The sequence below is a fragment of the Microchirus variegatus genome, assembly GCF_963457635.1.
Source record: "Microchirus variegatus genome assembly, chromosome: 20".
Lineage (NCBI taxonomy): Eukaryota > Metazoa > Chordata > Actinopteri > Pleuronectiformes > Soleidae > Microchirus > Microchirus variegatus.
Genome location: NC_139821.1, coordinates 14206623 through 14350801, shown reverse-complemented (window position 1 = coordinate 14350801; position 144179 = coordinate 14206623). Strand labels below are relative to the sequence as shown.

Genomic DNA, 144179 nt, shown 5'->3' with positions numbered 1-144179 from the left:
CATTGCCTGTTGAGAATTTGACTGCTGATTTATCTTATTGTATTAGTAATATTATTGTATTTCTATTTGTATTTTATACTTTACCTCTACTGTTTCCTCCTCTGTGTGTGTGTGTGTGTGTGTGTGTGTGTGTGTGTGTGTGTGTGTGTGTGTGTGTGTGTGTGTGTGTGTGTGTGTGTGTGTGTGTGTGTGTGTGTGTGTGTGTGTGTGTGTGTGTGTGTGTGTGTGTGTGTGTGTGGATGGGGTTTTTGCACTGCATGTGCTATATAAATAAATAAAATTCAAAGATAACTTCAATTTACCAAAGATTGCATAAGCCTGACAAACTGCACAACCTCCTCCCCAGAGCCCCCCCCCCCCCCCCTCCCTCCCTATTCTACCTCATGAAGATCCCGTCCACCGCTGTGCTGTCGGCTTGAAAGTGTGCCGTCGAGCCCCGGCCTCATCTTCTTCCTCTTTTGTTGCCATAGAAACCAGTGGCCGTGGAAACGTACAAGCAAGTGGATTGTCTGGGAAAAGGAAGGACAGTGGGAGGTTGTGATGGTCTGTGCAACACTACGCTACGAGACAGCTGCCAAAAAACAAACCAATGAAAGGTCTCGAGTACGGTTTGTTTTATCCGACGAACCAGGGAAAAATGCTGTTTTACATTGCTGAGGTCAGGTGGTGTCAGATCAGGCTATTTCTGGTGGTTTTGGCACATAAACAAGTAATGGAATAAAAGAGAAAGGTTTGTTCATTGGTCGGGGAACTCACAATCTCAGTTCTGTCCTCCACACCTCAACTGTTTGAGTTGTCCAATTGAATCATAATTTAATGGTTTGCCCCAAACACTCACTCATGAAATCACCACCATTAACACCACACACCCTGGGTGTTGCTGGGAACGATGTAGGCATGTCATGGCAATTTTCACAGCACTTACACACAGCAGGTTTCACAATCAATGAAAGACTTTCTCACAGAGTAGTCATCACAGTAATTACACCTGCATGTACTTATACTCACACTGCAGGCAGCATGGGTTTTTGAGAGGAATGGCGTGAAAGTCAAGTATTATATTATAGCACATGGCAACCCAACCAGTAAGTTTTATCTGAAAGGACAACAAATAAACATTTGTCCACGGAAAAGAGACGGAAGTTCAGCCTCAGTGCAGCCATTGTGAAGGCTTCAAGGTCCCATATTATACCCTATTTCTCAAAGTTAACCTAGTTCCCTGGTGTCCTAATGAACATGTCTGTGTCATACTTTGGACAAAATACCATAAGAATGAAGCACCACAGCAGTTCAATCACCTTGAACAAAACAGCCCTGTTCAGAACGCTCGGTTTAGTAGTATGTCTTTAAAAAAAAAAAAAAAAAAATACTAGTGCTGTCAGTTAAACGCGTTAACGCAAACCCATTTTAACGGCGTCAATTTTTTTATCGCGCGATTACCGCTCTTTTTGGCCGAGCAAACGTTGTACTTTTTTTCACATGCTGTTGCAGCAACTGGTAACGTTAGAACAACTACAACACCACACCGGATCTAGACAGACCGGAAACACAACAACAGACACGCCGGTCAAAGAGTAGTCGGCTCGCGTAAGTAAAGAGTAAACGTTCCGTTTTGAGCGGATGGCGAGCGATGTGCGCTTCTCCGCTAGCTCCTTCAGCTCGGATTAGATCGTTACGGCAACAACACATTAAACCACGGGACTTCGTCTGCGTTAAAGAACGACTCTTTATTCACAGAACTGTGGGCTGATTCACAGTCTCTGTTATTATTGTGCGTCTCTATCACAGTGAGAAGAAGAACTGAAAATATGCAGAGTGACGGTGATATTCACCTGCGGCTCTCTAATATAAACATACGGAACACATTACTTCCTGCTTCACCTACGTACCTCTCTGACGTCACACGTGAACGTCTCGTACTTCCAACAGCACACACACACACACACACACACACACACACACACACACATATAGCTCCTCACACACACACACGTTACACACACCAGGTTTAGGCTGTAACATAGATTAGTTTGTCTCTCAGCGTGGTTCAGTCTGTAGAAAAAGATGTGTAATAATAATTCATCTAAAATTAGATTTAGGCTTGAACATATATTATAAATATTGTGTCGTGAAATTTCAGTAAGTTGTATTGCAATTTAGATACATTTTGATAAATTGTTCAGCCCTACAGTACAGTATATGCCAAATATATTTACACAAAGCAAGCCAATCCACTTTTCCATGTTGATAAGAGTATTAAAATGATGAAAAATAATGGTACAAAAAGAAACCAAGGGACATTTAGAATAGATAAAAATGTGTGATTAATTATGATTAATCGCGAGTTAACAATGACATTAATGCGATTAAATAATTTAATCGTTTGACAGGACTAAAAAATACATCATCCCAAATGACATCAGCCACAGAGGCTACTGGGAGCTAACAGCAGTTAGCATTTGGAAAAGTTATCACATTGCTGTCATATATAACATGTATCCACTGGACAGATAAATCCTCTGAGGCTGGAAGTTTGTGTAGAACTCTGTGCTGCACTGTGGAGCCAAGGATAGAACTTATCGCGGACTTCCGGTTTTTCCTCCAGAGTCCCAAATATAAGGATATAAATGATTAAAAAGTTGATTTTGCATAATATACATATTATAATATACATCATGTTTGAGCATTAATAGCAAATAAAAACTAATTCAAATCACATCAAATCCTTCATCCCAATATCAAAGTAATTAACTGAAAATATTGACACCCATTAAACAAATCAGCTTATTTCCTAAACACAATAGTGACACCTGTATACTGCAGTGGGAGATGAAGCTTTAATTCTTACCAGGAAAACTGCTAATAACAGGAAAGTCATCAGCCACTGAAGCTACACATTTGTTATGCAGTCACACAATCTATTTAGAGCATCTTCAGAGAGATTTGGTCATCAATAATGGATGGTCTGCCCCTGTTTCACAGTGGCCTGGTTTCATCTTAATCATATGTTCACAGTGGAGAACTAATTTACCAAACACTGATGGTCCATGTCCCATAAGTCCAGACAACACGCAAACAGCTTTCCTCCATGGAGTTGTATTTACAAATGTGTCATGTTTCTTTGCAACTGTCAGCTTGTGCAAATTAAGATTCTTGAACATAATGAGCGGGAGAGGATCACTGCTATAAAATCTACCCCAAGCGGGTATAGAAAACTGAGTAATGGGAGCCCACAGGTAACAGATTCCACTTCTTCAGATGTTGGAATACTGCAGGTCGGGAAACAGAATACTTTATGAATGAATGTGTCATACAGTACAGGCACCATACAACGAGTGGTAATGTCCACCCTGGCTGTTTCCATACTAATGAAAAGCACAGTGGCAGCATAATAAGAGCTCGTTATATTCACTCTGTCAAGTTCTGCAATATTGCTCCATCATCATTGATTTAAAGTGCGCAGTGAACTCCTGAAGCTTTTCCTGTCAACATGGCAGAGTAAACAAACAGAGTCATTTGACATGTGGAGCTCTATAGGACAGTGAATTTAATGAAATTCAGTGACCTTCACAGCTGCCAGATATGAAACCAGTGCAAATACCTTTGGGATGTAGCAGAACAAGAGACGAATATGCGACTGATAAATCAGCATAAATATATAATGCACACGGATATGAAATTAAACAAGACACAGATACTCAATAGCGATAATAAGGCTATATGTGGACAAAGACAATATGTATACACAAACAATAACACTAAAATAGAAAACAGGAAAGCTGCAGGTGATGTTCATGATGTTCAGGAGTCTAAAGAGCGTGCGTGTAGTCTGATATATTTGCATCCATACACTTCAGAGGTGATAATAAATGATACATGCAGTAAGTGTGTGCCGACTGCACTGCAGACTACATCTCAGCACATCGCCGGCCCCCAAATGACTCATTTTTTGAGAAGACGCTGTTACTATTTGGAGTCATTACAGAATCTAAAGGTTACAGCAAGTATATCTTGAAAAAAATGCTACAGGATGCTTGAGAGTTTTTGATTTATTCGAGGGTATAAATGTAAACCGGTGTTCGTCTGAATTGTGCTGAGGAACTGAGTTTATAGCAGTAAGCTTTTTATTGGGGGACTTTAGAGGGATGCAAATAAAAATGACTGCCTGTCTGAGGGCTGATATAGTGGTATTTTACTGTCGCTTTATTTGGGCATGCGCTCGAAAGGTTGTCGACTGGTGAGTTTTCTAATAGTGCTGTTGTCAGACGTGACATTTCACAATTGATATTTGAATGATCTAAACGCTGGTGAAATGAGTCCTATTGCTTTATTTCCTTCCATGTTTTACACAGCGCATTACTTCCAAATGTACAAAAAGGAAATTATGCATCAATGACACTGGGAAATACATGACACAGCTCAACATGACAGATGTGATGGACTTAGAACAAGGAGCACACGTGTGGTCAAGCTCCTCGGAGGAGCCTCACAAGTAAAAAGAGGGTGGCTGAGTTTGTTACAACTGGGAGTTTCACCATGCACATGAGATGGTGAGGAATGAGGTTTCATTAATTCATCACATAACCATGACATTCAGGTTGGGGGGAAAAGTCCTTATGAAGCAAACATTTTTTTCATGCATCCACATATTTATCCTGTTGCCTTGTGACAAGAACATACAGTATATAAAGAGAGTTTGTAAACATTTATTGCACCTGGTATCTCTCTAACAGTCACTGAAGAAGTCGTGTTCAACGTGCTGCCTGTCAATATCACTATGACCCTGCAGTAAAGCTTTTTAAAGGTCACATAGAGTGGTACGGTTGCACATATATGTTAGTTATGGAGGTCTACTTACAAACATTAACTCCTAGTTGCTGTAAACGAGCCCATAGAAATCCTCTTTTCTGACGCTGTGTTGAGCCACGATATTTCAGACTCAACTCTCTCACCCAGAAGACAGAGTCCTGTGATTGGCCAGTACCCGGAAGTGACATAATCAGCACACCAGCTCTCAGAAGCGCAGCTCCCCCCTCTGGAACAGTGGATGCACTGCTCCTCATTATCAAAACATTGTTTTAACAGTGTTTAAAAATAGCTTCTTCACGACTCCCCGCCGCAGTCCCTTTGACGACCTTTGACCCGGAGTCAGAACACACTGTCGCTTGTGAAACACCTCCACAACGGACGTTATTCTTCTTCTGCGGTTCAATGTACGCAACCGGATGTGCCCGGACTAGTGCCCGGAGCAGGAGGATCTGCTGTTCAGGAGAACCGCTGCTTACGTAACTATTACGGGATTTTCAGAGATCTCACTGAGTCAGAGATTACAATAACACACAGCATTCTCAGCAGTGGCTGAACTGTTTGTTTAGAACCTTCAGGGCTTCTTAAACAAGGTAATGATGCAGATACACACTAAAAAAAACAGCGTTAATTGGAACTTCCGGTCTAGTTCCGCTTCATTTAGAAAAAAAGAAATACGGTTATCATTGTTAGTATTGTGGTGGCGGATGGAAATACATTAACATAGAGAGTGCTGCGAGGTGAGTCCTGAGGACAGATTACATTCATGTGTCAGGAATGTGGCCACATGCATCTGTCAATCCTACACATGTGGTTTCTGACATGATCTGCCAGGATGTGTGTTTATTGTGACGCCTCCTCACAATGACCTCATAAAACAACTTTCTTGCATTTTCTAATTCTTTCGAGGTGGATTCAAAGAGCTTCAGTTTGACATGCAGCCGTTACAGCACTCGGCTCAGGGTGTCTTTCATTTTTACAGTCATCCTGCTTCTTCATCCCACTGGACAGACACCTTAAGTTCACCAACTGCTCAGCGCAGTGAAAACCACAGTAACACACTCCAGCTGCAGCCCGTCAGTGCCTTCTGCACAATTTACTGCTGTGACTAGACCATTAGTTTGGTGGAGTGTGTGAGGAAAGCGAGTATTAAAGCGTTTACCGAGGTCCCTCGATCCTCTCCAAGTGCAGCCCCAAGAGCAGCAGAATCTCACAGTGACAATGACAACATACACACAGTCCGTCTCTTCACATCCACTCCAGAATGTTCATCAATGTGATATCATCTCTCCTGAAAGACAAATGCATGTACCTGTCTCAGAGAGTGAATATTAAGAGGTAGGGGGTAAGGGAGCGACAAGGAGAGATGAGAGGAAATCCCAGAGGGGGGGGGGGGGACATGGATGACAGAGAGAGGAAGTGACAGAGTGTGTTGGATTACAGGGTGACATTGGAAGAAGCTCTTTATATCTCCTTTCACACCATCTCTCCCTCTTCCAAACTGCAATCTTCACTTCACAAGCAATCATCCACCAACTCTCACACGCTCTCCTGTCAACACCCCAGTGAGGGAGAGCTGGCAAACTGGTGGCATCGCACGACTGCTCGTCAGCAGAGTCTGGAGCGTCACAGACATTTAGCCAAGGCAGGAATGAATGAGATCGTTGTCCTTCAGCGCAACGCTACTGCATGAGGGGGAGGGGAGGGGAGAGACATGGGCAAGATGAAGGATAGGAAAGCTGAGGAGGAAAGGAGGAAAAAAGAGGAAATAAGGAAGGAAGGAGGGTAGAGGATGAAAATGACATGGTTGATGGGAGGGATAAGATACCAGGGAAGAACACAAATGAAGGAATGGCAGGGAAAGTGAAGCGATAGCAGAAGAAAGTTAAGGTAGGTCGAAATGAGAACTAGATAAATGTAAATATTCACTGTGCTGATGAGATCATTTGATCTGTATGGCTGTGGGTGTTTTTCCTTTTTTTACTTTAATATCTTATCTGTTGTATGTTATGACTATACTGCATATTTGGAATAAGCTTCATATATTTGACCCTTTTATAGTTTGTTCTTATGTTTATCAACCTTTTAGATCTATAAATTGTTAAGTGCCTGATACCATGCTGCTGTAACAAAAGAAATTCCACGTTTGGAATCAGTAAAATAACACCAATCTATTTATAGAAACAAATGAAAAGGACCAAGTAAAGGAGGAAATTAATGGAATGTCGGGGGAGGGAAAACAAGGAAAAAACAGAAAAAAAAAATAAAATGGAAAAAGAGCAGAAAATTAAGGAAGTGTGAAATGAAAAGGTAAAATAAATGATGACATTAAGAAGAGGGGATTGACAGAAGTCATAGGTGTTAGGTTAGAGGACAGAAGGGGAACAATATAAGGATGGAAGGAAAGATGGGAAGGTGAAAGAGGAAGTAAGGATAAAGGGATGACAGCAGTTGAGCAAGTCCCCAGTTTCCAGAAAAAATTTGAAGTATCGTATGAAACCCCCATATGCAAGTGTTAATGTCAGATAAGGTCTTTAAGTTCTGTAAGATAAACTTTGGTCAGTCACTACGACCAGGTGAGATTTTGACGCGCTGCAATTTCCCGCCCGATCAGTAGGGGTCGCTGCACAAGGTTATTGTGAGAGAGAGAGAGAGAGAGAGAGAGAGAGAGCGAGAGCGAGAGCGAGAGCGAGAGCGAGAGAGAGAGAGAGAGAGAGAGAGAGAGAGAGAGAGAGAGAGAGAGAGAGAGAGAGAGAGACTGTTGTTGAAACAGTGGCCTAGGACCCACCCACACACAGAGAGATGAACCCTGGGGTCATAACACGATGCTGTAGCAACTGACATTCATTTGTATGAAAATGTGAGTGCTTAATTCATCATAAGGAGAACCAAAGAAGAAGGTGGATATAGGGGACACAAACAAACGTATCATGGTGTTAGGTTCTTACTTGACATTGTGACGTCAAAAGGAAGAATCTCATTTTGAATGCAGACACACACACACACACACACTGTGTGCAGTGAGAAGCCACAACCTTACTACTGTTACACCGGCTCAGGTGCTGACTCACCCTTTCGTGGCTCATTCACATTCCAGGAAAATGAACAATGTCTGCATCTTTCCTGAGGACATGCCAAACGCAGAGCAGCTTGGAAAGGCAATAAAGATTAGCTGTTACTGGAGAGGAATACGTGGAAAATGTCAGCTCTGTTGTTGCCTTTCATGGACAACAGGTTGTGCATTCTTTCAGATCTGGCAAATGTCAGGTCAGCTAATGTTGTCACTAAACCACAGCAGCCTAAAGGACACGTTCATGATGGAACACAAGTTCAGATTCAGCAACCGAGGCAGCAGCCAAGCAGACGTAAACAGCAATAAATAAAGCAAGAGTGAATCACCCTGGTTAAGTAGTAATCATTTTTCTCTGCATCACACATTCATGGAAATCGTGGCCACAAGTACAGCTGCTCTACATTCTCCTCCTACTCAAGACCAGATCTTCAAATCTACTATTCCCTTCTGACTCATCTCATGTAAGAATTATTTGGCTCAGTATAAACCTGCTGCTAAAGCAGTTGTGAATTCCAAGTTAAGTGACACAACCTCCATCTGCTCTGAAAAGCGTAGGCCTTCTACAATAGTCCTGCGAAAAGGCTAACACAAATTCAGACTATTCCTACATCACTGCAACACCTTTCTTTTTTTACAAATCTCACAACTTTTAGCAAAAAAAAAGTGTTTGCTGAATTTAGCAAACGGCTCAGTGTTCTTCATGGAAATCATCCAGTTCACTGGATTTGATTTAAAGCTGTAAACTTCACAAACAACCTTCTCAATCTTCTCAAATATTTATTTGGATTTGTTTCAATTTAACCGAGTTAATGGAGCATGTTAGCACAGCTACACAGCCTTATATTGTTTACTCGGTCTGGGCCGACTTTTTTCTCAAACTATTTTGATCTTAAAAATGTATGATATAAATTCACAGCATATACCGTTTTATTTTCCCTCCCCATACAGTGAGTACAAACAGAAAACAAAAGCATTTGTACATTTGCATGGAGGTGCTGTGCTGACTTGTTGCTGCTTTATGCTTTTTTGTGTGTCACGTGGAAATGCAACCTAAACTCTGCCATGACAAGCTGGCACCATAGTGGAAAAGGGCCATAATTGAGATGAAGAGAATACAATGACTGAGAAACAGCACTAGTGAAATGTAAAAGCAGAGATTTTCTTTTCTTCTGCAAATCAGTATGTTTCTATGAGCAGTTAAGTCTGTCCTTGTCTCAATATACAAGCACTAGCAGCTTATTCATTTATCAAATGAAGTGTCAGCCTCCCCTACACTAGGTGGTGATGTGCCCCACTCAGCTCATCAGTTTTAGGTATTTTCCAACTGACCTAGCTTTAGCTGGAGGCTAGTTGTTTTCTACCATCCATTTTAAATGTATACGTCTTTAAGATTTAAGAACAAATTTCATCTTCTGGGTCAGTCCAAAAATGCACTGGTCGGGTTACTTCCACATTTTTCTCCATGTTGTACTGGCTTCTTCCATTTTTCCAAGGCAAAGCCCATAGACGGGGACTGTGGAGCAAGTGCAAAGCACTTTGGCCAATTTGGTTCCAGTTGATTGAAGTAATTTGACTTCAGATTATGCAAGTGTGTTAGTCCAAGATTTAATGTTTAGCAGAATTTCTGTCATACTCATGTGTTTACATGTATCTTAAAGCGGACAATGCTGTTTTTTAGTGTGTATCTGCGTCATTACCTTGTTTAAGAAGCCCTGAAGGTTCTAAACAAACAGTTCAGTCACTGCTGAGAACACTGTGTTTTATTGTAATCTCAGGCTCAGCGAGATCTCTGAAAATCCCGTAATAGTTACGTAAACAGCGGTTCTCCTGAACAGCAGATCGTCCTGCTCCGGGCACATCCGGTTGCGTACATTGAACCGCAGAAGAAGAATAACGTCCGTTGTGGAGGTGTTTCATGAGCGACAGTGTCTTCTGACTCTGGGTCTGACTCTGGGTCAAAGGTCGTCAAAGGGACTGCGGCGGGGAGTCGTGAAGAAGCTATTTTTAAACACTGTTAAAACAATGTTTTGATAATGAGGAGCAGTGCATCCACTGTTCCAGAGGGGGGAGCTGTGCTTCTGAGAGCTGGTGTGCTGATATGTCACTTCCGGGTTGAGAGATTTGAGTCTCAAATCTTGCGGCTGGGAAACAGCGTCAGAAAAGAGGATTTCTATCGGCTCGTTTACAGCAACTAGGAGGTTTTTGATCATAAAAACATGTGCCACAGGACCACTCTATGTGACCTTTAAATGTCTGTCAAACACTAACCTGTAGATGAGCCAATTGAAGTAGAATTTTTACAAACAGTAACTGGTGATTCACTTAGTTGTAAACATTTGGATGACTGCAAATGAACTCTACAGCTGTTCAGATAAGTGTGCATCTACTGTATATTCACCATCTCCAGCCCATTTACATAATTTGAACTGTTGTTTGGCTCCAGGTTGAATCACCCCAGTGGAACAATGACATGATCTCATGCAAAAGAGGAACTGACTGAGCTTTTCATACAAACATGAATGTCAGCAGTTGGCTCAGACACAGCTGCTGCTGCTGCCACTGTCTGTCTGTCTGTCAGTGACCTAACCAGGCTGGAAGAGAATGAGGGGGAGGCTGAGTCCACTCAGCTGCTTCCCTGCTGTTATCACTCGCAGACACCATATCACCCGAGTGTGTGCAGGTGTTTCTCTGTCTACATGTCTGTGTGCATTCACACACACTGTGTATATATTCACAAGTGAGCAGCTTATGCCACCTGCCCTTTCACACTGATAAAGAAGGAGGATATTTACTGTGTTGCAGCTAAAGTGGTCGGCTGCTTGAATAGGATCTTTGTTTCCTGGTGTGTTAAGCGTCGAAAGCTTCTCACAAAAACCGGCCAAACACTGCATGAAAACCCACACCTACTTTTACAAATGATGATAAAAATAGACACTTTAAATACAGTTACCCTCCAACCGAACACACTTGCATATAGTGCTTTAGCGACTGATAGTTTGGCTAGATTCAAGCTTGTACAAAGAGCTGAGCCATAGTTGCTTTGCAGTATTTTTTTCCAGATGTTTGATGTTCTTGAATGCATGACGCAAACTGACATCCCACAGTAACCTCTATACCTTTGTATAAGTTGAAAACACAGCTCTCTTCTTTTTTGGAACAAAAACACAGACACTTAAAAACACCATATCCTGCAATATAAACCTCAACTGGATCCACTCCACAGCTCAGTGTTCTTCTTTGGGTCATGACCTACCCCCGTCCACAATTTCATGGAGTTTGGCTCAGTTTGCTTTGCGTAATCCTGCAAACAGACAGATGGCAGTGAGAACACAATTGTCTTGTGGAGTAATTGGTAATTAGAAAAAAAAATGTTCCTCACTGCCATATCCTCTATTTATCAAAGTGTGAGTTTGTCTGAAACATGCAACATCGGCCTGTGTCTTTTAGTGCATCATTTTACAGCCATCACATGCTTCTTTGGGACCCTATGATCCAGACTAAACAACATTGTCATTAATCTGCTCACTGACAAGCAAATCTGTCCACAATAATTGTCATTTTAGTCAGCAGAATGGTTAGTTGGCTGCCAGAGAGTAATGAGAGCAACTACTGCTGTATGAACACAGTCTGGAGTAAAAAAAAACAATGTCAGCAGCACTGCAAACAGCATAGAGTATGTGCCCTGCTCTGCTCCTATCTGAAGCTTAGCAGGTGTAGCACTGGTACGATATTTGCTACAGGGGTGACTTTAATTAACGTGGTACTGTTTTTACAGTTATAAAACAAAAATTCTGTCCAAAAGTTTTTCTACTCACACCAGCTCACCAGTAATACATCCTCATTGAACATTGTGTGTGTGTGTGTGTGTGTGTGTGTGTGTGTGTGTGTGTGTGTGTGTGTGTGTGTGTGTGTGTGTGTGTGTGTGTGTGTGTGTGTGTGTGTGTGTGTGTGTGTATAACAAGGTTTTTTAAAGTTTTATAAAGCTACAGAGACCAAGGTGACATTTCTGCTCTTATCACCAACTTCCCACTGTAATCACTGAGAGAGGGTGAGCCAGCTGACCAACACTGCCTCTGCTGGGTAGTTTGGCAACAGGTGCTGCAGTGTGTGTGCGTGCGTGTGCGTGTGCGTGTGCGTGTGCGTGTGCGTGTGTGTGTGTGTGCGCGCGTGAGTGTGCGTGTGTGTGGGAAGGGAGGAGGTCAAACAGGAGATGTAAGAGAGCCAGATTTACTAACAACAGACTCTGTGCATGTATACACACAAAAACAGTGAACTGTAGTTTGAAATAAACTACTAATGTAAAATGTAAACACAGCACATAGTGAGAGAGTGGCTGTTAGTAGGTCTCTAATTTAGTTCATCTAACTGGACACTACGGTCCAGTTAAATGAGATGAAAACACTGACATTCATTTAGACTCCAAGTCAAATATTTGGTCTTGTTTACTCTTCACCTACTCCTGACAAATACTGTATTATCTTTATCTGCTACATGCCTCACTAATGTTTCACCTTCAAGTGGATACTTTTATCTGTGTTATGGTGTGGGTTGGGAAACCACATCAGAGTCTTTTTTTTCTCTACCTGCTGCAGCTAAAGGCAAGGCTGGTTGATTAAATAAAACACACACACACACGCACACACACACACACACACACACACACACAGACACTAAAACCAAGGAAAAATAAATCTTCTTGTTGCTACATGAAGTAATATTGTTAATAATATTAAAGTACATTTTTTGTCGACATGAATATTTAATTTCAAAAGACACTATGATGTTTGTGCTGGTAATCTAAGCAGAGGTGGAAAAAGTACTAAAATATTGTACTCAAGTAAAAGTACCAATACTTTGATGAAATATTACTCAAGTAGAAGTAAAAGTGGTTAATCTGAAAATGTACTCAAGTAGTAAAAAGTAGTTCTTTTGAAATGTACTTTCAGTAAAAGTTACTTAGTTACTTTGCGTGTGGTGTGAGTGTAGTAGAAATATGACAAGGGTCAGAAATCCAAAACTATTTTGGAGCTCACGCCCGGCACGACACAGGATATGACGCCACTTTTGGCCACACCCTCTATGTTCACACGCCAGTGATAATCACATCATCGTCTGGTTCTGCTGTATATTTTCCCCCTGTAGGTCTTCATTGTGCTGAATTTTTATTTTTACTCAGTAACGGATAGAATTTATAAATTATTACTTGAGTCAATACGTACTCAAGTAAAATATAAAAACCTGATTTTAAATTGTACTTAAAAAAATGCAAAATATAAAAAAAAGTAATCAATACAGTAACTTGAGTAAATGTATTTCGTTACTTTCCACCTCTGAATCTAAGCAGGTCAAAATAAATTCTGAACCTGCACAGATTGCACTTGATAGCTTAAAGGGACACTGTGTAGTATTTATGGGTTTATATAGACATATTTGCATAACTGAAAGGCAAAATGAGAGGCTGCCATTTTTTCCCTCAACCATTCAGATGTACCCAGACTAGTGCCCGTTCACCAGCAGAGAAAATATATAAAAACAGTGCATGCATTACTGAGCAGATGGCTTCATATTCCTGGACTTTTATGTCCCAAACCCTCACTGCACAGCCTGCTAATGGCCAAGTACATCAAGTATAATTGTTTAATAATGCAGAATATTTAGAACCAGTTTGATTATTCATTTTATGTTCCTCGTAATCCAGTGTTTTAAGTGATTGCCTAGCATCCAAACTCTATCACTTTCAACAAAAGGGACAATCAAGCTGTCTTTAATTCTGAACCGCAGCCTGAATAAAGCTCCATAGAGCAATCTCATAGCCATCCATCTCCTGCCCACACATTTGGATGAAAACTAAACAGCGAGTCAGTCTGGTTTCCATTCTCAGTGTTGATGAGCTCTTTCACCGTCTGATGGAGTCAGGCTGATGCCAGATGTCCCAGAATAATGGGCCTTTCTTTGTGTACCTGTTATCTCATCTCCAGGCACTTTGAATAACAAAGTGAGGCGAGGAACTGATCTGTGATTAGGGTTATGATGGAGACGTGGTGTGACAACAGTGCACAGCCGAGTCCCTGTAATCTGAGTAATGACCGTCATAATGATGGTTATGGCTTTTACATGGCAGTTAACATGTGTGTGCCTCATGAAAAGTTTTCTAAAATGGAGAGCACAAAAAGCAACAACACCAGACCATCAACTAATGCTCAAACGCAACAGTTTCTATGGATCATGTTAACACTGGGACAATGTACTGCAGCCTGAACGCTCACACAATTGCTTCAATGCATATACAGTTGAACATGCTCCTATGTACAGTGTGCTTACTGGACAAGGTCAACGCCCACTCATGTAAGCACATCACCAGAAGCAGTGAGCAGGATTTACAGAAATAATAGTTGAAAGTCCAAAGTCATCTTTGGAAAGTGGGTCCACATATAAAAGGTTTGGGATACAAAGCTCAGCTCTGTGTGTCTGACGTTAGCGTCTTAGTTCTGATGTGAAAAATGTCTTCAGAGATATTGAGAAGGATGTTTTGGATATGAATACGAATATGGTCAAAATGGAACAGAACACTTTACATACAGTTAACATTGAGCAACTGTAGCAGTTAGTTAAATATTACAACATATACATGATGTGTGGTGAAAAGCTGTTTTTTTCTGACATGTGTATAAAGACAAGTAGTGAAAATACTCTCATGAGAAAGACTCACCTGTATGAACTCTTGTGTCTCCCACACAGTATGACGTCTTCTTTGAAGAGGGCGGCTCCTGTCAGGGTGGTTGGCCTCTTCCGTCTTATTGGGTTATGGTTCTCTTATTTGTTGTAGACCAGGGGTTCTCAAAGTTTTGATACCTGAGGCCAATTTAGGAACCAAACATTTGACTGAGGGCTGCCAAAGGAAAAAAACAAAGAAATCCCATTTGTAATCATTTTAATGACCAGATTTCAGTTCTACAATTTAGTGTTAAGTAATATAAGTTTACACTTATTGGTCTGTATCCAGTAATGTCCACCATTGGCCCTGGGCCGCACTTTGAGAACCAATGTTGTAGACAGTTTGTAGATTAATTTACAGGCTTAATGAGATGCAAAGCTCTAAATCCCCCCCTCAGAACCATGTTGCTGCAGCACCAGCAGATATTTGTCCCAGGTGTACTGCATTAGCTGGGTAACGAGTTGGGCCAGACCAACCCCATCTTCTCTTACAATTCACACACACACACACACACACAAACAGTAGCATATCAGGAGTTAATAGGCCCTTTGCACCGCAGCCATTTTAACATGTGTTAGCTAGAAATGCACAGGTGTGACTGATCACATTAATGATGTCTGTGTTCATTTCATGTCAGTCAGGACAAGTGTGACAGTGAACCAGCATGTACTCTGTCACACAGGAACCTAAGTGGAACTGGTATGATTACATACACCTGTGCATTTGCTACGGAGACCAGTCAAAATGGCTGCAACAAAATGGAGCAAACGTTAGCGAGCAGATTGTTATTTTTTGTTGTTGTTTTTGTCATTAATTTTCAACTGGAAAACGGCTGACTAACAAGCGGGATCATTTTGGCAATATGTGTCCAGCCATGGCAAAAGCGTTCACAAGTCTACTTCGGGACATTTGGAGTTATGTACAGATTCCAAAAGTGTGATTTCTAAGCTTTCCAACAATGTCAAACACATGTACATCTGATCATTTTTTTAAGAAGATGTGGCCATTTGAATGTAGACACTCCTCAAACTGCTTTAGGGAGAAATTCAGCCTCAAAGATTTACACCTTCTGAGAGCAAAGAGACAGAATCATCACATTTACATAGAACAACTGTCAGTGAAACCACACCCTGCTCTGTATGAGCACAGACACTATTGTTGTGAGCTACATACACTGGTACATAGACTATCATACAGTGGTATGCAAAACCCTGTAAATCTTCATGATATTCCTTTATAAATCATTGGTTGTTTGAAAAAGACATGTCAGTTAAATATATCATATAGGAGACAAACACAGTGATAATTGAGACGTGAAATAAAGTTTATATGATTTACAGAAAATGTGCAAGAATTATTCAAAGAAAATGTATGATTTATAAAGGAAAATCATAACATTTACAGGGGTGACACTACCATACCACGCATACAACTGTATTTCCATCACCTGTTTTTGTTGTTACATGAAAACAAAATATACTATATATACTTAAGAGAGAAGGATCAAAGACAGACACATATTTCTATGATCAAATCAGACACTAATGAAATACATTGAAGTGTCTCTGTGGTGTAGTGTGGTCTGTTACTGAATGAGCTGATAATGACTAACTCACAACTCAAATCATTAGCATCACAGTCAAACACAGTCTGAACACTAACGTTACGTATATGAAAACTCACCCATAAAACTTTAGCGCGGTGCTGGCGTCACGTCATCATCTCAGACAACTACTGTGTGTGTCCTGCTCTCTTTCAGCCGCGGAATAATCATCTGTTTGTTGTTTTTGTGACGATGAAGTCTGCTAACACGTTAGCATAAAGATCGCTAGCTTAAAATGCTAACAGTCCACCCACCAGCAGTCTCTGTGAAGAAGCTGCTCAGCCACAGACTTATTGTCCTGTTCTCTTTGTCTTCCTTTGTCAAACAAAGCTTTGATGATGACTGCTTTGATGATAATCACGCTTTAATTTCGCACTACACACTCACACACACACTCACACTCACACTCACTCACACACACACACACACACACACACACACACACACACACACACACACACACACACACACACACACACACACACACACACACACACACACACACACACACACTGCACACATGCGCAGCCCAGACTCTCTCTCTCTCTCTCTCTCTCTCTCTCTCTCTCTCTCCCCTGCATATTAATTAGCCATGTGTATTCTCTGTGATCGTCAGCTGATTGGCTGAAAAAGCAACAAAACCTATCATCAACGTTGCCTGCTGCAATACATATATATATATGTACATATACATATGTACATATACATATGTGTGTGTGTGTGTGTGTGTGTGTGTGTGTGTGTGTGTGTGTGTGTGTGTGTGTGTGCGTGCGTGCGTGCGTGCGTGCGTGCGTGCGTGCGTGCGTGCGTGTGTGTGTGTGTGTGTGTTCTTGTACTTGTGGCATGTTTTTGGTCAAATTTTTTTTTACATATTGGTCGACAGTATAGTATGATGTTTTTGTAAAATTTTGGACGGAAAATTTTAAAAAATCGAAAAAGTTTTCCTTCCCTTTTTGCTCTGGGGCTCCACCTGCAGACATTTTATGGTACTGCAACCAGTAGTTCTTTATAGATATCATTCATGAAGTAGATATTTGTAAATGTGTTGATTTAGAAAGTGGAAATGATGGTCCTCACTTTGTGTGTGTATGTGTGTGTGTGTGTGTGTGTGTGTGTGTGTGTGTGTGTGTGTGTGTGTGTGTGTGTGTGTGTGTGTGTGTGTGTGTGGCAAAGCGTGCTGGCACCATCATTTCAGCTTTATAATATCTTTATTGGATTTTATAAAATCTAATAAAAAAAAAAAGACCAAAACCAATCAGTGCATGGTAACCCCCCGTGCCACAGAGCCACACTATACTATTACAAACTCCAAACTGTGCCACAAAACTGGGCCTTCTTACACATAGGTTACATCCTTCTGCTGGAAAATACAATATTATAGCATCAAACATGGTTTAATGCAACTGAAAACAGACCAAAAATAAATGACTCGACATGATGAAACTATTTTCTTTTTCCTTTCTGGGGAACAACCAGTACAAGTGTTTTAGAAGCTGCACTGGTCACATGTTTTTATGTCTTCCTGCAGATCAAAGAGACGCAGCAATGGTGAGGAATAAGTTAGCGGTCAAGCTACACATGCCGATAAGGAGCTACAGAGGCTTCTTATGCAACGTTGGAAAAGCAGCTGCTGCGGCTGCTTCAAAGTGACATGTGGTTAATGGAGGTCAACAACAGGAAAGACTGTAACTTTATCACATCGTCACTGAGCTTTTAAACCTCTGTCCAGCAAATCAAATACAAACCGACCGCGCAGGTATTTCGTCTGGTCTGTTAAGGTGTGAGGCTTATATTTTAAATAGATCAAGTTCAAATTTTGTCAGTGATAACACCCAAGTTTTTGATAGTGTATGAATGTTTATATTGCCATTGGACAGCCTTCTCCAATTGGAAAACAAGGTTTGTAAACTGTTTATGCTTTTGCACAAAAGTCCATATATGGAACATCAACATTTTTAGCTTGCAGGTCTATTGCTGCCTTGTTTGCTAAGTTTTAATTATATCCGCGAGAAACACGCGCAGATATTATGGAATCGATCTCGCGCGTCCGCAGATTTTAGCCGTTAACGCAATAACTGGAAAGGCGTTTGAGATAAAATTTTCTTATTTTTTTTATGGGTCACATACCCCCTTTAGATGATCCCTATTGATTTTGAGCTGTCTACCATTATTATTAATTAGTTAATTAATTAATTAATGATATAAAAAACATCTTTTCGCCTGTATCTTCCAAAGTATTGCAGGTATTGGCTTCAAATTTTGCATGGGCATCACATACCACCTGAGAATTATCCCTATCTTTGTAGCTTTATTATTAATTAGCAAATTAATTAATTTATTATGCTAAAAACACATTTTGGGCTTTATCTTCCAGACTGATGGAGATATTGCCTTCAAATGTTGTACAATGATTCATGTAACAACTATCTACAAGTACAATCATTATTACTTTGGCTATGATTGGTAATAGTTACATAATAAGTTAACTGGTTAACTTATTAGTGAACACAGAAAAAATAGTTCTTTATTATTGAGCTCATTTGGACACATTGAGGATATCATGGGTTTATTTAGCACTTATTCATAATATTTATTACATTATAATATACATTTATTAATTATCATATAAAAATGACATTTGGACACTTTGAAGATATGGCAGGTGTGGTTAGCATTTTAATATTCATAATATTTAACAAGGTATAATAGGTTAACTAGTTTTATTAAAAACTAGAGAGAAATTGATGAGTTCAGGTATTCTGTGTTCAATATGGAGTTTATATGGATACTTTGAACATGTATAAAGTGTAGTCAGCATTATATCATAATATTTAACAGTTATTTTGTTGAATTTATTCATAATTAATTAAAACAGTTAGTGGCAGGTGCGAGTGCGTATACTTTGGGTATATTGGAAAGTTGAGGATTGGACAAGTTCACGGATATACCCCTTTAGGATAGTTATATTTACTTTTGTGTTTGTCCCCATGTCTGTGTACAGCAGTGTTCAGTGAGGGTAAGTATGTCTTAGGGCATGATGAAGTTAGGACTGACTACATGAACTGTCCTTTTAAACCTACAGTCAGTCGTAGATTTCCGGTCAAATCTCCTTGAAAGAACTGTTGTTCTGTAACAACATGCTGCTGCTGTAGCCTCATTTGGCCTGATAGTAGCAGCAGCTCATGGACTCTATGTTTGCTAACCCTAAATAGACCTTTGCTGCAGTCAGTTTGCTGAAGATATGACTGCTTTCAAATGTGTGTGCTATTACATTAGACTTGTTATCACGAAGTTGCCACATATGGCAGCTATTTGGCAAAGATCTCTGATTAGCACTATCATTCAAGGACATTTTTCAGTGAAGAACATTTGTCATATATCTAAAAAATAAATCTATTTTCAATATGGATACTTTTTTTTGAGGTTTAGGACGTGACTGTGGCTCAGACTTTAATATTCCTCTCCAGCAACAGTGAGCCCTTCATGAGTCAAAAAGGATGCCCTCATGCACCTAATTGAATTAGCTTGGCTTCAGACAGCCTGGTGTCCAGGGCCACGTGTGCTTTTGACATTACATACTGACAGTTTATCTGAGCGGCAACAACTGGCAGTGAAACCCAATTCTCCACACGGACTCTACTTTTAGACCAGGAAACTAGAGGGTGAAAGGTTCAGTGGTTTGAAAGCAGAGCAGCAGCCAGTTAATCAGGTCATTTCAGTGACCCCCCGCCCCACTAAACCACAGGGTTCTGACATATACATAATGCATGTACAAAGATGGAGGACAAAAACACACAAAGAGACCATGCTAAGTTTTTTTTTTTTTTAATGGAATGTACTGTATCTTTTCAAGGTATGAAAATAGATCTCATGTTGAAATAAGAAATTTGGCAGTGACTACAAAGGGTGAAAGCGCTAACTGCGGCGTAATGATGGCAACACAAAGGTATGTCAGAGAAGCATCACATCAGTTGCTGTGGATACAGGGTGTGTGTGTGTGAGATGACCGCAGCACAGAGGCATGTGTTGGCTGGGCCGTGATACACTGACAGCAGAGGAAAGCAAACAGGAAACAACATACACACACACACACACACACACCACCATGACATGTACAACACTGTTGTCCGTCACATCCCACTAACCCTGTGCTGTGGATGAACACCACCTTCAGACAACAATCACATGATTTACTCAGGTGTTTTACCATGAAACATAATCTGTCTCTTCAAAATGTTTAACTGTCAGATCACAGCGACATGTTAACGAACATTTTACAGCAGCAGTCAAAGGTTTCACTTGGCAAGACAAGATTCAATGCAAATGTATGGCAATTACTGTCTGTCATGTTACAATTTATTTTGTATACAAAACATTTCAACTCTTGACATTTTGTAGCCAACACATTTGATAGGAAATATAATACACAGTGATTTGAGTGATCAGCAGTATATTGAAGTTGATTTTCCCCAGAATTGGGCTGGGATTTGAGAAAATGTTACGGGTTAGTGGCAATTATTACAGCTACAAGTTTCATGAAACACACTTGCCCAAAATAGATATTTTTTTTATTCCCCTGTGCACAATGGTTTCAAAAGACAGGGAGATAAAATAATGTGTACATTTTCACAACAGCAACTTGAAATGGCTCTCTAATAGCACTAGTTATGCCTTTGGGTCCAATTAAATATCATAGAAGATTTGTTTTTGTGTTTGTGTGGCAACAAAAATCTGCAGGAAGTATATTAGAGTCAGAGAAAAACAGCCTTTAATGTGTTTTAATGTGCTTTGGGATTTTGTGGAATATGTGACGCATCTGTATCTCGCTCCACCAGGGATTACCACAACAAAATATGTTTTCACAACTTTATACAGGAACTTGAGATTTATAAAATAAATGCTATTATGCCATGATAACTTCTCCTGTTTTGACCAAAAACCCCCAAAAAAGTCAAGCTACTTTTCTTATTAGTTTTGTGGTTTGGTTTCATTTAGACTCCTTTTATTTTGGAGTTTCACTCTGGTGTTTCTTTTCCAAAAAAGCATCTTAGGAGCAACGCTGTTCATGTAAACAGTCAATACAATAATAATCATAATAATAATTTAAAAAACAAAACACTGATGCTAACTTTTCTCTCTCACTCAGATTTAAGACTCGCGAAAAAGCAAGAGATAGTTTTTCTATCCATGAACGCGACGATAATGGAAATGATGATGTTGTACAACAATGACAAAGATGCACTTGTTGTTATTAATTAACCAAGCATTTCACAGAAATCATGTGTAGCCAGCATGTCCAGCAGGTATCTCATCATACACAGTACTTGTGTTGAGTATATTCTGAGGTGGAACTCTGCACAAGAGCCACACGTGTAATGAAATGATTCTTTGGTTCAGTTGAAAAATGAAAGAAAAAACACGGACAATGAGACATGATACCGATGATGAACTGACCCGACTACCCTACTGCAACCACCCTAAGATAACGGCGTGTGGAGCGTCTCATTCCTCTTTAGCAACAAGCACACTGAACAATCAATAATATAACATTATTTCATAGAAAAGATATATACACAACTAATAAATAAGGGATAAACCCATCGCACCATGGTGCACAGTAGTCTTCTCACATGCTTTTTGTCCATCAGTCTTTTGTGAATCAAGTCCGTGAGTTGAAAAGGGGGGACGGGGCTCTGCTCTTTGGAAAACACCACATGGAAGAGGGTTTTCTCCTGGACGGGTGGAGCTTGAAGGTGAAGCGGCAGAGGGAGATGAGGCTCAGGTCAATATTCGTCTTCCAGCCGAGTGTCCAATTAACCTGTGGAGGCAATCGATTAGAGAGGCTGCAGACTGATGGACCTGACACAGGAAATCTATAGTCGTTTGAAACATGGACTTTACATAAGGAGACTTTCAGTTACTTATTCCAATAAGGTCTGGCTCATATACGTTTAAACGACTATGTACCCGGACGACACCTCACTTTATCTTCAAATCCTAAAGAGGATATATATATATACGTAGGAGATCAAATTTAGGTTGCACTTCCTCCTATTGATCGCTAAAGCTGCAGTGTGCTAAGGTGTTTAAAAGATTATGAGCAGCAGAATTTACGACTAAAACATTTTGTGGACAACGTTCCAAATTGTTTCTCTTTACTGGCGGCGATGTCACCGCGTGACACGAGATCTAAACACCAGCTTTGACAGTGGTTTTAAACGCAATAGACAATTGTTTATATTTCCAAGTTACACACTGTGCTTTAATTAGCCAAACGTTGCTATGACTCCCACATCCCAGTGTCACAATCTACTGGTGTTGAGAGCAAATATGATTTGAGCTTAAACATATTTTAGTCCTTTTCAACTGTAAAAGCCTTTTGGGAGCAGTGAAAGGTGGTGGGACAGGATGTTGCACTCCCCCTGTGTTATTACAGTATAGTAGAATGGCTGAATAATCAGTTTAAATGTGTGCTGGGTTAAAACCACACTTCATCATCAATCACCATGTGCCTCAGAAAGCCACGTGCGTGGACATCTGTTGCTGCACATTTCACTCCACACCACATTGGTCCAGGAGCCGAGGACGTGCTTTTGTTTGAGGCTGAGGACACTTTGGAAAAAAGTGTCTGGCCGAAATACATTGATTCTCCACACTCCCTTTGATTTTTACGCGCAGTCTGTGCGTCTTTACGCATAATATGGATTGGAGCCTCTATGACGTTAGGACCTTAAACAGATCAGAGCATCTCTATATGCATGTGGTGCAGATTTGAAGCGATTCTAAAAGGACGTAAATACACACGGAGGTAAATTAGGCTCATTAGGCGCCGTGCGTAATTAAATCCAAGCGTCTCGACGCGTAAAGGATATGTTTTGGATTCAGAGTATAGCATTGAGTGTATGTAATGTAATATCAGACCTGCCTGGTAATCCATCCAACACATTTTCACCTCCATGAAGGGGACACATAACCATGTGCAGGGGCTCACAAAACTTTTCTCTCCGCCAAAATAAATCCACATTTTGTGAAATCCTGTTTCCTTCGAGGAGAAACGTTCGCTCATTGTTTGATCTGCGAGGAAGAACTAGAACCTCACTCATGATATCAATATCCAGCAATAAACCACAACCAATTTCTTTTTTAAAAACGCCGGGGTCCCTGGGGAGCCCCGCCTCTTTCTCTTGATGCCATCTTACCGCTAAAGGCGCACCATTGTCCGCGGGATTGACCGCAGGTCACGCGACGTTGGGCGTGCAGCGGATGGTCTTCTGGTTGGGCATCTGCACCACGAGCAGCTGCTGCTTCTGCCGGGTGGACTTGACCGCCAGGATCGCCTGCCGGTTCTTGTACTGGACCATCTGCAAGGTGATCTCCGCGTTCCAGCCCTCGTCCTGCGGACACCTGAAGTCGATCTCCTTGCCCTCCGTCATGACCACCGTGAAATAGACGTACTTGCCTTTACGCTCCACGCAGTCCACGGTCTTCATGTTGGCGAAGTGGAGCTCTTTGACTTTGCCCGTGTCTCCTCCTCCTCCACCGTGGTGGTGGTGATGGTGTTGGTGGTGGTGGTGGTGATGGTGCTGCTGCGGGTGGTCGTGCTGCTTGGGCGGCAGCAGCAGCACGGCGTCCTCGGTCAGGACGCAGTGCTTCTTCTTCCAGAGCTGCAGCAGACCGTCACTGCGCTTCTCCAGCAGACCTTCTTTGAACACCTTCCTCCCGTTCTCCAGCATCTTCACCTCCACCACTGATGCACTACACGGCGGGTGAAGGCATGAGATGCTGCTGCTGTGACTGCGGTGGTGAGTGGAGACGGAGGTGGAGATGAGGCTGAGATGAGGCTGACTGGCTGCTGTTACAGTGTGTGTGGGGTGTTTGAAAGGGGGCGGGGTCTGGAGTGGTGCACCCCCCCCACGATGACAGCAGTAACAGTCTGCTAATAACCAATGGTTGGTTATAATTCATTAGAGTGCTTAATACTGACTTTCCTTTAAGTTATTAAAAGACACACAGAGCTGCAACTAATTATTATTTTCGTAATCGATTAATCTGTCGATTATTTTCGATTTCGATGAATCGGTTGGTCCATAAAATGTCAGAAAATGTAAAAAAAAAAAAAACATTGATCAGTGTTTGAAATGTTCTTGAATGTCATTTTGTCCACAAACAAAAATGATTCAGTTTTAATGATCTTTGTTTATGTGGAGCAAAGACTAAGAAAATATTCACATTTAAGAAGCTGAAACAATCAGAAATCTGGTTTTAATCATGAAAAAAAGCATCAAACCGATTATCAAAATAGTTGCCGATTAATTTAATCATTGATTAATAATCGATTGATCGGCTCTAGACAAACACCTGATTACAGAACTCCTTATCTTGAATTTATCGACATCTTTATTTTAATGACGTTATGATTAGCTGCTATAGTGTTTTAGTTCGGCTCATCTTAGCATAACTAACAGCTCTCATGTGTTTAACTACTATTTAATGTGGTCGTGAGTAAAACTTTTGAAAACCTCATTCCCTATGGACCTATTTTTTCTTAACGCCACTGTTGGCGCCCTCTGCTGGCTCAAAGCTTTTATGTCAGCATCCAATATGGTCAGAAAAAATGAACACACCACGTCTTATTTGATGTTTACCCAATTTATTCAGGAACATACACTTACAGTTATTGAGTACATTATTATTTTTGTAGCATAGCGTTTTGCCTTGACAACAGCTGCTCAGAGGAACCCTACAGAACCCTGTCACATCCTTCCCTGGGGAACAGGATTTGAATACTCCCTGCAGAATGAGAAGTACCCTGGCTCTCCACAGTGGACATAACACTGCCCAACAACCAACACTTGGCTGTTTTAACAACTAAAACGCATAAGAATGGACTGGGAAGGAGGCAGGCTACAGTTTCTTCTTGGCCGACCCCTCCTTACCTTAAATATTGCTCTGAAATGCTTCTCTGTGGCCTTCTGGGTAACAAAGGATGGCGGGCGTCGGTGAGGAAGGTGGGTAGTTTGCCATAAAATGGCCTTGTGACATTTTCCTGCTCTCTTTCACAGTGATAAAACGGAGCAAAGACCTCGGGGGGGGGGGCGACACCGAGGTCCACAAGCTACCCGACGACTCACCAATGTCGTGAAATGAGTAGAAAGAGGATGGGGGGGGGGGGGGGGAGTTGGTGAAACCTGACTATAGACACGAGGAAACGACGAGGCGAAACGTTACTTTGCCGTGCTACATCCGACCCATCTTCTCTGAACAGTGTGCCTCGCTCACCGAGAAAGGCAACGCACTGGAAAAACAAGACAGCACGAGTTGAAGCATCCACAGAGTGGGGGCGCCGTTCACAATATTTGGACACACAACCTATGATAGGACGCCAGCAGCACACACCACACACACTAGTACAAAGTGCTATAGAAACGACAGCCACGCCGCTGCAACCTACACGGAGCCTGAAGCACTGGAATACTGGAGCTACACCTTCTGAATTCGTCATCCTGCCAAAATGTCTCACGCCCTTTTCCTCATCTGAAGAACTCTCTGGAATGTTTAAGGGACTCCACCAGGCTGCACTTAACTCTGGGAATGACTCGACACATAATGAAGGAGTCAAAGTGATCTCGACTTTTGATCGGTTTAGACGAATCAGTCCAGTTAAAAAGAAGCAGACTTCTTTTGAGAGCAGTACACGGATGGTGCCAGCCAGACTGCTTACTGGAATGTATCAAGAGTGGAGCGCTGTTGAGCACAAACGGTGCAGGAAGTGGCCAGAAAAACCAGAATCCAGATCCTATGCTGAGCGAGATTTAGATAAACTGGAATGGACACCCGGCTCCAGTCACGCATCTGTCCTCCATCTCCATAGCTGGAAACGCTACAGTGCTTTTACAAGTGCTTAATACTCGTCAAAATAAAAAAAAAAGAGGAAAGATCGACCTCAGGAAGTCAGAAATTAACCTGGAACTTTGCTAGGAGCAAAAGGAGGAAGGGGGTGGGGATTATTTATAAATTGACGTTACAGTGAGGCAGTCCAAACCACAGCTGTTGTCTAAGAGCAAATACAACAAAAGACTTCACAAGAACCCAAACTAGTTTAGCAGTGAAGAAACAAGTTCATGCTTTGAGGGAGATTTGTTTCCTGCATCTATTTTACAGAGGAGGAGGAAGAGAAGGAAAAGACAGGTCTAGTAAAATATGTATATTGAGCCACAGCTCCCAGAATATTACCATGAATTTTTTGTAACAAAAATCTTGAAACCTTTTTTCTTCAAATTCTCTACCAAGAAAAATACAAAACATTATAAGGCGGTAAGTAACTATTTTAAACTTTTTCTCATTTTTTTTTTTAATTGATTTTTTTTTTTCATTGTTATTTGAGAAGCCATTACAGTGCAGTTGATCCTCAAGACAGCAAGGACAGGCTTCACTGCTGCTTGCACTCAGCTGGGGGGGCTGCATCCTTCTACAAAAAACACAGGGATGGGAGAAGGTTGATTATACGCCGTCACTCCATTCAACACACACACAAACACCGTCACATCAAAAACTACTCTACACACACACAAGCCACTTCAAGAGCCTCAAACATTCAATTAGCAATGTACAAATATCCAAGTAGAGTCTGAAAGGTTTCATGTCCTGAATGTGATCTAATTAAGAGAAGAGACAAACCACAGACATGACCATAACCAGATTCACAGGACAGACTGTGACAAACTATGATTGGTCTCGTCCATCAGTGTCATGGACCATCATCCTCTCAAGTGGACTAACAGAAAGAACACCTGCACAACAATGTGCCTCTGAAATGTCATCTGATCCCTAAATGGACCTTTGTTCACATCTCTTTACCGACAGTGTGCACTGAATTAACGTAGGTCTTTCAGAAATACAGCATGAAGCAGAACATGTCTTGGGCCAATGTTTTTTTTTCTCAGAAACTGAATACCAGGCCCAAACATATCTAACCCCTCTACCATTCTTTGTTCTAAATTAAGGTCTATTGGTTTAAAAATTAAAAATTGCATTTTCAGAATGCATGAAAAAAGAACAGGAATCTAATTTTTTAATTAATCTATGGGCCGGATATCAACGCTGGTGGGCCAGTTTTGGTCCACGGGCCACCATTTGCTGACCACTGACGTAGGACAGGGAGGCATTACACAGGACACTTGGTAAAAACAGAGGTCAAATGGAGGTCAATGAGCCTCCAAGGTGCTCCTCATTTAACCCTGCTAACATCTGGGTAAGGACATCGTCTACAGCCTGAGGGGTAGTTTGGCATTAAGGTGATGCAATTCACATTGGTTTAGTGAGGCACAGATTTTGAACTACCTGCAAATCGTGTTTTTTTACAACCCAAACCCACCTATGGCCTGCAAATTTAGCAATCTTTCCTTTATGCGTTAAGGCTTTATTTATCTCATTATGGTGCTACATCTCAGGAATTCTCACTGCATGCTTATATTGCTATTATATATGGAACGTTCCACATCGAGGCTTAATAAATTGCTTATTCTGATACACGCAAATACACCTGTGGGTTGTTAAACTGTGCATCCTTAGTTGTACGACAACTGTGTGTCAAACACCGTTTGCTGAACTTCCTGCTGGTCCTGTTGCTTCCTGTGCAATCAACACTGGGTAAACAACCTCACAAACAAGTTTGAAACATGGAAAGCAGACGTTTTCCTAATATATATAAAAAAAAAAAGGACTCGCTCTGGTAGATAAGCTAATCACCAACAGATCTGTGACAACCAACTCGGTTTAAATCCACTCATAAGCCTGGGAAATGTACTGGCTGCTCTCTAATCAACAATATGTATATACATATGGCTAAGAACTTGCTGAAACCCATTATCTTAATTGTTCTTAATATTTGTTTAAAGTTTGCGCAAAGAAAATATAATATTGGGACAGAGATAAGCTGTAAGAGCGAATTATTATACATTACATTTTTGCGGAGGAGATAACTGCATATTTGGAAGAGCCCTGCAACTGCCGTCTGCTAACGGACCTTATTTTTGGACAGAAACTACAGGATAATAAACATAACCCCAGGACAATGAGATTGAATTAATTTGCTGCCAAAGACTAAGGAAAAGACTTCACTACAAAAGGACCATGTGAGGCATGGTGTCCTTCCAGCAGACATGCACTTGTAGAGGTGATGGAAACACTGCAGCTGTTCATGCTGCTCTCCATGGCCTGATGCCACACACACACACACACACACACAACCTTTCCTCGACTCTTTCTTCAAAGTTTTCATGACAAAAATACTCCCTTTTGTGTGACATACAGTACATTCTACCCTACATTTCCACAACAGTACTTCAGTATCTGTGCATACTGAAATATAAATCCCTTTAAAGATTCAATTTGTGTTTCCAATCTGGTGATGTTTAATTACCATTAGCAACATTAAAGGCAAATTCATACAGAAAGCAAAACTGAGTAACTAATGTGGAAAACAAAGGGGGAAAAAACATGGACAAACAAAGCAATGTTTCAATGGGTATTAAAAGCAAACAAAGTACAAAATACATGGCAGACAAATCAATCTGACAGAATTAAATAAATCTAACCTGTTTGTAGACAGGATAAGTTTATCATGGGGGTGGGGGGGGGTGGGGGGAGAGAAAAGACCTGGCTATTTAACATACAGAAATAATACAGGTGCAAATGCAGAACTAAATATGGGTTAAAGTTTAGAAAAAACACAGCAACAAACCAGTGGGTTAGTATCAGGAGTGCAACATGGCAGCAAAACAGAAGGTGACAGGCATTAGGGAGGGATGGTGCACAATGGAAACAGAAGGAAACAGAAACGTGGTGGGGGGTGTGATGGTAGTAAGCTGACAATTCACAAGCTTTACCTACCAGGATAGGGTTATTTTTCTATTGTCACCATTAAACCTAGTGAGGAAAAATTTAAAGAGTAGCTGACAAAAGATGCCAAAGTGACTGGAGCTGAAGAAACATTGATGTATAGGAGAAAATAAAAAGACAAACCTGGCTGAATACAGAACGTCAAAGACTTTGTTAAGCAAAGAGGAAGCAGAAATCATGCTGGTTGTCGTCGCTTGTAGCCCTTATACTTAATTCAAGTGTTGTGTGATCGATTTGTCCTACGTGTGTTTGTGGACTGAACTTCATACACAAACAGTACTACAATTATTGCCAGTCTTGAAACAGGATTCATCGAGAGCTTTTAAATTTGTCTCTGTGGAGCTTGCAACACTATTTTCTAAGCGTGTGCGGCTTTACTTCACTCATTCATAGTTTTTTTCAGTTTAATTGGCTTCAACGGGAACCAGTGACTGAACAAAAAGATGACAGAATTTGTTGCGCCAGCTGCCCTCACCAAGGAGATAAGAATATGGATAATATGCAGACAACGTGTGTTGCTTATGGACATGTTCAGGTTTTTAGTTATAACATGCAGCTGTCAGAATTACAGACGAGTAAAAAGTCATGCTCGTAATACAAGCCAAACAGATTAAGACAACAGTGAATGAATAAAAGTTTTTGTTTTTTTTCCTGGTTTGTTCCTGAAGCCAAATTAAGATCATGAAGACAAAATGAGATGCATTTGACAGTATGTCATTCTGTATGTTGAAATCTCACAAGTCAATTTAGGACATCTGTTCTCTGCCTGCAGCTCAGGGCACCCGAAGAGCAACAAAAGGTGCGGTCCAAAAAGTTTCACTATGATGATGAAACATTTACTTATAAAGTGTCAAAGGTTCTGAGAGACTGCAGGTGATCTGCTGCCCCCAGGACGAGCGTCCTGAGCCAACAAATTTGAGAACAGCTGAATAAGGACTTTGTGAGGACACCAGAGATCTTTACAGGGAGTGCAAATGTGTGAAAGAGTTAGAAGTGATCTCACCTTGGGATCATAGTCGGGGTCGTTCTCCTCGTCAGCCTCCTCCTCACCTTCCTGAACACACAGCAACTTCAGTCAACACTGGCTCCATCAAAAAACAAAACTGCATTTATACAATGTGGTCAGGTTAGTCTCACCTCATCGTCTGCCTCCTCTCCCTCTTCATCGTACTGTAAAAAAATAAAAATAAACATGAAGATTAGCTACAGCAGGCTTCTGGGTAAATGGCTCGCTGAGTGGACGCGTGGTGGAGAGCTCCCAAGCATAGCTCGTTTGAATTCGATATTAATGCCCATAAAGTGACCATAACCTAACACCAACCACCTTCTCAGGTTACATTTATTTGGGATGTCTGAAAAAAAGCAGAAGGGAGAAGTCGGCGACCAAAAGTCCAGAGGAAGGAGGTCAAACGGCACGAGCAGCCAACGTTTAGCTATGTTGGCAACTGAGCTCATGAAAGTCTGAAGTAACATCACAGAGGAGTTAAAGACCTTTTGTCTATTCAGATGGCACTGGAAGCCGTTAAACACCAGGTTGACTCTGATCACCACACTGGAAACATCTGTAGGAGGCTGAACTTCAACAATGTTATTCTCAATTTGGACCATTGTATCATATGTAATACAAACTATGGTGAATGTAGTGAGACAAACACTATTACTATACTAGACAGGTGGTGAATTTTTAATTTCACAGTTATGGGCTCAACATTGCATTTGGACTTGGGGGATATCTCAGGCCAACGTCCCATTTCAGTGTTTCAAGACGCTCACATTTCCTCTATTTCAGAGTACAAGGTTCCTTGGTGGACTGAATTGGTCCCGCCAAAAACAGTCTCCTATATTTACAAACAATCTCATGTCATACACTCCTGCGGAATCATCCGAATGTAGATCATGGGAGGCAGATGTATATCTATTAACAGAGACCATTGATTGGGATACTGTGTGGGAAAATGTCTTTCGGTCATCTAAAAACCCAAATCACCTCTTAATCCACTAAAAAAAAAGAGAAAATTGTCACAGGACTGACTTAACACTACGTAAAAGATATTTGATGGATTTAGCTCCCAATCCCGACTGCACATTCTGTAGTCAGGGCGTTATAGTACACTGATGCATGTCCTGTGGGAGTGTCCGGACGTACAAAGGTTCAGGGTTAGGGTGTCTGATCTGATAGGGAGGAAACTCCCGCTGGATCCGGCACTTATTCATTTATAGGACGACTCCAGGTTCAAGATCGCGCAGAGGTGGAAAGTAAACTCTGGTTGGCTGGTATGACTGCAGCAAAATGATTGTTTTAAGGTGGCTTCCACTGGACCAGTTATCAATGAAACATTGGCTACAAGCTCTCCTCGAGGTGATCCACCCAGAGTGCTCATCAGCTCGCATTAATAACTCTAAGCCTCGAACGTTGTGTGGAAAAAAGCTGTAGAGGATGTTAAAACATTGCTATCATTACTTTTGAGGCCCATCTGTAGTAACACTTTGTTTATTTCGTAATCCTGTTTTAATTTCGATTTTGTGAATGGCTTTATGGTGACTGTGTGCTCAGTAGGGGTGGGGTCAGTATGTTCAGTTTGTGTTTTGCATTTGTTATTGTTTAAAAAAACAATTTAAAAGAGTTGATTTAGGTAAAAAAAAAAAAGAGATAAGCTACAACAAACACTTGATGACCAAGTCACATTATTTCTCTTTTTCACACCCAGCAGCCAAGGAAACAATCAATCACCGACCACTAACTTGATTACTAGTATAGTTAAAAGAATCATTTGCAAAACTCACATCGTCGTCATCATCCTCGATGGCCTCTCCTGTAAAGTAGAGCACAGCTCGAGGTACGATGCGTTCACGGATGAAGTGGCCGATTTCAAAGTCGGCAGCGAGAACTGCCTCAGAGTCTTCGTCCTGATGAGACACAGACAAATTCATTAGTGCATGTACTACTACGTTAAGCTGTTTGCACACAGTCATTGGCCGAGTTCAGCTCAGCATTGGTCATTCTTATCAAAGTGTCTTGATAAGAATGACTACGGCACACTGGTTGAAAAACACTGCTTTAAGGGAAACGAACGGGGAGTTCCTTTCATTTGTTTAACTTGTATTTTTGAAAATGTATGGATTTATAGGGAGCAAAACAATGGCATAACTTCTGAGAGATTTTGCAAAATAGCAATAATGGACAATGAGACAGCTACTGTACTCGATCACAACCTCCTCCTTTCCACTTTGAGACCAGAAACACTGAACTCTGTACTGCCCTCTACTGGATGTATTGCTCAACAACCATGCCAACATAAAGGACACTCAGAAGTGTGCATGTGGTTTCCATGGAGGCATCTCTGCATACAAATAAATAGGATAAATGAGCCTCAAAACAACTAGAGCTGAGAGTTACTACAAGTTACGGTAAGTTAATTTTCTCATCGCACTGAATTTAACAAAACGATTAGCATTAGTCAGCACTTTGGAGTGGATACGTATTCATCTCAAGTATGAATGACTTTGTCCCTGAAAGACTTCTCTTCATTGTTTATCCTGGCAGTTTATTTAGCCATGAAATGCAACAGAAAAAATAAACTACATTGACTCACCAACTCTCCACTTTCTGGGACTGTAAAAAAACAAGAGCAGAAAAAGGTGCAAGTATTAAGTACATTGATTTATTCAAGCGTAATATCAAACATCCAATGTTTAGTAAATCCTAAAAAAAATGTCTGTACCTTCTGGAGGAGTGAAGAAGTTAAAGAAGGAGTCGTTGGGGACTGTTTTGGTGACTGTCCTGACTGTGCCGCGACCCTTGTGCTTCTGTTTCTTCTTAATTGTTTTCAACGTGACGTTCTTGCCCTTTGTCCAATCAATTGTGCAGCTGTGGTGAATGAAACAGGAGGAGGCAGTGGCAGAAAGGAAGGTCACACTCTCCAATTATTTAAAATGTCTAATTGAATTGACAATCATCTAAATCCGCTTGGATTTATTTGAAGTGAAATGGTGAAGTCATTGTTATTTGGATGATTCAGAGAGAAAAAAAAAACAACTTTCATGGCATGAAATTAACTATCATACTGGAAACAAACATATGTAATGACTTCGATCCACAGCTTCGGGACATGTCAATGTTTTGTAAAATAAAGTGGTGGCGACACACACGTTCCAGCGGAAAGTCCGCTTTTTTTTTGCCCCTCATTTTTATTGTGGCTGTTCTGATGGTCAATAATGGACATTACAGACATGTTTTTGAGCCTAAAATGAAGTAGTACACTGTAGAATAGTTTACACCCCTGCATTACTGCTGTTGCTGATGTAAAAAAAAAAAAATTAGACAAAAAATTAGACACGTGGACCTTGACAATCGACTCTAATAATGTGTGAAATTCCCATCCCTACATGACAGCACCATAGCTCCATGTCAGATGAGCTGGTGAAGCAGGCAGTTGTTTCTCAGCAGTGGAGTGTCAGTGATTTTTAACTCTACCGTTTAAAAAAGGGACATGATGTGTTCTGAAGAACAGCTGATTTTGAAATATAACCTTATCAGTTTTGGGTTTGGTTTCGTCAAAGTAGAGGTGTAAGAAATAGATACACTAATAGAATAGCCTAGAATAGAATAGCCTTTTATTGTCATTGTATTTTGTACAACGAAATTTGAGTGCCACTCCTTTTGGTGCAATTTGCATTCAAATATAAATAACATAAAAAAAAAAAAGAAGGAAAAGACATTTTTGTAAAATTATATACATATGTATATATGTATGTATAGGTTTCAGTCTTAATATAATAAATAAATAATAGCCTTGCTTATAGTACACAATAAACAATGATACACTTGTGTCAGGGTAGTCATCATATTGCTAATACACGGCCCTTAAGATAAAATGACACTGCATTGTGTGATTAGGGAAAACCCAGCAATGACTCTACACTACAGAGTCTGCAACACATCAATTTTACATCATTTAAGAAAAGCCAGTGTGAAGAACAGAAAGGTGCTGGACTCACCCTGCGCAGCTCATGATCTCTGGGCCGTCAAAAGAGAAGGGGTCGCTCTCATCGGGCTCTGACCTCATCTTGTAGGTTTTCGTCAACACTGTGTTTGTAAAGAAGTCATTGGCCTCAAAGTGGAACTCTAACGTGAAGCTCTGGGAGAAGAAAGCAGTAGTTGTGATGTTTAAAACTTGATTGGTAGACTTATTTAAGCCATGAACTCTGTGGTCACCCAACTCACCATGGGCTGTCCTGGATCTGAGAATTTTACTTTAATATCTTGTAAATGTTTAAGGATGGGTTCATCATGGTCCTGGGTGAGAGAGGAAGCACCACAGCATTAGCTCATACAAAATGCAAACAAAACCCTGCTCTGTCCAACTTGGCCAGCAGGTGGGAGCAAAATCTGACGTTTCATTGCTGGAAGCAGATGTTGCCAGTGGCCCATTTTGTCCATCTCCCCAGGAGTTGTCTGAATGAACGTACCTGCAGCATGTCACTGAGCAGGTCCACATTTCTGAAAACCGTTAACCAGAAATCAGGGATGCCTTTTGGGTCTTCCTTCTCCTCGTCCTTCTTCTCTTCCTCTAGTTTGGCCTTCTCTTTCATTTCATCCTAAATGACATTCAAGCACACGCTCAACCACTTTTCACATATTTTCCCTCCTACAACAAAAAATGTTTCTCACTACCTACACATGGAAAGACTAATTTTCTTAGGTCTATTTCTGTTATGCAACAAACAAGGTGATTTTAGAGTTTTTAATTTCAGCTGCATGCAGGGTTTAAGTGACCTGAAGGAAATAAAGAAATGGGAAAGTGGTACAATCAAATAGTTTAATTTAATTATCAAATTTATAGCAATAGCATACAGGTATGTGCATGACCTGAATAGGCTTACTTACTGTCAACTCTTCCTCGTCATTTTCCTTCCATTCACAGTCCTCATCTGTGGGCTCATAGGCTGCTTTCACTATGTCGCCTCTCTGTGAACAGAACGCAAAGTCAGTGTTTGTATCTATAGATATGATGTGCAATGCCCATCATCTATGTGCAATGTCACATTAAGGGCAGGAAATGATGACACTAGACACCCCGAGGAAGGAATGAAGTGGAGGCTTCACTGAGAGTGTTTATATGAAAACAAATCCAGCTGATAAGATACATGAGGGCCCTGGAAAACGTGCAGGTCAACGGTCTAAAAGAAACGTCTCCCGACAAAAAAATGGATCATGACCAAGGTTGAGAGCAGTTCCATCAGTCTTCCATACTGAATATCACCACTGTCAGTTCTGACCTCCACAGAAATGGTGTCAGATGAACTTTTAACTCTTTATTTACAGATCAAAGACACCTTAAGCATGTCATGCATGTAAAACAAAACAAACTTGTTTTCCAGGTAGTAAATAAAATAAATTCTAAATGCTTTTGTATGAGGTAATGCTTTCAACTAACCTACAAAAGAATAAGAAATTGATTTTCAATGTGCCTTTAAAAAGGGCTACATCATACGCACAGGTATTTTGTCCAAATCGAGTCCAATAAACGGCCTGAAAATCTATGAATATCCCAAATGCTTACAGTCTGGACTATTCAGAGTAAGGTGTAAATTGTACATCATACAGGCATGTTGCATGACACAGGTCGTGTATAAAAAAGGAAAAAGAGATGCAGGAGCAGCGTCAATAATTGAAAACCGGAATAAAGCACATCTATAAATTACTTACTTTGTCAAACAGGGGCTGGTAAAGAGCTGCGTACTTCCTTTCCAGTTCATGTACTTCTTCATAGAACTTTGCTTCGATGTGGGCACATTTGACCTGCAGGTTCTTCAGGGCATTTATACGTCTCTTTACAACCTTGGGTAAACTGTTGAAAGATAAAACACAAAGATGTGAGGACAGTTCTGGAGGAATCATGGGACACCTAGCATCATCACTCTTCGCTACAAATAACTACAATGCCGGCAAAGAGTACCAACCAACGGATGGCATATCCAACACAGCAAGTACAAGCTTTTACCACCCAGCCAATGATACAGCTTATGCAAGTGGTGATTTTAAAAATCAATTTGTACATTCTTCTGTAAATTTGTTTAATAGTAAGGAGAGAAAGTCTTTTATGTCAGACTTGTGCAGACCTTAAAAGAAACATGATGGAAAAAAAATCTGCTTTAATGGGTAAAAATATTACCACAGAAGGACTTTTCTTTTCAAGATCAAAGAACTTTAGAGGAGAGCACGACAACATACTGCAGGAGAGCACACTCCCAAGAGGATTACCAATAAGTCAGTGTGGCCTTTCAAGTACGCCCTTTAAACAAAGCAAGACCGTGCTAAGAACAGGCATTATCGACACTTGCTTGATTTTCTTATTTGTACCCGATTGTATTAGTTTGTGCTTTGGATGATCCATTGCACACCTATTGAGGATAATGATGCAGCTTCTTTAAAACCTAAATATTTAAAATCTTTGTCAAAAATGATTTAAGAGACGGAAGATTTCACACAAAGCCAACTGGCATGATTAAATCCTGCATAGCATAAAGTCCTGTGAAGCCCTGTGGTAGCTGAAAAACCCACCTCAGTTATTGAATACTTAAAAGTATGTTTTTTGCTGTAATGTCCTTACGGAAGATGAATATCTTCACTACACTGCAGCCAATTCTGCTCAAGCCAGGCACAATTTACGGTCTTGGATCGAGATTAAACATTTGTTCATCCTTCACCTCTCGATGTAACCCGACGGTGAGCCGTTCAGACCATCCAGCCTCTCCTGCAGCGCAGCCAGGATTTGTGGATCCTGCATCATCTGTACAGTCAGCTGACGAGCTAATGCACACAGAGTCAGAAGAGCAAGACAGAATTAGACAAAACCAAAAACTGTGTGTTAAACGATTCTTATTTGTGACAAGAATCCCCACCAAAACGACATCATTTACACGTTCTACTTTTGCCAACAACATCTGAGCAATGAGTCAATGAGACTGAATGAAGAGCATTTTGCAAACACTGCATGGATACAAGTGATGGTGTCACAAACACGTAAAGTTTCCAACCACGACGGTTGAGGAAGCAGTGCACGAAAAGGTGATCCTGCTGTCCAGGCTCTCTGCGCTCTCACTTGATGGTGCGCGCGTCACCGGCTCGTTCTCTCGAGTGGCTATGCGCGTCCAAGCGTGTGTGTGTGTGTGTGCGTGCCTGCAGTGCGAACGGACACCTAACGTGCAGTGGACACCTAACGTGCAGTGGACACCTAACGAACGCAGGTTCAAAAACCTGACGTGGCGACACGCGCATTCCAGCGGAGAGGCCGCTTTTTTTTGCCCCTCATATCTATTACCGCTGTTCTGGTGGTCAATAATGGACATTACAGCCATCTTTTTGAGCCTAAAATGTAGTACAGTATAGAATAATTTCCACCCCCGCAATGCTGCTGTTACTGCTGCTTTAAAAAAAAAAAAGTCGACAAAATATTCGACACGTGGACCTCAAACATCAACTCTAAAAATGTGTTAAATTCCCAACCCTAACTGTATAATTTGCTCTGTAAGCCAGAAGACTTAATTTCATCTTTTGTTCGGAAACATCAGCTGCCTTTCACATATTTTCAAAGCCGTGGCGAGTTTGTTACTCGCAAGTGGTCTGTGTACTACTCATGCATTTCTAATCTCCCCTCAGCGTTCACATATCATGAACAGCTTCCCTCAGTGTAGACACTGACAGATCAGTCGTGGGCAGTTGGAATGGGTTTCTTTTTTTCTTAAATAAAGTCTGGTTTCTAAAAGAGTTCTCTAATCTTGCTATAAATAGAAAAGGCCAAATAGCCTTTTAAATCCATCGACAATGAGCCAGGAGTAGGTTACACATGAGCCTGAATCTTTTACTGAGCATCTCATGGATGCATAAACAGCATCCAGGTCCTAAAGTAAAACAGATTAGCGCTCTAGACTGAAATTCAAATCACATTTGTAAAAATGGAAATAAGCACACAAACTGTTTTTAAGCAACCCAATCAATGCTAATGACTTTTGCACATTTATTCATTCAAGCGTTGAAAGTCAGTCCGTTTAAAAAAGGGAAGTTTGCAAAGACTTCAGTCAGTGTTTGTAGAGGTTCACCTTTGCTGTTTTCATCTTCTCCCGTCTCCTCTTCTTCCACGTCGTCCACCTCCTCCATATCTGCAGGGTCCATCTCAGCCTGGTCTTTACTGCTCAGGAAGATGCAGAGAGCAAGAGGGAAGGTCAGACAAAAAAAAAACTGATCCATTTAATCAGTTATTCCAGGATGAGCAAACATTAAGCCCAAAATGTTGTATCCAGAACTCACAGATTTGACCAATCATCAGTTTCCCGCCAGTTTATGCTAGCAAAACCGTAACATGTCCATGAGGCATAACTTATCACTGAACTCACTTCCTTGTTCCTGGTTGCAAGTAGGGATGTACCGATTAATCGGCCAGTGACCGGAACCGGCCGATTTTCACGTGATCGGAACAGCGCTCAGACAAGTTCTGACCATTCTTTAAATTTGAAAGTGCTTTAATGCCTGGTCCTATATAATACTATACAGTGTATATGTGTCTGTTGTCAGAGAGTGTGTGTAGGTGTGAGAGCGGAGCCAGACATTTAGTGAATCAATGCATTGTCTGCAGCTCTATTACAACCTATTTTATCCATTTAAAAAATCAATGTGTGGTGGTCAGTGTCGATGCTGTGGCGACGACCACAAATAAATCAATGAATGAGAAACCCTGAGAAGAATAAACATACTTTTGATAATTCATATATATAATCCCTGACCCATGAGGTGGAACAACACATTCCTGGTTTAAGTCCATAGTTTGTGGTGACAGTTCCTGCAGTGGAAACACACCTACTAAGAAGATGAAACCCAGGCCTGGAAATGACATCATTGACCTCATAGCAGTAAACAAGCGTTTACCTACTACACTGTCATGTCATGTTGAATAATTGACCACACCTGTGTGTGATGTCACAGCAGGTGTATTTGCATCTTTAATCTGTCCAAGACCCCTGGAGGCTAGTTCAGGTGGATGGAAAGCCAAGTATTAACTGTAACCATGGACAGAAGATGTACTTACTTGTCGAGGTCTGCCATTTTAGCCGAGTCTCAAGTTATGCTATAAAAAGAGAGAGAAAGTAATTAGCTTTGAAAGAATGGAGAACACAAGCCAAATCATTTTGAGTAACATCGAGATGGTTAATTTAGCAACATGCTGCGAGTGACTAAAAGGACAAACATGTCTGTTAAGGTTGTAGTGCTTTTTCAAAGTTCAATCAAAGTGAATTTGACTTCATTAATGAACAATGATAAAGTATCGTCACAAAACACTAATGCATTAAGTGACATGGATCCTGAACTGCTGGCAAGACAAGATGCTAATGTTCACATCTACCACATGGTAGCCAAAACCAGCAGAGAAAGAAAGAACATGAAAATCAGCAATTAATTATCCTGCAAATTATAGCCACGTCTGCACTACCCATATACATATATAGGATATGCATATGAAAAGGAGCTGTATGGAGAAGGCAAGCCAACACTGCACAGCCTTCATCTGATCAAAGCAGAACATTTTCAATTTCAAACCCATAATAGATACTTTGAGACAATTAAAGCAAATGTGACAGCTGTTGAATCCATTTTTAAAATGCACTGCCAAACAAAGACAAGTTGACCTGTGAATTTAAAGAGGAAAACATACTCATAACTATGCCCAGGAAAGATGGAGCTTGAGATTTTCCAAAATTTTCTTTCCGACTTTGGATCTTCCACACAGAAATGGTGTGGTTGAACTGGGATCCAAACCAGTGACCTTCTTGCTGTGAGGCAACAATGCTGGCCCCATTGCTCCATTGTGAGTCCCTAAGGTGACCCCACTGGTTGCATAAAAATCAATTTGTGGGAAAATGAGCTTACCTCCCACCATTTGTAACAGCAGTAAACAATTTCCCTAAGAGTTAATGGTCTTAAAAGCTAATTTGGGGGCTTCTGTTTCTTCAATTTTAAAAGGTATAGATTAAATTACACTTAAAGGGAAATTTACAAGAATGGTCTCAAAGCTTTGTATTGTGATGTCACAACTGGTTGCCATCTGTCAAGAGTTTAGGCATTAACACTCAATGTCTATGGTGTATGTAAAATCAAGATAAGTTGACTTTTTGGACAAGGGGTTAATCAATACACAAACCTTGTATTTGCAATACATTAACATGGGTTCCTGTCTTAATCCAGTCCTTAACACTACCCACCCCTCCCCCTTTGGATGACATTTAGCATTCCTCCACATTACAATGATGAGGGCATAACAAACTAACCTGGAGAGTATACATGGGACAAATCAGGTGCTTGTATTTTATGCTGTTCATACATTTTCAGACTAGATTTAATTTGTTTGCTACTACAGAATTTTCTAATTACACACATTCATACTTTGTTACATCAGGCAGTACAGCAGCCAAAGTCCCTAGAACACAGTGAGACTAATGATCATGGTCTGGAAGTGACAGTGTCAAAACTCACTGAGGTAGCAGTAACTCAAACCTAAATCCTGGTGATGAATAATAGACAGGGGGAAATCTGCTTTTCTGTTCAACTGTGGTGGAGATCTTCCAATACTAGTGCCTCATCAATGTATTGATTAGTCAATGTGAATATTAATAAGCTGTGATTAATCGCTTTTAAAAGAAAATTCTAAATATCTCAAAAATCTACTGCGAAGATTGTCCAATTTGCTTGTCTTGAAATATTACATGCTGTTGGGGGGGGGGGGAATTAATGAGCTGCAGGGCTTAAGAGGCCAATGAAATGAGACAAAACCATTTCATCTCATTTCACAGTTGTGGGGAGATAACGTCAAGTGGAGACACCGCTCTACGGTTAGTTGAGGCTCTTTTTACACTGCAAGTAGCTGATAATTGAAGCATTGAGGGCATGTACCAGTGTGCTGCTGAACTTCCTGAAATACACGTTTGAGTATCTCTGTCTAATTGGTTATTAATGTTGAGAAAAGAATCAGAACAACCATGACAGCTGTCAATCGTAGTATGATACTTCTGATAATACGAGTACAGCTCAGCTCACGTTAATGTTCTTGTGGGACGACTGAAATCTCTTCATTGCTATTAAAAAGGCCAAACAATTTGGGCTGCAAAGTACTTGCATTATTATTTAATGTCAGTTATTTTCTCTAGTAATCAATTATTTGCTTGGTCCATAAAATGCTTTCTGTGAAAAAGATCCAGTGGGTACAAATTAGTGACATCTAAAAATGAGCCTACATATAACAAACAGGACTCCACAGAGAACTTTGTTCTTCATTTGCATAGTAAGCCTCTTCGAAATGTGATGCCATGTCCGTTCAGGCTGCTTTAGAAACATGGCGGGACAAGATAATGGCCTTCATGTTAAGCCCAATTTATACTTCTGCGTAAAGTGCTCTGCGTAGGCTACGTAGAGACTCTGCGTCGACGCAGAACCTGTCGAAGAGCCTCTGCGTCGTCTCCGGGTGCACGGAATATTTTTTAAGTGTCCGTCACTCCGTCAAGGGACTACGGAGACGGCAAGAGCTGCGATTGGTCCTCAGGACAGGCTGAGCGAAGCTGCTCTGTGCCGGCTCTCAGTGCGCTCCGGGCGTCCTGACAGAGGCGGAGCTGATCCCCGCCGATAACGCCGCTGCCGAACTATAAATACGTCATACCTTAACACACACAGCACATGTTTAGACTCTAAATGGCCAATTTCTCGCCTCAAATCATCTTAAAACTGCGTTCCGTCACACAGAAAAGTGAGAAACGGCCACCGTTTCAACAACAACAGTCTTTCTCTCTCTTTCTTTCTCGGACACCATTGCTCACTGTAGCCAGAAGCACAACAACCTTGCGCAGCGACCCCTACTGATCGGGCGGGAAATTGCAGCGAGTGTCCGTCACCACGACGCAGAAGTATAAATGCTCGAGGCGTCTCCGTGGTGACGCAGACGGATAACGCATACGCAGTCGGAGAAGTATAATGTGGCCTTTATATTAAAGCAATTATACACTTATAAAAATACTTGTTAGTAGAATAAACCCTGCTAAATACACATTGGTCCTTTAAGTGTTTGGCATTGTGAGGGTCTCGCTAACATTACATCTTCTCATTACTTTAATTTATATCTTTAATATTTTATCACCATGTTTTTATTAATTATTTTTCCCTATTCTTACTATATACTTCCATTATTGAGGTAGTTTTTAATCTTTATGACAAGATCTATGAATGTTGGAACGCTGCCCCACATTACAGGATTGGCCAGATTTCGGTCCCGATCTGGCTATTCCGACGACCGTGGGTGCCTTCCAATTTTATCTGGCCGAACGATCCTGTAATGTGATTTTAACATCAGTCTATTCGATTTAAAACCATAGTATTAAAAATGTCTGATATTTGCGATTGAACAGCGGCTGGGGCGTGAGCAGAACCCCGCAATAACCAATGAGAATGAGTTGACCAGGAGACAGTTATACAACTGTACATACAAAGGTTTTTGTTGCGTTTCTCTGCACAAAACAGCTAATAACTGACCACACCGACATTCACCTCAATGTCCACTTATAATCTGAAGTCAAATTTAGAGCTGAAACAATTAATCGATTACTAAATTAATCGGCAACTATTTTGATAATCAATTTAATCGACTTTTTTCATGATTAAAACAAGATTCCTGATTGTATTAACTTCTAAAAGGTGAATTTTTCTTGATTTCTTTGCTCCACATAAAGAAATCATTAAAACTGAATCATTTTGGTTTGTGTACAAAACAAGACTTTCGAGGACATCATCATTTCCATCTTTGACAAACACTGATACACGTTTTTTTTTTCTGACATTTTTATGGACCAAACGATTCATCGATTAATCAAGAAAATAAATAGATTAATCGATTACAAAAATAATCGTTAGTTGCAGCTCCAGTCAAATTAAACCACAAAAGTTTGTGCGAGATCCCACATCCCTGGAATCTCCTCCTTACAATAGTTTGGGTACAAAGTGTGTGGTCTTGTATAGTCTGTGCTTTCTCAGGATTTAAAAGGTTTTCAAAGGTTGTTGTCTGTTTGTCTGTAGTCTACCACGTTTGTAAACTTAAGTTAGATGAAAATCCTTAGAGTGTGGGTCAGGCTTAACCAATGCACACCAAAAAAAAATATAATCATACACAGAATCCAAAACTACTTTCACCAATTAATTATAAAAGTTACCCGCTCATGTAACATGTTGACAATTGATGCATCCCAACAACAAATGCCAAATTCCACTCGGCACCAAGTGATTTTCTCTGCAGTGTGTATGAGTTCATGTGAAAGCATGTGCTCCAACATAATCACCATTTACACTCTTTCATATTCCTGCCCGGCGACCACGTGTTGCATGCTCCGGTCTAGCGAGCAATCAGTGTCTGTGACAAAAAGCCCAGGGTGAAAGTCTGTGTTCACTTTCAGACACGTTTACAACTTGGCTCGGGCCGAGAGCAAAGACTGTGAACCCGGTGAAACGAACACGGTGCGCCGTCAAAGCACAAACGCGCCCCTGCGTCCCCCACAAACAAGCGGACCACTAACTAGTAAACAGGCTAACTTTAGCCGGCCTAACCGCACACTGCCTCAGTGCTACTTCAGCTAGCTTGCTAGCTTGATGCGCACCACTTCTGACTGAGCAAGTGGGAGGAACAAGCTTCGAGACACACACACACACACGGGCCGGTAAAGTGCTGTCTGCCTTGTAACATGTCCTAGCCAGCTTCCGTTATGTCACAGTACCGGCTAACCCGGTGAAGCTAGCTGCAATGTGTTGTCGTTTTTCTAAACTGCCACTTCCCCACCCTGAATACCATCATCATCATCATCCTCATCCTCCCCAAAAAAATAAGGTCAAGTCCGAAAATGTAAGGTACAAGACACGTGTCAACAAATGTCGACAGACAATGACAATGACGGGAATTATATGACGTTATGTTGTTTCTATTATTCCGCTTTTTGTCTTCACAATACCCGATTAATGGATAAAATCCCAGGTGGTTGTTTTATTCCCCCACCCCCGTCAATCGCGTGTAACGTTAAAACACATCATGGTGGAGTCTCGATGGCTGCTGCTGCCGCCGCTGTCTGCCTCGCTTGGTAGCATTAGCAGAAATGTCTCCCTCCGCCGTCTTGTTTGTCCAAGCAGCAGACATTTAACTACAACTTCGGAAAACGACGAGCAAGTTCGGGGCGTCGGCTCCGGGGACATTTCCACGAGTCCTGTCCGCTTACCTTCACTCTCTGTGGCCCGAGGATGGACAGGTTTAGGCGGCGCTGTGTGGTGAAGCGGTCCCGGGGAAGAAAGAGACTCCGCTCGGATGGCGGTAAAAGAGAGCGAGATCCCGCCGCCTGCGCTCATATACATCCGACGTCATCACGTAAACTGCCTGTCACCGAGGCAACGCTGTTCCTGGGAGGGGCCGCAGAGAGGAGGATGTCCCCAGGGAGACAAGAGGGGGGGAGAGGGGGGACTTCATCCTCATCATCTCTACCTCAATCACCCTCTTCCTGATCTAATTACTCTCTTCCTCTTCATCACATCCTCATAACGTTACCCTTGATTTTCATTTGTAATCACCAACCTATAGAATAATGATCCCCCCATTAGCACCAGCAGCTCCACCACCAGCTTTATTTTACTGCTCTAGACAGAATGCACTCACCAGCCAGGTACACTTTGCTCATACTGAGTTGGATATGCTTTTTGTCTTCAGCACTGTCTTAAAGGTACACTGTGTAGTATTTATGGGTTTATATATGCAGCTGTTAGACTGTACAACAAGTACTGCTCTAAGTAGACCCCACACACACACACACACACACACACACACACACACACACACACTCCACTCTCCATGTGCAATATACTGTTCATTTTTCATTGCTGTAATATATTGTATATATTTTTTCACAATGTAAATTTTTTTAAGTGCAATATATTGTCATTTTTCATACTGTCAAATTTATACTGTAGTTTTCTCATCAGTGCAATATCCATATCCTTATTTAATATCCTAATTTAATAGCTCAGCCTTGTTTCCTTACACTGTAAATACCATGTGTATACTGTGTATATTCTGCAGACCTATTTTTAAACCTATTTTTATAGTCAGTGTTAATATCTTTATATATTGTACTTTATATATTCGATTTCTTTTTGGTAATGCATGTTTATTATTTATTATCCTTATCTTTATTGTCTTGCTGCTGTAACACTGGAAATTTCTCCACTGCGGGACTAATAAAGGACTATCTTATCTTATCTTATCTTATGACCCAAAATCCACTTTTTTATACATATTATGTGCTCCTGCATTGTCTAGTCGCTGTATAATAGTTTTTGTTTCATTTTCGTAGTGTTTCAAAAAGTCATGTAAAATAACATGGCCGCGGGCCGTTGTTGCGTTGCCACGACGCCATGTTTCTACGGGAGCCCGTAAGGACAAACCCGAGAGAACAAATCGAGCGTCGCTTTACTTGTAGCGGAAGTCCCGCCTCCACTGACGGAGCAGGAAGTCTGAGGTATAAACAGAGTGGAAACGTGCTGGTCAGCTGGAGAGAGCGAGTGAACATCGGTGTTGCATTCCCAAAGTGGAGAGCGCTGATGAGGAACAGAGGGTTACGCACTGATGCCGACCTCAGGTCATTTCACATACTTATCTAAATGTTACTTTTTGCGTGATGGCAGTCACTTGACCGGCTGAGGATACCGTAGCGCTCAGGGAAGGAAGGGGGTGAGCAGAGGAGCAGTTCGTCTTCTAGATGTCACTTTAAACTACTTACTTCACCTTTAAAGCGACGCAATGTAGGATTTCAACCTTCACATAATGTCTCCAAGACGATGTGGCATCGACTTACAACAGGGCGAATGTCACTCCTGTCGACGTCTGTGCTGGCACCATGTAACGCCTGGTTCCGGGTTCATGCCACACAAAAAAACCTATGACATTCTACTTTGCGACATAAGTCAGGGTACACTATAGCATCGCTAGAATCTCTCATTCCTCCACATCCCCACGATGCGCTACTGGACTGAGATCTGGCGACTGTGGGGGTCATTTGAGCGTCTGCAGTTCAGTGTGAGATTATTTGAGCTTCATGGCTTGAGGTAGCCTCTGCACATTTTGTTCATTTAAAAACACAAGTCCATCATTAAGTTCGCACCGGTTTAAATAGCACTTTCATAACTTGTCAAAGGCGACAGAAGGAGACGTTTTTTGCTCAGTGTTTCCCGATGTGATATAAAAGTAGGTTTTCAAGGGTGACACTTTCATGCTGATTTGATCTCAACTCCCAAACCCACAGGACAGATGAAATTCCCAGTGACGAGACTGAGTGGACTTTAATGTGATTCACCCGCCTGTGAGTGTTACTAACATCAGACGGTCTACTTAGCATCAGCTCTCTGAGCAATAGCTGGCAACAGCCCAAAGGTCATATCTATCATCCAACGCGCTCCATCAAGAGGAAGCCTTCCCACGTGCACCATCCATGTCAGAAACTCATAAGTGAATATTTCCCTGAGTCATGCAGGCTGGCAGCATGCAGGATCAGACATTGATGGGCCAGATGACTGGGGAAGATTTTCTTGTCCTGCTGTGTTTTCTTACAGTTTAGTCCATTAAACCTTAAAGCTGCCAGGTCTGTTAAGCAGCTTCCCCTGGACCAGCTGGAGTCAGTTGCTGATGATGATGATATTAAAGCTTTATATTTATTTGGTCTGGAGGTGAAAATAAGTGTCATTACCAAACTTACTTTTCCCAATTTGATCTGTGCTAGAGGCAAATTAGCTGACACATGCATAAGACACCCAGTATCCAACAGAGATGCCTAGAGGGGAGTTATTCTTGTCAAGAGGGATTTGACAAAGAAGAAGTATGACTGGAATAAATAAGGCAATACCCCTGCTTGAATGTAACACATGTTGCTGTGATTCTATATTAACATATATCATTTACTAAATGTAGTAAGCCTAAAGGTTTTTTTTTTTACATTTTAAGATGTACAATTAAAGGATAAACTGCAGTTATTCTTTCAGTTCTACACAATTAAAAAATAAATAAATGAAAAATGAGGTTTTTAATATCTGGTTGGACCACTCAGGTACAGGGTCAATAATTGACCTTGGGAGGGAAACAAAACAATAAAAGAAAAATGGCACCCAAAACTGACCTCTACATCGTTAATTCACACTTGATCAATTCAATTCCTTTGTCATTAATATGTGATATTTCTTCATATAACATGATATTTATTCTTATTTGCATACCAGTTCAGAGGGGAAACATTTCCCATTTCGTAACAGAACCTCGAAACTCCCTCTGCTGCTGTGGAAATATTATCATATAAATATGGTGAAACCTTCCACATATAGATGGGAGGCAGATGTTCCTTTATCATCTGTTTTTTTTCCCTCCATCACAAATAACAAGACCCTATTTGCTGAAGTGGAATAACATCACTATTTTTAACACACTTGTCAAACATGTTGCTCTTCATTTGATGCATAATTAGCTGCAGAGGGTTGCTGGCGTCTCTGCCCCCAGTTGTGAACTGTCCTTTCTCTGTAAATAATGCAGCAGGATGGTGAAACTTTAATTTCAACATGAATGCATCTACAGTAACTATCTGGTGTGCATTTCCCATCCCTAACAGGACACTTAGTGTGTGTGTGTAAACAAAGAACACAACTATTTATACACTTACAACTTGACATCTTGTGTGCAATGCCTTGAAGGGAGCAGCAGAGACACATACCTAAGTGAAGTTTGCAGCATTTCAGACAACATTTAGAACCACGGCTAATTAATATGAGCATGACTGTGTTTCCACAAGTCCACTTAATTTTTCCACCCAATTACCTCAAAACAACTGTTTTCTCAATATGCTCGACTTTCTGTCAGTTAATTCAGTGGTTTCCAATGTCCTTGCATGAACAAGGACCCCAACCCCAATCCCTGTCTATGCACACACACCATAATTACAAATGTTTACACACAAAAATAAACAGTTTTTGTTCATATTCTCTCAATGTATATGGATAAAAATCCGTCCTGTGCGTCAATACAATCAAAACCAAGGTAACTCTTGAGATATATGGCCTGGTGAGCCTTTGGTGCTTTTACGTTATGACAACAGGAACACTTAGACTAACACTTAGACTAAGACTTAGACTTCCTTTTATTGTCATTGCACAGAGAACACAACAGTGAAAAACTGGCAACGAAATGTCGTTGCTTGGCAACCGGTAGAGGAAATAAGAGGCAGCATTGAGTTTAAAACAACAGTATATAAATAAGTTTATTGTGTATTAATATATTTTAAATACATATAAAAGTAGTGCAGATGAAAAATGTTTGACTTCAGGTGCATATGAAAATGAAAACAAATGTAAACATTATGAAAACACGATCACGTGTAGCCGCTAACTGACCTGATGAGTCTTGACACAGAAGTTCTCACAGAGGGATCAGTGATTAATCGTAGGGATGTGATTCGGTAACGGTCAGTAATGGTATTGGTCCGATAATGGTAAAAATCACTGGATCGCTGAACATAGAAAAGTAGATAAAAAATGGTTTTAAATGTCATTTTAGATTGAATATGCAGAAATATAATTTTGTGTGGTCTCTGGCGCCCCCCTAAGGGCACCCCAGTAATGTAAGAGTGAGAGCTGCAGGTCCTCTCATTCAGACTACATTAAAGCGGAACTAGACCGGAAGTTCCAATTAACGCTGTTTTTTTAGTGTGTATCTGCGTCATTACCTTGTTTATGAAGCCCTGAAGGTTCTAAACAAACAGTTCAGTCACTGCTGAGAACGTTGTGTTTTATTGTAATCTCAGGCTCAGTGAGATCTCTGAAAATCCCTTTATAGTTACGTAAACATCGGTTCTCCTGAACAGCAGATCGTCCTGCTCCGGGCACTAGTCCGGGCACATCCGGTTGCATACATTGAACCGCAGAAGAAGAATAACGTCCGTTGTGAAGGTGTTTCAAGAGCGACAGTGTCTTCTGACTCTGGGTCTGACTCTGGGTCAAAGGTCGTCAAAGGGACTGAGGCGGGGAGTCGTGAAGAAGCTATTTTTAAACACTGTTAAAACAATGTTTTGATAATGAGGAGCAGATCACCCCCGTTCCAGAGGGGGGAGCTGTGCTTCTGAGAGCGGGTGTGCTGATATGTCATTTCCGAGTTGAGAGATTTGAGTCTCAAGTCTCGCGGCTGGGAAACAGCGTCAGAAAAGAGGATTTCTATCGGCTCGTTTACAGCAACTCGGAGGTTTTTACCATAAAAACAAGTTAATGTATGTAAGTAGACCTCCATAACTAACATATATGTGCAACAGGACCACTCTATGTGACCTTTAAATACATACTATTTATGCAGTCTTGGCAGATTTGCGTTTGTACACTGCTAACAAATTCTGAACATTGTCATTTGGTTGATCCCGATTTTAACAAAGTTTTGAAAAAACAAAGACTTTTCAGAACACTTACTGAGTTTCAGAAAAAGTCAGACCCGTGGTTTGCCCTTGTGTGAACTTTGCCCTCTGTGGATGAATCAGCAGTGGAAAGCGATGACCCAGGAATAAAAGAGGTGACACTTGGTGATCAAAGATCTGCTCAGTGAATGCTAATCATCTGAAATAGCTCTTTATTTTGGAAAATGTTTCCTCTCCACTCACACCTCCTCCCTGTTCCGTTCCACATTACATTCATTATTTCCACACAAAATAATCCATTATGTTCCAGATCCATTATGTAGCATTTAAGAAGTTGCACGTGTAAGCTTGATTCTGCCTCTGCACCGATTGAGCACACACATACCAAACTAAAAAGTTGTTTTACGAGCCCTATAAAACATTTTGCTTACGCATGTGTTCAACTCTGTGCAGACCTAAAAGAATTAAAAACCAATACATATATTATAGTGAACACTATTTGCATCATCAAAATCAATAATGATTCAGAAAGTACCATTTTTGTGATATTGTATGCAGCAGATCTTCTAACAACAGCAGATTATAATAAAACAAACTAAAACTTACGCTGAGTTTCTGATTCCAACTCACAGAGTTGTTTCAAGTTGTTTTTAGCATCAAAATGAAAGAATATTATTAGCTCAAAGTCTGGAGGAAGACAGTACCAACTGCTACAGAAACAGGTTGAATCACACATACAGAATGGTACAATACAGATGCTATTGTGTGTCAAGACTAATGCCTAATAATAACATCTCAGGCTGTACAGTGTCACCAGTAAGTGCACCGAGCCTCCGTTAGGTGGACAAATGTCACATACCTTTTTTGAGGGCAGGTCAGTACAGAAGAGTATCCTGGAGCTGACAAACTGCAAATTGCCACACAGAGCCATGCGCCCACACTGTGAGTCCACTCCATAATGGGCTTTTTAATGAGACCGTCGAATGCAAATGGGACCTTGGTTGTGACTCTTGAACAGCGAGACGAGGTATTGGGTTTCACAGAGTGTGGGGGTGAATATTCCACCTTGGAAATGTTCCCTTCAAGAGCAGACATAGCACTTGTCTGCACAGAGATGACTGGGGGAAAGCACAGAGTACATATTAGTAAGAAATGTCATCACACACCTAGGTGTGTGTGTGCACGTGTGTTGTTTCTCATTTGTAATACTAGTGCAGTGAAGTATGTATTCCTATAGTGGGAGCTGAAGGAGATTTTTCAGTGATGGTAATGCATGATAAGGAACGTAAAGGGTAACATAATATATGCATTATTATTATTATTATTAGGCACAACGCAATTTTTAACATTTCTTAGCGTAGCTAGCTGTTTTGTGACTGTCAGCCACGCCAGTGTTTGTTTTATGTTTAGCCCTACGCTAATGCTAATCGTAGCCTCGCTAGCTTACCTTTGGAAACAGGTTCGCCAAGTTAGCCGCAAAGTAATAGCATGCTAATTAAAATAAATATGTGCTCTTGTATCGCTGAATGGACACTTTGTAGTTTCAGTATAAAGGCCACATTATACTTCTCCGACTGCGTATGCGTTATCCGTCTGCGTCACCACGGAGACGCCTCGAGCATTTATACTTCTGCGTCGTGGTGACGGACACTCGCTGCAATTTCCCGCCCGATCAGTAGGGGTCGCTGCGCAAGGTTGTTGTGCTTCTGGCTACAGTGAGCAATGGCGTCCGAGAAAGAAAGAGAGAGAAAGTCTGTTGTTGTTGAAACAGTGGCCGTTTCTCACTTTTCTGTGTGACGGAACGCAGTTTTAAGATAATTTGAGGCGAGAAATTTGCCATTTAGAGTCTAAACATGTGTTGTGTGTGTTAAGATATGACGTATTTATAGTTCGGCAGCGGCGTTATCGGCGGGGATCAGCTCCGCCTCTGTCAGGACGCCCGGAGCGCACTGAGAGCCGGCACAGAGCAGCTTCGCTCAGCCTGTCCTGAGGACCAATCGCAGCTCTTGCCGTCTCCGTTGTCCCTTGACGGAGTGACGGACACTTAAAAAATATTTCGTGCACCCGGAGACGACGCAGAGGCTCTTCAACAGGTTCTGCGTCGACGCAGAGTCTCTACGTAGCCTACGCAGAGCACTTTACGCAGAAGTATAAATTGGGCTTAACACTGCGGTGAACCGTGTGAAAATGTCTCACCCTGACGTGAGGACAGCCTCTTCACTCCCACCTCCCTGCTCCAGACAGCTTAGCTGCTGCTGATGAGCCGCTGCCTGGTGCAGCGTGATAAATCAGTGAAAATTAAAATTCCTCCAAAAAAATGTTAAATCAAGGATGTACACCATTGGGCCACGCTCAACCCATATCCAAGGTCTTAGGGCAATCTGACTAACGGTCAGCAAGATATGCCTGTCACAGACAGACAGACACACAGACGCAACTTGCTCTATGATAGATTAAACTGTGGTGTTTCCTTGTCACACTTATCTCCCATCTGCTCACCCATTCAGATTTCTCTACCGCCTTCATTCTCTCTGTCTACCTCCCTGTTTACCCTCCACATGAAGGTCGTGGGGCTGCAGGTGGCACCAGCTGAGGGCACATGCTGGACAGGTCCATCACAGTCCATCACAGGGCAAACACACAGAGACAAACAACTACGGTCACTTAAGAGTGTCCAATTAACCTCTGCATGTTCTTGGACATGTGGGAATTTTTTGAAAATCAGGGGATGTCTAACATCGCAACTTGGTTAAATTCTAATGCCAAGATACAAACAAGCTAAGTTGAGCAGGTATGATGTTTATCACTAAATCAGGGATGGACCCTCAGGACAGTCAATGTCCCACCAATTGTGTAGGAATTAGTGACATTTCCCAAACACAGAGGGAAACTATGGTGGCATTTACATACAAGATGACAAAATAAATAAGTCGGCAAGCCCCATTAAAGTAAGGACCTTGTTAAAAGTACATGCAGGGATTATTTAAAGGCTACTCAAACCAAACTGCTTTGATTGTAAAGTGATCATACAAACATAGTGATGGGTACTATGTTCAGTTTCTGCCAGTGAACTGCCCTCAAGGTGAAATCTGGACCTTTAACTGGATTACATTTGTTTCAGAAGAATATATTTTACAAATTCTGCAAATGGCATTTTCTCAGCTGTGCTTCACCCACCTCAAACAGAAATGAAATAAACAAGGAGGTGACAGAACACAAATACAGAAATGATGTTAACTGCGTGTCCATGCAGGCACACACAGCTCACAGTACAAAAAACATACTGAAAAACAAAGGTCATGATTAAGGATTATAAACAGGTCACACTGCAGGATGGAACAGATGACAGCACTGTCACCAGGGGCTAAGATGTGACTTGACATCCACTTATAAGCTGTAAGGAGAGAAGGCTGAAGACTGATGTGCCAAATTTAAATATTAATGCCAGCTCCCAGTTTCCTTTAACTCTTCACTGGCTGCTGGATTCTCTCTTCTGTCCTTACCACAGACTTTCACAACACTCAGGTTGTCTCAGTGCCTTGGCTTCACCTTTAGCGTTAGCTCAGAACACACATGCAAGAAGAGTCCGGCAATCAATCAATCTGTGTGTTTGAGAAACAGCGTTACTGCAGAGACTGATGCTGACAGTCACAGCAGCATTGGGATTAAGACAGTGGCAACCTGTTAGTGACACATGACCAGAATAAAATCACAAATAAGTCTGGAAAAACCCAGAAAATAACAAAAAAAATACAGCCATTGACATGAACACTTGGTAATGTCCATAGAATGTATTTAAAATGCATGAGAAGCCTAAAAAATGATTAGGCTGATTGAAATCATCATTTCTCTGACGTCACCTATACAAGCTGCCAGTCACATTAGTGTTCACTCATACTGTCATGCAATATCATCTGTTTTCCTTTTGACAAAATTGACGTCATGCACTAAAGAATAAGACATAAAACTAGTAACTGAGAACATTATCTGCTCCAAATTTTTTTTACTGATGTTATAAATCGAGTGGGAAAGAAAAGTTAATTTTCACATAGACTTCCAGTGAAACAGTCGCCCACTGGTGGCTAACTGTGACTTTCATCCTACATCCTTGAGTTGACTTTTCAAACCGAAAGACTATATAGTTATTATTATTATTTTTTTCTTTTTTACAAAGTTTGATTTTATTACTTTGGTTGAAGCAGCAAAACAAATGGCACAGGTTCCTCCCTACTTCTTGAGATTGTTACAATAAACCACACTAACAACTAAGACAGGTTAAAGTGGAAAACTACTGCACCTTCTCAAGGAAACTTGTATTTAAACTGAGACACAACCACAGCAGTGGCATCTTATCGTCCACTACTTTGCTGGATTTGTCTAAACTGTACATTGAGAATCTCTGGGGTGTTATAGCATCTTTAGAATCCAAGATAGTAGAATTACCCTAACCCAAAAAATGTAATTGCCATGAAGTTAAGTGCTGCCAGCATTACTATATAAAAGCTATAACTAATCAAATAAAATGAAGATTTTTATTGACTGCACTCCCACACTGATCCTCTTCACTCTAGCAGATTAAACCTCAGCTCAGGCTGAAGTAGTACAATAACAACAGTTATACAATATATACTGTATATATCAGGGATCATCAACTAACATTCTAATAGGTCCACTTTGAGAACATTTCCTCAAGCAAAGGTCCGGAACATCATAATGTCTAACTTAAGTGTTTTTATTAAGTAGTGTGATATATAATGAAGTAGCCTAGTAGTAGTGACTGTCAGATCAAATACAGAAAGAACAATTCAAAAACATTTCGACAATATTTATTGTCACTTTTATACAATTATATAGATGTAACACTGAAGTGAGACCTGCTCCAACTTATGACCCTGAAGCAGCCAAGAGAGATTTTTCATATTTATTTGTGGTTTCTTTTGTAAATAAAGCTTCACTTTCTGTATGTACTTTCATATGTCTCTTATTCTCTATTGTGACGTGGAGTTTTCACTAAATAATAATAGCAATAAGGATAATTAGTAGTAGTATCATTAATAATAATGTTATTATTAATATTTGTATTAATATAATCATTATTAAAGGGTCAAATGGCCATGTGTTCCAAAGGTGACCAATGAGTGAAGAGCTGTCCAGTCAAACTGTCTGTGGTTTCATCCAATGGTTGTTTGTGTCAGTCAGCGCAGGTCTGACCATCGCGACATTGATATGCTAATTTGAGCCATTCGCACCTAGTGGGGGTTCGCGAGCAGGCGGCCCGATCCCGCTCTCCCTCCCCCGTTTGTTTTCGACACCGGCGAACTGTACAGTGAACGGCTGATAACTGCCGAGAATCATGGACGTTCACGGCGCCGATAATCTGCGGCATGTTAATTATTTATATATGTTAGTTAGTCTACTTACATACATTAACTTGTTTTTATGCTCAAAAACCTCCTAGTTGCTGTTAACAAGCACCCGTTCTCAGAAGCACAGCTCCCCCCTCTGGAACGGTGGATGCACTGCTCCTCATTATCAAAACAGTGTTTTAACAATGTTTAAAAATAGCTTCTTCACGTCTCCTTGCCGCAGTCCCTTTGACGACCTTTGACCCAGAGTCAGACCCAGAGTCAGAAGACACTGTTGCTCGTGAAACACCTCCACAACGGACGTTATTCTTCTTCTGTGGTTCAATGTACGCAACCGGATGTGCCCGGACTAGTGCCTGGAGCAGGAGGATCTGCTGTTCAGGAGAACCACTGTTTACGTAACCGGACCGGGTTTTTTGGGAGATCTCACTGAGCCTGAGATTACAATAAAACACAGTGTTCTCAGCAGTGGCTGAACTGTTTGTTTAGAACCTTCAGGGCTTCATAAACAAGGTAATGACGCAGATACACACTAAAAAAAACAGCGTTAATTGGAACTTCCGGACTAGTTCCGCTTTAATAAATGAAATCCTCATTTAAAAACTGCATTTTGCATTTATGTGCTATCTTTGTCTAATATTAAATCTTTCTACAGGAGGTCCTAAGCAGACCAGGAGATGACATCCCTGCACAACCTGCATATTTCAAAAACACTCAGCCTGTGCCGCTGTGCCCAAGCGACACGTTTTACTCCTTTCACGACTTTGCCCTTTTGCAAAGAGCTCTGCTGACAAGACTGTGATAGGTGTTATCTCCTGGCAGAATAGATACTGGCCTGCACTCTCTGTCTGCCACCTCGCAGCACAAGGGAACTTCCAATTTTTGTCACAAACTGCCATTTTGAAAATACAGTAGTAATGGGGACCTGTGGCCATTAAGAAGCTTTCCCGCTGCACGTCCGATTTCCTGCCTCAGCCTCCCTGTCCTGGTTTGATGTATGACTCGTTGCTTCTCCAACTAAGAAGGAGTGTGTCACAGCTGGAGTTTAAGTGACGCCGCTGCATCAGAACTCAGCGTCAGCGCAGAGTTTGATGTCGAAAAGCTGCACACATGATGGCTGCGAGTGCCGAAATTGGAAGGATGGGTTGTGACATCTGGGTATCCTGAGAGAGCGTCCTGAGTAAATGGGAGGAAAATAGATCAAGCTTGGCAGGAGAGAGCAAAAAGAGAGAAGGGGGAGGAAGGTGAGGGAGGGAGAGAGGGAGGAAGAGAGGGAGAGGCAGCAGCTGGCAGCAAACGCAAGGGGCTTGATAAATACTTCACCAGCAGCACAGAAACCCCTGTTGCATAACAAGCAATAAGGCTTGGGAGGATGACTGCAGGGTGCAGGTCAAATGGGAGAGGAGTGTGTGTGTGTGTGTGTGTGTGTGTGTGTGTGTGTGTGTGTGTGTGTGTGTGTGTGTGTGTGTGTGTTTCTCCTCCCTCTGTTGTGTCTGTGTGAAGCTTCACAGCCTCATGTTTGCTCCTCCATTCACTTGCCTCGAGCTGCACACACATCATCATCATTCTGATATAGGCATAGATCACACTGCACAGGCTTAAAGCTGTGCTGTGTCAAAAGTGGGTGAAATTATTTTGTCTGGTAGAACCTCAGAATAAAATGAACTACAATTAAATAATGTTGTTTTTCATTATCCCTGGAATAAGCCATTTATATTTAAATAAAGAGATGAGGACCAGTATGTTTTTACATGGTATCTGAAGGCTACATACTTTCTACAACACACTTGAAAGGGAAAAGTTAAGTGAGGGATATTCTGATGCATCATGCAACGTCATCAAATAAAGATAGGGTTGGAGAACCTGGAAAAACCGTTTGAGCAGGCTACACAGACTTCCCTCCGAAGCTACGACCTCCAGAGTGCAGGAACGCACATGGATTCATGACCACTGTGATGGCAAATTCAACTTCTTTGTCGCTACCAAGCACCCTTTTCCTAACACACAATACCAGGTCCTTTTGTGTATTCAAATTAGGATGTCTAGACTGAACTTGCACCTTCCTACAACATCCACAGGGAGTCGGCTCCTTCATTTGAAAACAGGCTCTGTCAAGCAAGACCAGAGAACGATATTGTTGACCCCTCTTTGTGGTTGCAGTTGTACATTCATTCCAGTCAGCTGTTTGCAGCCATCTTGTTCTAGACAGCAGGAATATCGAAGGGCGAAAAGTCACATACTGCAGTTTTAATGTGTAAGTGAGCAGACTGTCATCACCATGAAACTGGGATGAAAAGACTCTGAAACTGACGGAACTTAAAAATAGCTCTTTGGTGAAATGAAAAGACTTTGTGCCAGCTCTGTAATCCCAATCACCACTGTCGTGATAATGTGCTCCTGCACTGTTATTAAGACAACTAAGGGTTATTTATTTAAAATCTATAACTAGTGAGGAAACAAAATGTACAGCATATGATATGTAGAGTATGATAAGGTATGAACCAGGGATACATTTTTAAGACGCTCCTTGGTTCTGCCTCTGACTTTGGGGAAAAGCACAGTGTCAGTGAAGCCTCCACGATGCCGGAAGTCATTTTTGAATTTACCTCCATGCATTATTCATGAGCTGGCTGCTGCCGTTGTCCTGCCCGTGTGCCATGGCCTATTTACAGAGTCACTCCTGAATCCATTAGCTGTGAACAGTGGAGTGATGTGAGCAGCTTCACAGGAACATGAAGTCATTCATAAACATAATAACACTTAGACAATAACAGCAGCGCAGCCTTTAAAAAAAAACTTGGCTGGGGTTATTATTATTATTATCATTATTATTATTATTATTATTATTATTATTATTATAATAACGTCATCGCCCTGTTGATGATGTTACTTTGTGTATGAATGTAAACCAAAAGCAAACCAAGCATAGAACACTTTCAGATTTCAGACAATGTTTTAGTAGCCATATTAGTGCTGCTTCCACCAGTCACTCACCATGATATTTGTGGTTCCAGGTATTTTGGTGTTTACATTACGTGTTTTACATAATCATCAGTGTTGGATAAGTAACTCAGGAAGTGTAATCAAGTGTAATTTACTTATTTTTCCCAGCTGACGTAGAGCAAAAACAAGGGCACACCCTGACCAGAGCCAACACAATCATCTTTATCTGTTATTTGTTATCAAAAGACACGAGTTGCATTACTAATTCTATTATTGTTGTACATACAATCAAAACAGTGATGTGCAGCAACTTTCTTTTGGGAGCTGAACTTTGCCACTTTTGTTTGCGTGAATGTCGGTGTGTGAAAGTGTACCCACAGGACGAGCAGACCGGGCCTCAGAGGAGACAACGAGCAACTAACTGGCTTCTAATCCTCAGGTTGAATGGAAAGCGCCACATCGGCTGGATCTGCTCAGACCTGGGTCATTGTCAGGTTTGTGCTCGTCTCTGGCCTCGACGCTATACGTCCAGCCTCTGAACACTGAACACTGCAAACTCACTGCTGCATGAACATACAAACACACACACAATACATCTGAACAAATATATAAAAGAATGTGCTTTGTTTCCACAGCTTTAAAACTTCAAAAAAGTGCAAAATAAACAATTGAGGTACGTTTTGCTGTGATACGGAACTCAAGCAGCATCAAAGCAGGAAAAATGAGTCAGGATTTTTCACAGAGACGCCACAGAGGCCTACAGTCTTCTTCTCATAAATAACATTATTTAGCATTTTAGCACCAAAGTCCATAGAGAACAGCAGCAATTTTATACCCAGCTAGTTGTCATTTCCACTGCTAACCTCATCACTAATCAAACATGTTATTTTGTCACTTTGGTGACTCAAACTTACCAAACGAGGCAGAAGTAGACCAGCAGTTCTCATGTCCCTGTGGCTTAAAAACACAGATTTTCCTCGATGGACTTTGGTGCAGGAGAGTGAGACGGTCATAAACTTAGTTACCGGCCAGAAAATGCTGTTTAACAGTGAGATAAAGCAGAGAACATGTCCTTAACCCCTTAACACATAAGCCTCAAAATGTCCAAACTTTATTTTTTGCTTATTTTAACCAAACAAGGACTAGAAAATCTCTTGTAACTAAGTGCTTTTGCCCATTTTTCCAGAATAACTTCCAATATTGGGCAGTTATTTACAATGTACTGCATGTTAAAATAGTGTATTAACAATTTAAAATAAAGTAAAACAAAAGGTTAATTTAGAAAAACACTGCACTGTACATGAGTGTTAAACACGTGTTTAAACACTATTTGTTTGAGTCTTTGTCTAAATTCCTTCTGACCTGCAACTTCTCAGCATTCAGAAAACATTTGATTTTTTTCTGAGTAATGTGCATTTAATGTGTCGTCTGCAATATGTTCAGTGTTAAAGGGTTAAGATATCAAAGGCTTAAGCTGGGTTAGATTTTATTAGTCAAGTGGCTAAAACTTGTTTTTCCTTCAGTCCCTGCTGGCAGCGTCCATGTCTCTGGTTCATTCCCAGTGACGGTACAAGTCAGTGTTGACTGTTTCAGATCCTAATACAGTCACCCTTTTACAAGAAATCCCTGAATTATCACTTTAAAGACATCCTTTAAAGTAGAATCTTGCTTCCTAATAGAAAGAACATGCAATCACACAACATCTTTTGATTGAAATACATTTCTAGAACTGAAATTTCAGCATTAGTTTATATTCATGGTTTTACTTATTGGGTTGTGTTCGTGCACACTTTGGTGTAAGAACTGCATCAGCCAAGCACCCACATATTCATCTGCTACACGGGGATTTTTTAGCTGTGCACACATCACCCACCTCCCTAAATATAGTACCTGCTATGCTAAAACATGCAAATACGGAATGTTTTTGCTCTGCCTCTTAGTGGTGGCGTTTTCCCCCAGAAATAATTTCATGCAGGATATTTCTGCTCTGCTTCTGCTTTAGTGACACAGGCAGTGTTAAAGTGACAGGCGGTACACCCCAAAAATAAATGATAAACCATGGGCCAGAAATGTTACATTACATGCATCCCTATAATGCAGCTTTTGTGATTTGCTATCTGCCTTATTTTAACAATGAAGTGCTCAGCACCAGCTGAATGCAGTCAGCAGTGCAGAAGCCTCTGAATCAGTTGCAACAACTCTCCCCTGGCGTCCTTCGCTATCATCACCACCTACGTGGACGTCTTTCCTGCCACTGACTGTGAACTCACAATGACAGAGATTTCTTTATCTTACATCACATCTGTTTGTCCATCGACGACATAAAACACATTTATGTTCCTGGTCCAATCTCCTTTTATCTCTTCCTGGCAGACCACGTCTCTGCCGTACTATTTTACTGCTGCATTTGCTGCCTTACCTTATTTCAGCACATAAGCTGTTTATCCCAATGTGTGAACACAACTTAAACTTGCTGTTATGACCGCTACGAATTATGATCATCTGGTTTGTGGGCAGCAGAGGGTGCACAGAGAGGTGGCACAGGCTACTGTCTTTTGTGTTGTGAGTTCATGTTTTCGTGTTTTCTGCTTTTGTGTTGTGTGATTTGTGTTTCCGGGTTGCGCTCCTGGTGTTGTTGTATGGCAGTGCTTCACAGTGCCACCTAGCTACCTAGCCACCTGGCATGCATACTACATCGAATTTGACACACTTTTGCGTCACCGCGCGTGTGCAGATTTCCACCCAAAGGCGCTCGTCTAGACGCGAAATAAAAAGTGGGAACGCAACGCCACTTTTGCTGTTTTTGTTCAGATCGTTGTGGTGAAAAGCTAGCCTAAGATTTAAGATATATTTCTGCATTTACAATGACAGAGTGAACACTTGAACCCTGTCTAAATGCTGCTGATCTTCGAGACAGGCTTTTGTGTCATGTGTGTAACCAGACTGAGCAGAGACTAACTGAGATGTCTGATAATATGATGACGAGTCAGCAGATCATCGGCCACACAGACGGGCAGGCTGGCAGGCTGGCAACCAGAGGAGGCAGCGCTTTCAAATCTCTGAGTCATCGCCTGTGTTTTTTGTTTTTTTTGGATCGCCGTTCCCCCACCTCCTCCTCCTCCTCCACCACCACCACATCTTCCCCTTCGCCTCTGTTATTTCAGCCATCAATCTCAGTGACAGCACATGCAAATAGAGCTGTTAGGAGTCAGGCAGCAGTCGCACACAGAGGCTAAGTGGGAGATATCAAACCCAGCCATGAGTTCAGGAGGGGAACAGTGATGACTTTGACATTGTAGGGAGTTCATTATTGGGCAGAAAGCAAGAACAGAGAGATTAAGGAGGACACAGTTGTTCCTGAGAACAGGAATGTAATGATCTTTCTGTCTGTGGCCAAATAACTGAACAGTTCTTACTGCAGCACGATCCAAGAGGTGAGATCTGTGCAAGAAAAGCCTTTCTGAGGAATTACATAAGAGACGAATCACAGCCGACTAAATATGGACGACGCAAACATAAAAGGGATCATTTTTTTCGACAGTGATTTGTCTATTTATAGCAGCATGTTCCACTCGTGCAGTCTGACGATGACAATGACAATAAAGAGAGGTTGTTGTTTACTGTTTACTCTAATATCTCCCATTACAATTGGGCTTATGGTCAGTTTATCTCTCTGTTACGAGCTTTGGTCACATTTTGTTTCTGCGGGCCGCACTTTGAGAACCAATGCTCTTGACTATCATCATGAATCCTTAATTTTTAAAGTTTCTTTGGAGAGCAGGAAGCTATATCATCGTGCTGGAGTAGCAGTCACCATAGTGACCACTAGTTGTTGTGTTGTTTGTTTCTCAGTATGGCAGAGAGTATCGTCGAAGGCATCAGTAACATTGTGCTAGTAAAGCCTGACGACTGCCAACGAAAACATTCAGAAGTTAATTCTCCTGCTCAGAAAAACCTGGTGCAGCAGGTTGATGGGACGGAATAAAACCTTTTTGTCCCCGTCCAACTCAGCTCTGCTGCTGTATACACACAAACGCTCCCACAGTCGATTCCCGATAGAATTCCTTTACAGAGCCCAATTTCAAGTTTTGTCATTTCTGTTCACAAAGTCCAAACCCGAGGCCAGACAACAACATCAACATCAGCTAAATCACCAAAAGTTTCATACTGGAGCTTTAAGTCGTGTGATCACTGTGACTATTCACATGCCACCATGTGGAAAATCTGCCTCCTGGTTCAAGGAAATTAAATGAGGAGAAACAGGTGAAAACAGAGCAGGATTCATCAAAAATGGAGAATGACAGTGCAAAAAAAACCCTGCAGCTCTCCTGACATAATCTTTACACAACTTGTTACCCGAACAGTCTTCCCAGGTCAGAGGCTGTCGAGCCAAACAAACAGCAGCCTTTATGAACTTGCAGACCCCACTGTAATCACTGCCTCGGCTGAAAAAGCTGCAGAGGTGAAACTCAATCTGCACAAAGTGTGCTGCGTTGATGATCTTGCCCTCTACGGCACGGCGAGGTCGGCTTTTGTTTTTATGGCGACGCAAAGCTAAACGAGGGAAACCTGAGACAGGACCCGGGAGTCCATTAACAAAGCAGAGAGGGACAACGTACGCACAGAATTTGTCTTTGGTAATGTTTATAACAGATGAAGTTAACAAACAACAGACCATCAGAAAGACACACAGTGGGAACTAATCATTACAGACGTTCCAGCCAAGTCAGCTGTGAAAATCTCACTAATTGGAGTGATCAAGCAAACAACGTGGAGTTTGATAAACAACAACAGGTTGATAACATCGCCATCCTAACTGCTGTAAAGCAAACACATGCACTACACGTGACCCAGTGATCCACAAATCATATCATATTTGTTATAAATTACAGTCGTTTCTGGGGTTTATGTTTATCCATGCAGAAAGACCCTTGTTCCAAGCAGTTCGCAAACCTTGGTCTTTTTGCTGCAAAGGCAAGAGTGCTAACCACTACACCAACAAGAATCCACCCCTCTATCTGCTACCACTTTATCCTCCACATGAGGGTTGCATGGGGCAGTGGTGCCAATCCCGGCTAACATAGGGCGATATGCGGTGTACACCCTGGACAGTTCACCAGTCCATCACAGGGCCACATACAGAGACAAACAACCATTCACTCTCACACTCACAATTTAGAGTGTCCAATATACTTAAAGGTCCCATATTATACCCTATTAACCCAAGTTAAACTAGGTCCTGGTGTCCTAATGAACATGTCTGTTTCAAAATGCTCGGTTTTGTGCCTGGTCATTTACATGTGAATGAGAACCAGGTAAACACACTGCTTCCAGGGGAGTGTCGATCTAACTGTCACCACTTATCACCTATTGTCATGCAGCGTTGTCACAACCCCCGCTCCATATACCCCATAGTAATGTCCGTTTACCCGTTGTTACTGAGTTTCACCGTAATGCATAGAGTGACCACGATTTTGGCTTCTCGCGATGATAAAAACATTAAACATTAAAAAAGCTCTCTGGATTTTCAACATCCTCACGTTTCAGATTCTAGTCTAACAAATTATGAGGATGAAATAAATTCACAAAATCCCAGGATGTAATAGCCCCGAGCAGCAGCATATCTGTGTTAAAGAGAGTGTGTGTTAAGAGACGAGGCAGCTTCCCCCAAATCAATGCTTCACTTGGAATTCAGCTGCAAATTGGTCAACATGGACATAGACTTCCGGGTTTTTCCTGAAGCCAAATAGGAGGTGAACATATCTTAAAAAGCCACTAGGGGGCGACTCCGGAAGAGAGTTGACTATGAAGTTGGGATGTCCTGATACTTTTTTTTTTATGTCCGATACCGACACCGATATCAATCCGATAGCAGTCATTTTCAATTTAACATTTTCATCTGTCCGATATATCCAATCCATTGATTTTTACCAATATCTGACTGATACCGATAATGACCGATACCATCCCTACTATAAAGTACGGCTCTGTACTGTGATTGGACACCAGTGTGATTGACAGATGGTATCGTCCAATAAGTGCCTGGTGGCGGGGGACGTCTGTGAACTTATATGTCAACATAGCTCCGGCTAAATCCCAGACTCTTATTGGAGACGTCACAGCCGTGGTCACATGATCACAATCCAGAGGCAGAAAGAGAGAGAGACCGGCTCAACTTGTTGTGAAATGACCTAATTAAGCTAAAGCTCTCTCAGTGGTTGAAGGTCCAAAGAGACGAATTGACGACTTAACACAAAATAGCAATGACATGCTCAACAGGAAATAATCACACACAGGCTTTTGATCTTCTGTAACGCACTTCAGAGGCTCTGCTTTAATTACATGTCACATTTGGGCAAGGGACGAAGTGCAAAGAGCCGGTTACTATAGACTACAGATATATATATATATATATATATATATATATATATATATGTATATAAGAGACAACTAAATTCTCCAGTAATCCGTGTGTGAATGAGAGCGGCTCGCTGCAGCATTTCTTTTATGCTCAGTCGATTCCACGGGGGGATAAACACAACGCTGAGCCAGCAGCACCAGCACAACCTCACCAACCCCGCTGCACTGTGAGGATTACCTCCTTTTTATGTCTGTTCACTCATTTAAGCCTGTCAGCAACTACAGCTACAGCAAGGTTTCACAGACACCTGAGAGAGAGACAGAGAACACACCCTCTGGTGGCCAAAGTGGATGTGACGTCCACCACATCTGGAAAGGTGGAGCGGAGGAACCACAGGAGTTGCTAGTCTCCAATCTTGTATAAAGTACCTGAAATGGACACTTGAATAAAAATATAGTATCTCACCCAAAATTGACCAATGTTACTTGAGTAAAAGTACCTTAAAGTATATTTAATGCACTTAAAGCGGAACTAGACCGGAAGTTCCTATTAACACTGTTTTTTAGTGTGTATCTGCGTCATTACCTTGTTTATGAAGCTCTGAAGGTTCTAAACAAACAGTTCAGTCACTGCTGAGAACACTGTGTTTTATTGTAATCTCGGGCTCAGCGAGATCTCTGAAAATCCCGTAATAGTTACGTAAACAGCGGTTCTCCTGAACAGCAGATCGTCCTGCTCCGGGCACTAGTCCGGGCACATCCGGTTACGTACATTGAACCGCAGAAGAAGAATAACATCCGTTGTGGAGGTGTTTCACGAGCGACAGTGTCTTCTGACTCTGGGTCTGACTCTGACTAATGAGAGAGAACTGCGATTGGTGGGAGATGGAGGGAGGAAGCTGCAGGAGCAGCAACAAGCTTATACCTGACAGTAAAAAACAATGCTTAACACAGTGATCCGTATCTAAATCATCTGCCACTTTTATGCCCTGATGCAACTATAAACTTAAAGACATTTTTCCCACAGTGCCTCAGACGTCTTACTGTGTATGTTTCTCTGATAAAGAACTGATAGACAAAGAGATGATGAAGTAAAGAAATTGTGGAGCATAATAAACAGTTCCTGTATCTATGATACCTTCGCGTTGCTGCAGCACAATCCGCTCCTCGTCTTGCTCAAGGGCCAAGGTCGCTCTGGATCTGGTCTCAGCTCTCTCTCCGCAGCCTTCAGGCTTCCTAAATAATGTCAGATTATTGGGAGACAGAGAAGAGGTGGTGATGCTGAACCTGCAGGTCAAAGAATCCTCACAGACTCCACAACGCCCTCTAGTGGCGGCTGCGTGGTCTTTCACTGAAGCAATAATCAGGGGTATCAGGCAAAATGTGTGTGTTGTGGAAACTAATGAAGTTATAAACTTAGGTCACTTACTTTTCATAATTAAAGCAGAAAATGAATCAGTAAATCGAACATTTGACTAGTTTGTGATTCTCAAAAAACAAAACCTAACAAACAGGAAGTGTGTGTCAGTGCAGCTCATCAGTGGGTGGAGCTTAAGAGCAGCACAGGTGATTCTCATCTGCTGCTGATTACCCTGTGATTATGGATTACACTCACTGACTAACTACCAACACACCGAGTCATTACTTTTCTGCTTCATTGAAATCACATGTTTGTTTTCCTATTAATAATTTCAAACCAGTGTCTTCATTCTCTTCTGAGCCCTGACATCAATAGACATTTTTACCTTGAAAACCGCTGCTCGCTGGAAATGTTCTCATTCTCTCACTCTTCTCCATTAACCACAGAGATGGTTTGCGCCTGAAAATCCCAGTAGTTAAGCAATTTGTGAAATACTCAGACAAGCTTTTTTTAGTGTGTATCTGCGTCATTACCTTGTTTAAGAAGCCCTGAAGGTTCTAAACAAACAGTTCAGCCACTGCTGAGAACGCTGTGTTTTATTTAGGGTTGTCAAAATATTAACATTTTTAATCAGATTAATCACAGGGTAGCTGTGGATTAATCACGATTAATTACCATTCGTAAATATGCCAAACAAATTCAAATTTTCTCTTTATATTGTTGTAGGAACGGAGAGATAAATAAAGTATGTGAAAATATAAATGTAAAGAACAATAAAATACTGTAAATAACTTGTAAAAACCTATACAAACTTAGTAAAAAATAAATATTACATTGTAAAAAAAAAACACATTATAAGACAATATAAATAAATCGAAAAAATAAAATGCTGTAAATAACTTTTTTTTTAAACTATACATTGCACTGTGGATAACTCACATTATGAACAAAATATAAAGTATAGAAGTTAAATAGTTTTCTTGGGGGAACCAAACCCACAGCAGGAGAAGCACTGCTTCTACTAGTTAGCGTTAGCATTAGCGTCAGCTAGCATACTGACGCTAATGTTAGCTGCTGTCTGTGTCCCCGTTAGTTAGACAGTAACTGTTAATGTTATGATTATATCATTATCTGCGCCAGTAGCACCACTTACAACTGTGTGTCTTTCTTTCTTTTTTCTTCCTCCTCTCTTTTTTCTTCCTCTTCTAACTTCCTGATTGATAACTCCTCTTCATTTTCCTTCAGCTTCACACAGGTTAACGTGAGGAGACGTGGGGCCTCTTTAGGGAGGTTTACTACTGAGATGTTATTGTTGTTTAATGGAGACGGTGATGCAGCTGCTCACTGATGCATTTAGGCTCAGAGTGTCGGGAGCCCCCCCAATCGGCTCAGGGCCCCAAACAGTTGCCCGCAGCCTTGCCTGTCCATAAACTGCACGTCTACTCGTAGCGCGATGAAAGTGATAAAGTGCGTTAATTACTCATCCCGCGTTAACGCGTTAATTTTGACAGCCCTAATATATATATAAACATGTTTTACATATGTGTACGGTGACCCGATAGTATGAATTGTTGTTGTTTTTTAAACAACCCAAATTGAGCCTTTTATTTTTTTTAACCAACTCTACAGATGCTGCCATTTTGGCCCACCATGTTTTTACAGTAGCCCAGAATGGACAAACTAAACATCTTTTGAGATTTAAAGCTAACTGAAGGCGACATAGTTTCTCTCCAAGTCAACTTATTTTAGGAGAACCTTATAAATGACCAGCTCTGTGGATATTTTGGTGTAAGAAACATTTGTTTCATACATTTGCAATAAGCAAAGACAAGACACTTTATTTTTCCACTTATCTACAGTGAACAACTTTATAAGATTGAGATTAAATTGCATCAATTCATGGTCCAAAAAACCCCAAAGCAAATGAAATTAAAATGAAAGAAACAGAAAAAAATAAACTTAAATGATATATAAAATGAGAACATATGAAATAGTTTATTTGACAATGAAATGACAAGCGCAGTACCAAGCAGACTAAAATGAATCAGACACTTCTCTTTCATCACACACACCGATTTTAATCCTTATAGGTTTTTACTTTCTAAATAATATTGTTTTATGTTCCACCATTAGCTGTTTTTTTATTTATTTGCATTTGACCTGCAATTTTATACAGTCACTGGCCCCTCAAATGAAAAATAAAGTCAATAAGAAAATGAGGTGTGTAACATCAAACACAAAGAGAAAGACCCCAGGATGTAACGTGTTTTTATTCCGTTATGTTACATACGACTGTGAACGTCTAAGAAGTTATCGTTGCCATGGAGACACAGTAAATATATTCAGGTAGTCAGATTAAAAAGAGGTTGTGTGTATGAATGCGTATAATGGAGGCAGTTTGTGGGGCAGTTGTCAGGTGACGGTGTGCGGCGTCACGTGACCAGGAATAAAACCACTTAAAACTGTACGTGACTTTAAAATCGTGATTTAAAAAACTTTTTGTCGAAAAACACGAAACGAGGACAGAGAATTTACGAGCGGAAAAAACAAAGAAGGATCATAAATCCACATATAAAAGACAAATAAATAAAAGGTGTTATTTTACAGATGCAACGACAGACAGTGGAGATGTTTGTCTTCCTCTGAATGTGGTGAGTTTGAGTTAGAGACAACAGTGAAGAGGAAAGACGTCTCTCTCTCCCTCTCTGTTCTCTCCTGTGGCAGGAATCATTATGTGGAAGCTGACAGGTTCATCAGGAGAGTCACACTTGTTTCTAAGGCTTCATATGGCACATCACACTACAAACACCACAGTGACTCCACCAGAGTCCTGGTCCAAGCCTGGTTGATTCACTTTAAAACTCTGGTTACAGCTGTATGTTCTCTACACCAGTGGTTCCCAACCTTTTGGGTTCTTTAAAACCATACCCACATATACTTATGTTATTATTATTATTGTTATTAGGAATGGGTATTTTACGTTGATACTTTTATGGTAACGGGTAAACTTCCTCTGTATCACTACAGAGCAGAAACTGAATAACATCTATATATATATATATATATATAAAAAGTATTGTTCGGGAATCAGTATCTAAGTATATTGATATCCAGCTGTATTAATTATTATCTTGTATCTCAGTATTTCATGTGTTGCAAGATATTTAATATTATGTATGTAATATATAACGTAGTGAATGAACCATTTTGAATACTATTCTCTGTGTTTTTCTCTGTATTATTACTTATTTTTAATGTCACTACACACACTGAAGCCATAAACCCTTGGGTTAAGTTGTTTTCCCTCACAAAAAAAAAGAATGAATTATTGAGTCACATATGTTGAACAAATACATCCTTTAAAATCAAAATGGGCTGCACAACCACCCCCCCCCCCCGTGGACCCCCCCATGGGACTCCCCCCAGTAGAGGTCGGGGGGCCCCCCCTTGGTTGGGAACCACTGCTGGACACCACACAGCCCCCTCCCTCACACCCAGTCTGACTGTAGAAGGCACTGGTATGAACTCGTTTCTCCACAAACTAACATCTGGACTCTCCATTTTTAAGTTGAGCGACTGAGGCAATAAAGAGAGACAAAAAGAAAACACATGTACAGAAACACGCGGGCCAGCCGAGTAACTTATGGGGGACAGCTGGCTCCTGCTGATAATTCTACCATATATATATGTATATATATATACGTATACATATACATATATATATATTAAATACCTGTGTTAGCATTACAAAGATTTTCACTTAACAGTCAGCTGACGGTGGAGGCAATCATACATGTAAACGTTGACAAACATCATAACAGGCAAAAGAAACACACACAAAATCAATATTCCAATATGGTCCATAAGTAGGTGTGATTTTGCTGAATACCTTTGAATACTTTACTACTTTACAAACACACTTGTGGAGGAGAAGCATTGTTGTCTAAGTGGTCAAGACTTCAGCTAAATACAATTTGTGTAAATATAACTTAAGTTCAGTTTCAAACTGAGTTCTTTTTTTAAAAACACAAACTTCTTTCTGGGTAGTGATGCTCAACAAAGACCTCAGAGGGACTTTTTTTTTTTTTTTTTTTTTTAAGTGATGCTTGTTCTCACTGAAAACATCAGGGAAAAAACTGATTATAGTCACTTAACTGAAGGGTCACCTGATAAAATAAACGCTTGCTTAAGTCTTAAATATGTTAAAACTAGTAAAGCACTCAGAGAGTGCAGACCTCCGCCAAGGCAACTCAGTGCCTACAAAATAGTGATATCGTCGTCCTGGTCCCATTGTGGACATATCCTTTTTGAGTTATATTGCTAACAGGCAACTTAATGTTGCCATTAGTCAGCCTCATCTTACAGGAAACTAAAGTTTGTAAAAATGCTGACTCTCCTTCACCAAAGTCCATAGAGAAAATCTGTGTTTTTAGCTGGCAGAGACACAGGAGCTACTGGTTTAATGCTGCCTTCTTTGGTCATGTTGTATCAGTTAGGTAATAATACATTTGACCTCAATGATGGAGGCAGCAGTGGATCAACAACTCATGGGTGTTGTGATGTAAAATAGGTTTGGTGTGTGAGGGTTAGAGAGTGTTTTAAGATGGAAAATGTTGTCCAGCTGTGACAAAAAGTGCTAAACTATTTTATTTTTTACCTACTTTTAAGATGTCATCGACTTAAGCAAGAGTAGATTTCACTTAAGTGGCCAAAGTCTGATTTTCCTTGGGTTCCTGCGAGCAGCCGTGTTTTCAATGACAGTGAGAGTGTGTGTGTGTGTGTGTCTCGGGCTGGCGACAACAGTCAGCTTGAGGAAGTCAAGTGTTCATACAACCACACTTAAAAAAAACCTGAGCCATCACTTTAACTTAGTTGGTTCTCGTAGCTCACAGTGTTCATCAACCTGTGAATGACTTCATTTCCAGCAGTAACTACTGTTTCTCATCACATCAACATCTCAAGGACATTCAGATTCATCGTCCATCTTACTGTGTTACCCCCACCAACCCTAACCCACACTCATCTTGTTGTCTTTTGCTTTGCCAATGTCCATGTGTATCTACAGAGCAGAGGACAGAAAAGACACACGAGGTTGAAAAGACTGGCTTTGTGCACAGAGCGTAGCATCTGTGTCTGTATCGCTAAACCGTGGGGGATTCAACATCACGCGCTACGTACGTGTGAGGAAGGAGTTTATCCCGTTGGGTATTTACATTGTACACAGTGAACAGTTCTGGCTTCTACTCTACACGATAAGTTTGGCTGGTACGCGAGTACATTTTGGAATGATATACTGTGGTGATGATGGTCAAGTACAAAACGTCTAGCATCTCCTCTGTGGCTTTACTAAAATGTCTATCTCTATAGTCTTTCTGATTAAAATGTGAGGCACAAATGCACTGGAAACATGTCGCCGTGATGGTGGGACCGTATCTATGTTCCCCGCTTTGTATGTGACCGGGGAACATAGGACCCTACCCCTTACCCTTACCCCTGGAGCTCCACACAGAGTGAGGAACATAGGACCTTTTTTGGGAAATATGGGGAGCATAGGACCCGTGATGGGGGTGCAGTTAGCAGCTAATGTCTTTACATTCAGAGAAAACACTATTAATAAATGTGTTAATATATGACCGTCTGTTCACTAAACAACAAAACAGCAACTCGTGTGTATTTTCCTTAGCATTGTTCATCGAATATAATCTTATTTACAAGTTGTTATTATCTTAGCTCCACCCAAAGTCAACAAAATCCACCCATCGCCGCTTTACAACATTTAAAAGTTATATATTGTGCTTGTTTAAATATCTTTAGGTTTTTTCGATGAGCACAGTAACAACTAGGTTACAAAACAAGTTCACAGTTACAACAAGAAATAAGTGTCACACGTGAAAAGTGTGTGTGTGTAAAGTACTTTAACTGTAATAAGTGTAGGTCACTGAGGTGCTGGATGGATTTAGTTGCTTTTGGACGCATGGAGTCAGTCACACTGCTTTGCTCATTGACTATTTGTGTTGACTATTTCATCTAACTCTCATGAAAACAAATAAGTTAAACTCTACTCCTTCATCGTGACATTAGATCAGAGGCTGCCTCAACTAAAAAATGTAAAATTCTGAGTGTTTTAACCAAATATTCCCAGTGCATTTGAGCCTTACAACAAAATACTGTACACAGGGCTAATTTCCTAACCACACTCACAATGTGTATATGCTACCTTAGAGTATACAATGATGTGTCAAACATCTGACTTTCTTTTTTTTTTTTTTTTTACATTAACTTTGTATGCAAAAGGTGTTTTATCATATAGCAGGAAGTATAGCTTCTGATCCTTCTGACAGTATCACATGTGTCATTTTGTCTTTCTTCTCAAAAACACAGCCAGCGTGAAAGTACGTGATCATTAAAAAAATAAAAGTCACATCATTTTGGACCATTTTGTCTCCTTCTCCCTTATCAACGCTCAGTGTTCCAAGCAGAAGCCTATTCACACTCAACAGATAAAGAAAAACAACAAACATTAAAACATTTTTTTTTTACCTTTGTTTCCATCACCACATCATCTGTGTAAAAAAGTTCCCTGTCTTCTGAGGTGAAATGTGTTTCAACAGAGTCATTTCACTCCATCAGGGTGTGGGGGAAACAAAAGGAAAACAAACAAAGAACAGCTAAATAAAATGGCTGCCGTATCTTTGCCTCTGATATCAAGGCAAACTGATGAGCTTCAGGGTGGCAGTCCAGACTTGTTCCGCCAAATCCTCCTGATTAATTCTCTCCCTGCTGCTGCTGCTCTCCGCTTTGAAATCTGTGGAACTTTTGGAAAGGACTGGGTAAAAATAAATATGTTTTTTTAAAAGGTCTTCTTCTGCACTGAAGTCTTTTCTGTACGTGTGCAGTTGAATTGACTAAAGACAGAGAGGAAGAGAGGGTTGAAGTCACTTATTGTGAAAGGACAAAGTTTCCATCTCTTTGAACCCCATTGTGACGCCTAAGGCTCAGAGAGAGAGTGTGAGTGTGAGTATCCCTCTCTCTGTGGGGCACGGCTGCTACTTGAAGATGTAGTTGATCAGGACCTGAAGGAGGACGAGGAAAACGATGATGACATAGTCACGCTGCTGGAGGAAGGTGGCGCTCTCCGTCCGGCCCGCCGCACGGCTCCGCAGAACACTGATGCTCCTGCAAACAGACACATGGTCATTAGTATGAGCAGGAACAGTACAGTCATCACACCCTGACATATGACACAGTGTGAGGAATAGCATTTCTCACCTGTTAATATCCTCCTGTGTCTGCTTTATAGAGTCAATGGCACTTTGAAGTTCACTGAGGTCGGCTCCTTTCTTCCTCAGACGACTGTTATGTTTGCTTTTGTGTCCTGTAATAAAGAGAAGTTCTGTTGGGATCACAAAATTAAATCTAAGATGACTTTGATATATGATAAACAGTACATACTGAATGTCTCCTGAGGTGCCAAGCACCTCAATATCAATTGTTATATACAGTTATCGCAGTGGAGTTCCTACACATTTTCCATTTCAAAATGCCACACTTTTCCAGATTTTTCAGTCAATATAAAACATCTGAATACCAACCGTTAGATGCTTATTATGTAAATAAATGGGTTTAAAATCTTAAATTCGGACTATGTATGCCATTATGTTGCCAAGTAATTACAAGACATTTTTACCTACGTATTGTAGCTCATATACGTGAATGAACTCAAAACCGAGAAATGTTCAATACACAGCATTTTAAATTCTAAAAGAGTGCAATTAATAACTGTGTACCTGCAACAGTAGGAATGTACAATTAACCAGGGAACTACAAAAGAAAACATAAGTCTTCGCTTCATTGGCTATTAGATGGAGTAAATATACTATAAATATATTATCCAGACCTAGAAATGACTCAAATTAAATCCATACAGTGAAGGAACTCTGCATATCACACTTTTGTAGACGACTCAAAGCTGCTTTACGCTACATTCACTCACACTTTGATACAGCACATCTGTGTGTAGCGTATTTACTCATCTTCCGTAGTAACATGGGGATATTACTGTAGGTGTCTTGCCCAAGGACCCATCAGCATGTAAACTCGTCGAGCCAGGAATCGAACCCACAACCGACGACTTGCTCTATCACTGAGCAACCGTCACCTACCACCAATTACTTAATATAATTTAAAGCTGCAGTGTGTAACTTCTAGTGATTCTGTGTTTTTGTTCAGCCTCTGTTTGGTCTTCATCAAGAGAAACAATGTAATATTATTTTAATGCCACATTTTTTATCTGTAAACCGGCTCTGCCAAGCAAAACTATCAGACCTGACTGTATGAGTGTAAACACTAGCAGCGCAGGGTAGAAAGTAGAAAGAAAAAAAAATGTATCATGTCAAATTGCCTTTTTTTTAGCAGTAGAATTCCCTTCTGAACCTTTTATTCAACGTCCTCTTTGCATAACTAGCACAATATTGCTGTTGCCTCAGTCTGCCTTGCCATAAAGCACTTCCTGTGTGCAGGACTGTCACAGAGAGAGGGATGTGGCGTTGATAGTTTAATCCGCATTGTGCAAACTCACTAGAAAAGTCTTTGAATGCAACGTAGATTTGTTGATGTTTTACACGTTTATGAATAATCAAAAGTGTAAATTTAAGTACGGGTGACTCACGTTCACTGCCAGATGAGTCATGGCGGTCGGGTTCTGGTGAAGAGCAGCCACTTTCTGGGCTTTTGGGCTTGTCATTTTTGTGTTTCCTCTTTGGCACCGTTACCTACACACACACACACAAACAAACACACAAATGAAATAGTCAACAAGCAGGCTACACACATCAGCTAAAACCACTTAAATGCTGTATTTTAACATCCAAAAAATACAGTATGATGCAAGAGTTGTCATGCTGCAGTAAGAAAAGCTATGTGTGCAAGGCATGCTGGGAAATCACTATTCACTAATCATCAGCCTAACCTGCCAAGAGCTGCAACATTAACATTTTTCACTTCAAAGGAAGTGAAGTCGGAATGGACTGCAGCACTTTCATTTGTGTGTTTTTTTTAAATGAGCTGCAGTTTGTAAACCCCGAGGTGAGGGTAGATCGAGGAATGATGAGTGGGTTAGTTTAAGCAGATTACAATGATCAGGATGCTGTTGCTCTGTGTCGAACAGAAGGAGAACCAATCAGATATTTTGTTTTGTTCCTCTTCTCCTCTTAGCTTAGTATTAGAGTAATACCATACTACTTCTAATCCAATTCCCAACTTGGTAATAATATAATGGTTATAGTGCTGTAAAATATTGCAGTAATAACATGCTATTTACAAAGTAATATCCAGGTAATAGCTTGGCAATGAGAAATACTATGATCTACCATACCTTCACATGAACATATCTGTCAATCAGAATTGATCATTTCATTACCACACACATTTTTTGTTATTATGAAGCTAAAATGTAGAAATTACTCTAGGAGTACGTTTCTATTATAACTGATTACCATACTTTTCCATATTGTCAATGTACAGTGTGTTAGCAGACTTTTCCCGTCTCCTTTTTGATCGTTTAAATTGTTAAAATTTAACTTGAACATGGTTCTAGCGATAACAAAAGTCTACAGATGTTAAAATCTACATTACAGATGAGTCACATGCAAAAACACAAGAAAGGGAAACAAATCCTCTTCAGACAGTATGCAGTGTGACATGCACTTTCCTCCCATTTAAAAAAAGCAGCAGCAGCAGGTGCCAGGACAAGAAAATCAATAAAAAATAAAAGATGAAGTGAACGGACACAAAAGGAGCAGCAGCAAAGGCGATGACGGCGGTGGCAGGACAGCGATGATGGCACACAGAGAAGATGCAACAATGAAGATGGTGCGGTGTGGAAGGTGGCTGATGCGACGAGATGATTTTTATTAATGTTGATTTTAGATCAGGAAATCCTACCTGGCACTTGCAATTGTCCCTCCGTTGCCCCTGGTTACTCAGACTAATAAGACTGCCAGAACGTACCATAGGGGTTCGGTGCCGGACCTTGGTCTGGATGCAGCCGTCTTTCTCAAACTGGATCAGGTCATTGAGCGGATCCCACGGCCTCGTGCTGGAAAGGATAGAAAAAAAAACCATTGACCCTGTGGTTATATTGGATCACCACTAGATGGCACCCTATCAAATTGGACAGCTAAACAGTGAAGATGAGGTAGCAAACAGCCATACTAGTCCCAATAATAAATCAGCCTTAACCTTCTATTATCCATCACATTATGTCAAGATTGGCGCTCTGATCCTTATCAATAAACACACCTAAATGTCTGCCTGTCACTTACTCAGCATATCTGTAATGCCACTCCCCAGTGATGGGGTCTTGCTCAAACAAAGCTGGTATCCAATCCTCGCATTTGGCTTTGCGTTCACGGGCCGCCTTCCTCTGAGCTTCCTCCAGAATGAACTTCTCATTAGTGGCCTCTGTCTGGTCCTTGTTGTTGATGGCCCGGGTCACGTGCTGCCACAGTCTAAAGGACAGAGTGGAGGCTGGGTCATCAAATGGGAGTACAACTAAAGCATGCTGTCACCAGTGTGTGTGTGTGTGTGTGTGTGTTGGTTTTTTTCGATTTTTAATCTTTCAGATGTTAACCTTTCTGACTCGTATTCTCCCTGCTCCTCAGGTGGGACGGTGCAGCGGGTCAGTCGACTCTGTCTCAGCTCTGGCGTGGGGTTCCAGAAAGTGTCCATTGTGCCCGTCTTCTTGTCATTAATGAAGATCTCGCTGTCCTGTGAGCGGAGTCACAATCTCTTTCAAAGACAGATTCTACCATCTATTACTATTGCTATAGTAATACTGTTTCTTTCTTTGGTTATAATGTGGTGAAACACTTCAAACTATACGAGGAAGAAAAACAACCACAGTAACCATTTCCTTGAAGTTTTTAAAGCGGACCTAGACCGGAAGTTCCAATTAACGCTGTTTTTGTATCTGCGTCATTACCTTGTTTATGAAGCCCTGAAGGTTCTAAACAAACAGTTCAGCCACTGCTGAGAACACTTTGTTTTATTGTAATCTCGGGCTCAGCGAGATCTCTGAAAAAACCCGGTCCGGTTACGTAAACAGTGGTTCTACTGAACAGCAGATCCTCCTGCTCCGGGCACTTGTCCGGGCACATCCGGTTGCGTACATTGAACCACAGAAGAAGAATAACGTCCGTTGTGGAGGTGTTTCACGAGCGACAGTGTCTTCTGACTCTGGGTCTGACTCCGGGTCAAAGGTCGTCAAAGGGACTGCGGCGGGGAGACGTGAAGAAGCTATTTTTAAACACTGTTAAAACAATGTTTTGATAATGAGGAGCAGTGCATCCACCGTTCCAGAGGGGGGCGCTGTGCTTCTGAGAGCGGGTGCTGAATATACTGGCCAATCACAAGACTCTGTCTTCTGGGTGTGAGAGTTGAGTCTCAAATCTCGCGGCTGGGAAACACCGTCAGAAAAGAGGATTTCTATCGGCTCGTTTACAGCAACTAGGAGGTTTTTGACCATAAAAACAAGTTAATGTATGTAAGTAGACCTCCATAACTAACATGTGCAACAACACCACTCTAGGTCCGCTTTAAACCACAGGGCTGCAATTATATGACTTAATGTTTGTTATTATTTTCTTCATCCTTTCATATTTGCAGTTAGATGCAGTTCATTCCTTTTACTGATTAACTTATACTTTCAAATGAATTTTAAAAAGCACTTGGTAGAAAACTGAGCCTTACCCAGTGTCCTTCCAGCGTGGCTAATACCTCCTTCCCCAACTTGATCTTTCCACAGACCTGATTGACGCTGTCACTGCTGCCCAGGAATGGCTAGAGGAGAGACGAAACAGAGAGACCGGAATGACAGGGAAGAAGAGGGAAGGAAAAGGAGGAAGCGGAAAAGCGATAGAAAAACAGTAGAAATAATAGAAGGCCGGTGAAGAAAGAACAGGAATAATGAGAAAAGTCAAGGATGGGAGGGAAAGAAGAAGGGAAGAGAGGGAGGGTTTTTATAGATACATAGACACATACCTTTTTACCTAGTTACTGTTACTTGTTCAATTTGTTTTTAAATAGTTTTGTCTGTCTGCTTCCAACATTTTAATCAATTTTAATGACAAAAAAAGTGATCCTAGTGCTCGACCTTCATGTTTCAACATGACAAATGCAACCCTAGTGCGGAACATGCATCTCACAGATACAATTATTTGAACCCTACAACGTTGCATCTCCTTTTTTATTTACCTGTCGCTGATTTATGAAGGAATTAGGCAGGAGGTGGGTGTAAAAAGAGGTGTGGAGGTTTGCCGGGGTGGAGGAATGGAACAGAATAGGGTGGTAATGGAGTGGACAAGTGAGACATTCACAAATAATATGAGTGTAATGGGGAGGGCGGGGGGTTACTTTTATTTTATAGATTTTTTACAAAAATACTATTTCATCTGTCTAAGATTTAAGGATGAAGGTTTAAGGAGGTGATTCTTCTAGAAAACACAGTTGTACCTTCAGTTTGAACTCGAGCTGAGCACTGTAGCCCGTTTTCTCACATGCGATGGTGATCTGGCCTCCCAGCTCCAGGGTCATGGTGCCGTACAGGATGCCTACCAGAGGAGGGAGCACCATGAAAACATTCAGTCAGGTCAGATAAGTGGAACTCAGACACAAGCTGACATTGTAATGACTGCATTGTTATTGTCCAAAACACCAAGATCAGATTAATGGTATCTGTCTATAAAGCAAGTTGTGTCTGTGACGGGGCATATCTCGCTCAGCGTCAGTCAGATCGCCCTAAGACTTTGGACATGGGTTGTGCATGGCTTGATGGTGTGAATCCTTGATTTTCAATTTTTTGGAGGAATTTTAAGTTTTGCTGATTTATCATGCTGCACTTTGTACATATTTATTTTGCATTAGCATGCTACTACTTTGCGGCTAACTTGGCAAACCTGTTTCCAAAGGTAAGCTAGCGAGACTGTGAATAGCATTAGCATAGGGCTAACTGGCTTGGCTGACAGTCACAACAGCTAGATATGCTAATGCTAATCAAAAATTAAAACATTTGCGTTTGTATTATGTTAGCCTTTACGTTCCTTATCATTCATTACTATAACAAAATCTATAGGAATACATACTTCACTGCACTAGTATCAAATAATGCAGAATAAGAAACCTCTTTTCAACTCAAGACTCTTTCTATGAGCACATTTCTCCCATGACAGCCCTTCATTCACTGATTCACTGATCATTGATGTTGTTCACACCATAGACAGTTCAAAAAAAAAATGACAAAGTCTTCCAGTTTGAAAAGTGAAGCCCAGGAAGTAGGACAGCGGTAACTGTTAGCCACCAGGGGGCAACTCCACTGGTTGCAAAATGAACTCCATTTGATTAGAAAAATGAGGGAAGATTCTCATTTGATTTATAACACAAGCATTAGTTTTCTATGTTCTTTAACAGGGTCTCTGCAGTTTCAACAAGTCAAATTTAAGACTTTTAAAGACTTTTTTAAGACCATAATGAATACAATTTAAGACCCATTTCAAATCCGTACTGGCAAAAAAGTACAAAAGACATGAAGGAAAATTGGAGCCACAAATCGTTGAACCTGCAATTCAGCTTCACTGTGGGCTTTTATTAAGTTTTCTCCGCTGCTATGCTAAGCTGTAACACAACGCGGCGCTGCTCGATAAATTCTCCCCGGGCAGCACAGGTGACCTACTTTAGTTCCGTGTTGTAGTTATTGTTGTTATCGCATTCTCAAAAATAGAAACATTTCAAAGCAAGACTGAAGTTTATGCACGTTTAAATAAAAGTCACGTTAGTAGATTTTTAAGACCTTTCAAAATTGTATTTAAGACCTTTTATGAGATTGTAGGAGAATTTAAGACATTTTAAGGCCTTAAATTCAAATTATTGGATTTAATACTTTTTAAGACCCCATGGATACACTGTTTAATAGCACATGTTGTCAATATAGCAGAGTGGGCACCAGCGTGATCGACAGCTAGTATCTGTTTGCAGGAGATGTCAGTGAATTTCTAGTTTCAAAATCAATGTCATGTTGGAGGACATCAATACATACAGTCAGGTCCATAAATATTGGGACATCGACGTAATTCCTACACCTACACCATTTGGATGTAAATACCCTCAAACTAAAGCTGAAAGTGCAGTTAAAGCACATCTTGTTTGTTACATTTCAAAAACATTGCAGTGGTGTATAGAGCCAAAAAGAAGAGAGTTGTGTCGATGTCCCAATATTTATGGACCGGTCTGTATATGCAATCTATGGTTCACACGTGAGTTGGCACTCGTGTGAAGAGTCATCATGGTGAACAGGAAGCACTCTGACCTTTACAGTGGGCGTAGGGCATGTTCATCACATAGTCCTCGCCTCGATTGAGAAACGTGAGCCGAGCCTCACCGTCTAAAATGGCTGACAGGGAGTTTCCTAAAACACAAGCAGTAAAGTCAAGTATCAGACAAAATATATCCAAATTTGGACAGTTATTCATATTCTTTCGTTTTGATTCGTCTTTACAGTTGGTGACACTAATTGGTTTTGAGATGCATTTGTTTGTACCATAAAACTTGGACTTGGCGAGGATGCTGCCACTGAGGCAGAATCCATCCTTCCTGTTACTAACATAGAAGGCTGACACTGGAGGATGATGGGATACCTGCAGACACAGACGGAAAGAGTCAGCTAGACATTGAGCAAACTCATTTTGGTGATTCACATCCCAAGACTAATAGTTGTTTGCCCAAAGCAGCCAGTCAAACATAAGATGATATAATACCTTTAACTCATAATAGTAATGATGCTTTTATTTACTCTTTAAAACACAGCTACTTGAGATAGTGCTTTAAGTGTTTAAGACATTTAGGAGCTAAAGCAAATAACCTTGGGAGTAAACTATCAAAAACAACTGTTCTCTCCTATAGCTGCTGTTACCTGTTCTGAGATGTAGAAGGTCTTGCTGTTGGTCTGTTGGTGAAGCCACAGGCAACGATACGTCTCCCCGATGATGGGGTTGTAAGGCTTCTTCAACCCCTGCGGTTTAACAGTTAGTGTAGCATAATGTTTACAAAAGAGTACAGTGTGTGACATTTGCTGTATTTAAATTTCAGATGTACACGTGTATTTTGCTGACCCGTGGCTTTTTGTAAAATCCTGAAATGTACCACTTCACCACCTTCTTCATGCGGTTGTAGGCGTTCTCTTCAATGGCAGCCCTGGGAATGAAATAAACAGAACATAATATTGTTTAGTTCAGAGGTGGAAGGATTTTTGCTTCGTCTGCTTTTTCACATTTCCTTTCAGCTTTTGTTTTTATCCACAAACAGACCGACACATCTGTCCATCTGTTTTCTTAACTAGTAGCACAAATGCCTGATTTAGTGGCTGTTTTTAAAAAGGTTGCAATGCATGTTGCAGTGTTTCTATGTTGATTGTGAATAGGATTACCATAGTTCTGTCTTGAGAGTTGTAGCCTGTGTGTGTTTGTGTGTGTGTGTGTGTGTGATTGGACAAAAATGCAAGGTTGCTCAAAAGGTACTCGGTTGAATTTGTGTTTAATGTTGTGGTTGTTGCATCACAAACTCTAAGATTCAACTCAAGTTACACGATGAAATGTGTGGTCTTCATGTTTAGAGGAAAAGAGAAATGGAGCAGAGCAGAAGAGAACAAAAAAGAGAAACTTGAAACTATGGATGCAAAATAAGCAACATAAAAGCCCAGACCAGTGAAAAACACCAGCTAACTCGGCTCAATTATTTGCTCAGACCAGAATGTTTTGTTTGGTCATCTGAATAACTTTACACCAAGAAGAACAAGTATGCCACATTATGACTTGTCTGTTAACAGTTACATCAACCGATAGGTTTGGCCCGATGACAAGTCAACAGTTTGGTCGTGGATGATAATTATTGTTTTTGTGCACTCCTGATTAAGCTTCAAATAAAAATGCAAATTTACACTTGATAGAATAGCATACTTAACAAAAATAAGAGTAAAAACATGAGGACACATCATACAGTTTGCTGAAAAAATGCAGCCACATCATAAACATTAACACATTAAATGTATTTACATTTTTACTTTCAGCATACTAAAATATTCTTAACTCCTTTAAAGAAGAAGACAAAAGCAAGCTATTCTTTTTGAGGATTCTGGACAAGCATAAAAGGTCTAAATAGCCATGTCTAAATTTGCTAAGCCACACACAAAAAAGTCTGCACGTACTCTGACAGAAAGTCTGCGTGGTAGTAGTAGTCTGACAGTTTGTCCAGGAAAGACCTCGGCTCCAGGATGAAGGTAGGCAACACCACCTTGGACAGGTCCATGCCAGGTCGGACCTGCTTCAGCAAAGTCCAGATCAGGGATTTGTTCTCCTCTGACACGGTCTCTGTCTGGGCAGCTTCACCAGCCTAACAATCACAATGGGGCAAAAGTGTCAGGACTGCGTTGTGTATGACTAAACCCCAGACATCTTACAATAACACAAATGCAGACTCACTTAGTAACTTTTTATTTGAATACTTTAGCTTCATGGTGGAAAGAAGGTTGTGTTGTGTTTTAGTTTAGAAATAATTACCATTGCCTCTCGTTTCAGTGTCTGCTTCCTGTAAAGTTTCCCTCCTCTGTGATGTTTCACCTGTTTATCATTATCCCTCCGCCTGTGTTCATAGCCTGCATGTTTCCTGTGTCTGTTGACAGTTTGTCTTGTCTTCAAGACCAGTAATAGGAGTTTTTCTGTTCAAACTGAGACTGTTGTCGAGTTGTGCTTTTGAGTCTACATCCAGTGCATGTTCAGCCTGATGTGTGTGACCTTTTTCTTCATATAAAATTTCCCTGATTTTAAATATATTATATTGCTCTGTTCTGTATCTCCGCATAGGAAGACTTTAATTAGCTCCTCCCTAACTACATAACTTTTGCTGCAGCATCGGTAGGTGTTTAATTAGTGAGCTGTCTAAATCAGATTTCACTGGTATGGAAATCATATTATCACTTTCACACTTGTCACACATACCATTGCCATCCCTCACACAAACGCACACCCACCCACACACAGCAACAGTGGTTCAAGTCTCTCCAAGTTGCACTTTTTTCATCACCTCAGCAGAGAAACATGCTGATTTCTCCTCCTTATAAGAAAAAAGAAACTTCTTGAGACAAAATAAGTTAAAGTTATATTTTGAGCCAAACAAGAAAAAGGATTCAAGAAATCTTTAAAAAAAAACACATCCGACTGCTGCAAACATTCCTGAGCAACTAATTCAAATTGAAATGCCCCTTGTGAGAACAATAGAAGTGTACACATGTAGTAGGCAACCTTTAAATAGAAACATACATCTATTAACTTCAAACCATTGTCAGGTGAGTTCACACAATGCTGATGAAGCATTCAGTTAAACACAACTTTGATTGAAAACGCAAAGAAGCGAACAAAATAAGGGCTCAGAAGTGAATTAATACTTTTTAAAAAACCCTGTCATTCAGCTGTTTACACACAAATACTCCCTCATTTAGATCTGATAGTAATAGATAGAGCTATTTTCAGATGAAAATGCAGCAGTTTCTGTTAACAAAGACCAAGAAGAGGGAGAATAATAATAACTAGAATGCATTTCCAGGGGAACTGCAGAGTGTGTTTGCTCGGGTGCATTTCACTAATGCGAGCAGCTCGTCACAGCTGTTTCTCGATTTACAACACACAGAACATATTTGTATACCATAATATCTACAGTAATTGCAATGATTTAACCATATTTAGATGTGAAATGTAACAAAACAGTGCCACCTAGTGTATAAATGCATTAACATTAAAAGTGTGAGATCAACAGGTTAAACATGTAATCTCAAATGTTGCCCAACAGGAAATAATGTCTATAAATATATAAATATGCCTGTTTTACCCAGTGGATGCAAAGCAACTTAATAATGTTTGTACGGGTAATAGTAAGTTACAGCTTCAGTGAAATGGCCGCTGCCTACCACGGTCAAGGCATAAGCGAACTAAGCCGCTGCTTAGGGCCCGTGACCACTAGAGGGCCCCCAAGAGCAATTAACTAAAAAAGAAAAAAAAAGTTTGGATTGCTGTTTATTATTTTATTTGTTGTTTATTTAGATATTTTCTCCCCATTTTTACCAAAGCTTTTTCACAGTTTTAACATAGTTTTCAGATGTGATTATTTAACTTTATATTTTATTTATAAACCATTTTTATAACCTAGTTCCGGGTGCCTCTGTTGATTTACATTATTATTTAAATATTTGTTTGATATTTATTTGTTTATTTTATTTAATGCTGTGTTTTTTACATATAAAAGTCAAATCTTTGTATTACAGGAGTGTATTTTGAATCCCCCCAAAGATTGTGCACATTTTTAGATATTAAGGTCTGAATCTGATTTAGATTCAGACCTTAATATCTTTTTATTTATAAACCGTTTGGTTTTATGTATTGATTCTCTGTGTCGCCAGTAGGGGGAGTTGCTGATTTTGCCAAATATTATTTGAATAATTTTTCTGTAAGTTTGCAAATCTGGTGTCTGCTTCCATGCAACAAAAAGTTCTCACATTTAATTGTACAAGTGTATTCGTATTCATGACAGAGTAGAATAAGTTGAATAGCTTTTGTATAGTAGGTGTGTGAATGATCACTAATCATTATTATTGGCAGTAACAACAGGGCCCCAAAATCAAATTTTGCTTAGGGCCCCATGGAGGCTTGGGCCGGCCCTGCTGCCTACCCAGAATTGCTAGTCTTTAAACAGTGCAAAGCAACACAATATTACATAATGTTCCATAAATGTATTAATTTGTATAGTTTTATAGATGTAAACATTGGAATATTATTCTCCTATCAACTTATGTTCTATCATCACAATGAAACAAGTTCGATTTGAACACCATGACTGTGAAATGTATTGAATTTGCTTGGTATATATAACACATGGTTCTACATCACTGCTATCTGTAAGCCCATATAACCCCATGCATCACCCTGATGATGCATGGCAGAGCTGCACTTGTGTCAGTAAACGGTTAGATAGTGACGAAAGTGTACAGTTGTCTTGGTGTGGTCATGTAAATAAGTCTGTGAAATATGCATAAAATTTGAATTTTGACGATAACATTTTTTTTTTTTTTCTTCAGATCTTGTGCTTCCTCATAGTGGAGTCCATGTACAAAACTTGGTTTTGATACGTGAAAGCGCTCCTGATATACGATTTTGTCTGGCTGTGATGGGCAAATGCTTCCGAAAATCAAAATGACAATCAAAATACTTCTGGTAACTTTTGTGAGGCTTGGTCCAAGGATCATGTACGTCAAGTTTCGTGAAGATCATCTGACAAAATTTGTGACCTGTGAAAGTTTAGTTTCGCGCTCTAATTAATCCAATATGGCGGAAGAACGACAAGGGTCAGTAAAACTAGCTTCAACTTCCACACTACACCGGTTCCGGCCGGACGTTCCAGAGTTGGACCGGTGGAGATATCTCAAAAGGTCTAGGAGCAGGAGCTGACCAAAAATCTGGCTGACAGGAATAAGAAAACTTAAGAAGGACAATAGTGTGCTGCCTTTCAGCAAGCACACTACTTAAAAATTCACTGCACTGCGGCTTTAAATCACACTCCTACCTCTCCTAGTTCCTCATGGGACTGTTCCAGGTATGGCGTTTCCCACAGTTGTTCATTTGGGTCAAGGTCAATGTAGGAGTCATCTTGGCGCTCTGATGTGTCACTGTCGCTCTCCTCACTCTTCTCCAGACCTTCTGGGTCGGACTCCTCGTGGTCCTGCTCTCCCTCTCGATCGGACTTGTCCGAGTACAGGTCTGGGTCTTTCAAATGGTCGCTGTCATTGAACCTGGAGTAGGAAAGGAAGGTGAATTGTACGCTGCGTAGTTTTATACTGTACGAAGCAGGTGAATCTCCTTGAAGATTTGATTTGTCCCCCACTTACTGGAAACCATGCATGTTATGGGCTCGGAGGAGGCTGTAGAAATTAATGGAGTGTTCTCCACCAGTGGCTACTGTGCTCACGTCCTCCTTCCCCTCACGGATCATGGTTCTCTTCAACAGGCCAGAGCATTTCAGGGCCAGCTCCAAGGCATCCATCCAGCATCGGCCTGAGAAAGACATTTACAGTTATCACCTCACTGTGTAAACTAGGGGACACTTTACCAGAAGGCGGTAAAACATTTTCTTCTGAATCTCATTTTAACATCTAGAGTTTATCGATATGAGATTAAAAAAATAAATGGTATTGTGATTGTGATGTGACTTGTTTAATACTGTGATATATCATATTACCTCAAAAATCCTGAAAGGTACAAAAGAAACATTTCAGTCATAAAGGAAAGCCTGTGCAGAAGAGATAAAATAAAATAGGTGGTAGCCATTTTTGATTTGGCATCTGCACAACTATTCCAGCACCATGGACAGAGACTCCAGTGCAGAGGGAAAGACTGTGTTTCAGGATCATTGACATACAGAGACACAGTGTGAAACAGGCAGTAGATAAAACCCTCCACTAACTTTAATGTACTTTTAACTGAAAATGACGTTTCATGCAAGCTTGACATATTTGGATATAACTATTATTGGTGTAGACATTAATGATAAGCTGAGAGAAACGAGCAAGTACATAATAGTTTGAGCCAATGAGAGTGCAAGTGCAAAACAGTGTCATACTTTCTTAAATGCACGAGGTAAAGAACCATTTAAAAAAATAATGACTTTTCCATTTTCTGCATTCTCACATATCGCCAGTAGGGTTGAGCTGATGATGCCTTCAGTGTTTATGAAGCTGATACCAATGTGGTGTCAGTTAATGTGTTTATCACTCAGTGTGAACAGAGACAATGATGACGCAGACTAATAGCTTAAGTGTGAATGACAGCCTGTCTTTTACCATCGGACTCGGAGGCAGCACGGAAGATGAGGTGGCTGCTGGGTAATGGCTGCGTGATGGAGCCCACTGCTTCTCCTTTAGGACCCTGTTGAGAGCAAGAGTTGAGATGTGTTGGTTTAAGTCAGGGTCTTAATCGGTGAAGGGATGACATGTTTTTGTTATGTAGATCTCATTATGCTTTGTCGCCTTTGTTCATCTGTTTACATCATTTATATGTGCAAATAGAGATGAAATGTGGACTCTCAATGTAAATGGTCTTCAGGAGGGGACAGATGTGACAGTGGCTGAATGTGTGAAGGGTTTATTTTAATAGTTTTAATAGTGAAGAGGAGAATGAAACGCTGCGATCTACACATACAGGACGATCATTGGGATTCAAGCCTTTTCATGGCTCCAACAAAAGGGAAAATACTTGAAATGAGAGACCAATGAGGAAAACCAAATCACAGTTGGAGTGGATGAAGGAGCGCAGCTGCAAAACACAGGAGCAAATAGAAAACCCATGATCTCCTGATTGTCTCTTTGTTCCATTCATAATTGGAAAGCAAAACAGGCTGAACTCATCACCATAACGAACCAATGGCATCATTTCTCTTGTCTTGTTTTCCCTTATCAATCCATCATAATTCATAAGGAGATTTACATCAACACAATCACATGATAAACAAAACCAATGTATGGCATGTTTAGAAGTACTAAAATGGCTATTAGGGACGTATTTGTCTTGGGTTAGGTGAGAAGAATGATGCTGTTTGCATAGTTACAATAACTATAAGGTTAGCTACTACAGCTTAGCCTAGCATAATGACTGTAAACATGTAGAAAGCCTGACTATTATCAGGGAAAGGGTTAGGGTTAATCCTAACCCATGTGCTTTTAGAAGGAGTCTCTGTGAGAGGAATATCTACTCTGAATAAATGATTTTGTTTAAAAAAACACTAGACTTTTAGTTCTGTGGGAGTGAATGGAAGAGTCCTAAAATCACAGCATCTGCTCCAAAGAGAGTTTGACGGCACTGTGTGTCTTTAAGATGTGTCAGACTGCTCTCCTGTTGAGATTTCTCTACTTAACATGTCAAATATAAAAGTGTAGTTTGTGCTGAAAATCATCATCTAACAAGGCAATCACAAATGGCAGACTTCACCCATTCACACAAAACAAGCCTCTGGCGGTCTCTGTTGGTCATATTGGCAAGTATAAGTGTGGAAGCACAAACAAACAGACACACACAGCCACTAAAAACAATACTTAACTCCCACTCCGTGAGGTGAACTGACTACATAAATACCATTAAAAACACTAGCAATTCATTTATTTCAGTTCCAAACACAGGACACATGCTTTTATTCTGACCTTGACAGCCCAGATAGACTGTTCCAGTGGGTGGAAGAGCTTGAAGCAGAATCCGTCCTTCTTAGAAGGCCTCTCGATCAGCTCACAGGCGTTGAGCAGCACCGTTCCCACCCACTGGCCGTTTTTGTGGGTTTTATAGATGAGAAGGACGCCAGGCTTCAGCACACACCACAGTTTGGTCCAGCTCTTCAGAGTGCCACGGATCTAGAGTGGAAACACAAACACAAGATATTATGAAGTTTTATGTGAGCAAACATTCTCTCTAAATTACACTACGCAGGGCACGGAAACGTTAACTGTTGTCAACATTATGATAAACATGCTTCCAGTGATTTATTTATTTCATATTTATTAGTTTGCTTCCTTTGGCCAGGTGACAAATGCTCATTTTGACTTTGTGCACCAAGTAAATGCATTATAAAAGTTGCAGATTTATTATTTTGTCATGTAATTATTACTTTAGCAGAATGTGTGATATTTACTGCCTATAAAGACGTGAAAAGGACCAAGATAATCAAGCCAAATGTGCCTTTTGACCAACAGCCATTAGGACATTTTTAATAACACTGAAACACACTGAAACTGATGAAGCTAAAAAGAACTTCACCGTCATTCATTGAATTATTTACACTCCTGACAGTCCTACCACGAGCTCGCAAAATGGCTTCTGTACAAAGGGCCCATTGTGTCAGTGTCAATTTAAGTCTGATAGTAAATTCGCCGATATATAGATATAAGTCAAACTAAATGTGGGCAGGGACCAGCTCTGGTTTTCACCTTTAGCCAGTCGGCCATGACGATGACAGAAGGATCAGTGATGGTACTGAGCAGCTCCTTGGTTGCCCTCTTCTTTTCTTCCCTGTAGTTCTTCTTCTGCACCTACAGGGAGAACACAGAAGGAGAAAAAAGGCTTGGATCAGTCAACACAACTACAGCGAGTAAAAATATCTCACAGTTATATTTGTCAGTGGAATCACACTCATGTCTCTGGTCCCTCCTGACTGCAGTGTGGGGTGTCTGCTGCATCATTTATGTATCCTGTCTGTGATGTACCTTTGGTGACTCTGCTGAGGTGCAGAGTTTATACTTTATGCATAATGACTTACAAACTGTGAAATAACAGCCCACTACAAGCTTTACGAGACTCCATATACAGTAGGTGCACTTATATTTAGAATTAGAGTCTGGATACTCTGGACTTAAGTGGATTTAAGCTGATTTACCTTGAGAGACTCTTTCTTGGTGAGCTTTCCTCCAGACGCTGACACATCCTTGTCTGAGCCATTGTACAACTTTGTTTCAGACTGTGGAGGAGAGAAGACGGATTATTCGCTAACAAAAAAACTGTCAGTGATGGGAAGATATTTCACTTTTCACGTTAATGTGTCATGCTGAGCTCAAAAATAAAACACTACTCAAACAAGTCTGACAATTATTACCACAGAGTAAGACATTTTAAACCCATTGTATGTTCATACAAGGAAATTAAAATATCAACTTTGGTGAAAATATAAAAAAAAAAGGACAGGGAATAAAATGAGAGTAATATACACTACCATTCAAAAGTTTGGGGTCACTTACAAATGTCCTTATTTTTGAAGGAATTTTTTTTTTTCAATGAATATAACATTAAATGAATCAGAAATACACTCTATACATTGTTAATGTGGTAAACGACTATTCTAGCTGCAAACGTCTGTTTTCTTGTGTACATAGGTGTATAGAGGCACATTTCCAGTGTTCTAATGGTACATTGTGTTTGCTAATCGCGTTAGAAGAAATTTTGAAGGGCAAAATTATTATTTTGAATAAAAATCATTATTTCAAATCTTGTCAATGTTGTGACTATATTTTATATTCATTTTGCAACTCTTTTGATGAATAAAAGTGTGAGTTTTAATAGAAAACACAAAAAAATTGTATAGGTGACCCCAAACCTTTGAACGGTAGTATGTATAGAATAAATGTATCTGTACGAGTGCAGCATGGGTAAAGTGAGCGGGTGAATCCTCATTTAAAGGAGCGATATGTAAGAAATGCGTTGTATCGAGTCGACTATGACATCAGAGATTAGGGAAACATATTAAATCGTAATATTCGTTTCGCTGATAACAATGGAAATGCATTTGCAGGTAACGTGCAGCCTGAAAATGCAGTATGTTGAGGAAAATGTATACGAGTGTAGCTCTGCATAGATCCGTCTTCCTGTTTGAAAGAAAGTGATTAATTCCTCAAACTAAACTACCTGGCAACTTAGAGTCGCTGGGGAGCAGGAGAAAGAGGAGGGGCAAAGCTCCCAATATCTTTGAACATCTTATATATAACCTCAATAATGTGCAACTCCCTCTGACTGTGTGCAATCCAAGTATCAGTGAGTCTCATGTTTAGCTGAATAGCAAAATAAAGCAAATAAGTGCCAGTGCAGGTACGTCTCTGCTAGTTCCTTTCACAAGAGTGTGCGTGGGGATTCTACAGCAGGGGCTACTTATGGGCGTATATATGTCCACAGGCAGCCTTGGAGAAACATAGAGGGTAAATGATAATGGGCAGAAGCTGAACTCTTTGACATATAATCCTTCTTCTACCTTCCTTTAGAGTTTCTTTTGGCTGAGACTGTGCTGTTCCCTGTGGAGATCGATGGAAAGACAGCTATGACTCAGCTCTGCTACTTTAAAGCAGAATCTTCAGATTAACCCAAGTCTCACACACAGATTCATCAAAATCTTGTGATTTTCAGGGAGGCTAAAGTCCAAAATGATTAGTCTGTATAATCACGACAGATTTTTAATTAGATTCCAGTCTGACGCAAGTGTCTCTGCTGTAACACCCACATTTGCAATGATAAACATATTTGATAAGGACCCTGACAGAAAGGAGGAGGGCTGAGTTTGAGTTTCAACTGGTGAGTGTTTGATGCATAGAAGAGTGAATGTAATGTGCGAGTCATTTCAATGTAGGCTATCTTACGCCTGAGGCTAGACTGTGAAAAAAAGGAAAGAAGTCATGAAACTATTCCCATATTCTCTGGTCTCTGGATTACACATTACAGAACATATCTGTGTCTCACCTTGCTTTTAGATATGGATTGTGAGTCCTCTTTCAAAGGCAGTGGCAAGAGATCCTCCTTCCCTCTCTCAAAACCTGTCAGAAAAAAAGAAGAAGCATGAGGACACACTCAGTCCCTCGGTGTGTCCCTGTGCACTGCCTTACTATAACCCCGGCAACAGATTCCCCACTGAGATCTTAGCACTGGTGGTCTCAAGGTGACAGAGAGCCTTTAAATATTTGATTTGTTTCCGTCACCTACCCAAACGCCATCGATATTCACTGAAAGAACTGCTGCGTTGGCTCAGATTTTTTAAAAGAGCCCCATCTCATTTGATGAGTCATTTGCTTTAAGAAACAAAACATGTGCATGTGTTTGCTGCAAAATAATCATTAGTATTTCTACAGCAGCATTGCAGTGCAGACAACACAGTGTTCATTCTTAAAGGGATAGTGTAGGTTTAAGTGTGAAGTATTGAAATATAAGCACCGACTAGTCAAGAACGCCTCTGAGTCAAATTGCTGTGAACCAGCCAACAGGGCACCGATAACATGGCTGCCAGCAGGGACAGAAGGCAAAGTTAGACAGTCTTTTCAAGCTGTAAACTGTAAACTTGGTGCTCTCCGGCACCAAAGTCCATGAAGAAAATCAGCATTTCTTTTTATTATGACACATAGGAGTTGTTAACCAGCTGTTTCCTCCACCAATACGTTTAAATGTGTTATCTTGTGTCTTTGATGTTTGAAATCCTTAGTTTGGATATACCTTAGTGATAAAAACTTACCTAACAAGGCAGCAACAGCCCACTAGATCAATTAACTCGACCTATCCCTTTGAAGGACAGTTTTTTGGGAAATAAAAATGTCACCGATGGATCATTTTCACATACATTATTTGTCATATACAGTTTTAATGGATTGACCTGCCTTATTTGCTCTGCTTCTTCAATTACCAGCAGTGTTTTTCAACAATACAATATAAAGGGAAAATAACAATGATTGTGAAAAGATACATAAGTGCTTGCAAAGGTGAATGATTTCTTGAACTGCCATGGTCACAAAATGCTGCATAGAGTTATGACTTAATGCTAGGGCAGTAAAACAATATCAAAGGTCATTGTTGCAATACCATTTATCTCAGATCTGGAGTAAAAAAAAAACTTCTGCTCAGGAGAACGTATCAATGAAACATGCAGGTTTTGTTCAAGATCACTTCAGTGACTTGAATGACGCCATCAAAGTATTAACCCAGACACTATATGGACTATATGCTCTACAAAGATTGACTACAAACAGGAGTATTTGTATTGAGATTACATCCAGCATCACAGTTACACTGTGCTGAACTGCATCAGAGCAACTTCAGTGATCTACATCAAGGAATTAAAGACACGCTCTCGTCTTTGGTGGCCTATAAATGCGTTGTAATGTGAGCTTCAGTTCAGTGGGATATTCACAGTCCCACCTGACCATCTGTGGCCACTTAAAAGACACATCTCCATGCCAACTTCAGCTGGAGAACAACTCGAGAGCAATTCAACCTCATACAGCTAAACACAGGGTGATAATAAAACACAACATTCATTAACATGTACAGTAGACAGGCAAATATATATGAGAGAATTGAATGTTGCTGCTCTCTCCAAAGCTAACATAAGGTACTACTTATACTGTATATTAGTATGATATATGTTAGCCTGATAGTATTTTAGAGTAAATGTATGCTAATGTTCAGTCAGTTCACATTAGGCAGGAATTATGAATAACTTAACTCAAGACCACTTGGTGATCCATTACAATTGGAGACACTTAAGGATGTCACTCCTCCACACCACTGGCCTTTTAAATAAGGATGATTTATGAAATAATAAAGATTGTGACAGCTCAACGCTCTTATAGTTATAGTTGTCACAACATTTAACATAGCACTGCAGTTCATTTTCTTTTATAACCTTTCAATCGGTTTTCCCACAACAAAAGCATCCAAAAACTAGAAAAGCACTCAGAGAGCGCAGGCCTCCACCAAGGCAGCTCAGCACCCTACAACTACGGACCATGCCCAAAATGTAATCACTTGTTCCTGGTTTCATTGAAGACATTTCCTGTTTCATCCAAATCCGTCCATGACTTTTGGAGTTATGTTGCTAACAGACAGACAGACAGACAAACAAACTCCGGCGAACTCCTTGGCGGAGGTCAACTACAATGAAACCAATTAACAGGGAATGTTATTGGTAGACTTGAAGGAGGAAAGCTCAGCTTTTGTTTTTTCTTTCTAATGGTGACACTGGAAAGATGAGCAAAGGTCAGACTCCACCTTCCCAGGAGGCTGTGGCAGCTGCATCACCTGCTCTATTTTTAAGTCTGGAAGGGCAGAGATCTTGCTAAATTCAGCCCAGAACTGCACAGCTCAATTACCACGCCTTTCAATTGGACCACTGACTAGGCTTTTCAGTTTATCCTGCAGCTATAGTTGATAGCATGTTGAGCCTAGAAATCCAAGGCTTCCTACCGCCCATGAACTTTAAATTAATACATTTAAAAAATTGGTCTTCTTATCAGTCCAAAAAAATGTACCGGGCTGAATTACTCCATGCTTCGGACGCTGTTGTCTAATTCTTCTGCGTACAGGCTTTTTCTCGTAATACCAGGTTTAAAACTGTGGGGGGAACTATGGCACGTGAGCAGATCACCCAGGACAATTTAGGTCCCACTCTGGACCAACTGAAGGTGTAGGTCAGGGTTTCCCACTCCTGGTCCTGTGGAGCCACTGTCCTGCATGTTTTAGATGTTTCCCTGCTCCAACACACCTGATTCAAACAAATGGGTCGTTATCAGGCTTCAGCAGAGCTTACTTACGAGCTGACCATTTGAATCAAGTGTGGTTGAGCAGGGAAAACATCTAAAACCAGTGGCTCCCCAGGACCAGGACAGAGAAACCCTGGTGTACTGTAGGTGAATGTGCGGTAATAATTTGACTCCCTCTCAGATTATCTGGGTATTAGTTAGAGAAATTACATTTTAGTCACACCAACATGTTTACACGGTTTCAAAAAGTCCAGTGTCTTCAGACAATAATTCGTTTTCCTTATGTCATGTAAACAATGTCTCAGTACTGGGGCAGTACGGGAATCACGTCCCACTGCAGACTGACTAGAGGGTTTGGAATCTAGAAACTGGAGCTGCAGTGATCTCACTGTGCATCAAAGATCATAGATGGAGGAAGGAGGGGGAGGGGGAGAGAGAGAGAGAGAGTGCTACAGATATTGAGGAAAAACAGCAAGATAGAAATAGCTAAAAAATATGAAATGAATAATAATACATGTTAATATAATAATAAAAAGAGTGCGATTCAACCTTATTCTGCAGTACATTTGGTCCTAAATAGAGCGAGTGTTAAAATGACTCCTTTGTTGCTACCGTAACAATTCCCAATTTACTGTGCTGCTTTCACAATGAATGTCTTTTTATAAGAGTACAATTATATGAGTATATAATGCAAGTATTTTGTTGAAAATGTAAACGCTGCCATAGAAACAAGTGTCCTACGCACAACACATGGAGGGTAAAGCTGTTAGCCCAGAATACATCACTTTTAAGGGGCAAATTGCTTGAGTGATGGTGACTGTGAGAAACTTGCCATGGCAACAGTGTTGGCTTCTATTTTGACTCATTCCTACATTCATACAAATGAGAGACAGCACGTCTGTTTCAGGGAGAAGGGGGGGGGGGGGGGGGGGTGAGTGAAAACAATTTGGTCCTGAGTTTAAAGTGATTGGTAGATGTGTATTCAGTTAGATTGCAGGGGTGGCTCACATGAGGCAGAGGCAAATATATACTGACATGTTCATCTAATACTAATTCAAATCACTTTACATCTGACTTAATCCCACTTATATGTTTGTTTTTTTGTTTTTTAAATCTATACCAGTCTGATGTACACTCTTCCTCCAAGCATTATCAACATCAGTATCGGTATCAATATTCTCATAATATCCATCCCTTGCTGTAAGGCACTAGTGTGAAGTACAAGGGATGAACTGATACAATACAATACTAGTATTGGTATTGGTCCAATACTATATGGCTATAATCACTGGATCATTATCGGCAAAGGGGATACGATACATTACATACATGCTTCACTAAGCACAGGAATCCTTGTAAATTCTTCAAACTGCTAGTTGTAGCTAAGGTAAATGCATCAGGACAAATATCTTTTGACCAACTAAGTGGTTTAAGAGCGGTAAAAGACAGTGTGTATTTATTTTATTTTTTTGTATACAGTATATCTACAGCCTACTTCTGTACTTAGACAAAGACAAATATTCAAAAACACATCTTATCCTAATGGTCAATGTTCCAACTTGCAGCACAGAAGAGGAGTCGAGATTCCATCTAATTATAGACCACAGTCACCACAGTGACGTGGCTTTTTTCCAACCTCTAATTAGCTTTCTGCATACACCATTTAAAACCTCCAAATCAATTTCCCCTTGCACTTAATTGATGACTACACAGGAAACAACAATAAACAAAACAGCTGGAAGCACACAGACCACATCTCGCACAGGTTTCAGTCATTTTCCAGCAGTCGTAATTTTAGTCATTTTAAGTCAAAGTAGCACAGCTCAGTCTGGGTTTCCAAGGCAGCCTGTATCATAGTTCACTAACAAACAATAATAGCTGAAATTTAGCTGCTCAAACCCCGTTATAAGGGCCATGCTGTTATTCTGTCTGCACACAGAGAGCTTGACGAGACAAAAGCCTATTATCTCACGGGTGATATTTCAAACAGGATGTGTCTGGATGAGAGTGAGGTGCATTAGGCTAGAAGTTATTGTCATGGCTGCTGTTTTGAAATGGTTATATAATTATAGTTCACCTGGGTTCATGCTGCGCACTGTTAGATGCTGACCTCTCCTTGATCCTTGGTAAAGACATCAGGCAATTGCTTACTCTTCTAGGGTCTATAATATTTTAGAAGCAGGATCAAATGAAAGAAGGACTGCCATTCTTTATATTGGACATCCAAGCACATAAAGCAAGGGGTTGTGAAAGGGATAAAGCAAGAGTTAGTGGGGTTCAAAATCATTTCATGTACAACTAGTGGTTAGGCGGTGAACTTGTCCTGACTGGCATTAAACTGAAACGTGTTATGTTAGTACTAGGCATCAGCAATGTTAACCTTAAATAATTAGAGGTTTTAGGTGTCATATATTTAAATATAGTACATAAAGGTATACAGTGTATCTACACCCTGTGATAAATTGTAACCACAAAACCAATCATTAGATATCAGACAATTCTGATTTAAGATAATTAGAGCTGCAGCTGACAATCATTTATTAGTATGAGTATATATTACAATTATGAGTATTTTGCTGATCAAAAGATCTCAAAGTGATGTCTTCAAATGTTTTGTCTCTTACTGTCAAAGAGGAACAAAGAAACCAGGACACATTGACTTTGAAGAAGCTCAATTACAGAAATTGCTTTACTTATACAGCAACTAATTATCAAAGAAGTCACTGATGAATACTGGAATCATTGTTGCAGCCCTAAAATAATCCAACATATATTTTGTTGATGGACTAATTTGGTGCTATATAAAAAAAACGCACCTTGTGCTCAGACCCTAATTATGGCCACAATGTGGAACAAAAAAAAGCTGTTTTCTAAATAAGCACAAATCCTGAATGTAAATCATGACAACAGACACTACTGAGGAGGATATGTGGGTGCAAAAAAAACTGAGAATACATACGGGAAAGTAAAAAAGACAGAAAGTGAGCAAATACAACCTGCCGGCACCAGCTGTCACCTTCACCTTCGTTTGTCTCTAAGCCGACGCCTGTTAAAACACTATCTAACAATGATGAATTGGAGACAAGACTGGGAGGTGACTGAGGGGAAAAAACCCCACAATGACTCAGACAACCTCTTGCAGCATGAAATATCTGTATCACTGGAGACAGTGCTGCTTTAGACATGGAACAAGTTGCCTTGTGGCCAAAAGGTCACCAGCTCAAGTCATGGAAAGGTCTGCAGAGAGAAACACGATGATGAACACTTTCTCTTCCCTAGACAGCTGCTGATGCTGCTAGGGTGCCCTTGAGCAAAACAATGACATTGCAGATTGATATCTCTGTGGTAAACAGCAAAGTAAACAGTTTGTACCAGGGGAGATGAGGCTGCATTTCTGAAAAAAAAAAGAAGTGTGGCAGGGTGTTGCTGAAAAAAAGACTTTGGTGCACAGTTGGTGGATTAAAACTGGCATCTGCAAAGGTGGAACAGAGAACATCCACTCTCTCAAAAGCTCTTGTGGCATCTGTCTGCCTCCAGGTCTGTGTCCGTGAGCAGGACAGACAAAGGCAGAGCTCTCACAAATGAACACTAAACTCATTAATCCTAAATGTTCTGGGGTTTTTGAGTACTTCTAAAAAAAGGAGGATTATTATCACTGCATGAAAAGTGGAACATGACACCAAATCAGCGGAGCTGAGCTAAAGCCAAAGTCCTGCCTCATTCATTAGAGAAGTCTGCACTGACTGTTTTAAATTGCATCCTCCATTAACAAGTCCAACTTTGAGGAGAGAAGGCCATTTGAGTCAAGTACTTATTTTGAAGCTTCTTTAGTATTTTGACCAGCATCATGATGTTTTTTTTTTTTTTTAAACCAGAGGTAACCAGATTTGGGAGTAGAGCCGACTGAGAGCTTTTCCACTGCACGTCCACCTAAACCTGCACACCTTGTATAACTTTTATAACGTTTATGGTAACGTTATACATTATAACATATTTTGAAGTGTGTGAAATGTGTCAAAATACTTTCTCTGAAACCAAAGACTGTCCCAAATTAGATATGAATACAGATCACAACAACCATGTTCATTTAAAACTGCGTAACTTAATACAAACAATTGTCCATTACATTGAAAGCATTGTCAAATTCATTAACACAATGCTGACTGAGCCAATCAGTTCCACAAGACTCTCTCTGTGCATCTCTGTATAGCTGTATTTGGATCTCATAGAGACATGCACTTGGATTGAACTATGACATTAAGAAGCAGCCATGTAAAATGGGTGAATTCTGCTAAAAAAACAACAACAAAAAACAGTAATTCGGCAATTTAACTTGATAAATGTTTCTTGTACACGTCCACCCGTGCACTGCCACTGTATACACACAAATGCTCCCTTAGTCTGGTCTGATATATGAAGGATATTGTTGCAGCATTTATATAATGTACCATTGTTTCTGTTCATGAAAACCAAACAAGAGGCAGTATAATATCAGCAACAGAAACAACAACAACAGAAACAACACAACAACAAAAATCACCTAAAGTTACACACTGCAGCTTTAAAGTACAGACCATAGTCATATGTCAACAATCCACAACAACAAACACTAAAAGACAAGTCACTAAAATCACTGCTACAGAGATGGTAATACATCAAAAGGAAAAACTAAAGGTAACGGTCCAGCAACACGTCCCAATGTGAAGCTCCATCTCCACATTTTTATAAACCAACCTGGCAGTGAGATAGGCGACAACTCGTTATAGCCTCCAAAGGAGGCATTGCGGATGAGTTTCCGGCCATCCGGATGTGGGGGTCGAAGCGATGCCGTTCCGCCGCAGGTGGAGAAACGGCGACGACTCAGCAGGCCCTCCTCTTTCATCATGGGGCTGGTGTGCAGCTCCCTTGATGGGAAGTAAGGTGGCAGGGGAAGTGGGGTGGTGCTAAGGTAAGAAAACTCGAGGAGACAAGGTTGAGGAAGGGGAGGGGTAACAGTCCGTTCTGTCCCACGCAGATATTGTATGAGAGAAGAAATCAACAAACAAAAACATGCACACAAACACACAGTATCTGAGAAACCCGGCACTGAAGCATTGCAGTATGCTGCTCTCCACTACGCTTCCTCAGTCACACTCTCTTTCTCTCTGCAAGTGTGTGTGAGAGCAGCAGCCTGCAAGTACTTAATAACGAATAAGCTGAGCCCCTCCTACTCCCTCTCCTCCGGATGGACAGGAGAGCTGCATCGTAGCTAGAAAATAGTCCGTATGTTTCATACCTCATCTTTCAATCTCTCCACTCCGTTTTTAATTAATTATTGTAGATTCAAAAGAGACACGTCACTGCTTTTCCACCTTATTTCAGTGGATTAGTCATCAAGTAGCCTGCCTGCATGACGTCTAGCATGGTATGAAATATATAAATATTGGTAAAGCTGAATTAATTTCAACAACCACTCCTCTGTTATCAGTGCACAATGTTAAAAAAAAAGATATTGGCAAAAGGCTACAGACTCAACACAAAATCCCATTTTGGATTAAAAACATGTTACTATATCTTAATTCCTCAATATAATCACAACACTTGTTGGAGTCTCAACAGATTTCCTCTGTATGAGCCATACTCGTGAATAGTGATATTCTTGCCTTTCACCCACGAAGCAGAGTGTGTGACTGTTGAATGAAGCGATATCAGTGCTGCAGGCTAAAATGATAACAAGCAGAGCCACAAGGAGTGAAATGGTAGCAGCCTATCTGCTGTACTGATGCCAAAACTTTGTCACTAAACAAAGGTTCTGTCTGCCTAGTACCGGCAGACAGCATCTACAAATCATAACTAGTGCTGTGGGAAACACTGTTAACTGTTCAACATGTAGCAATCAAAATTGATTTCTATATATGGAGAGAATGAAGTGTGTAAAACATACAGTAATTGTGCATGGAAACACTGTATTAAAACCTAAATTCAATCAAATGCTGGCTTCATCAGGCTATTCGAAGGTGGCGAGTCAATAGGTTACAAAAAGCAGCCATGAAATTCCCCTTCAAGATAACTGTTATGTATTCTCTTTACTCTTCTTAATAATCATACTCCAAGAATGCAATCATCAGACCAGACAAACACAGACACTCTATCACACAGACAAACAGATATAACAACAAAACATACAACTCTATTGAGGACAGAAGGAATCGCTTTGTTAACACCAGACAACCTTGATGAAAATGTGGCTTTGTTTTGCTAGAATAGCAGTAGTATTTTTTTAGAAAATGTGCTTCCCTCCCTCAGTTTTTCCCTGACTTGTAAATAAATCAGTTTTCCCTTATCCAAATGTGCCCTACTGTGAGTCAAATGACACGTTTTGCATCACAGTAGGGCACATTTTGAAAATGGAAAACAGATTTTTTTACAACTCAGTGAAAAACTGAGGGAGGGAAGCACATTTTCTAAAAGAAATACTACTGCTATTCTAGCAATACAAAGCCACATTCAAATCGGTGAAGTATCCCTTTAACTCTATCTTTGTGTTCCAATATATTTACTGCATACTAGATTTAGCTTGTATTTGAGTCAGTATCCAGATTTACATTAACTGTCATTTGAAAGAAGCAACTTCACTGAGACGTGTGCTTCTCCTAGAGTTAAATAGTGCTAAAACAAGATTCACTCTCTGTGACCAAGTGACAATGACTGTATATCGCCTTGTTAGCAGATAGTTTCCCAGAGTTGTTTCCATGGTGCAAGTCTTGCTGTGTCTTCAGGGATAAATGTGGCGAAAAGCAGACAAAAGCTGATTTGTCAGGATTCATCTTTAGTATCAAGGCTACATTGTTTTCAGTTGATAGCAAGAAAACTTAGTTGTTGTGCTGAAGGCCATAGAAGATAACTGAGGTCATCGCCGTTGCTCATGCCAGGTAACAAGATAGTGAGCACTGAATAAAAATGAAGAATACTGCAAAGAGACACCAGTGTGTGAGTAATAATGTGTTTTGCAAGAATGGAAATACTTGACATTGGGGCTTAAATCAAATGTGGTACACACTGCCACGGAAGACTAATTCTCCAATTAAGCTTTAAGAGGTAAACAGTGCCACTCCTTGCAAAACTGTTGAGCGATTAATGAATGTGATGAATCTGCAGGCTTTCTCTCTTGTGCATTAATTAACACAGGTAATTAGGATGTTCTGAGTGCATCATTCAGATCCCAGACCTAATTAACCTTCTTGCAGAGAGGTCCATTTCTGATAGCCCACTGGCATTTAAAAAGCACTTGAGAGATATTTGCTAAATATAGCTCAGTCACTTCTTGAATACTTTCCAGTGAGGCTGCAAATGAGTACTAATTCTGACAAATGTACACCTCACCACCCTTTACAAAACTGCATCAATCCCATGTCAAGCATGTGCTTTACAATTGTCATTCATTCCCATCTAAGCATTCGCGTGACTAAGGTTTTTCCCTTCTGCTTTTCTGCTCAGCATATACTGTAGTATGTTTGTTCCAAAAAGGCACCATTTTTTGTTAACCCTCAAAATGAGCGGCGACTGCTTTAGATTTGATACAGATGGTTTCAAGCAGATGAATCCAGAAGATTGTGGTGAACCCCTGCCTTTCCTACAACACCATCATAGATTTGACATTTATGGCTTTTGGTGATGTACAGTGTACCTTGACATTTATTGGATGGACTGCTAATAAATGTTTTATCATCCAACTGGTTGAAATATATCAACGTTTGCAACCCCTTCAATGGTCTTTCTAGTTCAACATCAGGAAGTTGTAATGCAATTTATCAAAGCTAATTTGAATTGGCATTGGTCTAAATTTGAATTTGTCCAATACTGACCAAAATACAAGGGTATTAACAGCCTGTGCTTTGTGCTATGAGCTATTAGCAAAGTTTAGCAGGCTAACAAACTAAATTAGGATGGAACACTTAATATGTGTATAACATTAGCATGTTAGCATTTTACTTTCGACAGGTCTCTCTTGAAAATGAGACCCCATGTCTCAATGGAATAACCTGTATAAATAAAGGTTACATAAATAATAAGCTTTTTAAAATGCTGATGCAAGCACTCAGAACAAATTGTAGCCTCACATAGCTTCTAAAAAGGCCAAAAGGCCAGACTTTATCTAGCAGAATATTAGTTTATTGTAACAAATTCAACAAAACAAGAACTTTCTGCTAATAAGTTACTTTTTAGTGACTGAAACTCTTTTAATGATATATAAATATATTAATGGAAGGACAACAGTCACCAGAGGATAATTCATTGCACTTAACGAATAGCAGACAAACTGACACAGTATCCCCTGAGCAGCAATTTACCAGACACGATACATTTGCACTGACAGTAGGTCACATGCAGACAAACATCTCCAGTCTTACATAAAGGCTTCAAGGAAACCCTGTAAGCTCTGGATTAGCTTTGAAACAAAGAGGCTTTTTTTAACACTGGCCGACAGGCATTGTCTGCTGTACTTCAATGCACGTACACTCACTGTTTATTATATATCCATGTGACCTTTCTTCTGTCCTTGTTAGAACTACATCACTCGAAAAAAGAGCAGGGACAACAGCAAGGACAACCAGGACAAAGGAGGTTTTAGGTGTTGTGCTACATGAAACACGAACAAGCACTCGTTTTTCAACGTCATACCTTTCAGGCTAAAGCCTGTGTTCTAAGGTTGTGTCTGTCCAGGCGAGCCTTTGGGCGTATAAGCAAAGCTCTGGCCTCGAAGCTGAAACATCCTCCGTCATGTTGCCGTGTCTTTGTTTACCTCCACAGATTCTTCCCTAACTCTGCTGTGAATCTCCACAGTCAAGCCTTGTCCCTATTAGCACTTAGGCCTTCCAGAGCTCAGCCACTCATTGGATGAAAGCATAGGTGGAAGACCAGACACAGGACTGACAGTGGCTTAGGGAACAGGTAAGACCAGCCCCCCTACGTGTTGCTAACCCTATCTGACAGGGCATAATCCAAGAGGCTGAGCTTAAATCCACTCTAGCCCCTGCTCTCACACTTCTTTGCATTCCATCTCGCCCCCTCAGTTCACCAGACGTCACTGCTGTATGCATTTGTTATCGGTCACCTCCTCTTTACTCTCTTTATAATTTGTCTTCCAATCTTCTTCCTCCATTAAAACATTCTCCACATGTAGACAAGCAGACTTTACGTTTATCTAGGAAGAGATAGCGGGAGAGGCTAAAAGGAAGACTGAAGAAACCTCAAACAACCTCCTGAGTCCTGGGTTTATTTTTGTACTCACTAACTCATAGAGAAATTAGAATCACTTGGCAGCCAGCCCACAGACCCCCGAATCTAAGATAAAAATAAATAAAACAAACAACACTCACGTATCATACACCATCTGAGCAGTACTACTTCATAGACCTCTCGTGCTAAACTGAGGACAGATGCTACAGTGACAGCAAGGGCTACCAGTACTAACTGACTGATCAGCTGATGCTAGCTTCAGTCAAAGCAAAGAAGAGATAGAAAAACACCGTCATTCATGTCTGGGATTTAGAAGCAGAAATATACACCTCTTTTCAGATGCTTTGGTGTCATGATTGTTTGTAACCTCTATAGAACAACATTACATCACTGTTGTCTTCAGATTAGTAAATGCAAATCAGTCTGTGCACACAGTGACCTCTGTTGGACAACTAGGTAATTACTTCAAACAGACTATTATGCCTCGAGGCTGTACAATTTGAACTCCAATGGGTTTTTAATATTTGATCTTGAAATCCCCACAACCTTAAGTCTGAATGGATATCCCAATTTCAGATAGAGACAGCCCTAATGTCACTGTCAAATACTTTTACTATAAACCTCAGTTATTGGTCCGTTCGAGCTGATTTACCAAAAGCATGTTTTAGATCCTCAAGACTGGCACATTATTACCTATTACTATTCACACATTTATGTTGTATTATAACATGATCAAAACCAAGAAATCCTGAATCATAAACAAAGGGATAGATCTCAGAATGTTGCAGAGAACCAATGTTAATGAAAAAAACAAAACAAATTAGAGCAGACAATGACATCAGGACATAAGAACAAGTGCAAGCTGAAGTATTGTCAGTTGCCATGGCTACCCAATTTGGGTTGAGGTCAGAGAGAGCTCTAATGCTACCTCTTTTCACACAGATGCAGCTGCATGGACGAGAGCCTCTCACTCATGTGTAAATGAGGTCTTCTGATTAAATGAGTTCACAAAGACAGGTTGATTACTGATGCAATAATGACCATATTACAGACAATTCTAGAAGCAGAAGAGCAGTGACGTAGAGCACGTTTTTAACCTTTAAATCATAGTTCATGGAAAGAGCATATGTGAGTAAGCATTTGAGGATACAAAACACAAAGTACACGAATCACACTAAATAATAGTGTGCAATAAGTTGACACGAATAAGATCCTTTAGGGGAAACATGTAGTCCATTATGTACAAGTACTGAACATCAACTTTTGCGGTGGCAAAGATAATCACTGAGTTTTCTGCAGTGATTGCTCCATCTTGTGGGGGAAAAGACTCACAGCTATTGTAGTGCAAAAAAGTGCACTGAAATTTTTGGATGTAAATTCCTATGCTCGAAAAACACGTCACATAAACATTTCCAGTCCTGTATGATAAATGTTGTGCTGAAGTTGCAGAGTATTTTGTTTCGATTTTGCCTGTGTGTTAGTGTTGTCAGTGCATGTTGTACATTTTTGCAAGTTGTGCAGCAGTGCAAGTAGATTGGTTATTTATTGTTTTTATTGCTATCATCATTTTAATTTACTAGTATTATTATTATTTTACCTGTTTACGTGTTACAAATTTATTTCTGACTGTTCTTTTAAGTTATATTTAAAGTTGAGTTTTGGTGGTTCAATAAATACTCAAGTTTTAAAATCAATTAATAATCATTAATGGTTTATTAATTGTGATTTCAATATCAATCAAATTAATCGTGATTATTATTTTTGCCATAATCGTCCAGCCCTAGTATGGATGATGTCATTTTAACCCTGTTGCACATGAGGGATCAAAATCACATGCAAGTGCCAGTATGGTATGGTGAATGGTTGAAGTACCTAACATATTTTGCCCTGCACATATATCCTCTACCTGTGATCCTGACCATCAAATGAAAATTTAGCCAATTAATAGTATTATTTTTTGACAGATAGAATTCAAATCTGCCGGTCACCCAACAACTGCAATTTGTGACATCAAAAACATATTTAAAATATTGTGTTATGCCTGAAACAAGTGCTAATAATAGTCTATTACCCGGTCCATTATACCACGTCTATATTTAGTTATTATTTGAAAACTCCCCAACGTTACTGCACCATGACAAAAAAAAGAAGAGATCTAGCTCAATTAACACAAAAGTCATGTAAATTGAAAGTTGGCTGGCAGTTGACTAACCACAGCGAAGAAACCACAAGAGGGCACTGCAACATAACTGTAAGGTAAAAATAACATGAAGGGTGACTTACGCCTGTGGTCAAATATACAGTGAGGCGTATTTTATTGTCAGATTTAGTTCCTAATTTTGATTTGTTCCCTTGCGATATGTGATAACCTCCATTAGTGAGGCTTCAGTCAACTTCCACAGATTTCAGGCAGATTCTGATCAGGGCTGAGCATCACAAGGTTTTGATGAAGGAATATCATGAGCACTTGAGTAATGTGATCAGGTACTGATAATGATTCCCAAGCCGTTTGGACTTCACACATGTCCACACATGATTTATTTTAAAAATTCATCTGGAGATGGACCCGGTAAGTCTCATCCCAAGACTCATCCCAAGAAAACATGCATCAACAAAAAACAGCGAGGGACTGTTCAGCATGTTCACTGATGCTGTCGGAAAAGAACGATTGCATTGCATCACTGACAAAGCACCAACTCCAAAAGGCTGACAGAAGGTACTGTTTAATCTAGTACTACATCTTACATGTGTTCATTCATTTCAAGTACTGGAATCCTAACTTAAATATTTAGAACCCGGCATTTTTGCCATGATCCTGTTGTTAGTGTTTTGCATATGAACAGAGCTGATGGTTTAGGTTTATGTTGTTAGTATTACAAAAATGTACTGCGTGGTTATACAATATCACAATTCTTGACATTGGCAAAACATTAAGATCAAAAAATCAATATAGCAGAACCACAAACGCAACACCGGAAACAGCTTTTTAAGTTTCTTAAAGTGTTGATCTTAAATCTAAGAAAATCAAAGCAAAGACAAAGGAAGTAGGATTATATGAGTTAAGAGGCTCAGGGTCTGTTTAGAGGTCACAGGAACTGCAAACACAAAGTTCACGCATCTTTAGTTCTTTGACACAGCATGTTAAGGTGTAAGAGCATCGCACAGTCAGTGACAAAGTGTGAATTAAGCTTGCTCATGTTCAGTGAGATGCGCTGCTGCTGTTCTGATTCACTCTTTCTGTTGTAAGTCAGACCCACACTGAAACAGAGCCAGTCTTTATCGGCAAAAACTATTTTTTGTCTGTAAAAATATGAACATCTTATTGCTAAGTCTAAGGAAACAAAGGGAAAACAAATGATAGTGCATCAGAGTTAGTGTGCGTAGTGCAGGGTTCACAGGATGTTTACAGGATGTTTACATCATGTTTATTTTCCTTTGGGAATGGGTGGTAGGGCGCTATCAGCCTAGATAACGGATGAATGAACGGCAAAGTCCTGTTTGAGTAAGGTTTTCACCATAAATACATGATGTCAACAAGTAATGTCACTAAACACCACAAAGGGTGACACAAGTTTACACTCTTACCGTGGCTGTAGCTCACTCCTGGGCTGAGGGTGGAAGGTGTGGCCACGTGTTCCCTGTTGGGCGTTTGAAGGCCCGCCTCCTTCTCCCTCTCTTTGTCGCGCTCCTTCACCTGGCGCTGGCTCATCCTGCCTGGTGTCAGAAGGACGGTGTCATCATTGCACGCTACCAAAGCTACAGAGGCAGAGAAAGAGAGACGGGGAAATGACAGAGAGAGACAGGAGGTGGAGAAAGTTGGATGACGGATGAAAAACCAAGCCACATGTTGCCATCTTAAGATTTCCTGATTTATACAACATATATTCCTGTCCGATGATTAAAAAAGAGCTGTTAATCCTTTATCAGGCCCCCTTGATGTTATTATTCAGAAATGTGAGGTATTAATAGCTATCTTGAGCGATCGGATCACAGTTTTCAGTGGATATTGTCTGGGCTCTAACAAGTCACTCTATCATTCACTGGCTGTATGACAGCTTCTTTCCTTTTTGATCCATTTTTGTTTCATGTAAGATCATGGAGGTCACAAGAATAAAGGTACAGTGAGCAGAATATTACTGATGTTACTGATCAATAATTCCATAATAAAACCTCATCATCATGGAACTCTTTTTTAATATATGCTAACTCACAGCAGTGATCCCACAGTGGAGGTTAAAAGTTTGAATTTCTACGACAGCAGTGACAGTAAAGTTGGTGCTACAGATAAGACAGCCTTCATATCTGAGAAAGGTCATTGTCATTGTATTATAAAATGTATGGAAATGTTCATCCTATGAGGGTGGCCCAATCGCAGCAGCCTACTTACAGACGATGACATTAATAAGAGCATTTGCGAGAGGACACTGGGTAGAAATGGGTTTTAGCTTTAGCTAGTGACATAACGCATCGGCTCAGCTCGATTGGAAGCTCGTAAGAGCAGGTACTGAAAAATACCAGATACCATGTAATCTATCTATCCATATACAAAGCAAGTTGTGTCTGTCTGTCTGTGATGGGCATATCTCACACTAAGACTTTGGATATGGGTCGAGCATGGTCTGATGGTGTGCATCCTTGATTTTAGATTTTTTTGGAGGAATTTTCATTTTCCCTGATTTATCATGCTGTACTTAGGCAGGCAGTGGCTCATCAGCAGCAGCTGCGCTGTCTGGTGTCTATTCACCAATACGCGAGCACATATTTATTGAGCATTAGCATGCTACTACCTTGGCGAACCTGTTTCCAAAGGTAAGCTAGCGAGGCTACGATTAGCATTAGTGTAGGGATAAAATAATACAAACACTGCAACCTAGCTAGCAAAACTAGCCAGCTGGGGCTGACCGTCACAACAGCTAGCTATGCTAATGCTAATTGAAAATTAAAACATTTGCCGTGCCTAATGAGGTTGCACAATATTTGTATTATGTGAGCCTTTACGTTCCTTATCATGCATTACCATAACTGAAAAATCTTCTTCAGCTCCCACTATAGGAATACATACTTCCTACGGGCACTGCAATAGTATAGCTAATGCAAAAAAAAAACGTGGCGTTGCATGCCCAGCCAATGTTTGTAGTGGCAAAGCAACATTATATTTCATTGGCTCTTGAATAGCAGCCATGGCACTTCCCCTAATGTTGTGCACTGCCCTTAGCCCTTCCACTAAAAGGTCAATGCTTACCCGGATTGGCATGGGGCTCTCTCAACTCTGTATGTTGCTAGCAGGTGGAAAAGGGTGGAGCCAGTCAAAGAGAAGTAAAGTAACAGTGGGTAGAAACAGAGAGAATAATAAAGAGAGTGAGAGAGAATTTTAGAAGTGTGTCAGATTTTGGGTAAAGATTAAAGGGATGGAAAGGGAGGACCGATGTCCATTGTGTTGTTTTGTTGACCAGATGTTGGCAGTGGTGGGTTTGCGTGCAGCAGGTATGGCGATAACGGTTGACATCAGCATCAGCATCAGCATCAGCAACAGCAGTGGGGGAAGCCGCAGCCACACGGGATGAAAACAAATAATGCAAGAAAAAAGAGGAGACAAGAGACAGAAAACAAAAGAAAAAAAGACATTAGTTCAACCAAAATGTGAACAGAGGGCACAACATGACACATAACAACAGACCGGGGCAGTGGGAGGGGAATGAAGACAGTGAATAATACAAGACAAATAAAGAAAAATAAAGAAAATACAGCATGAGTTTACATCGAACACCTGAGAGTGAATTCATTTGGTTACAATTACTGATATATCCATTCATAACAGCTAAAGCTGGGTAATGCCATCAGAATCATACTGTCATTTTTAGCATTTTATTGAAAAAAAGCATTTGTAATAAGAGATAAGATAATCCTTTACTGGTCCCACAACATAAATGTGCAGTGTTACAGCAGGACATACGGTAAAAAGTTATATTTTGCTTGTACAGTACAGACTTACATTGTGCCTAGATGTTCATTATTACGAGTGATGATTAATGCAAGTATTTCAAATCTGTTTCAATTGTCAACTTTTGTCTCATTAAAGATGTAAAACGAAACATTAAAAGACGTCCATTTCACAGCAGAGCAGTGGTACCAGAACAAAGACCTTTCTCTTGTTGCTATGCACAGCATGGGGCAGACACACTGAACAGCCAAACCATTAACAAGAACTGATCAGGTTTTCTTACCATGGCTGTCCTATTCTGCAAGTAATACATCAGCAGTGCGTCAGACAAACAAGCTGTCAATAAACTTCAACAGCTTTTCCTAATCTGTCGATCTCACAGACTCCCATTAAGGTTTACATGGAAATGCTCGTTGTAAAGGTCCAGTGTGTAAGGATTAGTGACATCTAATGATGAGACTGCAGACTGTAATAAACACACCACTCAGCCCTCGCTTCGCCAAGTGCATCAGGTAGCAGATGCTGTTCCTCTAATTTGTGTGGAAAGCTTTTGCTTCAAAACAGGAAACACAGCTGTTTTTTTCTGCAGAAAAATGGAACTGCAAGATGGTGACCTCCGTCAACAAAAAAAAGGCAATTACACAAACATATTAGTGCTGGGTGGTATACCGGTTCAAATGAATTTTTTGTATACTGCAAGACCGGTATGTGAAAAAAAGGAATGTGGAGCAGCAAAAAAAAAAAACATTTGTTAGCATTTTAGCAGAAAATACATGTTAGAGCACCAAGAATGTATGTAGTTGCTTTAACTGACACACGCACAAAAAAATACCACTGTATATCATGAAACTGTTGAAATTTTGTGAAGCTGATTAAAAAAAAGGCAATTAACACCATTCCCATTGCCACCTGTGCATGAATTGTGACAACAACAGTGATAATGTCGCGGTGGTTACTATCTTGCATCTTTTATTTCTATTTTTAGTTGATCTGATTGATGAAATAAATAATATTAAGAGCTGTCCCAAGTTTAAAAAAGAAAGTGAGGCAACAAAGATTAATGTTAACGGTGATGTAGATGCACAGAAGAGTGTATCATAACGGAATGGAAATGGAGCATCTCCGGTCTTACGTTCCCATGAAGTGAAAAACCCATTTAAACCTTGTAGTAAATGGTGTGTTTTGACTAGTGGAAATGTGGTATAAGCTAGATTTCTGATCTAGACTCTTCCGATCCAGCTAAAGATGAAAAGTGATAAACTGTGAAGGGAAGTCAATGCACCAGTGCTTTACTTGATGATTAGTGCCAATTACCCATGCCGATACATGTGCGGGGGTGAGGAAAGAACTGGCAGTGTGTCAGAATGGGAGACTTTCAATAAGTGTCACTATCAAAAAATATAATTTTTGCATGGTGTAGGGAGACTGAGAGCACACTGATGGAGCACTACATGTGACAGGCTAATTTTAGCATTTGAAAAGCTTTCCGACTATGAACTGACAATCATACAATGAGGGCTGGACTAAACTCTACTGCATGACAGAACAAAGGCTTTCAGTAATAATTGTTGGCTTCAGTTGGACTCATTCAGTACTTGCAGACACGTCAATGACATTTATATAATATTGTACACAACCTCAAATTATTCCTAGGAACTTGTTGAGCAGCCACAGTTTGTTGTCTCTGTGTTTCGGAAATGACAGACTGCAACTGGAAAACATAACATCATTTGTTTAGTCCATTTCAGTTACCTCTAACTTTTAAGTTGAATCAGTTTACAATGTGTACATCGGAAGGTGTAAATTATTACATTTTAGTCAATATACTTACATGCTGGCAATGCGTCATTTATTTACTTGCATTTTAAACCACGACAGCGTGATAAATGGCAAATGCAATATAACCAGGACACACTGAATCTGAAATATTATACATATATAGTGTTATAGTTAGATTAAAATAATGGTTTAAAATGACCTTTAACACCACTCTAGTTATTCACACAGCAGTTGAAAAGACTATTAATCAATCTGTGTTGACAATGATACTCCTCATTCACGCCAAGCTCACCCTGTTGACTCTGGTGTTGCAAACTGTGAAAAATGAATTATGGAGCCATTGTCTCAAACAAATAAAGAATGCATGTAAACATGCTCTCAGTAGTTCTCGCCTGGTTTAAACTGGTAGGTGGCAAACTCAAGGTTTAGCAGGAGACATTGTGAGGAAATCGACCCCGTTTTATTCCCACCTTAATTTCTGCATATTAAGATAACATGCAAAAGATTATCCACATCTTCTCCAGAGCCAAACCTCTGCAAGAAACACTATGTTAAACACAGTGTATGAAGAGTGCCTAAAACACCATGACTTATTACATAATGGTTAAGCATCACAGCAGATTTTCTGACCCAGGTCCTTCTTAGCAGCAGGAGGAAAAGATTAATAACCTGTTGTTTATATATACATATATACTGTCTGTGTATATAATGTATAATAGAATATATATTATATACACATAGATATAAAAGTATATAAATCATTAGTGATGCATGATCATTTTCAACAATACCGATAACTGATCATTTCTTGCTTCTCATGTCCGATTCCTATATCCGATAAGTTAATCCTTTCTTTTCTTTTTTTTTTTAAATAGTCCCGAGTTTGTGGATCCAGGAGAGTAAAAAAAAGAAGCTAAAATGAAGTGACTTAATAATAGTTTTATAGCTGACCTAACCAGAACACGAACCAGTTCTTATTATTTAAATGTTCAAATGTATCAAAATAGACCAGAATTAAAGTGAGAGTGCACTGGGTACACATCATATCATCAAAATTAAACTATAAAAACTAAACATCAACTGTGATGACAGTGCATTTCACATTTTAAACCGCCAACCCTGTGCGGTGTGACATTACAGTGGATGAAAAAAATACATCAAAAGAGAAAGAGGCTCAGAGAGAAGGAGAACAACATCTCTCCAGGTGCTAGACTGCTGATGGACAGCTGAGTCATCACTCCCAGCTGTTGGTGTAGTTCACATGACAGAATGTTCATGGAAATTCAGTGACCTCGTCTACAAAAATAACATTTTACTGGTCTGTTTAGTCTATTAGCTTCAGCTTGTGTGAGAAGTTGTGTGCAGCAACGTCTGAATTCTGTTTTTACAGCTCCTCAGATTAGATAGAGGGTCATGTTAAAGCCACACACGAAAGGGAGAAATAGCAAATAAGAAAGATCACCATAAATGACAAAAAGATCCCCTATCATTACCCCTGTTCCCATCAGAGAGGGGAACAGTTGGGCCACAAAATATTAACCAATGTTAAAATTTTAAGCAGCTGTTATGCGATACATGGTCCACAATACCAAGAATATCACAATGCAATCTTAAAGCGACACATCACGATATCTGTCCAACTAAAGAAAACAAAAACGTCTGTGAAAAGTGCAAGATTTCTCTATTTATTGACACCATAGAGAACAAAGTGCATTAAAGTCTATGTAATGATCATGGAGGGAGCATCTGCTTTCTCCACAATTATCCCACTGTATACTCTACTTCAGCCTGTGGCAAGAAGACATGACGTAGCCATTTACTTTGGAGTGCCTTCATTTGTTGATTAAAATATCAATATTTTCCCTGGCATATCGAATACCCTTTTGCACCAAGAAAGACGACAATACATCATCAAATCAATATTTGGACCCACCCCTAATTAACAGGGATATTGCAAAGACATCCAATACTTATCATTAAATACATTTTTGAAGAAGACCAATATCTGTGGAAGACCGACAAAATAAGTGATAAATAAAAGTTTTAAAATACAATGATGTTAATATAGAGTAAAATAGAAAAAAATAACCGTAGAGCTGGATAATTACAGAAGGCAAAACATAAACGAGTGTCTGACTATTTTTGGTTTGTTACACGATTTACAATGACAATTTGCGGAATCTTAGTTATATAAAATATTAGTAATACAAAAAAAAGCAAGGTAGAATACTTTTCCTCTTTGCAACACAACATTTTAATATAGCATTTTTCAAAACTACTCGTCTGAATGTTGACTCGCCTCCTCTGCACAGCTGCTAAAAACTGCCAGCAAGAGGTAGATTCAGAGGGGTTTCATCTATTACAGAAGTGACACATCTGTCTTCACGAGGTAGTTCCATGGTGTGAACTCAGGCAGAACAGTGTATGGTGTGTAGATCATGGGTGCTGTCCATATGGTGGCTGATTAACAACTACAGGAAGTGACACAGCCTTCATAAATGAAATGGCCCAGAAAAATGTGACTAGAGGTGTCTTCCTGTTGCCAAGATGCTGTCCAATTTTAGTCAAAATGCATTTATGTATGTCATTTATTCACTGTGAGACATATTTGGCAAGAAGGTGAGGCTGATAACAGTCATGTAACGTCCAAGTTTATGTGTCAAAAAGTAACCAGCATCTGCATCTTACTTTGCAAATTAAAAATAACAAAAAAAAAACCTAAAGGTAAATTTAAAGGTCCCATATTATACCCTATTTCTCCAAGTGAACCTAGTTCCCTGAACATGTCTCTATGCTTTGGTCTAAATATCATAAGAATGAAGCACCAGCAGTTCAATCACCCTGACAAAACAGCCATGTTCAGAACACTCGGTTTAGTCGTATCTCTTTAAGTCCACCTTAAAAAAATAAGTAAAATGAAACTTAAGGGAGAGGAAATGACATCAGCCACAGAGGCTACTGGGAGCTAACAGCAGTTAGCTTTTGGAAAAGTGATCATTTGCAGGCTCTAGCAGGCACATTGTCATCATATATAACATGTATCCAATGGACAGATAAATCCTCTGAGGCTGGAAGTTTGTGTAGAACTCTGTGCTGCACTGTGGAGCCAAGAATAGAACTTTTCGCGGACTTCACAGACTTCCAGTTTTTGGATACCATTGCCCTCACTAACACTCTTGCGTGTTTTATGGACAAAGCAGAGCTGCGCAAGACAACAATCCCAGGAATTTAGTGTCTGCAAAATGTAGGGCTGCAAATTTTTTTAATGATGGTATGGTATACAGGCAGCAGACACTGGCAGATTAAAGAAGCAAAATGAACAGGTATCCATGCAGTGTGGGAAAAAACAAAACAAAAAGTAGTTTTGTCTGTGAATAATATTCCACGCCACAAATGTGCTGTAAATAACCAATGTGCAACACACAATCTGTTGTGTGAAAGTACCAGCGAATGCAGACAATGTCACCGTGGTTACACATTTATCTGTTTCACTGAAATCCCTTTGTCAAACTCAGCAGAAACAAATTTATTTTAGATCGGTCCTTGAACAGTGCACACATCATAACATCACGCTGAAAGAGAATCCACAACTAAAGTGACAAGCAGATGGCCAATTTAACTATGTGTCATGTTTACATTTAAGAAAATGGTAGCAGGAGGCAGATGGAAACCTATTGCAGTGTGATTTGACCAGGGGGTGAACACTGATAGTATCTATTCTAATTACAGACATAACATGATGTTAGTGAGAGTGACTGGATTTTTTGAACAGTCGAACATGCTTAGACTTGTAGAGACTAGTAGAGGTCTACATGGATCGGTACATCCCTGTCTTTAACCACTTCTTCACTGACCCTCTTTTTGGAGAATGACATGCCCAAACTAAATAGAGTAAACCTCTGCAGTTACAAACTCTATGTGGATTATCTTGGTATCAAAATGAAGATAACACTTGTGAGATTCCACCAGAGGTGTAAGTTTCACTGTAGATGCCACTGTGTCAGAGTAAATGTACATGGAACACAGCATAAATGAAGGATTTTTCTCTCGCCTAAAAAAATATTGCATTTTAAAGCAAATATCACCTTTAATATGCAGTAGGAGCTTAAAAAAAAAAAAAAAAAAGGTTTTATGACGCTTTTGTCGCTGCGTCTGACGCTGCCTCCGGCACCGGGGGCAACCGTGAAGAAGAGGTTAAACTAAGTTAATGTGTGTTCATGTATGAGCGGTAAAGCAAAGCCACAGTTATTATTTTTATTATTATTATTTCTAGTGTTTTTATACAGCTCCACAACTGAAAAACACTGTCCACTGAGAACAACATGTTCCTCGCCAGCTTCCTGATAAATTTGAAGACTTTAAAACTAATGGTTTTTAAAGTAGTGCTTTTCAACAGAAGACAAAACTGCGACCTGTGACTATAACGTGGCAGCATAAGTCGCTGTAAGTGATTATTGTGCATTAAGCAATTCCCCAAAGGGAACCCTTTGTTGATTTATTGTTTCTACAGGACAATACACAATGTACAGTGTTTACAGTGTACAGAAAATAGTACATTGTTTGGTGCAGAAGTGACAATTCTGGGAATAACATACACTGAGTGTAATTCTCCTATGTGAACGCTCAGTCTAAAATAATTAATTTCCTGATAAATCAAAGACAGAAGGGAACTTACAATTATTGTTTTAGTGGCTCTGTCTGTCTGTCTGTCTGTCTGTCTGTCTGTCTGTCTGTCTGTCTGTCTGTCTGTCTGTCTGTGCTTCCACACTTGCACTTGCCAATATGACCAACAGAAGCCACCAGAGGAATGGGGTGAAGTCTGCCATCTCTGATTGCCTTGTTTTTATGAGTAGAGCAGAGTCTGAGACATCACATGAGTAAATAAGAGAAATCCCATTAAAAAGGATACCTGCTGTTGTATTTAGGATCTACAGCAGTTTCGCAAAATCTCATCATGTTTGTTGCTGCATGAGAGAGAAGCATGCAACATACATTATTTCTGCTCAAAACCACCTCACTCATTTTTTTCTAAATAGCATTTCAACAAAGGTGAGGTGACAGGTATGTATTCATGGCCCTCGCGCTCAGTGGAGTCTCGGTTACATCACTGCAGGGGGGGCTTTGGCTTCAGGGACACCATAGTGGCTAATGTTCTTAAGAGGAAGAGTTCATTCCAGCGATGGTTGTAGTTCAATTGGACTACTCTCACTAATGGGGAACTGAATTATTGAAAGAATGGTCCGTCTCCACTCTACGAGGGGCGAAATGCCCCACATTCAGTTTGTTAGCATTAGGCAATTATCAGTCGAACTAACACAATAATTTGGTTAATGTGCAACCAGTGGCCAAGTCGAAGGGAGTAGGGCTTGTCGAGGGCTGAAGTGCCCCTGGTGTGTAGTTACGATAGAAATGACATGTTGTGTGCTACAATTCAACAACTGAATAATGATGTTAAATAGTGTTTTCTTCCCAAACACATCCATGATTGTCCAAACCCATCCACCTTCAAATCACTCCTCAAAATCTGTATTGAGTATCTCATGGGTACTCGTTCTGCTTTTTTTGTTGTTGATGCATATTGTCTATTGTCTCTATCATCTGTTTATTCTCTTTGCACTGTATGTACGTATGTACTCCTTTTCTTTGGTTTTAATTGTAAAGCGTTGTTGAGAGCTTTAAAAGTGCTGCATAAAATATATTATTATTTTTCTATCTTGTTGGAAATGGTTTAGTTTTCATGACAATTACAGAAAAGAAAACTACAGATCATGTCGTGCAAAAAACTGAAGTTTAAAAAAAAAAATTAAAAAATTAAATTCACTCAGTAATTTATAATACTGTAAATTATCACAGTTAAAGTCAGTAAAATAACAACGGTGAAATGTATCGTAAGGTAAAAATAATTGACAAAATGATGAACAGTGTATAACATACTAAAACATGTACTTTTGAACTTTTCATATCGCGTTTTGATGAAAGGTCATTAAAGATCACTGTTAAATATTATTTAAATGCTTATTACAAAACCCTGTAGGGCTCAGCATCAAGTCAAGCTCCAGTCTCCAGCAGCTGTTCACAATGATGAGTGACCACAGGCTTCTATTATAGATCTGATTATGCTCACTCTGTCTTGCCTGCATCCCTGCGCTGTAGTCATGAATCCTGCAGAGCCTCTTTACTGGAAGTAACCATTTTAATAAATAAAACACAAACACTCATTGATAGATGCTGTTTACTTAACTTCACTCCACATTTCTGGTTTATTTGTGCCCTCATAAAACCCTGCGCACCAACAGACATTTAGATATTGATTAAGATTCCTCACATGTATTTAAATGCATGATAAAAGCACTTAATTTTGTTGTTTGCTGTAAGCCTCCCTGTGTTCTTAACTGGACTTGGAGAGTGCTGAATTAAGGAGCTCTCATATTTATGTAATGTACTTGAAGTGGCTGTTTCCTCAGCTGCAAACACAGAACCAGGGAAATACTTCCCTCTGTGCCATTGGGCTCCATTAGATCCATGCTTTCTGTATCAGCCTGAAGCAGCCTTCCCTATTTCGCACACATCTAAGGACGTCTGTGTGAAGACCCATGAGGAAACAAATATTCAGCCACGCAACTCTTTCTATTGAGCTAATAGAAACAGCATGATCTGTGTTAGCTGGACACGTAGCACTTGAAAACAACACAGGCATTTTCTCACAAAAACAAGCTGATGGCAAAAAATGGCAAGAAATTGCTTTAGAGGACTGACATGACAGGTTTTGAATATGTACACTGACTCCGTGTTATCGACCCACCGTTGCTCCCTGATGAGTTTGACAACGTAAAGGTCGACTGACCAAGAAAGAGGAAATGCATACCGTGTCTCACTCTGTCGAGGGAGGTGCGGTTGTCGCTGCTAGCGTGTCTTGTCAGAATAAGCCTGATTCAACGGGGGACCCAGCTTAGCTTGGTCTCTCTCTCTCCCACACACACACACACACACACACACACACACACACACTCTAAACACTGAGGGGGGGTAGAAGACGGAGAGAGAAAGCATAGAGAATACAAACATCCTCACCTCTGAGCATACTCTATTCTATTTCCTGATCTTTTCCTCTCATCTCATCATTCTGCTAATGTTAATATGATTACACACAACATTAGATAAAAAACTAATTACTGTGTTAGTTTGAGTAAAACCAGACTAAAATCTGAAGATAATGCAAATGGGAGTTGAATTACTGCTACGTCGTACACAGGTTAGCCTGGGTTCTCTGTAAGGTTGCAAAATTCTGGGAATTTTCCATGGGAATGAACTGGAAATGTTCAAATTTGAAGGTTGGGAACTTAAATATAGTTGGTAAATAATACATTGAAGCATAACATTAGCTAAAACAATCCGATTTGATGCTAATACAATTAAATATCAATGCTGTTCCTCAATCAAAGGTACCTCACACATACAAATATGTTTTGATGATATTATGAAGTATTAGCAACAATTAAATTCAAATATTTGGAAAACTATTCAACTTCTTCAAGTCAATTATCATGCAGATAATTATCTATCCATCTATACATACAAATGAATCTGCATCATGTTATTTAATTGTATCATTTTGAATGTGTTGTCTTATGACAAAACAAGGAAATCCTCATTAATTCCCATAAAAAGATAATTGTAGTGTAGTGTGTGTGCCGTTACACACAAGAGGTCAACGACAACATGGTGAAATTCAGGCCGTTTCAACTGACAAGAGCAAATGTTTACTCAAATACTTATAATACAAGTAATGTGCACTTTACGAACAAAACTATTTCTCACTGTGACATAATCAGCTGGAAAACGCTGAATATCAACGAGCTAAAAGGGGCCATGTAGGCACGTGGCATAGCACAGGTGGACACAAAATCATTTACCGGCCACTGTGTATACTTGAACAAGGACAGACAGTGTGCAATTAGAATGCACAGTTTTTTGTTGCTCTTAAATGTATTATTTCCGCATTAATCCAACTTATCCGACTTATTTGTCTCTATACTGGAGGTGGTAAAGATATATTGTCAAATTTCCCCACTGCGGGACTAATAAAGTACTGTCTTATCTTATGATTTTCTTTTTACAGATATGCAAATTGACATGATTGAGTATTTAAATGGCACAAACACAGATGAAACACTCACTAAAACTCACAAACTCACTTAATGTGTGCAGCAGAAGCCCTCCTTGCTGCAGCAGTATTCAGTGCTCACATGACCTCTGACTAGCAGCCTCCCTGCCACACAGGTTAGCCGCATGCAATTATGCTAATAAGGAGTCAACATGGAGACACTAGCCCCCGCAATTACATCTTTGAAACTGTTTTATTATTATGCTCTTGCTTGTTTGCTGCACTGTTTACCTCACAGCAGATTTATCACAATTTATCTATGCCACATTAGGCATTTTGACAACTGCAAATGTGTGTCAGGCGGATTTTCACCTGACACACAAACCAGCAAATGTGTACATTCTATCCAAAAAACATGGATGTGGATTGTTCCTGTTTATACTGACTTGAAATTGAAGACACAATCGAAATCGAGTGCATTGTTGCCATAATTACTACAGAGTGGAGCGTGTGCTCTTATTGATCAAAGCTGCATAATTGCCTTGTGACCTTATTATGGGCTCAATAATGCAAGCTTTAATGTATTCCCCTCCACGAATGTTTCTATTCACCCCACAGAACAGGCCCATTTAAAAATATGGCTTATGAAAAAAAAAAAAAAACAGTATCCACAGTTTGTTATCAATTAAATTCTGCTGGATGATACTGCCAAATGATTTTGATGGAGAGGCCCTTTGGGCCATCGGGTCCAGTCAGCAGGAGCTGTTCTTGGAAGTTGGACTACCGACAGCAGCTTTGCGACGTGTTAATTGGTCACCAGCTTGTATGAAACATGACTTCATTTTCAATAATAGGACAGGTCTTATGATAGTGTGAAAAATCACACTCTCATAATCACTGACGCTTTGTTTGCGTGCATATATTTCATGATTCTGTTGCCAGAAAATACTGTTCCATGGAACAGGCGGCCATTTTTGGGTATATTATGTTTATGTGTCCGGCCGTTTCCCTTGAAATAACATACCAATATAGACTTGGGAGGTTTTTTTTTTTACAGGGAAAAAGCTAGAGGATGTTAATAAGAGGTGCATGTTGCCATCGCTGATCAGAGAACGGTAACCATGTCCTTGAACACTGTCACCAGGTCTGCAAACTACAGCCAATGCAGAAGTGCCTGACAGCTGTTTTCTCCAGAATGGCCATGGGATGACATGAGGCAACAACACTGGTTTCAAGTGTCTATTTTGTTAGTTATGGTCACATTAATTAGACAATAAAGACTGGCTTATATTAGGGCATGTATGTTTGACAACAAGAACTGTTCAATAGTTCATGGATGTACACGTTCACAACAGTCTTCCATTAAAAAAAACAAACAAAAAAAACAACCAAGATGGTACTAGCAAAAATATTCAACGCAAATAAGTAAAATGAGACGAATCAGTGGCTGACATTGACACGGAAAACTGGTGGAGATTAAAGTAATATTGTCACAGAGTGTGTTTTTTGAGCAATTCATTTTATTAATAATAATAATAATAATAATAATAATGCATTATATTTAAGGCGCCTTTCAAGACACTCAAGGTCACCATACAACAACAAAGTAAAAAAAATAAAATAACAAAAGGTAAGAGCAACGGGTAGAGAGTTAGAGAGTTAGAGGGAGTAGACCTGTTAAAAAATGTGGGTTTTCAGATGGGATTTGAAGATGGCGAATGAGACAATGTTCCTGATGCCGGGGGGGAGAGAGTTCCAGGGGCGGGGGGCAGATCGGCTGAAGGCTCTGGCCCCCATGGTGGTCAGACGGGCAGGAGTCACAATGAGGCTGATAGATGAGCCAGATCAGTTTGACAGTCGAGATCTTCCCTCCTCCTCTTCCGGTGAGACGGGGCTGACTGGAGTAAACAAACCCAGGTGTTGAAGCTTCATTGAGCTGAGAGAAATCATTAAGTTGTTGCCACGTCTCAGTTAGACATAAAAAATCATACTTGCGGTCGAGGAGCAGGTCATGGAGCAGACGTCCTTTGCTTGTGAGAGAAAGGATGTTAATTAAACCTACTTTAATGTTGCAACGGTCGTTGGATAAGCTAACGTTAGCCGCCGCTCTGGGAATGCGGGCTAACACACTGTGGTCCACTTTGCGTGCAGAGATTCACGGTCGACGGCATTTCGTGGACCAAATGGAGTTTATGGCAGTGGAGTCATCAATGTGGAAGCTTCGTCGGGAACCACGGTGAATGTATTTCCGATATGGCAGGCGAGCAATGTCCGGATAGAAGCGCAGCATAGGCAGTTGGATGAAACCGAAGCTGGAGGAGCTCAGCAACTGTGAATTGGAGTAGGGCTGATGATGGATTTAATAAGATGGACATAATAGTCCAAAGGAGAACAAGCCTCACAGGCAGGTAAATCCGCATGATGAGCGAGTGAGAGGCCCTAACCCCTAACCCTAAAAGTGCAGGATTTCTTCATTAAAATAATTTATTGTGAATTCCCTCATTCATTTGAGCAGCGCCACCACAAGGAGACATGGAGTAGAGACACCCGGCAAGTGAACCTGGCAGGGACTGTTTACTTTTTTGTCAATTAAAATATAGAAATGTGCCCTTGGCGTATTGCTTATCATATTGCATGAGGAAGGACAAAGAAACATACACCAAATCGATATTTTGACCCACCCCTAATGCGTCTTAAAAGCAAATCAACGAGCCAAAACCACACAGATCAAGCAACATTAAAGTGCAGCAGTGTGGATCCGAGTGGAGAGAGCAAAAGTTGTCAGTAAACAGAACATGTTTTCAGTCCTGATAGAGGAACTTATCAATGTTTTTTTCCGGTGTAAGCCAACAAAGGAAGAGTTGTAGTACACATGCAGTCTGAGAGAAGAGATGACCATGACGCAGATCACGAGGATGGATTACAGAAATTATTTGACAAAAAGTGCAGTGTGGAGAACAGACCCTGAGGTCAAATTATCATTATTTTTTTTTTAAATGCATCCGTTATGCATGAGAAGTTTATTTGCACTGGAACAGTGGTCATTTTAATTAGACTAAAGAGCTCAAGTGCTGGCAGGAAACTCCTGCTGAGCACTATTCAGTCAATGACTTTGACAGTGTTTTCTCAAAGAAGGAAAAACAAAGTTTCCAAGTGCACAACAATCCTCAACAATAACGGCTGTGAATGCAGTCAATTTGGTTTTATAATTCATTTATTTTGTATTTCCTTGAGAAAATGCTGCCATTCAGCTATTTTGATAGAAACAAAGCTGCAGTGAAGTGCATTTAAAGGACCAATAAATAAACTTTGGTCACACAGATCAGTTATACGGGGAACAGATTATTTTCCCGTTAGTATGTAAATTGGGTGATAAAAGTGATGTCTGTCAAAGTTATTATTGTTAACATGGTCAATGGGCCATTACTTTTTGAAATTTGTTCCTGGTCAGCTCCCCATGTTTCTGCTCAATGTTGTTTTTTCGGTTTATGATTTACTTTACGTTTTGGTTTAATCCTTACAGATAGAACAGTGTACGACATTCAGTATACTGTGCAACAACATGTACAGTATCGTTACCAATGCTTGAATGTCTTCAATAATGGTAACTACCTTATATGGTTGTACACAACACAAGTACCTGTGTATGATAGCTATAGGAAACACATGCTGTATGTAATAGTTGCCACTGCGTGATTGCAGGGAGGGCAGCCAGTCATCTGACATCCGAGTAGTGAAGCAAGGAGAATAGACACTTAATCATAATTGCAGCCCATGTGCTGACACACAATCACTGAGCTTAAGGAGCTAGACACGGAAATAATGATGTGGGCGTAAGTGTGCGCGATTCACACCAGCAAAAAACAACAGAAAATCAGACAAGGAGCTTCAAGGCTCATGTGTACAGGAGAAAAGAACAGTAATGGTTTCATCTTGAGGCTGAACACACTCGGTAAATGTGCCACTTATCTTGCACATGTGATGCTATATTTTCTAGCCTTTTACGGATTAAAAAAATCCATACTGGCTTGGTTAATGCCCTGAACTCAATCACACATCCACCACCACCTTTGCCCTACTACAAGAGGACTGGAAAAATCCACCAAATACAGAATGCTCAGGTCTTATCAAAACAAGTATATTTTCAGACTTTGGTTTGCAGTTTTTTTCCACATTTGAGGCCAAGGATAAGAAGTGGAGGATACGCTTGCTCTTCCTGTTTACTTAATCCCATTCACTTGAGAGGTGAGAATGTGTATCATCAGCCCACGCTGTCAGCTTGGTTGAGAAGAATACCATGAGCCTGACGAGCTGAGTCATAGCCCAATTTCACTCAATTATGATGTCAATATTTTTATGGTTGCATCAGTGTTGTTTCTATGACTTCGATACTACATTGTCAAAATCTATTTTCAATTATTAGTGAGAGCAGCTTCTCCACTACAAGAGGGCTTAACTGACCATATTGGAATCCTGGGGTCATATTATACTCTATTTCTCCAAGTTAAACTAGTTTCCTGGTGTCCTAATGAACATGTCTGTGACATGCTTCAAAATACCATAAGGATGAAGCATCACAGCAGTTCAATCCCCCTGACAAAACAGCCCTGTTCAGAATGTTCGGTTTAGTAGTATCTATTTAGGTCCACCTTAAATGTCCACCTTAAAAAAGTAAGTAAGTAAGTAAACCGGAACTTAAGGGAGAGGAAATGACATCAGCCACAGAGGCTACTGGGAGCTAACAGCAGTTAGCATTTGAAAAAGTGATCATTTGCAGGCTCTAGCAGGCACATTGCTGTCATTTATAACATGTATCCACTGGACAGATACATCCTCTGAGGCTTGTGTAGAACTCTGTGCTGCACTGTGGAGCCAAGAATAGAACTTTTCGTGGATTTCCGGTTTTCGGATACCGTTGCCCTCGCCAGCATTCTCGCGTATTTTACGAACAAAGTGGAGCTCAGCGAGACAACAATTGCAGGAATTTAGCGCATTGTGACGTCCCAGTGAGTGCGGAAGTCAACATCATGTATTTTATCTCCTGTACTTAGACTGAGGAGGACCACAAAAACATGAGTGAGTCATCTTTTTTCACACTTCGCCGACTGATAGGACCTCCAGAGTCCCAAATTTAAGGATTTAAATGATTAAAATGTTGATTTTGCATAATATGTCCCCTTTAAGTACAGGGTGGGGTCATTTAGCACATCATTAAAGCAAGTTACTGCGTCTAAATCGCCTGTTATAATATGAATATGTGGACTTTCAGCAACCCACTGGTAGCAACAACTTCTTTTAAATGTCTTGGGATCATGCATATTCAACCAAATCCTGACAGACATTGAGATATTTCACTCAAAGTGATTGAGCTGAAAAGAAAAAGGCGATGGTACCACTGTTCATGACAAATAACACCACAAACCTTGACATGCCTTAGACTCTGTAATCTCTCATATCAGTTTCAAATTTCACTTTGATGATTCATAGATCAGTGGATGCCTTTCAGGCATGAACAGAGCCAATTAAAGAGCACCATTTGTCAATTTTTATTATGAAGACAATTCGACCTCACAGAGAGTGGATAAAACAATTTATGGGTAAAAAAAATATGACTTTAATTTATAGTTCTTCAAACTCAAGTCCTGCACGAGTTGCAATGTCAGGTTACTGACGATGCAAAGAAGGGATGATCAGAGTTTTAAGAACTGAAATGAGCTTCCTGTGCAATGACATTTGAAAGAAAATTTAAGGAATATCTTCTCCAAACCAGTCTTTTACTGTAGTCTGTAGCTCATCTGGAGCACATGTCGGTAAAAAGGCATTGTGAGGTTAATTAAACAATCACCAAGGATAAAAGTTTTTCTCATTTTACTTTCTAAAAATCCCCAGTCACTGATCTTGCAGATCCTCTTTTTCATACCTTTAAGCTTATTTTAAAACCCATTGTTTGAGTGCATAATAGCTGTTTATGTGCCTTTTCATTGCTGCCTTCTTTGAGCAGCAGGTGACCACTGCTTTCATTACTGTATGTACAATGCAAATGACGGCCGACTGAATAGTAGTAAATGTTTGAAAGGGCATGGAGGAGGGGGATGAGGCTTGCTGCCATAAAGCTTCCTGGAGCCTTTTCTGACCGTGAGGTTGTCACAGAGGGGAGAAGAGGCAGACACCTGGCGAGCTTCCCAGAGACTTTCATCTCAGGGTCGGGAGCATCCTCTCTACCAGCAGGCCCTCTCAGCAAACAGCAGCATGTGCCAACAGCACAATACGCTTCTCAGTCTCACACAATCCTGGCACTACAGTTTCTTAAAAAGTGTGACCAAGTAATAACAGACTGTGTCTGAGGCCTCGACAAGGTTTATTGCTTATTTGCAAAGAGGCCAGCATTCATCCAGTTCAACCTCAAAAGAGCATTAAAAATAAAACATTTCCAAATCAATTTATTCATCAGCAGTTTCATTATGCAGCCACTAAAAGACGTCCCAGAGAAGGCGGGGTGAGAAAGTAGCTTGGACTAATATCAGCGATTGAATGTGATTAAAACTCACTCCCACTCCGAGGAGCAAGAATCAAAAGAAGCCTGGAATCACTTTCAGCTCTGCTCCAATTTTGTGTCATTGTATGTGGAGGCCTGTGGGAGGACAGTTATCACCACAATTATCTCCATAATAATTTGCCTCCTGTTCAGTGCAGAAATGGCTACTTAGTATTATGACTGTGGTAAAGAGGTGAAAAGGTAGAAAAGACAGTGGGTGGCAAACTCCACATTTGAGAAGAGAGACAAGGTTATTTAACGTGTGGTTGAACAATTTGTTGGCAACATTTTGAAGTCAAATACTCCCTAATGTCATATTCACACCAGCCCTTGTAATTTAAATCCTAGTTTGTTTGCTCCTAAATTCCGGTTTGTTTGGGGAGGTGTGAATTAGAGTTTAGATTCTCTGCCCAAGCCCTAACCTGACCGGGTGGGGCCAATATTTCCCACCACTATTCTCAGGCCGGGCCAGGTCAAAAAAATTGTCAGGCTCGGGCTCGTAATTACAGTTAATGTGTCGGGCCGGGCTTGGACACAACGTGCACAGGCTCGGTTCAAGCGAATCAAATGCAGGAAGCGGACTACAACTAGGGATGGGAATTTCACACATTTTTAGAGTCGATTGTCGAGGTCCACGTGTCGAATTTTTTGTCGACTTTTTTTTTTTTTACAGCAGCGGTATCAGCAGCAGTGCGGGGGTGGAAATTATTCTACAGTGTACTACTTCATTTTAGGCTCAAAAACATGGCTGTAATGTCCATTATTGACCATCAGAACAGCAGTAATAAATGAGGGGCAAAAAAAAAAGAAGGAAAAAAAGCGGACTCTCCGCTGGAACGTGTGTGTCGCCCCTCGCCAGACGGCTCAGGTTTTTGAACCTGCGCTCGTTAGGTGTCCACCAGAGTGAAGTACATTGGCCTGACTGGGTGAGATGCCGTCTTCATTTGTGTCCCCCACTCCCGTCCCCCCATCCACACCGCGCAACCTCGTTCGCACTGCACACACACACACACGTTTGGACGCTCACGCACAGCCACTCGAGAGAGCCGGTGACGCGCGCATCATCATGTGAGAGCGCAGAGAGCCTGGACAGCAGGATCCCCTTTTCGTGCACAGCTTCTTTAACCTCAGTGGTCGTGAACTTTATGTGTTTGTGACACTTTTTTTTACTCATAATTTTTTTGTCATGGTGCGCACGTGTCGATTGTCGATCGATTTGTCGACAAAAAAGTCCCATCCCTAACTACAACGCAGGTCATTGTCGGTACAAGGCAGGGCATTGTGGGTTAACGCAACCACAATATATGTGTGTGTAGAACGATAGCTGAGAGAAATGTCTGAGCCCATTGTTGCAGCTTATATGTGTCTTATGTACACATAAAACCATAGGATTTGATGCAGCTCCATGATTTGCTCTTATGTGGAGGAAACAGAAGTTGTCCTGCATTAACCAACAGATGAGCAAGTTCCCCTTCTCCTTCAGTTATTCTTGATGCAGCACCTCCTGAGGCGAGGAGGGGAATACTTTATTCAAAAGGTTCGGTTCGTTTCACTAAAGTGCAGTGTGAAAGCAAACTCGGACTGGCTGAATGTTGCAACCCCCAGTTGAACTAAGTCTCCAGTCGTACTGAATCTAGCACACTATTAGGTGTGAATACGACCTAAAACTACAAGACTCACTTTTCTACAACAAGTACTGAGGGTACAAAGATGTTTAAGATGAGAGCCATGGGCCATTTATGAGCTGCATTAGAGTGAATGAGTGCTATATAAATACAGACCATTTTGCATTTGAAGCATTTAGAAACATAAAATGAATAACACTTGGGAGGGAGGACCATTTTTTAAAACAGTCAATAGCACAAGGTGATCATTTAATTAAAATTTCATATTTCTACCTGCTTCAGAGGCTGAAAAAGATTTTTTTTGACCACACCATAAATATTATGAAATATTTTCCTTACTCTTTTTCTAATTGCACTTTCGTAAAGAACAGGTGAAAGGGAATTTATGGCATCATCATGTATGTTCAGGTGTGCATGTGCATACCAGTGTACTGACTCACCAAAGTTTTCTCAGGCTCCTGCTGGGACTCCGATGTGGACTCCATGGTCGTGTTGAACCAGAGTCAGTGCTGTCAGTGCTGCTCTGATGACTGCATGTCTGTGAGAAGAAGGAAACACAACCTTATTACTGTTCGTTTCAGTTTTAATTTTCACTCAACCAGAACATTTCAAGTGCACACTATGGGCCTGATTTACTAAGATTCCAAATAGAGAGCGCTAAATTGCTTGCAGACCAAGGTAAGCCCATACCAGAACAATCACACATTTCTCCTATGGATATCTATATTTAATTTATTCAGATATACCAAATAAGAAATGAATGTGCGTCATCTGTGAACGCGTAGTTGAACATGCTTTGGAAAAGCGTAATTTCCTGATTTACAAATATAACTATAAATAACCGCAGCCATGTGCGCGCACACCGCTGTGCCAGTTAAGACCTGCCTTTTAAACGTGCTAAATATAGACGCAAAAATAAACACCACAATCAGTTTCAGGTTTGATAAATCACTTTGCGCGTGCTAAAATAACATATTTACATGTTCTCCTCCCATCACACGCAAAATAGCATGTAAACGCCCCATATTGCATATGCATTAAGGCAAGAACGCTAAATGGGTTGCGAGTGCTATTTTGCCCGTCTGAAGGACGCGCTCCTCGTTGCGCCCTGTTAGTAGATCAGTATCAACGCAAATCTACCGTGTGCAATCCAGTTTGCACATGTTTTTGCACACGCAAAGCTTTAGCCCTATGTTTGGTAAATTTAGCCTTCTATGCCTGGCAGTTGTTGAAAGTAGCTCTCAAACCTCAAGTTCCCTTTAACCTCACGTGGGATGAGTAGCTTGCAAAACTCTACTTCTATGAAGCATCATCATTCCTACCCGCTAATCACATTTCAAAACAAGCCGGCAGCACAGAAAAACAACAAAGAATTGTGCTTATCTCAAACACAAACCTGTTCCCCCCAACAAACACTGCCTTTTCTCACCCAGACAAAGGTGTTGCTGCTCCAGGGCTTTAATAAAAAGGCTGTTTCTTGAGCAAGCAGGAGAGAACGGAAGCTCAGCCAGACTGTCAACTCTCTTCCCATCAGAGTCTTGAAAAATTAATTCTTCAATATCACTTTTCTTTTTCTTCCTCAGCTTGTTTTCCCTGTAGAAATGCTGAGGCAAGGAGATGTTTTCAACCTTTAGTTGTACAGGAAAGTTTTCATTCGATCACAGGTTGGTTCCACTGGACCAGATGTAGTTACTCAAGGCTACATCAGTAGGGGATAACTGTTGTAAATAACTTTATGAATCCACAGGAATTTGACCCGGCTAACTCCCTTTTGTGAAGTATAGTTTGACTGTAATCTTGTCTTACCAAGCCAAATGAAAGCAATGAATGTGGCCAGTGTTGATGAAACACAAAAAAGAAAGGAGCCTTTGCACGCACATACAAACGTGTATACAAATGTTCTTTAACTAGTGAGGGTTTTCGTAGATTGAATCAATTTCAAATCCAACAACCGCGTCACTACTACAAATTTGAACGCCGAGCTGAACATAACAATTACACCACTATGTTCCAATTAAGACCTAAAATATTGTCCAGTGCTTCTCATTTGTAAAGGAACACAAAGCCCAGAGGAACACAGGGCACACTAAACATGGCAGAAAATGTGTTGCATTTGTTTTAATGTGGAATTTGAACGAGATCAGATTTCAAGGACTTTCCGGGACCAATCTATCTATAAAGCAAGTCTGTCTGTCTGTCTGTAGGGCGATCTGACCAACCCTACGATTTTGGATATGGGTTGAGCACGGCCCGATGGTGTGCATCCTTGATTTTCACATTTTTGGGGGGAATTTTAATTTTCACTGACTTTTCACGCTGCACTTTCGCTAATTTATCACGCTACACCAGACAGGCAGCGGTTCATCAGCAGCAGCTGCGCTGTCGGGGTCAGGGAGGTGGGAGTGAAGAGGCTGTCCTCACGGTGGGTGAGACATTTTCAAACAGTTCACCGCAGAACATGGTGTTATACTGAAACGATGAGGTGTCCATTCACCAATACGCAAGCACATATTTATTTAGCATTAGCATGCTACTATATTGCGGCTAATTTGAGGAACCCGTTTCCAAAGGTAAGCTAGCGAGGCTACTATTAGCATTAGCATAGGGCTATCATAATACAAACACTGTGCAACCTCATTAGGTGCAACATAATTTTTTTTTAATTTTAACTAGCTGTTGTGACTATCAGCCAAGACAGTTTTTGTATTATATTAGCCTTTACTTTCCTTATCATGCATTACCATAACTGAAAAATCTTCTTCAGCTCCCACTATAGGAATACATACTTCCTACGGGCACTGTACTAGTTTTATCAAATTCAAGGACCAACTGTGCTGACACAGCTTAAGATGGAAGTGTAACTTGTAAGAGCCGCTTTGTCCATAATGTCCAATTTTATTGACTTGCAGCATTCTCTGCATCTGTCCTTGAGATCTTGGGGAAGCTGGTCTTTGTCATTTTTCTTTGGTGAGCCAGAGATCTTGGAATTGAATCATGCAATCATGTAATTTGCACTCTCTTGCTTAATGTTACTCGCTCACCGTTCTGCGTGGAATCAAATTAATTATACAAGGTTCTTTGTGGAAGTGTGGTGGGCTGCCTCATTCAATCTAGTTACCACAAACTTTCATCAAAATCTAATCAGCACTAACCTCCGAGTTAAACTGAATGCCCTTCAGGTATTCTGAAAATAACCAGGAACTAGTAGTGGTTGTGAGTTGTGACCTTTTGACTTGAGACAAAAATCTAATCACAAGTTGTGTCCTAGTGAATATAGGTGAAAGGATTATCTTGAGGCGTTACTGAGATGTCCATTCATGAGGCCAAAACCTTGGGTTGTTGAAGTCATCTTTTTTCATCTCATTGCAAGAATCACAAGATTACAACGAGTGACAACGCAAGTCATCAATAATAGTCATTCAATGACATTCAATTTTCTTTTTCTTTATCCATGTATTCAAAACATCCTTAGTTTAATGACATCTGAACAAAACAAAAACATTAATACTATAAACCCAAATAATACCCCTAGTTCACATTTTATATGGCATATATATATATAAAAGGCATCTTTTTTCAGGTATCTTTTTTGAAGGACAGGGCATACTAGACGAAATCCACACCGTTTGGGTTGGTGTGATAAAATCACCAACAGCACCAGGAGAAATCCTGCTGCATCATTGAGGTTCTAAAACATCCATTAAGGTTTTTTTTTTGTTTGTTTAACCATCCTCACAGACGTCTGGTGATAGTTTTAGCTCTTTTCCACTCTGAAAAAAGCCATCAGCATGCAGGCTCACATGAGCACAAACAACTGCATGATCTCACATGAGCCACAATCATGAGTTCACGATCAAGTGGGACCATCTGTTAATTACACTCTGCAATTCAGGCAGATTATTTGGGGGCGGAGCAGCTGTGGTCCAACACATGACTGCCCTAAAAATGCATTCACGATTAGGACAGACAGCCACTTAACCTGATTGCTCTTTTGTGTTAATGTATTAATAATAACAACTGTATCAATCATTTTCACCACTGATTAATCTGTCAATTACTTTCTTTATTACATGATTGTTTGATCCATAATATCAATGTTTTGATGTAGAAGTTTAGTAAATGAACCTAAACTTTTTCACAGTTTCCATAGCGACATAAAAAATCATAACTCAGTATGAGTTACTGCAGATTTGTGTACACTGCGCCTCCGCTAACCTCCTGTTGGCTTATGTATAAGCTAATATGCTTCTGCATCACTTTATCAATATAAAATTAAAATACAGCCAGCCTTATTTTAATTTAAGCGCAGTGCGAGTGACACTCAGGCTCTCTGTTGAGAGTGAACTTTGTGTGAGTCTATTTTAATACAGTAAATATGCTGGTATATTTGAATTGGAATTGAGAAAATGATTAGAGAGCTCTTGCTACTGTGAGTCGCCATTAGAGGAAAAAATAGAATCTTTGGAGACAAATTGTGCCTCGTATCTGACAAAGGACACCCTGACAGTGAAAAGATCACAAAAACACTCCCCATGCTATTCTACCAGTGCAATACTCCAGTGCTCCAAAGACATCATGCCACACACTTCAACTCTCAAGGAGCCATCATCACACCTAAGACATATGCTTTCTACTCCTTCTCAAATCCAGTTTTAGCTCTCTGACCATGACTCAACCTGCAGCAGCAGTGGCCATGCAGCCGAGGTGCAAAAATAGCCGCCCTAATACAAATAATACGGTCTCATTTTGATTCTAAATGAAATATCTCAGTGACTGCTGGACTGATTTCCATGCCACATTAAACTGTAATTACAGGTAGAGTTTGAATCTTCCTAATCATAAACAAAGGATGAACCAACCACAGACAAACAAGCCAGAACATCACAAACTGTTTTAGTCATCGCACAACAGCCAGTGCTTCAAAGAGCTATGAATCATTGCCTACGATAGAGGGCAAATGCATGGGGAGTCCTAAACTTGTGGCAGGCAGTTGACTCAAAACAAAGCCAAATACACTGGCTTAAGGGTTTTTCCACTGAACCTGAATATAGCAGCAGAAGGTCAGGGAAGTATATAAGTATATTTAGTTTATATACTAGTGTGTATATATTTTGGTTTATTTTACATGAAACAACATTGAATTGGTCCGGAAACATCACCACACCAATGTTGGCAGCAGATGATGTTTTAGCTGTTTCTAAGACTGCTTTCAGTTGAATCAATGGCATTAATGATCAGTGAATTATTGTACTACGTTGTGTATGATCACTGAACAAGAATGTTTCAGTTCTAAATCACGGTAAATCAGCATCCTGTCACTCAAAGTTTATTTAGGCCAAGTCCCTCTGGATACAATACTTGAGTGATTCACAGAGCAATTTCTGGTTTCTTTGCTCCATATAACAGTGCTATGCTCACAATACAAATGTCCCAAAAATGTATTTTGCGAGTTAATTGTGTCATTTTGCAAAAACCAAAAAACTTGAAAATGCTGTTGTGGATCGCTTGTCACTATGTTGTTGTTGTTGTTATTCCATCTGCTGCCATGAACACAGGGATTATTATTGTTTTTAGATTAAAAGCGGAACTCTGCTCAAGGACAGAACAAGGACAGCAATGATTTTTGCTGATTGCAGTAATGTTACTATCTGCTCTTGAAGCCTGATGACCTAACGCAAATCAACGCAGCCTTATGATGGAGGGCTAAACAACAGATTGCAGTCACAATATGTAATAAAACTTCATTAGTGGTTCTTCATTATAACAGTGCTTCTGTGGTGATTTTATGCAAGTCCTCCACAGAAAATTCCCATACGAGAGACTTGTGAGAGTCTTTGTTTTTATAATATCCACCGTAAATGTATTTTTTTTTTTAAAGGCATGTGATGCAACACCTGCAAATTTCCACAAGGTGACTCAGCGCTCACTGATCTGTCAGGGTGACATATGGAGAGGCATGCTGATGAGGAGGGCTTTGAGAAGGTATGAACTTCTGTGATGTCAAGGTGACTCTGGTGACCTTAGAATATTACAGGAGGAACAAAAAATGTTGATTCACACACTGACAGCACCAAACCATCACTGCCACAGAGGAAAGTCACTGAGACAACAGAGCCAAAGCTCCATTATAGAGCTGCACACTGAAAATATTTATGACGCACAGAGCCTGGACTGAATAATAGGTGTCTGTTCGTGTGTGATATCTCTTACATAATAACAGAAAAAGGAGAAAAGACTTAAAGCTGAAGTGGTGCCCCGTCCAGGCTACAGGTGCAATCCTTAATTCTTTAAATTTCAAAGAATTTCGCAGACATAATAAGGAAATTAAAAAAAAAAAAAGCTCAAAGGTCACAGCAGCAGGCGGCATTCCTGTGACCCGAGAATGACCTTTAAAGAAAATGGCACATGGGGGGAAAAAATGGGGGAGATGGAGGACCGGCTTACAGACAGCATCACGTTGGGGTAAGTGGTGCTGTCAGGAGCTTGGATAAAATGATTCACCTTCTCATCACTGTTTTTTGCAGACACATTTTGAGCAGCTAGCCGGGGATCTGGAAACATAATCAGGCTGCTGTGTGATGTGACCTCAATGTATTAGCATATGTTACCCTATGCACACACACACACACAGTACAAATGTAAACACGGAACAGAAGCACAGAGGGAACCAGACTAAAGCAGCATGCATGTGCGGAAGACATCAATGGCGGTGGATGAACGACCTACCTCATATAGCTCAGGCAGTAGAAAATTACCATTACAGCCTCCAAGAGAGGGGAAAGAGAGCGAGAGTGGGAGAGAGACATAGAGATGACATCACCGTATTTTGCTCCCTCCTCCTCTGAAATGAAAGCTGGTGCTGCTGCAGGACTGACAATGTCAGGGGGAGCTGGCTCACTGCATGTGACAACAGGAGCATGATCTCCACACACAAGCCTTCCATCCCACTTTCACTATAAGTGAACTATACCTTATTATACCCCTAGGTGCTCATGATTGTGGTTCCACATGTAGTGACATATTAAAGATCCTGTGTGCAGATGTCGAGTGAATACTGTTCTTTGCAGTGTTTTGGATATGGAATAATTTGTCAAACTCCCACCAAAGTTTAACATCTTTCTTTTATTACTTGAAGAAGACGTGAGCTCCCTTGGTTTGACTGTATAGTTCTTTAAAGGTCCCATATTATAGCCTATTTCAACAAGTTAACCTAGTTCCCTGGTGTCCTAATGAACATGTCTGTGACATGCTTTGGACAAAATACCTTAAGGATGAAACACCACAGCAGTTCAATCATCCTGACAAAACAGAACACTCTGTTTAGTAGCATCTCTTCAAAAAAAAGTAAAACGAAACTTAAGGGACAGGAAATGACATCAGCCAGAGGCTACTGGGAGCTACCAGAAATAAAGTAGTAACATGTAAACAAGTAAAATAATAATAATAGTAAAAAAAATGATGGCAATAAAGACAATAAATAAAAATAAATACCGGTAACCAATTTACTTGCACTGCTGCACAACTTGTACAAAATGTACAACATGCAAAAAACACTAATAACACAAAATCAAAACAAAAATACTCTTCTTTTCCAAAAAACAAAACAGTGCTATACTCCCTCAGGCTCTCCAACAGGCTCTCAGGCGACGTTAGAGGGGTCTCTGTAACCTACATAGAGCACTTTACGCAGGAGTATAAATTGGGCTTAACGCTAGTCCAAAGTCTTAACATGTGTCTTGAATCCTGGGTAACTTACAGTACTGATGCTTACATGTCCTTCGCTGCCATCATTTTTTAATTACCGTCACAGCCTCCGCTATCTCTTGATGTCTGCGGGACTTGGTGGGATATGGGACGGCATTGTAAAGAGTGTCCTTAATAGAGGACTGTGTTGCGGTGGCGCTGGCTGGACCACTTTATGATTGAACTTTAAGTGACTGAATAAGTTGGTCGTGTTGCCTTGAGGAACAGGCACGACAACACGAGAAACTTTGCAAACAAGTTCCTTTTGCTCGACGTCCGTCACATTGAAGCTGCTTCCAGTTAGCTGATATTGTCCAACCTTTCTGCCATGTTTTCAAACGTTCGCTCCTCATATTATTGATCCACACACGTCGCACGCTTGCTGCAGCTGCACGTAACACAGGTGCATTCAAGGCGTTTTTCTAGCATAGGAATTTACATACACGCCGCACTGTGCGGCGCATTAATTGTTTTTCTTTGATTATAATGTTTTGATGATCGTGAGAAGCCAAAAAAATCGAAATCATGATTAAAATTTGATTAATTGTCCAGCCCTAGTTCTCAGATACAAATATTTTATTTTTATGCATACAGGAATTTTTTATTTTTTTTTAATAAATACTTAAATACATTTTGTTGGGGTTAATAACTTTACTAGTGTTTATTCTGAAGAAAAACAAATAACTGTCAGTTGCAGCCTTACTGTAAAACAACTTCGATAGCATCTTTAGACAAATCAGTCCTGTTAACGCATGCTTAGTTTAGTCCCATTTTGTTTGGACAGAAAAGTCGACCGAGTTAGTCTGAGTAAGTTATTGTTGCTCAGCTCCACGATGTTCGTAATCAGAAGCTGATTACAGAACTTGTTAACCTGTCTGTTTCTCTTTTTTTTTTTCTTATCTTATATTTATTTAATATTATATACATTGAGCTGTCTGAATGCATTGACTACGTCTTAGTTTTAATTTCCTAAATAGCCATAAAGAAGTGATTTATTCTAAACGTACAGGTAAACACAGTGCATCAAAATAATTAATCGTTATGTTTTGTACTATTTCTACACCATCCTGCCATAGTGTTATGCAGTGTTAAGCACACGGCCGAGAAGTAAAATCCTGTTCTGAGCCTGGTCCAGTTCCTTTTTCTGCTCTTCTGTTGTGACAATAAGCACAACAGGTGTTACTATTACAGAAGAGATGGTATTTGTTTTAGATTTTAGAATTAAAAGAGCTGTCGCATGACTGACCCACATTTTTACAAGGGTGTGTGTGTGTGTGTGTGTGACATACAGGATGTATTATGTGCGACTATCCTGGTTCAGCTGCAGGGGAAACATGCTACAGACAGAAGCAGCCAGCTGTGAGAGTAATCCTGGGAGAAGTACAAGCAGATGAGAGTTGTAAGAAAGGCTGGGAAAGCATTTTGTACAATACATTATAACAAGACACAGACACACATGCATGCACGGACATACATTCACCCTTGTAATTCTAGTGAGGACACTCATTGACATAATGCATTTCTTAACACTTAACCTAACTTAAACCCAATCACCTAACCCTAAAACCAAGTCTTAGCCCTTAAAAAGCCATTTTAAGGAGTGACAAAATTAAAGAACCAGCCAAAATGTCCTCACTCTTTGGTTTATAAATGTTTGGTCCTCACAAAGATACCCATATAAGAACACACACATGGGTTTGGATAAGGAAATTTGGTAAGAGAAGAGTGAACATAGCAGGTAAGATGACCAAATGATGACATGAAAGAACCCTCTCAACATTCTCTACGAATATTCACAGCAAACTGTTGTTGCCCAGCTGAGATGCTTTGTGATTTGTCATTGGATTGTCATGATAAAGCTCGACTGCCACCAAAGCCAAAATCATTTTGCAGGTTAGTGAGTTTGTTCTCCTCAACAACAGTTTAGTTTCTGCAACCGCCAGCCAGCAAATGCTAAAAACACACTTAATTAAAATATGATTTAGCATTACTGGGCAAAGGCTTGTAATTTGGCTTGATAGTGAATTTACATTTTAAAAATCTATTGACCAAGTGAAAAGAAATATTTGTTCACTCTTTCCATCATAACCAAATCAAACAGTTGTTTGGAGCTTTCAGCCAGACATGAAAAGAAATTAAACAGCATCTGCACTCACATTAATTAATTGTCCCGAGTAATTAAAAATCTTTTTGTTCTGGGGTTGTTGCCCAAACAAATAAAGACATGAAATAACTTAGGAAATCTATCTATAAAGCACAGGGTTTCCCTCAGAAAACCTGCTAAGCCCGGTGGTAGGACCTCTCGGGCAGCCCACCAGCGGCCCACGGCGTTTTTGTAAAAAATAATTAAAGTTCGCAGGAAATGTTTAATTATGGCTATTATGTGTTATTGTAAGACATTTATCAACAATACTTAAACACCAACTATAGAGTCTTACAAAAAGACACACTCTTGAAATTAAATAATAATATATTTTTTTAAATAATAAAATAACTAATTAAGTAATCAGCCAGTGAATCTTAAAACAAGCCATGCAATGGTCACATTTAAAAGTAAAATAAAGCAACATACATAAAAAAGTGGTAGTGCCCCCTCATCTGCCTCATCTGGTGCAGACAAACGGCCCTTTTATTTCTGTGCACCGCCCCTGCGCTGTTCTCTTCTCCCTCTCCTGCGCCGTTCGTCGATCTTAATAGAATAGATAGAATAGAATAGAACCGTGCTTATTGGCCATGTATACTATGAATTTAATTACTGCATTTAACCCTTCCGTAAATTAGTGAACACACACAGCACACAGTGAGGTGAAGTACACGCTAACCCGGAGCAGTGAGCTGCCTTCATTCAGCGGTGCTCGGGGAGCAGTGAGGGGGTTAGGTGACTTGCTCAAGGGCACTTCAGCCACGGACTGGTCGGGGATCCAACCGGCTACCCTCCGGTCTCGAAGCCCTAACCACTAGGCCACAGCTTGGTCTCCAAGCGGTCTCTTCCAAAGCAGACTGGATCATTTCTCTAGGTGTTTTATCCCCACATCAAAATAATGATCTTTATGACGAGGATGGAGTACAATCGCGATAAAGTGATCATAATACACTGGGGGAAACCCTGAAGCAGGTTGTGTCTGTGACAGGCATATATCTTGCTGACCGTTAGTCAGATGGGCCAAAGATTTTGGATATGGGTTGAGCTTAGCGATGGTGTGCATCCTTGATTTTCACGTTTTTTGGATAATTTTAATTTTCACTGATTTATCACGCTACACCAGGCAGGGGTGCCGTCAGGATTATCTTTCATAGTAAGCACTATGTTGCCTGCAAATGAGACTGAGTCATGAGCTCGCCTGACCTTGTGACCATGTGAGGAGATTACACCACTGCGACAAGTCAACTTTAAGAGGATAAATGCAAATGAAAACAACTGAGACTAAGTCAAGCTGGCTCAGCCTAAACAGAGGGTGAAGAGATGGGACTATAAATATTATTTACCAGCACTGTGATAAAAGTGAGGCCAAAGGCATTTTTTTTTTTAGCAAAAACTGAACGCTGACACATCAGGAAAGAAAAGTTCTCTTGATTCATGAGATCCAAGAAAAATTGTGAGGGACATAAACTAAACTATTGTTCATCTAGTCAGTGAGCTTCCTCCTTCCTGGCTGGTAGCTGGTCATGTCCCTTACCTGTGAGGCTGCCGCTTCACCCACAGTCTCAGCCACCAATACAAAGATTCACACAGCAGCTAAAAGAGTACAAACCTGACAAAAAGCTTCCAGGTGGTGCAGCTTTATTTCAGAAAACTGCACACTCTCCCCGAGTATGAGCTAAGCAAAAGCAAAGCATCACCATCCCACTGTCGCAAACAGGCTCATCAAAAGCAATGAGTTGTGCATCAGTCAAAGAGCTGCAGCACTGCACATTAAGACTGTGGAGTCTAAATTGGTGAATTAGGATGCAAGAAAGCAGAACATGAAAGTGTGTCTATGCATGCAATTTCAAACTGCTACATCACTGGCACCGCTGCCACCATCTTCACCACCTGTGTTATTAATAGGTATGCAGGAGCCAAACATGAGCGGCTTTGGCACTTTGGCTGCTGCAGTTTATTAGCCACTTAAAAACAAGGTCAATTTTGACACACTTCATTTAAAGTTATATGGGCTCTCTGTGTCTGCCTAGCATTAATAATAGTCGCATCCTGAAACAGTGGGAGAAAGAAGACATGCTGGGCAGATAAATAGAAATACAACTTCACACTGGGAATGTAATTAAAACATCAGAACGCTGGGAACAAGCTAATCCTGCACTTCTGATCAAACATCCCTTTGAGGTCACAATGTATTGTACTTGTTCCTGCCAGAACATATTTGCAGCCACAGAAAAATAATCCAAAACATCCAAAAAAGTAAAGATGTCCAAGGCAAATATGGAGAGTAATACAAGTGCAGAAACGGCACAGTCTGAAGCCTTTGTTTCCACAGTATTCAAAGAACACAAACACGTATTTCGCTAATGCCGGCTGGAAACCACATTGTCGTCAATCAACTTCAATGTCCAGTAGGCATTTTACTAGAACACATTTGAGTCACCTTTTGTCCATGATGTTTGCAGATCGTCTGGAATTTTCTCAGCACAATTCTGGGTGTGGTTGAGGTGTGGATACACATTACAGTCCCACACAGTGTGCTGAGTCAAGCTTTATTTCTGTCTGGTGTTCATCTGCCGTCTCCATCCACCACAATCAGACTTTTCTAAGGTAGAGGTCGTAAAGGGGGACTGGTACAAAACGGGGTGGAGACATTAACTAAAACTCTTCTCATTCACTTTGAATGGTGCAGAGTTTCCAAACAGTATTGTGGGACCACTGTGCCGCTTTGCTTGCGCTGCATACAGCAAAAGTCGAAAAACAATTAAATCAAATCAAGGTTACGTGTTAAGCTACACACAATGGTATCAATTTAGCAATACTAGCAACTCTTGCTACAAAGCACAGCAAAAACATAAAGCTTCATCCAGCACCAAAGCCGTGTTTCCATTGAGTGAACGGTTCAGATGGCAATGGTACCAAAATAGCCACCCCCAACCGTTTCATTTGTGCCAGAGTAATGGTGAAGTACGGGTGCAGCATGACCCAAGGCTAATTGGGCGACAGAAAAGCGTCACTCCCTCGTGATCGGTGTTTCTTCAATGCCTGCGGTCTATTCACGTACAAAGCTTAGCGAGACAGCCACAAACCGAGCAGCTGTTGGATGTCCGCTTTGTTGCTGCTGTATCACGTTCAGTGTCATTGTTCTTGTCGGCGCACCAGTACAACGTCAAACTGTATCTCGCTGACATGGCCATCAACACAGCCCACACCCTACCTACCAAGTAAAGGCATTGTTCTCAGTCGAAACATAAGCCTGGCTCAGGGCTTTACCGTTCCAAACTGTACCATACTGTACCAAACCAAACTGCACCACGGTGGAAGCACGACTCAAGCGTCAGGCCTACCCACCATCAACTGCTAGGCATATGTGAGAGTCTCCCTTGGGGCTTGGGTCAGACTTGCATTATCATTTTTGTGGATACCAAAGAAGGCTCCTGTCCAATAATAGAGAAGGAACAAACACTTTGAAAGAGCAGAAGGAAAACATGCTGTCCACTGTTGTGTATTAGATTTTGGCAAAACACATTCTTGATGATTAAAAGACAACAGTCATCATGGTGCCGCTGCCAAAGCAAATTGGTTATCAAAGGCAACAGAGAATATTTTCGGAAACGTACTGCTGCTTAGACCTCAGTTCTGGATTTTTATAAAACTTAATCAATTACAATTAATTAAATGATGTATTTTATTCAGTGTGTTCCTCCTCTTTTGCTCTACACAGCAGACTGTTCGCCTGCAGATGACGAAAAGCTGCTCAAATTACAAACATACATCAAAAAGCTTCCTGTCTACAAATCTTTTGTAGTTGTAGCTGGAGTCCCATTAGACTCAGTCTGTGACTCCAAACACGGAGTAAACCTGACATTATTCTGCCACTGACGGGCATGGACTTTATGACAACAATCCAATTACTGTCGTCTCATTAATGCTTAAATTTGGCTTTCTGATATGCCACATTAACTAGGATTTTGTGGTAACCAGCGGTGTTTTTAACAGAGGCAGCCGAACTGTGTTGCTCTGAAACAAACAGCTCTGCCTGTGATGTAGGAAGAAGCAGCAGCTCAAGCATGCAGTAAAGAGGTTTCCCCTCTCCAAAGTGATGCACTTGGGACCTGATGAGGGTGGACACTGAAGTTAATAGGCTGAGAAACTCATAAAGGTGTATGTCACACCCACGCTCTTTTATCAAATCAACACATCCAGCTCAGTGGTGGTGAGCCTGGTGCAAGGCTCACACAAGGTGCCATGTTTGCCTAAGGCCTGTCATCACTGCAGACAGGTGCACATTAAATGTGTGTCAGTTCATGTTTGTTTGACGTAGGAAGGTCAACAGCAGTAAAAGGTCGAAGGTCGAAACAAATTAAATGAAAAGTGTGTACAACTATATGGTTTCACTGGAATAAAGTGAGCATAACTTGGCCTCAAGAAGACAGAGATGTTTTCTTGTTTTGTGATGTCAATGGAGGAAGGGTCATGCAAGACTATCATGGTCAAGTCACGTGTTTGACCATGATTGTCTTGCAAGAGTTGTGCAGAGGATGTGAAAGAGCAGGAAATGGCACTCATTAAAGACCAATCTAAGGATTTTATGATAATTGGTCTTTCAAATGAAGATAAACCAGCCCTAATTTGGGTTAGCAAGTTTGGCCAAAGTGTAACTTGAGTTGCGCATCACTACGAAGCGAGTCAACTTTATCATTTTATGAATATGTGGCTTTGGCCCAACAGAGCAAATGCATCCAATAAAGGAAAACTGCAGCCAGTTGCCCGAGTGTCTCGGCCGGGGACATTAGTATGCACTGATGCACTTGCCTTGGCATTTCAATAACATCGTGAGCTACAACACATTTGTTATTGGTCCTAATAGCATTTCTGGAAGAGAGATGTATGACTTGCTGACACGTGAATATTAGTTCAGTGAGGATCCGAACATGTGGGGATTGTTTTACTGTTTCAAAATGTACAGTAGCTGCTGTGAAGCCCTACAGAAAAATGGAACCGTGAAGTACTGTACTGACTGTGTGACATGGATAATCTTATTTTAATGGTACTCATGAGGGGTAGTGATTGGGATACAAATTATTATTGTTATTATTATAAATAATAAAGTTGATGGGTTGGGCAGGGGTTGGCAAATGGTCTTATCTTAAGATTCACAATGGCAATAATGTAAGTAATAGACACAAAAAGTGGTAACAAGCCTTGAAGTGTTAAATAAAAATGTAGTTGCAGTCTAATGCCAGTCTGACCTTTAAAGGACATTCATATTTGTAAATAAATTCCCCTTGTATAAGATGTCAGATTTATGTAAGATTTCAGCATTTAATTTACTCCCAAAACTATGCAAACACAACTCAGAGATGATCCATTTTTGTTTTCCTCTGCATCTATTAATACTTTTCTGGTGTCCCTGAATAGATTCTGAATTACATTTTCAAACTACATGTATTTGCAAGGGAAGTGCACAGGCAGTAAGCCTGTGGTTCCTGAAAGCCAGAATGGAAACTCCATTTGACTGACAAATGAGCCGGCTGTTCCTTTGACCCTGGACTGTGTAAGCCACCTCAACAACTTTGTCATGGAAAGCCTGAGATTACCCTTTATTTATATGCAAATAAGTGGAAAGTGGAAAACATGAAAATACAGTGCACGGGGCGGCAGAACCCATTTTAGCTTAGGTACACAGAATATACTAATGACAGGTGTTTTCACTGGGAAAACTCACACATTGTGCAGTCAATGTAGTTGTTTTTTCTTCCCTAATGTAATACGTTTCATTCACATGTAGGTGGGGAAGAAAAATGTATAAAACCCAAGTGTCCAAATAAATACATTAACTGAGCAGAGGCAGACGCTTGATAAAATCACAGGGGGACAACATGACAAACTGATACCAGGTATCAGATAACATAGAAGCTAACGGATGTATCACTTGTCTGACACGGTCAGGAGCGGCTCTTACTAAAGGCCAGTGTCCTGTTCCTGCCTTCTTGTCAGGTGAAAGTGGTAACAGAGCACCAGAGCTGAGGGGCTGCAGACATGCAACACTGCAGCAGAACAAGGGGGCAAGGAAGTGATACCAACTTACAAGCACAACTTCTACCAAAAATCTGCTGCATGGAATGTGTGGCTCAAGGGAGTTAAATTATGTCCAAGTTTGGTCTTTTTTTTCCCTCCATCTAACTGATAAAATATAACAGTTTAATAATAACAAATGATGCACAAAATGTATAAACATGCATGGCACAACACATGGTGATGAAGTGGCTAGAGTTCCTGCCAATAAGGTCACCGTCTCCCTGTGCAAGTGTGGGTTTTCTCTGGGTACCCTGGCTTCCTCCCAAAGTCCAAATACATGCAGGGGTTAATTGGACACTCTAAACCGACCTTAGGTATGAGTGTAAGAGTGAATGGTTGTTCAGCCTTGCAATATGTCCTATTCTATGTCAGCTGGGATTGGCTCTGGCCCCCTCCAGAACCCTCCGACCCACATGTGGAGGATAAAGTAGTCTGTCTTGCTAATCCTATTTGTGTGTATGCACTGCAGTGCACACACATTTGACACGTCATATAGACCCTTGGATGTAAAGAATTGATCTTGTTTCTGCAAAAAAAAAAATCCATTTAACGATCACTTTAAGCCAATCATTAAACAAAGATAAAAATCCACCTTATCAATTGGCTGAACGATCGATTGGTCTACAGCTACATACACTGTATGTCTGCATGTCAAACGCATAGTGTTGACTGTCCTGTGATATTTATATTGTGATGTACAGTTGTATATGTAGTTGTCTTTTCAGATGACGTGTTCTTTATCTCTCTGCAATCAAATGTCCTCTAGTGGGATAACTGAGTTGACGTTGATGCGATGAGCCTGCGCAGATGAAGCATATGGAAACGGAGAAGCTGCTGCACGCAGCAATAAAGCATCAACCCTGCTTTATTACATAATAACATGCGTCCTCGACTCCACAGTCACCGATGTCAACTGGCACCCAGCGATTTAGCAATTAAGCTAGCTGCGTTTGTTGAACATGAGTTGTGACGGGAAGCACTGTTCAGTTTGTATTCGAGTGTCGCTAGCATGGTACTCACCTTGACTTGGCTGGAGCTCTGCTGGAGAGTTATGTGACTGATCCTCGGAGGAAGATCGCGAAGTGTAAATATTTGGTCAGTCCTCGGGGACGTTGTCTCCCTGCTAACTGTTAGCTGACGACGTAGTACTGTTTATCAGTGGGCAGTCACTGCTCCTGGCTGTGATGGCTGACGACGTCCTCCGTTCAGCGGCGTCAAAGTACGTCCAAATCTGAATTTTACGAAAAGC

At 40.5% G+C, this 144179-nt stretch overlaps 3 protein-coding genes across 6 annotated transcripts; all 3 read right to left on the bottom strand.

Annotated features, from left to right (window-relative positions):
* Positions 1-20092: 20092 nt before the first annotated feature.
* phlda1 (pleckstrin homology-like domain, family A, member 1) lies at positions 20093-23930 on the bottom strand (the record flags this gene model as incomplete). The annotated part of the gene is made up of 2 exons (XM_083907202.1): positions 20093-22015; positions 23397-23930. One exon carries the CDS (start codon positions 23928-23930, stop codon positions 23436-23438), a length of 495 nt encoding a protein of 164 aa, XP_083763328.1. The 3' UTR covers positions 20093-22015; positions 23397-23435.
* Positions 23931-24857: 927 nt separating this feature from the next.
* On the bottom strand, positions 24858-44502 carry nap1l1 (nucleosome assembly protein 1-like 1). 2 transcript variants are annotated; one of them, XM_083907362.1, is made up of 16 exons: positions 44392-44502; positions 39183-39221; positions 38200-38288; positions 36808-36910; positions 35807-35948; positions 34985-35065; positions 34567-34695; positions 34322-34393; positions 34096-34235; positions 32820-32965; positions 32691-32710; positions 31882-32004; positions 30235-30267; positions 30101-30151; positions 29089-29124; positions 24858-26665 (listed from the first exon to the last, which is right to left on the bottom strand). In XM_083907362.1, exons 2-15 carry the CDS (start codon positions 39197-39199, stop codon positions 29119-29121), a joined length of 1152 nt encoding a protein of 383 aa, XP_083763488.1. In that variant the 5' UTR covers positions 39200-39221; positions 44392-44502; the 3' UTR covers positions 24858-26665; positions 29089-29118. The 2 variants fall into 2 exon arrangements, with proteins under 2 accessions (XP_083763488.1, XP_083763487.1); XM_083907361.1 differs by lacking the exon at positions 29089-29124.
* A 28165-nt stretch (positions 44503-72667) lies between these two features.
* osbpl8 (oxysterol binding protein-like 8) lies at positions 72668-127451 on the bottom strand (the record flags this gene model as incomplete). 3 transcript variants are annotated; one of them, XM_083907214.1, is made up of 23 exons in its annotated part: positions 72668-72804; positions 72898-73003; positions 74252-74399; positions 75571-75724; positions 75951-76136; positions 76259-76395; positions 77377-77466; positions 78139-78236; positions 79988-80086; positions 80219-80315; positions 80591-80689; positions 80790-80871; positions 81881-82065; positions 85285-85510; positions 85607-85772; positions 86558-86642; positions 87911-88114; positions 88688-88789; positions 89134-89214; positions 90978-91051; positions 106568-106738; positions 108225-108261; positions 127407-127451. In XM_083907214.1, the coding sequence occupies 23 exons, from the start codon at positions 127449-127451 to the stop codon at positions 72675-72677; spliced, it is 2802 nt and encodes a 933-aa protein (XP_083763340.1). In that variant the 3' UTR covers positions 72668-72674. The 3 variants fall into 3 exon arrangements, with proteins under 3 accessions (XP_083763340.1, XP_083763341.1, XP_083763342.1); XM_083907215.1 differs by having other exon boundaries at positions 74297-74399; XM_083907216.1 differs by lacking the exons at positions 106568-106738; positions 108225-108261; positions 127407-127451 and adding an exon at positions 98498-98663 and having other exon boundaries at positions 74297-74399.
* Positions 127452-144179: the final 16728 nt, after the last annotated feature.

Coding starts and splice junctions, on each gene's coding strand:
- nap1l1 (XM_083907361.1), bottom strand. Junction 34,696..34,984: donor ATGACGAGGAAGAGTTGACA/GTAAGTAAGCCT, acceptor AATGTCATTTAG/GATGAAATGAAAGAGAAGGC. Junction 34,394..34,566: donor TGCTCAGTGACATGCTGCAG/GTACGTTCATTC, acceptor TCTCTCACCCAG/GACCATGATGAACCCATCCT.